Source organism: Lepidothrix coronata, unplaced genomic scaffold (assembly GCF_001604755.1).
Source record: "Lepidothrix coronata isolate B3197 unplaced genomic scaffold, Lepidothrix_coronata-1.0 Scaffold0, whole genome shotgun sequence".
Classification (NCBI taxonomy): domain Eukaryota; kingdom Metazoa; phylum Chordata; class Aves; order Passeriformes; family Pipridae; genus Lepidothrix; species Lepidothrix coronata.
This window is the reverse complement of record NW_016690180.1, coordinates 18,927,913-19,045,108: the sequence shown is the minus strand read 5'-3', so window position 1 is coordinate 19,045,108 and position 117,196 is coordinate 18,927,913. Positions and strand designations below refer to the sequence as shown.

At 39.3% G+C, this 117,196-nt stretch overlaps 4 protein-coding genes across 19 annotated transcripts in view; 1 reads left to right on the top strand and 3 right to left on the bottom strand.

Annotated features, from left to right (window-relative positions):
• Nucleotides 1–13,503, top strand: part of CD38 (CD38 molecule) — a 25,865-nt gene extending 12,362 nt beyond the window's left edge. Inside the window, exons 2-8 of the mRNA XM_017807003.1 lie at nt 2,480–2,609; nt 3,256–3,391; nt 4,185–4,267; nt 6,001–6,077; nt 6,610–6,702; nt 8,306–8,392; nt 11,756–13,503. Coding sequence (XP_017662492.1) covers nt 2,480–2,609; nt 3,256–3,391; nt 4,185–4,267; nt 6,001–6,077; nt 6,610–6,702; nt 8,306–8,392; nt 11,756–11,837 — 688 coding nt within the window. The 3' untranslated portion in view covers nt 11,838–13,503. The remainder of the gene's footprint in view (nt 1–2,479; nt 2,610–3,255; nt 3,392–4,184; nt 4,268–6,000; nt 6,078–6,609; nt 6,703–8,305; nt 8,393–11,755) is intronic.
• A 17,323-nt stretch (nt 13,504–30,826) lies between these two features.
• On the bottom strand, nt 30,827–33,242 carry FGFBP1 (fibroblast growth factor binding protein 1). Its single transcript, XM_017804362.1, has 2 exons — nt 33,188–33,242; nt 30,827–31,916 (listed from the first exon to the last, which is right to left on the bottom strand). Exon 2 carries the CDS (start codon nt 31,890–31,892, stop codon nt 31,176–31,178), a length of 717 nt encoding a protein of 238 aa, XP_017659851.1. The 5' UTR covers nt 31,893–31,916; nt 33,188–33,242; the 3' UTR covers nt 30,827–31,175.
• A 16,890-nt stretch (nt 33,243–50,132) lies between these two features.
• On the bottom strand, nt 50,133–52,968 carry FGFBP2 (fibroblast growth factor binding protein 2). 2 transcript variants are annotated; one of them, XR_001873081.1, is made up of 2 exons: nt 50,714–52,968; nt 50,133–50,470 (listed from the first exon to the last, which is right to left on the bottom strand). XR_001873081.1 is itself a non-coding variant. In XM_017804618.1 (2 exons), the coding sequence occupies exon 1, from the start codon at nt 51,894–51,896 to the stop codon at nt 51,333–51,335; it is 564 nt and encodes a 187-aa protein (XP_017660107.1). In that variant the 5' UTR covers nt 51,897–52,968; the 3' UTR covers nt 50,133–50,470; nt 51,320–51,332. The 2 variants fall into 2 exon arrangements, 1 of the variants encoding a protein (XP_017660107.1); XM_017804618.1 differs by having other exon boundaries at nt 51,320–52,968.
• Nucleotides 52,969–54,402: 1,434 nt separating this feature from the next.
• On the bottom strand, nt 54,403–116,160 carry PROM1 (prominin 1). 15 transcript variants are annotated; one of them, XM_017804487.1, is made up of 30 exons: nt 116,030–116,160; nt 109,872–110,285; nt 94,072–94,130; nt 91,007–91,033; nt 89,256–89,461; nt 82,749–82,869; nt 79,957–80,020; nt 77,598–77,687; nt 76,040–76,257; nt 75,558–75,632; nt 74,343–74,406; nt 73,781–73,789; nt 72,479–72,638; nt 70,351–70,503; nt 69,398–69,521; nt 68,882–68,985; nt 68,357–68,441; nt 67,228–67,374; nt 66,885–66,956; nt 64,333–64,425; nt 63,592–63,609; nt 63,211–63,264; nt 61,689–61,769; nt 61,534–61,602; nt 60,909–61,001; nt 59,356–59,471; nt 58,653–58,676; nt 58,206–58,274; nt 56,100–56,140; nt 54,403–55,862 (listed from the first exon to the last, which is right to left on the bottom strand). In XM_017804487.1, the coding sequence occupies exons 2-29, from the start codon at nt 110,089–110,091 to the stop codon at nt 56,122–56,124; spliced, it is 2,634 nt and encodes an 877-aa protein (XP_017659976.1). In that variant the 5' UTR covers nt 110,092–110,285; nt 116,030–116,160; the 3' UTR covers nt 54,403–55,862; nt 56,100–56,121. The 15 variants fall into 15 exon arrangements, with proteins under 15 accessions (XP_017659976.1, XP_017659986.1, XP_017660011.1 ...); XM_017804497.1 differs by lacking the exon at nt 116,030–116,160 and adding an exon at nt 115,829–115,946; XM_017804522.1 differs by lacking the exon at nt 58,653–58,676.
• Nucleotides 116,161–117,196: the final 1,036 nt, after the last annotated feature.

Genomic DNA, 117,196 nt, shown 5'->3' with positions numbered 1-117,196 from the left:
CACTGACACCACAGTGCAACAGCAAAGCAATGACTCTGCTCCCTACAACACCTGCAGTTTGGCTTCTTATTTCTACAGTGACTGTAACTGAAAATGCATTTAGGCTCTTTGATAAAAGACAATAGTCCTGTAAAAAATCATCATTGTTATTCATCTTTACTTATCTGGAAGTAAATTTGGTTCATATAAACAAGAGGTGTGGCCCCTAATGCAGCAGGGGCTGCCCCTGTAACAGACTGGCATGACATGAAAGGAAATTTGGGATGCACCAGAGCTGCCTCCAGTAGCCATTTGGCTCCAGCCTTCAGGCTGATGTGCCCTGTCCCTGCCCCCAGGCTCTGTCTGTGTTCCACAGTGGCAATACACAAGATCTTTTTAATTCATCAAGTTCAGTGATTAATTAAGCCCAGGTAGAGCTCTGCAGTGTACTGCACTTGACTGCCCCAAGAGTGAGACATGGGAGCATATCCACCACTGACCTTCTGGAGGAGGACTGGAAGAAGCTGGAGCATGGGAGCTTGCTCTGTACCCACCTTGGTGGGATGACCTCCCAATAGCCAATATCATATATAACACTAAATTAGATTTTTTTACTTCCTAAATAAAGGTAGAAGGGAGGAAAAGCCTGGAACATCTTGCTGTGGATTGGCAGGTCCTTCCAGGCATGATACTGCCCCAAGCCCCTTTAGCGGGTCTGACAGAGGCAATCCCCTCTGGTGTGTGGTGCTGTTAGGTGCTCTCACTCTCTTCTGGGCAAGAGTCTGTTTGTGCCTCCTCTTTGTGTGATGCTTGTTTTCCATAAACATAGGAAGGGAAGGAGACAGTTTATGTCCAGCCAGTGAGGAAGTGGCTCTGAGTCCCAAAGTCTGGGTGTGACCCATGTAATACAAGAAGCTCAACTCTCTGCATTCCAGTTTCCCCTCTGATCCTCGAGTAGGCACTCGGTCAAAATCATGATCAAGTTCAGCAGCAGGAATGAGATCACACAACTGATTAACTTGGAAATGTTAGGAAATCTTCAATGAGTTACTGCTGTTTTTCTTAATTCCTACCTGTTACCTGAGTAACAACTGGTAACAAAGCCTGCAGCTGTGTGTCTGTCAAGTCCTAATCGATCAGTGCTATTTTTATAGTGCTCTGAAGGCATCAGTTTCTCCACACAAGACAGAGTCCATTCTTCAAATGGCTTTTAGTGGGAACACACTGGGAGGTGATTGCTAGCAGTGAAGAAAGAGTGACTCGAAGATAGTCAAAAGAGCTCTATAGAGACATGCAGACACTAGAATGATGCAGTCAGCCTTTTAAATTTACATAAAAATGGGGAAGAGAGGGATGCAGAATCACTGCAGCTGTAATGTGAGGGGGAGGCTCTCCATGTGCCATTGAAACTCTGGGAACATGAAGAGGAAGGGAAGTGCACCCATGGGGGACAGCCTTGAGAACACATACTAGACAGACAATAATTATGAATTATGAAAGTGCAAAGTTTTCATTCATTACCTCAAGAACAAGAAAGCAAATGTCCTGAGCCATCCAAAGTGTTATTTATGCTGCAGCCCCCATGGCACTGCTTCAGCACAGAGATATGATTGCTTGCCCATGCTGTGCAAGAGATTTCCTCTTGGTAGTACCAAAGGAGCCCTGCTTCTGTGAGTGGAGAGGTGCTTTATTTCCTAGGCTGACAAAGCAGCATCTGAAGAAACAAGCGCAGGCTGAGGTGACAGAGTCGTGTGGGGCATGAAGGAGATCCCTCATGTAAACTCAGTGGAATTCCTCTGACTCAATGCCAGTGAGAGCAAAAGGGCTAGAACATGTAACACAGTGGAGGATCAGCAGGAGACTGAAAAAAACCACAGAGACCAAGCACCTGATGTGGTTCTTGGATATACCTGTGAAAATCAGCTGTGGCTCCTGCAAAGTCAATAGCTGAAAATTAGCGCATAAGTAAAAATAACCTCAGGTTCAAAACAGATAGACCTGCTTTTGTGTCAGATAAAATTATAGATATTATTTCTGTAAGGTCAAACTCTTTGCAGGGAGACATGTGGCATATTTCTGGCTTGCTGTACCTGAAGGGACAGTATCCTTTGGCCATACTTTTAAAATGTACAAGCTATAGTCAGAGAAGCTATTTGTTTTTCATGATTTGGTATGAATAATCAAGAAATTTAGTCTTTTGGTTATGTGATATAAGCATCGCTCTTTTTAACGAATAAAAACATAGATGACATTCACATATTGCAATAAACAATAATTTGAAATGCAGGAAAAAGAGAAATGTTTTGGAACTGTTCATTCCTCAGTTTATACTTAATTTGCTAAAGATACTCTGCTTTTGTAATGGATAATGTATTTGGTGCCTGAGCATAGTTGGAATTCTTTTAATATCTGATCCATAGTGTTTGACCATAACAGGAGAACCTTTCACAAACACAAATACTCATAAATATTGGTTAACTATGTTTTAATCTTCCGGCAGAGATAAGGATTGCCTAAAAATATGGGAATCATTAAAAGATGCGTTCATTTACAAGAATCCCTGTAATATCACAACAGAAGATTATCAGCCTCTAATGGAGTTAGCAAGTCATCCTATACCCTGTAACAAGGTAACATCACAATGCATGATGGGCTGGAAAAGTAGGGTTGTGGTGGGACAACAAGTCTCTCTTGTGCTCTGAGTGATGGGATCACGTCCATAATGACTGCGAGGGTCTGTAAGTTGACAAGGATGATATTTTGCTTTTGCACTTACTGCAATAGCCCTGCAGTTATCACCTCTGGACCTCAGTAACCCTGTCCATACTCTATCTCTGGGAATCATCCCTGCATAAGGGTCATCCTGGGGAAGTGACAGAGATATCCCTGTTCCCTGAGCATATGGCTCTCTGTAAGGAGCATGTGATCATTCTGTTAGAGGGATGCTGCTTCCAAGAAGCTGCTCTTCCATGTGCAGCTCAAAAACAAATAACAAATTGGGTATATATCCTATGAGAACTAATCAAAACCTTTCTTTCAAAATGCTTCACAAGATGAACATGTCCATTTCCACAAAAAAAACCCCACCCAAAAATATTTTGGATATGAGAGTGTGGGCTGCACAAATAAGAACTGACCCACTAAGGGTGAACTCATCACATTTTAGTAAAAACTAAAACTACTTCATTATCATGAACTTTTTGGTTTTCTACAGGAAAATTTTGGTTTTCTACAGGTTTAACTATCACTTATCAGACATTGTACCTTATTTCACAGTCACTGTTTTGGAGCAAGACAAATGACCTTGTTCATCGTTATACAAAATCCAATCAAAATTTCCTTACCTTGGAGGACACCTTGTTGGGTTATATGGCTGATAGGATTTCATGGTGTGGAGACCCCTCTGCCCCAGGTAATAAGTCCTATTTTTTGCAAAACAAATACAAACACTGGAATTACAGATTTTCTTTTGTGTATCTACACCTAAACACAATCCTTTTCACATTGTTTGCTGGTGATTTAGTTTAAAACCTTAACTGTATTTCTGTCCCATGTTATGGAAGACTGAAAATAATACTGATTTCTCAGGTTAATTTAAAAAACACAACTTTGGATGTTATTTTAACATCAAGTTGCTGCTTGGATTACAGTTCACATCTAGCCCTCTTTACCTAGTTTGCCTGACTCATCCCTTTGGCTTCTATGGTACAAATTGCAAAACAGGAATGTCATTCAAAAGGACCTGGTCATAGGCCAGTCAAAGTGTTGGGGCAGTATTCGGGTTCCCTGGGGGTATTGCTGCCTGCAGGAATCCTCGATTGGTGCTTATGGCTAGCAACCTCTGAACTGAGATAGAATTACTGGAAATGTTGGACAAAGTTTAATTTTTCAATGCAATCAGACAGTGTTTGTCAAAGAGCCAGCCTGTTTCTCACATTTGGGACTACGTGTTTTCCCTTCTCAGTTTTCTGAGAATTATTTGTCATACAGGATCTGCAGGTCCCTCCCTGAAATGAGTGTGAAATGGGAAGACCTTTGAACACATGAAAATTCCTTTTCCTCCAGCACCCCTTTCCTCATGTAGCCTTCTTTCTTTGGTAGTAGGCAAATCTTTTTGCCATTGTTAATCAACTGTCAAAGCCATATAAGTATTGCAACAATATTCATTCTAACCTTAGCTATTCTATAAACATACTTCTTCTCAGGAATCAACTATGAATCTTGTCCAAAACGAAGTGAATGTGAGAGCAACCCCAGCTCTGTGTTCTGGAAAATGGCGTCCAAGATGGTAAGATCTAGAATAAATCTTCATGAATCCAAGAGTCTTGAAAGGCATTAAGTTCCTGACACTGCCAAAAATGTGAGTTTGCAGACTGGACTTAAAAAACGGAATTGTAGAAGTTCACAAGAGCTTTAGCTCTGGGTGCTAAAAATCATGATGTTGGAAATATGTGTTTCCAAGGTTCCATATTTTATGTACGATGTTTAATGTCACTGTAGTTTGGGCATTCTTATTTGTGGATGGAGGCTGAGTGCCAGCGTCTAGAACAACCCTTGATCAACTGCTGAAGCTCTGCAAATAATGCTTGTAATTAAAACTATCACCACCTTAATTAAATCATGGGACAGAAATTGTACAGTGAAATACATTTTAGCATGCTAATGTGGAGAGCAGTGCCCAGATTGCCACAGAAATTTTCAAAGCAGCTGAGAATCCCCTTGCCCCTTCCTGGCATAAACCTGAAGAGCACATCCTCCCACATCTGTATCTGGCAAGGTTCCTGTGATGTCCCCACCCATATGATCATGCCAGCTCCTGTGACACGAACGAGATCCTGCTAGTCCCAGTTAAGCAATTAGCCTGGCTTTGTTGAATCAGCACTTTACAGGAAAAAACGGCCAGAAAAAAACCTGATGTCCTGTATCACTTTAATTTTACATGTCTCTCAAGACTTCACTCTTGGTATGACTATTTAGTAGATGACTGCCCAGGTGGAAAACAAGCATTCCTGTATGCTTCAGCTCTCATGTACATAAAAAAAAAGTCTACTCACTGTAAAATAACTAATTGGTTTGTGGGGAAACTAGTGTGCATAATTTTTCCAATGCCAAAACAATTTCTATGTTCTCATTAATTCTCCCTGGTTCCAAAGTCTGGGAGGGATAAAACCACCATACAGAGTCAGGTATCTCAACTGCAGGCTTCCTAACCCAAATAAATTTAAGATCTACGAAAACTCGTTACATTAGAAAGTTAGACATAATGAAACTTCCCTGTAAATTCAGAGCTCTCAAGATCTGAGGTTGAGCCACATTGTTTAAGAGGACTTGTAAGGTCTGATAAGTATAGTCACCTGCATTAAGCTTTTTAAAAATTGTTTGTTTTAACAATAGATTATATATCTAGAGTAGGTACTTTATAAAATTTAGTAGTCTTTAAATATTTGGCCATGAGTTTTAAAGAATAAAAGAGCAGTGATTATATAACCCAGTAATTTAAAAATCAAATCAAACAAAACTCTGTGATGAGCTTTGCTAAAATATCTAGGGAAAAAATTCCCAAGCCACAAAAGAACACAGAGCATGAGTCACAAGAAAATGAATATGTGATGATTTGTACGTCCTTAAACTAGTAGTATCTCTGTTCTGGGTCATCCTCACTGCCTGAGCTAAAGCAGTCTGAGGATTATTCCGAGTTACTACGGACAGCTGTAGCTGCTGGGGCTCTGGAAAGCCCCATAAAAACTGAAACCAGCAGTGACAGCAAAGTTGCTGTACTCCTTTGACTCCTTGACTGGTCCCATGCAACCTCAGTCAATTCACAGCTGGCTGATGAGGCTTTATCACAGTTTCGATGTAGCCTTTAGAGGCTTTTTTTTCTGCAACAGTATTGGCTGGATCCTCTACTTGTATTAGACAGTTCTGATGACATCAACGAAGTTACAGTAATTTCTACCAGCCCCAAGTCTGATGTGGCACTGGATGTAGTGTCAGAGTATAATGCCCACTGATTCTGTTCAGTTTGCAGAAGCAGCATGTGGTGTGGTTCAAGTGATGCTCAATGGATCAATAGAAGCTGGAGCTTTCAGAAGCACCAGGTATTCACTCACCATGCAACCATCCATATTTCTGTGGGGCCTGCATGCTGGTGAGGGTGCCTTTGCCAGTGAGTCCTAGTGCAGAATGGGTTTTGGAAAACTCACATATGGGTCTAAACTACTGGCACAGACAGTGCATCCTGGAGGTACCTGGCTGGAAGGGCAGTCTTGAATAATATTGAAAGATGAAGAATATGCTGGTTGGGGGAACAGCCATGTTCATGTCCCTGGCACCAAACCAAATCAATAGCCAAGAAACTAAACAGGAGAAGAGGCACTAAAGATGGCGAAACCTCAGCTTGTTTCTGTCTGCAGACAGTTTCGAGAGTTCTCCTGAAAGTGAGATAAGAATGGGGAGAAAATATTTTACCATAAGACAATTAAATAGTCTATGAAAATCCATTGGTGGGATAATGTTCTTTCAATGACAATAATAGCAACACTAATAAGCACTAATATTTGGGGAGCATACTCTGTACATCTTTCTCAGATAACTGAGAATGTTTTGCTGTTTCATGTCCCATCCTTACAGCATCTTTGGAAGTATTGAGGTCTTTAATCTAAATCCAGATAAAGTCTCTGAAGTGCACATTTGGGTAATGCATGACATTGGCGGACCTCAAAGGTAAGTCGTGCCGGTACACAACAATGAGCAGCATATGAAAGGTAAACAGCACAGCTAGGTCTGACAGTGACACTGCCTTAAACTCATGAAACCTACTCTACATCTACCCTCCTAAGCTGCTTACTTTACTGGAAAAAATAACGTTAGTACTGTTGTTTCCTTTCGGGTTTTTTGTAGGTACTGCTGAACAGTTATGGCTAAGGCACAGTTACATTTTCCTTGCTTTCAAGAGGTCCCATGACCTTTAAATTCCTTTCAACCCCACTGAGCTCTACAGATCTTTGGTATGGTTGCAGCACTGAAGTCAGAGAGCAGGCTACGTTTGCAAGGGTGAACAGCTGGAAAATACGTTTGTCCAAAGGAATAGTATAATTAAGCTGAGCATGGCTATTTTTGAGAAAATAATTTTGAATGCTGGAATAGGTTTCTCAGAGATGCTGTAGCATCTTCATCTGTGGACATACTCAAAACATAACTGGGTCCTGAGCAACTGCTCTAGCTGATATTAGTTTAACTAATGCGATGATCTTAAGCAGTCCCTGCCAACCTAAATAATTTTGTGATTTATAATAACAAATTTATAGCTTAAATACTTCCCATAGAATTATTCATAGCAGAACAGTGCTATGAATCACATCTGAGCCTTTCTCAGTGATCTTTTTCATCCCAATCAGATTCATTTGCAGATCTACCACATTTCAAGCACTAAGCATAAAGTTCAGTGCCTTCGACTCCAACTTCAGAGACAGTTCTCTAGCTCTCATGGTTATAATGCACTGACACAGTTTCTCCCATTCTTAAGGATCTCCATGACAGAAACATCAGTTTTGGTGCTGTGGGTCAGGAAGTAGGCTGTGATGATGCAGTGCAACTTGGGAAGGAGTGTGGACCCAGCAGAGACCCTTGCTCAGACAGCCTCACTGTCTGACACAGTACCAGCACCAGTGTTGCAGCCCCTCCCCTAGTCCAAACACCCAGAAGGGTCTCTTTGCCACACAAGCTGACATATCTGCCACAGCTCACAGGTGTGCACTTGTGCTGTGGTCAGCACACCAGGCTTACTCATGTGGTCCATTGGATAGAGCTTTGCTGAAGAAAAGCACATTGAGTAATCTTTACATCAGACAGACAGTGCTCATAGCCTGCTTCCTCCCATGTTTTCTATCTGTTTCCACCTATCTTACTTCCTACTCGGGACTTAGCTGCTGATTTTTGTGATTGGCCATATCACACAGAGGACTTGATCCTTTTGTCCTTCCACGGATTTGAATGAGCCTTATATTGTGCTCCTGTGGATGGAAGCCATCTGCAGCTCTAGAACAGTTGTAAAACACACTGAACTGTGAATGGAACTGAGTTATTTCCCACAGACGTCTTCCTGCCCAGAGTTCTCATGCAAGATTCACAGCTGAACATCACACAGTTCATACTAGCAAAGGCCCAATGGTAGCCAAAGCTCCATGAACCCAATGGACTTTACAGCACATTAGCAAAGAAGCCTTTAAAGAACCTTACCTGTAATAAAGCAGTGACATAGTGTGGAATCTAGCTGAGCTTTTTGTACACACAAGGAACACAAGTAATGAAAGTCTTCTCTTTGCAGTGAATCCTGCTCAGGTCATTCCATTCAGAGGTTGAAAAACATCTTGGAAGAGCGAAACTTTAAGATCATCTGTGAAGATAATTACAGGTAATTACCCACTCTTATCTGTGACAACTTTCTGATATAGAATTAATATTGCATCTACCTCTTGACTTAATATAGGTTTACAAGAAATGAAAGCAGACTTTCCCCTTACTGTCATGACATCCCTCCAACGTAGCTGTGTCCTTCTCAGGGGCTTTCAGCTGGGCTCAGCCCTGGTGTTGGCTGGGTCTGGGTCTTGCTCTCTGTCCTGCACTTCCCAATGAGCATGTTGCTTTCAGGAAAGGACCAATCCAGCCTCCAGATTTTCATCTGACCAGGCTTCTACCTAAAATAATCCAAAACAAACGGGCAGCTTTCCTCCCTGCTGCATACAGCTAGTGCAGGGTGCCAAGGATGATCCTTACTTCCTTCTCTTTGGTTTGAGCTTGTTTCTGTCCATTTGCTTTGTCAGAGAATGAGGCATGAGAAATGATAAGCATTAATAATTACTATAATATTGTCAGGAGAAAAAAACCAGGAGTCTGGGAAACACCAGCCCAAGTCCTGACTTGCCTGAAATCTTCATCTGCCTGCTGAGGAAATACAAAAGTCTGAGATCCTTTATCCCTCTGTGTAGGTTCAGAGACCTTCACAGAGATTGAAATTGTTCTTTAGAAAAGCAGAAAAGGTTCAATATTACTTATGTCTTATCTGTCAGGAACAGCTTTTCAGTGTCAAGGACTCATATTTGGATAAGAACATTTCCAAAGTAAACACACATTTCTATAAATGACTGAGTTTGTGGTAAAAGTTTTAAGGAAGGAAAAATTGGTCTGCAAAGAAGACAAATGGTAGGACTTTAATTTTGAGGGCAGAGCAATATATTCCCGTTTGGGCATTACAGAATGACAGAATATGCTGAGTTGGAAGTGACCTACAAGGATATTGAGTCCAACTCCTGGCCCTGCACAAGACCATCCTGAAAAGTCACACCATGTACCTGAGAGTATTGTCCAAACACTTCTTGAACTCTGACAGGCTTGAGGCTGTGACCACTTCCCTGGGGATCCTGTTCCAATGCCCAGCCACCCTCTGGGTAAAGAACACTTTTCTAATATCCAACCTAAACCTCCCCTGACACAGCTTCAGGTCATTCCCTCAGGTCCTGTCACTGGTCACCACAGAGAATAGATCAGTGCCTGGCCCTCCTCTTCACCTCACAAGGAAGTTGTAACTGCAGTGAGGTCTTTCCTAAGACTCCTCTTCTCCAGGCTGAACAGACCAAGTGACCTCAGCCCCTCCTCATACAGTTTCCCCTCAAGGCCCTTCACCATCTTTGTTGCCCTCCTTTGGACACTCTCGAAGAGCTTAATACCTTTCTTATATTGTGGTACCCAAAACTGCCACAATATTCAAGGTGAGGTCACACCAGTGCTGAGCAGAGCAGGACAGTCCCCTCCCTTGACCTGCTGGCAATGCTTTGCCTGATGACCCCCAGGACATGGTTGGCCCTCCTGGCTGCCAGGGCACTGCTGACTCATATTCAACTTGCCTTGATCAGGATCCCCAGGTCCCTTTCTGCAGCACTGCTTCCCAGCATCTCATTCCTCAGTCTGTACATGCATTCAGGGTTGCCCCATCCCAGGCACAGAATCTGGCACTTGCCCTTGTTGAACTTCCTATGGTTTGTGATTGCCCAGTCCTCTAATTTACTGAGGTCCCTCTGCAGGGCCTCCCTGCCTTCAAGGGAGTCAACAGCTCCTCCCAGTTTTATGTCATGTGCAAACTTGCTTAGTATCCCTTCCAGTCCTGCATCCAAGTTATTTATGAAGATATTGAAGAGCACAGGGCCCAGGACGGAGCCCTGTGGAACCCCACTAGTGACAGGTGGCCAGTGTGATGTTACCCTATTCACTATTACCCTCTGTGCTCAACCTATGAGCCAATTGCTCACCCACCACATGATGTGTTTATCCAGCTGTGTGCTGGACACTTTGTCCAGAATGATCCTGTGAGAGACGGTATCAAAAGCTTTACTGAAATCCAAAAAGATTCCATCAGCTGGCTTCCTTTGATCAACTAGGTGAGTTACCTTGTTATACAAGTCCTAAGGTAACCGACTTGGAAAGATGTCTTCTTTGATCTGCTGCTTGTCAACAGAGTGGATCTCATGAGCGAAGTGGAGATTGGTGGCCATCTTGGCCACAGTGACCACGAAGCAATCGAGTTTAAAATTTCTGCTGACAGGAGGAAAAGTGCCAGCAAAACCTCAACACCGAGTGTTGCTGAACCTGATTAGTGGGTGCTTTGCACACAGTGAAAAAATTATCACTGGTGTGGTGCATAAATCTGCCAAATCATGTGCTCATTTTCTCTTTGGGTAAATGTAGGCTTTAACAAATACTCCCAGGAACTTTAAGTTGGTACAGATTATTTTAGCCTATTATGAAATAAGCTAAGGGGCCAGGGAGGAAGAGGAAATATATAGTAGCTTATATCCTTCATGGCTTAGCACAAGTTGAAGCCTGACACACTCATTTCTGTGCCTCACAACTCACTTTTTAAGGTAAGCTAACAAGTAGGGCTTTCTGTCAGAGCTTAAGTAACATATATATAAACAACTGTGTAAGAGCAACACAGATAATTAATTTTACTATTTTATATTCATGGCAATAATAAAATAAGAAATTGACAGGTACAGAAAAACTTCAGGATAGACCTTGTAAGTTAGCTTCACTCCCCTGGAGTCATGGCAAACAGAACTGTTGGGTCTGTATCTGGCTTTCCATGCCACATAGCAGCTGATGCTGATCATTTTCTCTTGCCTTTGTCCATGTCTACAGTGTCTTCCAGAAGTAACTCCAAAAAATAGATTTACTGGATGTATTAGCAAAAAATCTAATCATATCTGACATTGATAGCAAGAACTTTATGTTGTAGCATTGGGGTTACCAGTGAGTAAGCGAGGTGGTGAACTTCCAGCATGGCAGCAGCTCTGCAGTCTGTGCAAGAGATCTTACTTCTTTTTCATAATTATTTTTGATATTGCAGCATAGCTGACATGCTGTGAGGTCAGATCCTACTTTGTTTTGTACCAACTTGCTCCTGTCCCTATAAACACCAAAGTTACATTTCTGCAGCAAGATCAAAGAGAATTACCCTAAGAAAGATCATCTCATGGCTAGGCTTCGTGAACGAAGATTTGGGAAGGCTCTATCCACATTTGCTACAGGCACGCTGGTGGCTTATGAGGCCAATACGTGACAGACATATCCGATTGCAAAAGGCACAACAGAAAGATATCTGCTTGATAAACACAGGTGTAACCTGCACTTTGACTTTCATATTGCATTTAACTGTGAAATTATTCTGTTGTACTTGCAAAGTGATTACTAAATATTTGTTTGTTTTTGTGTTTTATCTCAGGCCAGTTCAGCTCCTTCAGTGTGTGCATAACCCTGACCACACAGACTGCAGACTTTGCACCAACAGCACGGCAGTTCCATGAAAGGGTGGCCTCCACGATACTGAAGATTTTCATCATTTGTGTGTAAAGCTGGAAAAGATGTGGCTACATAGCTTAGAGTGATAAATAGTAGCGTGGTGTGTACCCAGTCCATAACCAGAAATCCTTGCTGTGATACTAACAGGCAGTTATAGCAGGAGATGATACTTAAGGTGTGACACTGTACACACACACATTCAAATATACTATTTCAGAAGGGCCAGGGCCGTGTTCAGCAACTTAGCTGAACATATCTAGCTTTGCCCTAGTTCGCTCACTCCTGTACAACTCTCCAGAGGCAGAGAACAGGAATTCTCTAGGGCATCCATAGAGAAGACAGAGACTTTCCAGCAGAGGCAGAATTTGCCCAGATCGCACTCAGCTTCCTCCCTGCTGGAAGGCTGGGTGGGAAATGATCAGGGTATGCTATGCATGCCCTGGTGGAACATTCCCCAAAGGGGAACATTGCCCAGTGGCACAGGATATTAATCATGTTTCTCCCCAGGGACTGTGACACCTCTGAGCAGGTAAAGCAAGCAATGGAAGAGGCAGAGTGGTTCTTACCTTTTAGTGGGTATCACAGTAAGCAGCTGGTGGGGAGACAGCTGGGCTGAGCTGAGCCAAGAAAAGACCAGAAACCACTCAAAGGGTTGCCAGCATCTGTAAGAACTGCTGAGTGTGTAACTGGGAGAGAAAATAGTGAGACTGACTCAGAGAGCCCCATTAAATCCTACTGGAAACTCCATTGCAGTTCAGATTACGTTTTGTTCTTAATATAGCAGTAAGTGCAAGCCTTCCAACTTTCATAAAAGGTCCCTCAGGCCACAACTTGGGCATCCACTGGAATAGAAACAAACATCAAACAGTTGCCACAATAAGGAGTCTCTCTTGACCTCAGTTTCTGAGGTGAAAGGTGATGCCTTGTGGTGTATAATTCACAAGCACAGACTCACTGTAGTACACTGAAACGGCAGGTTCCATTGATTTCCTTTGATTTCTGTTTTACTGGTCTCATATACATAGTCAAATGCAGTGTTTATAACAAATATCTGAGGCCAATTTGTGGCCGCGGTTGTAGTGCCTTTGTGCAGTGCCAGTGACGCTCAGAGAACAGAGCAGGCTTTGCTACAGAGATGCTGCTAGTGCTGAGGTGCCAATGTCACCAGCAGTTGCCAATCTGTTAGGCAGACTGAGGTTTCCATGATCCCACAGGCAGAAGGTTATAACACCATATGTTTTAGTGACTACCCAGAGTGCAAAGCATGTTTATGGAGCTACACAAGCTGGTGTAATTTCTAACATCTCTACATAAACCTCTTCTCTGCAAGAGCAATAGAGGGCCTGCACTGAGTATGGCTGGACACACCCAAGACCTCACCCATAATTTTTACATTAAGTGAAATGTATTTTTATTTGCACTGTTATGTAACTACTTAGAGGGATCAACGCAGACACATACCAATACTTCCAATAGGTTACTTCTGACTATCAGTCAAGAGTTTGTCTTCATTCTCACTTTTGTACCTCTTCTCTTGTAATATAAAATATCAACTGTAAAATCAAGATCTATAATAAAATTGTTGATAGTAAATGTTGTTAATTCAGTTTCACATACTACTTAAACTCTGGAAGTCAAGAAAGAAGGAAATAAACCACTTTCTAAAAATAATTCAGAAATTCATTAATTGTATGAAACACTACACACACTTGCCCAGGAAAGCAGAGAAAGGTCACACAGCACATCCTTCCCAGACTATACTCTCCATCTGTCATTGTCTTTGTAGGTGGCTGGAAGGAAAACATCCTGAGTCTTTACCTTGATTACAGACATCCATATATATATATATATATATATGTTGTTCTTGGTCATAATAATTAAGAAAGATGATTATTCTTATCAGTGGTTAAGTAGTAAGATACTAAGAAGCATATTGTATTTTTGGAAGCTGAGGTACACACTTAATGTGGGCAACTGTGCTGGGATAAGTGATGGCTTTGTAACACAGGTGGCTGGCAAGTCTGTGCTGCTCAGATTATATACATGGAAGAACACGAGCAAGCTCTTTTCCAACAAACATTTTTATTATGCATGATCACGCATTGGAAATGCTGTGCAGACATACCCTACCAGACAAGTATACTTTCAAGTCCTATTGCTCTGCTTAAAATTTATAAACCAAAAAATCTCCCAAACCAATACAAACTAAACTGTCCCAAATTCACAGAGAACTAAATAAAAGGAAAAATAATCTATACATTTTTCCCCCTACAGGGAAGAAATGTTTCTGAATATAGTTTGATAAAGGTTGAATTTTGAAAATGTGCTTCCACTCTGAGAAAGCTAACTCTGTCATAATTTGCTCAAGGTAAATGGACTGGCTTGTGCCCCAGGCCCACAGCAAACACCACCAAAGAGCACTGCCCAGAAACACAAGAGGAATCTGAGTTGTTGTGTGATAAGGTGATATCAACATTATGCACTCCCAGAACCACACAGCACTGGGAAAGCTATGACCCTATCATGACAGCATTGCTGCTCTCCCAGTCTTTGATGCACTTAACCTGACAAGAACCTGCAATTATTAAACTTACGAGATTAGGTAACATATAACATACAGAAATATTTGTTCTCCCTGATAGCCATCTCTTGGACTTATGTTTGATTTCATATAATTATAGAATGGTTTGGGTTGAAAGGGGCCTTGAAGGTCACATAGTTCCAAACCCCTTGCCGTGGGCAGGAACACCTTCCACTAGACTAGGATGCTCAAAGCCCCATCTAACCTGTCCTTGAACACTGTAATACAATCTATGAGGAAAAGTCTTTGGAGAAGGAGTTTTGATTTCATTTATATGTGTATTGACATCATATTGGGCAGTGGGTCTCAGTCCCCCTGGACACTGGCAATAGGGTTTTGGGTGGAACCTGATGTAGTAGCAGCACTGCGGTGTTTATCAGTATGAGGCAGAAGCTTCCCCTTGCTTTATTTGGGCTACCTTTCATGCATGTACCTGGGAAGACTCCCTGATACTCAGTATAGTGACCCTCAGACATTGTCTTTCTTCAGTAGAAAAAACAGAAAAATGAGATTAGCAAGCCTTCAGGTAGGAGACCCGCAAACAGGTTGCATCTCAGAAACTCTCTCTTAACAGCAGTATCATTTACAGGCTTAAGACAACAATTAAAGAGGCTGATACTTTCTATTAAACAGCTTGAAAGGAGTAATGCACTGGCCGATCCAAAGAAAATGCTTTGCATATAAAACATGACGGCTGGTGAAAGGATAAAAACAAATAGTATGGCTGAGTGGCAGAAGCAAAACCTCAGTAAATGTAACAGGGGCTGCAGAGGAAGAAGAAACAGATACAGAAAAGATCTAGCTGTGTGGTTGGATCATAATGATTATACTGCCTACATACTTATGACCATAGGGTGTATATCTACCTGCCCTCAAAGCTAAAGGGCTGAATTCAGCACTTGACAGAGCCACAGAGAGTTGTTCAGGCCTAGGTAGTCCTCAGGCAGCCTTTCTAATTTGCTCCTTTGTCTTGCAGCAACATCCCTCTACTTTGCCAACAGAAATGTTTCATGAAATTCCTGATGAAAGGCAAATAGTCTGGGATGATATTTTTTTTCCTTGCTTGAAAAAAAAAATCTTCTATCTAACTGAAAAAGAAAATCCAAAACAACAAACAAACAAACAAACAAACAAACACCCCCCCAAAAAAAACCCCCAAACAACAAAAACCTACAAAAAAACCACAACCCCCCCAACATTTTTAGTTTGAAGTGTATGTTTATTTTCACCACTGCATTGCGTAGAGGGAGAGAGCAGCTCCCTGCTCACTGTTCCACCTTTCTTGTGTGGCACTGCTTGCCCAAATCAGATGACCAAAGAAGCACATCTCACAGTGTCTGCTCCACACCAGCACATTTTACAGCAGTACAGCTACTTAACCCTGATGCCTTTCACTGCCGGGGTTTGGGTGTGCATTGAGGGGCAGTAGAGCAGAGAGGGTTAAAATCCATACTAAATACTTAAGACGGTTATCCTGCTCTGCAGTAGTGAGCATAGGACAGTAGGGGTGCACTCCAACAGAAGCTTCTTCTCTCTCTCTCCACTCACTGTGAAAGTTGCCTACATTATTAGCTCAAATTTATAAAAGTAGCTTCCAGGTAGCTATAAAATTGCATCAAGTGAATCTCAAACATATTTCCCTGTGAGAAATATTCTGAAACAGAAAAGGACATCCAAACATCCTCTCACACACTGCAGATGAAAGGTTTTGCCAAAATATTTAAAAATTATGATTTCACAATCCATTTTCTGAGTACCACAATTATAAAATTTGCTGACCATTTCAGGAACTGACTGTGTGATAATGAAGTCTTTTAAGCATATCAAATGCAGTCAATTAGAAAATCTGCATTCTGATAGAGAAAAAAATTGTTATTAGTCTGCTGATTCTGTTTCATGTATTTTTTTCTGTTGACTACCTGAATTTCCAAGACTGAGACCACATTTGCTTGTTTTAGGGTTTTCTTTTTGTACACATGCAATACTTGCTTAGATTTTTGGCTTTTTTGCCAATTTAGTTAAAGAAGCACAGTCAAAATTTCCTGATGCTACCATGGAAAAAAATCTTACAATTTCTTTCCTATTGCCTAGTAGAGTAAAAATGCAACAGGTATAAATTATATTAACACCTTAAATAGCTTAAAGGGTAGCTTAAAAGTGGGGCTTTTTTCTCTCATTGAAATTGAAAATCCAGAAATGAGCCAGAGAGGAGAGTTATGCTAATGGTTTGCACAGGACTGTGACAAACTCTGGGGAAAAACATTTTTCCGTTTCTACTCTTCTTGAAATACTAATCAAATCAATAGCACTGCATTGTAATTAGACCTGGGACCTCTGCAGCTGAGGTCTGAACCTCTGGGGAATGAATACAAGGCCTCTTGTCTGAGAACATCAGCAAAATTTTGTTCTCTGTGGGTCAGAAGAAGAGGGGATGTGTAACTCACTAAACATTCAGTTGGAGCTGCCTTGGGACAGATGATAAACTTCTTGATGATGAGGCCCTGTGCAGAGCCATAACTGTGCTATAATATGCTACATACAACATTAGGTGACCAGAAGGAGCCAGCTTTGCTTCCCCAAGTCAGATTTTCAACAACATCAGTGTGTGGCTGTATGTTTGGTTTACAGTAGGGAAATATGAAGACTAAGAGTGGTCTAGGCAGAGATAAATTATAGAAATAAACAAAATCATTATATGGATAATAGCTCATTCCTTATCCTAAAAATATTACTAAAAATAGGAAGCAGGAAGACAATTGCAGTTTCCACAAGTTTTTATCAGACATGCATAACTTTTATGAGTAACAGGGCTGTTTCACATGACCAAGTAAAATAATAACATATGGCTTGGTAAGTTTAAGCAGGTCCTGGGATGCTTGAGTCTTTTTTTTATTGAACAACTACAAGTTTTCTTTGAGTTGTACCTGTGTTGAATGCACTGTGTGGACAGAGATTAATTTCTAGGGCTGCTGGGACTTGCTATGTGACACTGGGCGAATGCTGCCTGAATGGGTGGAATAGTAAACTGATATTTTACAATTTTAAGATCATAAGGGTTATCATGATATCTAATCTGATTTTATGAATACTACAGCTTTTTATTTTCATCCTACACCTTGCCTCTACTATGTCCTCAACTTGTGCTTTAGGCTGACACAACCTTTGCCGAGAGGCAGTAGTCTCATGCTCTCTGATAACATGAGGCAATGAAGCACCCACTCTTTCCATCACTGTTGCTCCAGTGATTGCCTCACACCATTAATGGAAATTAATTTATAATTTGCCTATATTGGCCAAGTTGGATGGAGCTCTGAGCAACTTCATCTAGTGAAAGGTGTCCCTGCCTATGGCATGGGAGTTGAAATAAGATGATCTTTAAGGTCTCTTCTATACCAGGCCATTCTATGATTCATTCTATGATTCTGTGGTTCTATGATTCTTCTTGTATCCTGTGTAAAATATAATTTCTCTTGTGGGGAGGGGCAGCTTCTCCCAATGAAAGGAATTCTTAATCCCGACAGTTCTCATTCTCTTTTTTTTTGAGAATTAAAGAGATCAACATTTGTAAACATTTCAGGATGATACATTTGCTAGAATTTGTGACTTTTTACTTCACCCTCTCCCATCCTTTATTGCTCTTGTAGTGCAAAGAGACATCTTCTGTTCCCTGTGGCATATTGACTATTGGATTAGACTGACGCAGGTAGACTGAAATCCAGTCCCTACTTTTATTGTCTTTATAACTAATGAGTTATAATAAAATGATTGCAGAAAATATTAACAAGTTTGCTGGGGCAAAGTTGAGAAGTGGATTCTCTACTACTTAAAACCAACTCAGTTGTTACTCTAACCAGCGTAAGTGGGTGGATATTGTGGTCAAAATACTCAGCTGCAGGGGTGTTTCAAGGAACCTCTCTTTCAAGTTTCACTGTCATTTAATCTATTTCACGCATTACTTTTCATAATGCAACATCATGGCATCAATTAACACATTACAGTGGGCAAGATTTTTTTTCAAATTTACACCAGAATACTTTCTTATTATTTAGCCATGGTTAATTGATTACAAAATAACCTTTTCCTTTAATTATTCCCTAAATATTCTGGCTTAGCAGAACTGTAACAAGCTGATCTTTTTTTTTCTCATCCAGACATTTTGTCACTCCAACCATCTTGAGAAAAAGAATTTCTACACAGTAATATACCTATGAGTACAAATTATGTGTATTAAGCTTTACTTATCAGCTTTCCTGAAAGCCAAAAATCTCTCACTGGCATCAGCATATCTCTATCTCAATTTACCAAGAGAAAAACAACAATCCTGGCAAATTAAAGACCTCTTTACCAATGTATGAGTTATTTCCTAATCCGAATACTAAATTTAGGCACAGAAATCATGGAAACATAACCGTAGATTTGATAATGCTTAAGAGGCCACTTTAACTCCCCAACCCTGCTCAAGTGCCACATGTATTCCATCTGGCCATAATTCCACTATTTTTTTACTATTTATGCCTAGTTTCTAATCATCAGAATCAGAAATGCCCATAAATAAGCTAACTGAAAGGCACAAGCACATGGGCTGTGGGATATAAATGAGCACTGAAGCCACAGAGAAATGTTCAATATTTCAGAGAAAAGGAGCAAAATCAGGAAATATTCCATGTTCTTTTGTCTTGGACTGCTTGTGCTCACAGTCTCACAATATTATCTTGAAGTGGCAGAGATAATTTATTGGGAGATAACTGATTTTGATCTGGGGATGTACAGCATGACAAATTGTGTCAGTGCAAATGTAATTGCTTTTTAATTACAATGTCAAAAATTATGCAGTCCCACAGCAGAAATACACCAGTCTGCCTTTCTAAAAATGCCGCCCTTTTCACTGAAATAACCTTCAATTAGCTCAGGAAAGGTTACTGTGGTCATGACTTGACACAACAAAGCTTGATGTAGTAAATTAAAAATGGATAGGAAATTATTTGTATATCTCCCCCCGTACTACTTTCAGCAGTGGGTGAATTGTACCAAACATTAATGGCAGCAAAAGTAGAAAGTGCCTGGGTTGTCCTGTGAGCTAATAGGCACGTCCTGGTCAGTGAACTCACGGAAGAATCTGTTGAAAAACATTCCTAGCCAGAGATAAGCATGTTGTTATTACTTGAATTCAGTTAAAACTCTGGTTAGTATTGACAGGGATATTCTAATTAATCATTACTGAGACAGAACCCAGCTTTTTGTTCTGCTTTGTCCCCAGTTCTGAGTCTAACCAGGAAACAGCCAAGCCTCCACACTCGTGGATGGAGCAGCACCCTGAACGTGCTGACTGTGCTGCAGCAGCCTGGTCCATGGAATACCAGAATTCCTGATGGACACCATTGCAAAAAGCAGTGCTGGCAGTGGAAGGCTACCCAGAGAAGAAGAGTGTCAGCCACTGGGGCTGCTCAAGCATTTCAAACCTGAGGAAGGGGAAATGGGAACCACACCAGGAAAAAAAATCCCCCAGTGGCTGGATAGGAGCCCTGTCAGCAGAAACTCAGCATTTCCCAGAAATGAAAGCTGTAGGAGGAGGGAAGAAATATGATGCATCATAGGCAGTAGTGATTTTTTTTTTCCTGGTGTAATTGCCAGGATTTTTGCTTGCCTTAGAAAAGGTCAGTGCTTGGTAAAAAATATGTAATTTCTAAAATCTCTGAAAGGTTTCCCCACACATGCTGCAGATGAAACTGCAGTTAGAGAGTGTGATTAGCCAGCTTTTCTGACTGCTTTCCCATTTAGCAGCCAGCAAAGCCCTCCAAACACCCAAAATTTTTCCATGCTCAGCAGGTGAAGTGAATTCAAATAAAAATTCAGTGCTTGAATAAAATAATACATATTTATTTGTAATATACATGTAATAATAATTATGATGATGAACTAACATAATAAAGAACTTTTAATTTTATAATTCTAAATTTCCCTGTCATGGATATAGTATTTTAACACAAGTCTCAACAAAACTACAGCTCTTGTTACCAACTGAAACAGAACAAACTATTCCCTATAGAAGCATTGTTTCATGGGATGTTCCTGCTTGTAAAATTGACAAGTTAGCCTCAGGTAAAATCTCTTTTCCTGGCAATAGTACTAAGCAAGTAGAGGCTGATTAATGTTGGATTTTGACCTGTCAGCTTCAGTTTTAATTTTTTAATTTCCTGCAATCAGCAGGTTCTGTGGACAATATGTTGCCTGAAAGCCATGGGGTTATTTTCGGTAAGTATTTCAGTGAAATAGCACAGCAGTAACAGAAACTCAATCTGTGACCTATAGGACCTTGGAAAATAGCACACATCAAAGGCACGTGTCTACGCTGCAAGTAGCACAGATAAGGTTAGCACTGGTATCACACACCCCTAAAGCTGCTGCAAGCTTGTCACTGCTCTCTCTGTTTCCTCTAAGAAAAATACCATCCTTTGCTGTGGTTGAGATGGTAGGTGAAATGTCACCAGCACATCCAAAATCTATTAACATGCTATGCATGTGCTGTTTTCCCTCAGCTATGTTTAAACTACTAGGTGTCCAAAATCCTAGGTGAATGACTGTAGTCCTCAGAGAGATCTAGGACTACACTTCTTTATGGAAAAAGAGATGAAGTTCAGGCAAGGCCGTGCACATTGGTCTTACAGTTTATTTCCCCAAAGCAAAATCAAGCTGCAACACACTTCTCTTTCCCGTTATCTCCATAGTTTTTATTGTAACAGGTTTGTGTTCTGATACTAGCAAACAAGGTATTCATCATCCTCATATAGCTCTTGTGGTTGAGAATGCCTGTGCAGAGTTGCTGGTGAGCTAAGCCCATGCAACATGCCCCATTGCTTTCTGCAACACTGCTCAGCATGATCACTGCTGTTGCTCTGATGCTGCTCATTATTTCCCATCTCATTCCTGTCCAAAGTCTTGCCACTGCTGATCCAAAACACCAACAGCTTTCCCCATCAGGGTATTCTGTACTGCTGCTGGTAACCAAGCACTACAAATGTTTGGTTACATGCAGTTAAATGTCCCTTGTATATCCTAAGGCTCTTCATCTTTCTTCATTGCCAGGTGATATATAATGAATGAGTAGTGAATAATTGTAGGCTTTTGATTAAGCTAAAATCTTATGCATGACAGTTTGAATATTTCATTCCACATTTTATTCACCTCTTCATATGGATGGCCATTAAACATATGTCTAGCAGCAGGTACGATTATTTGATTCTATTGTTATATTATTCTGCTCTTAGATTTTTCCAAAAATTTGTCCAAAGTCTGATTTTTTTTTATATATGTACAGCTTGGTGATAACTGTGGGGTATTCCAACAGCATTTGACCTGAATTCATGTCTTCCCTGCAGTGGAAGCACAACTAAAGTTCAGCTGTAAGGCATATGAAAGGGACTCACCTGCATCTGTGGGATCTTTGTTGGAGCGTTGTGTTTTGCCTCCAAGGCAGGATGAATATTGCAGACCTGAGCAGCTCTCAGCATAGTCTAGAAATCTAAAGAAATAGTGAGGCCAAGGAGGTTATTTCTTGCAACATACAGAGTTCAGTGATTTAAATGTGGATGTGGAAGATATGAAACTTTTTGAATTGTGCAGAAAATTGAAGTCGTTGCTTGAACATTTTAAAAGGCTGTGCACAGCAGTGGCTGGGATTGCTGGCTTGTTTCATTTTCTGCATCCATTGCTCATGGATTTTGAGATGCTGACCGCGAAAGAGTCACATGAATTTCCCTGTGGGTGACAAAGGATGTTTTCAAACTCTTTTTTCAAGCTGAATCTTACCTGGCAGCTCATCAGTAATGATATCTTCATCACACAGACTTCACTTCCTGTTAGCATCTCATTGAGAAGTCTCCTCAAATCTCAGTGAAGCAAGCTGGATTCTGGAAAGAGCAAAGAAAACATTGCTCGTATGCCCTGCTTGTTGCCAGACAGATGCATAACCAATGTGCAATAAATCAACTTGACACAAAAGGAGCACTGGTAACTGTTTTTCTATAATGATTTTCATAGGAGATTTCTTTTATACCTCCAGTCTGGAGTCCCTGAGGCTTCTGAATGGTCTGCAATGCAATGCACTGCTCAGATTGTGCCCGTTATTTGTCATTTTCTGTGCACCAGCAGCATGTCAGTTTTGTGAATTAGTACCATACGACTAAACAGAACACAGTAGGAAAGGAACTACACATCCTCCATCAGAGCTCAGAAGAATAATTCAGTTTCCTCTAACTCATCAGCTGACAGCTCAAATCCAAAGACTGCCAGATTCCATGAAAATATGTTTTCTTATGACATTTGGAGTTCACAGGTCAAGTTTAAGAGCATGTTGATTGACTTCTGAGGACCAGAGGCGTTTGGAAACATCGTCCCAAATATAGGAGAGAAAATAGGACCATATAGTCTCAAAGACGTTTCTAACAAACATCAGATATGTCATAGTCTCTTGCACACCTGCAACTGGTAGATGAAATCTGAGGTGAGTGTGATGAGCAGAAACTCATCATAGTTGGCTGCAGTAATGAGAACATTTAAACTAGTGAGAACATGCCTAAAGAAAACAAACATTTCAGCTGTTGCTACAAACAGTGAAGTCTGTTTCTTTCTGCACTTAAATTAGGAAGGATATTGTGGCATAATAGCAGCCACTGGATGAGCCTATTACTCACTACCAACAATCAGTGTGAACTCTGGGCTCAAAGGGAATGGCACCCTTAAGAACATCCCATCTTCAACAAAAGCCGGGAGCAACCAGCCCAAGAGTGCAAATAACACTCCATGATAACTGGATGTCCCAGTCACAGTACCAAGCAGAAAGAACATGCTTAAATCTTCTCAGGCACACAATTTCATATCCATCAGGTCGGATATATTACCTCTAGGTATCAGTGGAGTCATATTTACTGCAGTGATTGCTGAACTCGTGCAGCAGTTGTGTCTTGTATTCATGAAGAAGCCTAAAAGACGTAGCCTGAATGACATGACATAAAAGAGTGTGGAAAGAGAGAGCTGTTGAGGGATAGACATTGTTTTTGTCTTTGCTACTTTCTCCTTTTATCCTGTTTTCAGTTGTTCAATTAATGCTATTTGCAAGCATTTAATCATTTTACCACCTCTGACTTACTAGTCAATAGTAAATTACAGTAGCCATTTCAAAGGATAAAATTAATCCTAGTGATAGGGTATTAGCCAAATTTACTTCTTAGTAGTACTTATGCAAGTCCAGAGGAGCTTCATTAGTATTGAATAGGCATATGCCTTTGAAAACAGTGTTCTTATAAAAATGGGTTGAGTTCATGAGGGGAACACAAGGCCGCTCAAGGAATACAAATGCAAAAGACAAGCCAAATTCAACATTCAAGAGACAGGAAGGGTGATATGAAGACTGGTGCTCTGCAGGAAAATAAGTTAGTTTTAATCTCTCAATATCTTTCCCTGCTTCCAAAGACTGAAGCCAATATACTAATTGAAATGATATCTGTACTCTTGCCAGACCTGTCTACAGGAAAAGTATGGAGCAAATTCAGATGAGCCATGCAGGCATGATCTGGTATCATCAGCTCCTGATAAAAACATAAATTCCAGCCTTAAGGTGAGCTTAGTGCTGCAACACTGGGTACAAAACAAGAAAAAAGAAGAAAAAGAAATACCCGCAGTTTTAAGCAGAAGGGTACAAAAAGCCAGGAGTTTGTAATGGCTTACCAAACCTACTCTGTAACAATTGGGGGGGGAGGGGAGCAGGAGGGGTTTGTTGTGTTTTTTTGGGGGTTTTTTGTTTGTCTGTTTTTTCATATATCCCCAACTCATACTTCATCTGTATGGAGAGGAAGGAGAAATAAATTTGTGTTATGTGCTTCTGGAGGGACCCTGATTTATGTACTTCTTCTCTTCTTTCATTTCCACAAAGGCCCGTGAAGCATGTTGGTACCTGAATATCTGCCTGAAGATAAGGGATAGGCTCACAATGTCAAGAAAGAAGTACGTGAGATAGCAGAGGCATCCAGCTAAACATTGCCAGCTTTTGAAAAGGGAAGCTCCACTGGAACTTTGCTGTACATTAAAACAGGTCTTTCCTCTTTTTTCTTCTGCATAATATAGTAACATACACTATTCTTCTGAGCCTTTTAATTATGAGGAGTCTCCTCTATACTCTGAATAAAATACACTGAAATCAAAGTAGACATACATTACCAGTCTCTGAATTATATTTTTATCCATCACTAAGCATTGCTCCTACAGAATCTCATGTGATCAATTTTTAACATTTCTTTTGCAGGTACATTTTTGCTCCTTTTTGTTTGAAAAAGTCAACTTTACAAATGTAATTTCTATTAATACTGCTTGCATTTGATTGCCTGGAATCTCTCCCATCTCAGTTTAAAGCACTCAAAAGTCGTGGACCACACTTATGAGATTAAGTTAGAATGCAATTTTTAAAGTAGTAATAAGTAGGGGGCTCTTTGTATTTGGCATTTGGCTTTTGAACAGCTGGTGTGGACTTGTCTATGTTTTTAAGCCTTACTCATACTGGAAGGGCAAATAGACATTTTCTTAGGATTGTGTGGATTGTGGATTGTAGTATAAAAAAAACATCAAGCACAAGGACATTCAAGATAAAACCACTGGATACAAAGACTATGTTTCTAATTGTTAATATTAACTCTGCCTCTGTGAAAACAATGATTTTCTGGGTTCCGTTTTTACACCATCTAAATAACAGTCAGAAATTACCTTAACAACTGGCCCTCCTTCAGACTGGGGGACTCCAGTAAATACTCTCCCAGGCCCTTGCCTACACAAAATCAGCCACACCAGGGTATTAGCAGTCAGAGCACAAAGCAGTTCAAGATGGTGAAAAAAGCTGCATCTGATTGAAATTCTGAGAAGAGCTTGGGCTGTAGAGTGTAATTACCTCGCTGGACATTGGCCAGGACATCATCAGCTAACATCCTCACTCCTGCAATGACAGTGACCTGGGAGTTCTAATGATCCTGCACAACCAGCAACCTGATCACTAACCCAAATGGAGTGTTGTGCACCCGAGTACCCATCTGCAGCATCACCTGCAATCCCTAATACTTTGTGCTAGGGTTTTTTTGGAGATAATATTTCCTCTGGAGTCACACAAAAACCAGCACCCCTAGTGTTCTGACTTTTCTCCGTCTTCAAACTTACCTCTTTAGCTCATTCCTGTGCCTTGCACATATAAGTGAGGAATACAGAGTCTCTGAGTTGAAAATCCCTGTAAGTCACTAAGAACTGTAGGCTGCCACACATACAGAGAAAAGACCATGTTCATAGCTGCAGGCACAAGGGACAATACAGAAAATTGCCTAGAACCTTACACTGAAGGGAAGAACGGCAGCCATCCTTTGGAGACCCCTTTGGAACAAGGAATAGGAACTGAGCTGCCATGGCAAGTACATCTGTAGAGACTCATCTGCTATGGAGTAGCCCAAAAGCAGTGCAAGATTTTTCAAGGGAACACACCATTTCTAGAGTGACTCTAGAAACCACATAACCTTCAGGCAATAGATGTGAAGGTAATTCATATTATTTAAATAATATTCTATTATCTAAGTACATTCATTACATATGATTAGTGCACATATTATGGATGCATAGAATACATTCCTGTTACAGATAATATTGCAATTCCTGCATTTTAAGATTCATTTTAACCTCAAATGTTCTGGCTGACTGGAACAGCTCTCCTCTTCCTTGGCATACACAAAGCACCACAGAGTACTTATACATGCACACTTTTGGACAGTTTTGAACATGCTGCAGGCTCTCATTATATAACAAAGTCCCTTTGATGTATCTGTTTATTGCCTGGAAAACAGTGTGAGACTTACAAGGTCCACAGGGAACTTTGGGTTAATTAAGTCTATCACGTTCCCATGGATCCTGGTATGATCAGTGACTGAGGCAGCCAGGTAACATTGACTTGATGGGAACTCTTCACTGTTCTTCCAGCTGCTCATTATTACTTCTTTTAAAAGTAGTTGTTTCTAGCAGGATCAATAAGCAAGTTTGGAAGAATTTCTAGCAGCTAAATAAAACACATACCTTACATGGGTGGCAGCATATTTCCAGACATATCTGTTATGTATCAATCCTTGTTAAAGAGATAAGCTGGGCCTCAATGAATCCTTTCCTGCTACAAAACTCTACAAACAGGTAAAAAGCTTTGTGACGTGGCCAGTCCTGTCTCTGTGGCTCTCGATTGTCTCACTGCAATAATGGCAAAGGAGCAAGCGAGACACACGGATATCCTTTAGAGCCCTCCAGGTGTTCAGTGCCTGATAACACTAACTTTACTAGGGTTCTTGCACCCTGCCTTCTTGTCTCTGTTTCTTTGAAGAGAGGTGATGACTGCACCCAGGGTTCCACGTTCCCCTGTTCATTCAAGGAGAGAACAGAAAGAGGTTCAAGGATCTTACAACACAGAAATGCCCTAGGGTTTGCACCAGTGATGGTGATAACAGGTAGAAGCCATGAATGCCCCTATTAGGAGCACCATCCAAGTGACAAGATATCAAGGAAACTCTGCAGGCTGGAACTTGCTGAATTTCCCATCCTTTAAGCTGGATTTTCCCATTTGATCGATTCGCAGTGTGGTATCACTTGGAATGGCCTGGAGGAACAAAAAATATAATTTACTGGACTGGAATGCAAACCCAGCAAAGGCATGGGTGAGGTGCAGCAACAACCAACAAGTATTGAGCTGCATTGCTCAGGGCAGCATCAGAAAAAAATAAGGTAGAAGTGGAAAAGGGAGTGGAATTTATTGTCTGTGTTCAGCTATGTCTACACAGAGTGAGCATGGCAGTGTAAAATGTGTCTTGTCTGAACACAGCCTCCGCTATGGTTGGTCAAATTCAGGTGAGGTGATATCAGGTGGTAGGTACCCATTGGCCCCCTCCGGGGAAGAGGAGGGTGGGGAACTCCTGGAAGCAGGAAGGCTGAGTCACTCAGCTCTATTCTCCTTCAAGCAGTCAAGCAACATATGAGATTAGATATGTAATCTGTACTTTTGCCAAAGTGGTAAATGAATAAAGGAGGTTGCAAAAGGAACGGAAGCCCATTCAAATGAAATTGTGTGAAAGTGAGCACAAAATACAGAAAATAGTAAAGAATAAAAACTTTAAAGCTAAAGGAGCTGAAATTTTACAGATTCTTAAGTGTTGCATTGCCAGAGCTATCATGTGGGAATTAACAACGTTTTACCTTTTCTTAGTGAATACAAAGAAATATCTAACATTTTTTAGATAACATCATCATATGTTAAGAGATAACTTTTGCAACACTCTTAAATTCCAAATTTATCTCTTCCCTTTTTGAAACAAACTTTTGACTCTCCTAAGTTTGATGAGGGTTTAAGAATTTGTAGGAGTATGTGAGGGGTGGGTCCACCTTAAGAAAGATCATCCACCATCTAAAACATTTTTCAAATGTACAAGTATTCCATATTGCAAGAGAAGGAAAACTCCCTAAAGCTTCACCTCTGAAGATAGAATGAGTTTCCTGTCTTCGAAAGCCCTATCCTTCTTTCCAAGTAAGTATTCATTTTATAATACCCAGAGTTGTCTGGAGAAATAAACTATATTGCTGAGAAAGTAAGCAAATTTTTCCCAAAGATACTCCTAGTAATTTTAAAATACCTAGAAATTAGCAGGGTGTTTTCAAGAACAAATGCATGCAGTTCTTATTCAGAATGGTCTAATCATGAAGCACAGGAGAAGGGAACCACTGGAACTCTGAACACCTCTTTTTGGTTGCTACTTCAGCCACTGATTTTCTTCCCATGACTGTCAAGGTCATCCAGCCTTTCCATACCTTGTTTCCCCAGGTGCAAAATGGAGACAATTTTTCCATAACTCAGATTAAAACTAAGAAAGCTGAGATTTTTATGTTTTCAATATGGTAGGACAGAGGACTTGGGCTACACAGACAGAATTTAAACCCATTCGTTTTCCTTCACTGCCCTGCTATAGAAGTTGTTAGAAAAGTCACTACCACCAAGTTCTTCAAACATGAAGCTCTGATGCAATGACAATTGGTACATCTGGAACAAAGAGTCAAAGAATAGAGCTCAGCTGTGAACTTCTTCATAATGAGCACAAGTCCTAAGATGAACAATGCCAGGAAATATTTTTTTGATGCTAAGCAGCTTGACTCCAGAAGCATCAACATTATACTGGCTTTAGTGACACTGTAAATGCCCCAAATAAAGTGACTTATATGTGATTGGTATCAAGGGGTTGCTTTATGGTTGTTGGCTGAAACACAAGGCTTGGTAAGTGCAATGAGACCTTAGATGCACTTAGCCACAGACTTGTGGTCAATACAATTATGGAAGAGGCTGTTAACGAAGTTAGACTCCAGACATTTTTGCCTCAGACTCTGCTATTCTGAAATGCACTCTTCTGAAGAACAGTCAAAACTACATACCCCTGGAAGTTAAAAATCCCATGCTTTGGCTGAGACAGTTTTGAGATCTTCACTCTCACGTTAGCCCACCTTCCAAGAAAAAAGACTGCACAGAGATCTCCTTTTTCTCCTGGTGCTCCACACTGTCCTTGCACAGCTGCTTGCATCACAGGTGAAATGCACACGTGAACTGCTGAGAATGAGCATGTTTGCCTCCTGTAAAGAGCCACACGTGAAGATAAAAGTCTGCCCTGAAAGGAAACAAGAAGATGAGGCAGAAGAAATACAATGCATCCTTGGAGAGGAAGGTGCAGCTCCAACATGCGGGTCCAGGTGCTGACAGTCCTGCACGCAGAGATGTAACTCTCAGCTCTGGAATACTGGGCTGGAATTTGCTCTGGGATGTGTGCCTGGCTGGCCGCCAATCACAAGGGAGAGCAGTGCCTCTTGGCAACTCAGAGCAAGACATATCCAGAGTCCTCAATAGTACTCCTGAGGGTAACAGCAGCTGGGGGTAGATAGGATTGGACATTTTCCAAAGCATCTGGAACAAGTGAGCCTCTTAAGCCAGGGCTGTCCAGTGCTCTCATTGTGATCTGGAACTATTAGAGAGGTGTCTGTATACTGGAATAGATATTAATTACTGCAGTGTATGATTGCTTGGGCCAAACAAGGCTCCTAATCCTTTCTTTGCATTTTTTACTTTCTTATCTCAACCATCTCCTAATGTGAAGTAGTGTAGGCCAACACACAAGGTGTCCAGCAGCTGGAACTCACCCGCCCTTGCAGTATTCATGTATCTACCTTAATAATAAGGAACCAGTAGCTGGTTTTCCACCCTGCTGGAATGACTGTCTTCCAGCCTCCACAGAAGTTAGTGTTGATCCCCTTTTTACTGGAATTTTGCTTTGCTATGAGCACTAGCCCGACTGAATTTATCCTGCACAGCCTGGTAATAACCAGTGTTTCCACAGGGCATGCAGAGGCTGGAACTTCAGTAAGAGGAACCTGCTTCTTTTTTGCCATTTGTACTTGGTAAAATACATCTGAATCACTCTCAAACAGTTTGCCTGACTAATAGCAGCATCTCACATCCCATCTTAAAAATATTCTAGCAATGAGATAATTACAGAAGGAAATAGGCTGTATTTTCTCAAGAAATCGAAATGCTAGTTTAATTTGCTAGAAGTGCTCAGGGAAATTGTTTTTCATGAAAGTTCAAGTTTCTCCACATGGACCACTGCAGCAGAAGACCATCCTTCTGTGCTCAGATCCACAGGAAAACTGTAAGTTGCATTTTACATTTCTTCCAGATGGAGTTTCAAAAATTAGCAAAGATCAGTTGTAATCATTTAGCTTTACATTTTCTAAAATCTCTATTCTTATGGAGTTTTGGGTGGCTTTTTTTGCTGTGTTTCTGTTTGCTTGTTTTAATACAGATGAAGTTTAATGAATGTGTTGTCCATACATAAAGATAACAGAATATAGAACTTCAAGACAACACAGACAATATTGAGCACAAGAGTTTTAGCTGTTTGACTAAAAGGTTCAGTCCTGGGCCTAGGTACAAACTTATGTAAGTCATTATATCCCTGTGTCTCTCTTTACCTGACAAAAATTTAGTACTTTGTGCTTCAGACTATAGGACAAAACAGAGAACTGATGTTTTCAAAGTTTTCTGACATCCTTTGATGAGATTGGAAAACCGAAGCTTTGCATACTTATGGAAAAATCTGAAAACCTTGTTGCCCTTCACTATTTTAATGATGAAAGTGTAACGATAATGTAGCTACCAATCAAAAGCTGAAGTCTGCAAAGATGCAAAACTGCTTTATAAGCAACACTTCACTAGATAGGTACTGTGAAAGATCATTCTTTAAGAAAAGCTTAGCACTTTCAACACTTTCAGCACTTAAACACAGAGAGATATCATATTTTTAATGTATTTTGAAGTTTATTTTTCTTAATAATTTTTAGGTCAAAAGCATTGTATGTAACCAAGTGCATAGCACTGAATACATCACTTTGACTAGCACAGCTCAAAGAGGACCAAGGAGACAACTCACACACTTCTGCATAAAGTACGTAACATCCATTGGTGATACCTGTGTAGCAATCTATGGGCAAATGAAATTTATAACATCTTCATTTATTTTAAGTGTAGTCTGTTGTGTATACACAAAATCAGAAAAATATATTCCTTTTTTCTTATATACACTATATAACATGAGAATAAAATCTGGAATAGTTTGCAGTAACTTAGATGAGACTAGACTTTCAGATACAGAGCTTTAGAAACACCTCTTCAGCATCGTTTGTCTTGGACCATTGTGATAAAAAAGTTGCAGAAAGAAAGCAAACTTTCTGGACAGTATTCCTCAGCCACCTTTCTCTGGTCAATGTAATCTACATCTTCAACACAGTCTTGAGGACTCTGTTCTGGTGTTTTTTCAGACACAGAGGCAGCTGCTGGAGTCAGAACAACTTCTTGCACGTGATGCTTTGTGTTCCCTTTGTCAGCACCCACTGCTGTTAGTAGGCTTGAGTGGGTCAGCCTGAGGTGAGCACTTTGTGGGCCTTTCCTGCATACTTTAGATTTTAGTACACTTCTGGGGTCTTGACAGATATGCTTCTGCTTCTTTAGAGATCGGGAGACTTGTTTCCAGTAGGTTTTCTGGTTTGCTGCATACTGTGCACAGCTGGAAGGGTCTCCAGAGAATTCACACCAGAACTTGTTGTCACCCTGCTTGCACTCCACATGCACAGTAGCAGCATTCATGTCTGCCACTGCCCAGGTGCACTCAGCATTCTCTTTGGTTGTAAACTTGCCTCTAGGAGATGATTTTCCTCCTTTTGACTTTTGCACTTTTTCGTTTCCTTGGGTAGATTCAGTTGGGGTTTTCCCATCATCTTTTTTGCCTTGTCTTCCCTTTTTTCTTTCCCTCTGTCTTTCACAATTGGCTAGCAGCATCTGGGAGACCAGCATCAACACACAAAGGAGTCCAAAGCTCTTGATCCTCATGGTCTCTATTTTGCTGTTATCTGCCTTCAGAACAAACAAACAAAAACATAAAAACATTTTCAGTTAATGCTGGACTCCATTCGACAGTTGAAGTTTTTCAGACATGGCATTGCACTACTCTTTGATACCTATTAAAGTGATGCTATTGGCAAAATGATCTCTCCTTTGCCTAAATAATATCTGGTTTCTAGAAGCACTATGAATTGTCCTTGTAAATGGCTGCAGAGTAAATTCCAGTAATTTAACTATTTATACAATGGGGAACAGAAGATTCACTGTCAGGACATGATACTGTCCAGTAACTGAGGTACCTTAATTAAAATCTCTATTGTAGTCAGCAAAGGAATATGAACCTGGGATTTGTCAATCTCAGATATCTTAAGTTGCAACAATAAATTTGTTTCCACAATCTCCCACTTTGTAAAATGTCCCATAAGTGATTTTGACCTCTGGCTATTCTTCAAAAATATGCCAGAGAGAAAGGAAACCATCTGGTTCAAATTGAGGAAAACTACTTTGTAGGCATCCTGAAAATCATTGTAATTCACTGGTTATGACGGTATTTCAGTTTTCTGTTGAAATACATTATGGTAGTCTTTCCAGACATCAAAAAAAAAAAACTATTGACGCATTCTTTGCCCCTTTGACTGCTAAACAAACAGAACTACTTTTTTGCTTTTGAAGATACCTGCAGGGTACTAGACTGTGTCTAAAGCTACCAGATTCAAGGGATAAATACGCAGCTTCAGTTTTGAAATGTAGCTAGTGAGCAACTTATTATCAAGCTGATTTCTGCATCTGCACAGGGCACATTTATTTCCATAGGTGTTTCTTTTTATGAAGCAGCTTTCAGGATCAGAGCAGGGTTTAAATCAGATATTTAGATGATTAAATCCCTAAATGTATTTTTCAGATGTTTCCATCATAGTAATTTCTTTAGCCAAGTTTTCATGTTGGAAAGCAGAAATTCGTGTGCAGCCACATTAATAAGGAATCTGTTTCAACATTCAGTTATCTGCAAATATCTTTGGTAGCATAAATTTAGAATGTAGGACACACAGGTTTCAGCATATGTGAGCAGGTCCTACTTTCACATATTTTTGACTTGACTTGCTTCAAGCCTTATACTATACACAAATTTTCACTCCATAAAACCCTCTTTAGAGAACCTCATGTAGTCTTAACAGCTCTGTTGCAAATACAGCAACTAATAACATTAAAATGAATAAAGATTTGACAGTAATATTCTACTGCAAGTGGAACAGTGCAAAGAGTAAGATAACTGAAAGACATACCTTGCACAGGGCTTGAGGATTCCCAAACGCAATCCTGGCACAACTCACCTCTTTCAAAAGAGCTGGAGCTCATTGTAAAAGCAGCGCGGTTTTTATAAAGGCAGAGACACACCTTCAAGTCTCCAGTCAGACTATTACAACACAATAGGATACTTCAGTGCCATGTTCACTTACCTCTGACACACCTCCTTGGAAAAGGGCCAGTTCTCATTCTTAGCACAAGAAAAAAAAAAGGGCCTGGCTATGGTGGGTGACAATGTGTGCTTGCGTAATTCAGGTGTTACTTTAGCCAAGTCCTTCCCTCCTCATGAACAACAATAAGAACTCTATCAGGTCATGAGCTTCTCTGAAAGAGCTGTTACCAGCTATTGAGGGATGTTTCCTACACACCCTCAACAAGTTGCACTACCATTTCGTTTAGCAGAATTTGATAATGATAGTGAGAACCACTCCACAAAGCATTTCAAAGTTACCTTTCAAAATGTAATTAAGTACTTAAAAAAACCAAAGTAACTATTTGAATAGTAATTAATAGGAGTCCAGAGCAGGCCACTAAGTCAAGGGCTGGAGTACCTCTCCAGGCTGGTTCAGGCCATTCAGGCTCCAGTGAGATTTTACAGCAACATTTCAGTACCTAAATGGGGATTACAAGAGAGCCAGAGAGGGACTTTTTACGAGGGCTTGTAATGGTACAACATGGGGTGATAGCTTTAAACTGAAAGAGTGTAAGGCTGGATGAGATGTAAGGAAGAAATTTCTTTTTATGATGAGGTTGGTGAGACACTAGGAGAGGCTGCCCTGAGAGGTTGTGGACTTCCCATCCACAGAAGTGTTCAAGAGCAGGCTAGACAGGGCTCTGAGCAACCTGGTCTTAGTGGAAGGCTCTCTGTCCATGGCAAGGGCATTGGCGCTAGATGATATTTAAGGTCCCTTCCAACCCGAACCGTTTTAGGATTCTATCATTCTGCATTTAGGATGGTGAGATGGTGAGATGGTCATTTATGATGAAATGGTCAAAAGCATGCAACTCAGAAACAAATTCAAACTCCTGCAGAATTAGTGACTGAGAGGCCTAAGGGCTCAGTTCAGCTGCACAGCACTGATCTACACTCCTCCCTCTGCCAGCTTTTGTGTGCGTAAAGAAGTGTGTTACATCATGAGATTTCATTATGGGACCACATCTAATGCATATTAACCTGAAAAAGAAGATGAAAGTGAAACAAGCATTAGACAAATATAGAAACACATTCAGAGCTGGGAATAGGCATCCCTCAAAGAATGGATAGAGCAGCTGGTAGCTTTGTAGCTTGGTTGCTTCAAGTGGTTTTGCTGAAGAAATGTGAGGCATTTGTTATATAAGATTTGGAAATACAAGAATTAAAAAGGGATGCAAGAACAGAGAAAAGTAGAAATTAGTGTAAGATATAGGCAGGTATTCCTCTTTGGCTCTTTCCTATCTGATATAAATGGAATTAAACAAAGGGACAAAGCTATAGACACAGCATTGTCTGGACTGGTTTGGAGACAAGGAGACTGTTAACTTTCTGTAAAAAAACCCAAACAACAGAAGCAAGAAAAGGAAGAACAGTGCAATTCTTCAGTGACTATAGGACAGAAATGTGCATTTATTTGAAATATGAATGGTCTGATCTGTGTATCAGGACTATCTCCTATTCTATGTATGTGCAGCTATCTTTGGTGCTTTTTGATGGAGTTCAGGCACCACATCTGCCTCGTGCATCTTTGGTTGGCAGGAGTTACTATGAAACTGTTTGCAAAAGTCTGCTAAATGTGACAGACTTGTGGTTAACACTGGCAAAGGCTGATGATGGGGGCAAGGACGACCTGATCAGGAAATGTTTAACAATATGTCAGGTTGGAAGGGAATCAGAGAATGAAAGCAATGTAAGAGAGTAGTAAGCAAGGTACTATCTTGCTCAGGAATACTAAACTGACGTTACATAGTATACACAGTACTATCTAGAGTATTTAGGATTTAGCAGGGATCCTCAAAACTGTGCAGCTGTATTAGTGTGGCTCTGTGCTGTACTTAATGAGCCTCTCAGCAGGGCTAATTACTCTGGGGACACCATAAAGTCAAAGGGCTATGCTAACCTCACATTCTGGTACTAATTTAGGTATGGTTTTATTGTGCCTGATTGCTTGTATAAACATACTATAAATTGATTTTTGTGTGACAGATTAGGGTATTGGTTCAGCTATAGGAGCCTGAGCAATCTGGTTTCAGGACCAAAGCCAAAAACCTAACCAAACCACAACACACACCTTCCTATTACAGCTGAACAATGTCTCCAAATAGGTAAGAGAGGAAGAATTAAAATATGTAAGGAACCATGGGAAATGGGACCAAGCACAAAATTTACAGGAAGGAAATACGTGTTCCTGTCCCAGCTCTGTCATAGACTTTGTCAGAGATATTTACTTGGAGATGACACTGGTTCTTCACCTGGAAAGGGAATTCTCTTGTAGGTGGTGCTGCAATGATTTTTTGTTGGTGTTTACAAAATGCCATTTAGTGGTGAAATCAATCACAACGTATTGAAAATATTTAAGCCCTCCACCATTCATTGCTTCCAAAACTGCCTATTTTGACAGCTTTGATAAGCAAAATAAGTTTTAATATTAATCTCAGTTCAGCTGCCCCGTTATTGACAGTACGTATCCTAGTCTTCTTACTTCATAAAAATGGGGGAGGATAGGGAGAGAAAAGGCTGTACAAGTGATCTGCTTTCTGCTGCTTTGGTGCTTCCTCCCCGAGGCTGTGGCAAACTGGACACTTGTTGGCTCTTCCTGTCTTTAGCACGCAGAAACTCCTGTAGAGAATTCTGCAGTCAAGAGTTTGTTGACATGGGCACTTACATCTTTGAGATGATCTTGAGCCAGCTGGAACTCTTGCCTAACCTGCTTAGATGATTTCAAAACCTCAGCAGACTAAGATGTATGTATTTAGGTGCATAAAATACAGTCTCAGTCTATGGAGGTTAGTCTGGACATCAGGAAGTTTTACTGCTATGCCCCTAGAATATATTTTTATTTTTTTTTTGTTTTCATTACACATGAACTGATGTTTTGTGGATGCCTTTCACCTACCTGGGCATATAGTTCATTTTGTACCCCAAAAATCCTGCTGGGAGTTGTCCTATCAGTTGATCAGAACAGTCACCTTCTTCAAATGTCATCCTGGAAAGAAAGTACACAAAATTAAAGTAGGAGCTTCATTTCTTAGATACCTAATTAGCACCTAATTGCCAAAAAAAAATTCTGCAAAAGCCTGTTTGTAATATGATTTCCAAGAATCTATTTTTTTTATTTCTGCCATGCACATTTTAAAATTCACCTTAGTTGTGGACTTTGCTGGGCTAGAATGCTGTTTCCCTGTAAACTGCAGACATGGTTTTGCCACAAAACAAACAGGGCAGATAATTCATCAAAAGACAATTTGATCCACACAATGAATGGCAAATGTGGATGGCTAATTTGGTGAAGTCAAATCTATGGAGAGCTGTTTAGTTATTAAAGTAGAAAGGCACTACATTTCCATTCTTAAGTAAACAAGCTTCAGTCAAAGAACTCGTAACTTGATTTCCTTTTTGATTCTATAAGTCTAGGATTTACAGGACAGTAAGCCAACAGCCCTAAGTGCTGAAACCCTTTTGTATAGCAAGGAAATAGTTACCACACAGGCAGTGGCTCCACTGCCAGCTCTTCTGTATCTCACTGCCTATGCCCAACACTTCAGAAGAATGTTCCATAGCCTACTGTCACTTCTCTGAAAGAGTACAGTTAATTTAAAATGTGATGATGGTTTCAATGCACTGAGATCTGTTTATTAACTATTCTACATGGAGGCACAATTATTTGAAAGAAGCTGAAGAAAACTCATCAGTTAACAACTTTCAGTTACTTCGGGCCTGGGGTTAAATTCATATTAGTTAAATAAATATGAAAGAAAAAAAAAAGGCACTAGATTCTCTCTTCATTGAGTCTTTAACAGTGTCCAATTATTTCACAAACTGACCAAAACTGACACCCAAATTTGGCAGAACAGTGTCCAAGTGAAAGCTGATATCACAAAACCTCAATAAAAAAATAAACAAATACAAGGTAATTCAAACAAATGTTAAGTGTAAGTCAATCACAGAACAACAGATACCATATGACTGCTGTATATTAATTTTAAACTAATAAAAAAGAGAATTTTACAAGACTAAATAGTAAGGACATTATATTATAGCAATTAAATTCTAGTCCATGCAGAGGTTCGCATTTACATTTAAGAACTAAATTCCTGAAACACTAATGAATTGAACACTGCTGCTTCATACAGTGGTTATCTATGAGTGAAACCGTCAGCTTAATAATTTTATCCATCACTTGCAGGTGTAGTATTACTGATTCCCTTCCTCATCTATGAAGTTCATAGTTTTTGCTTGCAGTATTTCTTCATTTACTTGCTGCATTATGTTGGCAACATTTTGATTAAAATATCTTGAAATTCATTACTGCCAGGGTGTAGTTTCTGTTCAGCAGAGGTCTAACCCTCCTGACTCCCAGCTCATGCGTGGCAGTCAGCAGTTGTTAATCTATTCCCTTGCTGCCTACTGAACACACTGTCACGTGGAGTTGGAAAAGGGAGAGTTTGTTTTCAAACCTGCAGAGCTTTATCTCTGTAGGCAAGGACAGAGGCGTTTTCAGAAAAATCTAAGTGGTTTTAATTAACCCAAGGAGATCCAAGCCAGTGATGGAATATGACCACTAGAAAAAGGAAATCCCTCTTGTTTAATGAGGTAATACAGAGCAAAAAAANAAAATTTTGATGCCAAATGGAGTTTACTGAGTGTTTCACCTTGGCAGGAGGAGGCCTTCTGAATTCAATAAGGGTAGGAAATTTGCAATGTCTTCTCTCCCTTAATTTTATTTTGAAAGTATATTAGGTCAACCTTAAAGAAAATTTGCCTCGACTCTGAAGCAATTCAAAGAAGTATAAATAATTACCATTACTACTTAAACATGATTACCCTCTTCTATACAGGATGTTAAATGCTGATGTCATAATAAAAATTATTGTTACGATACAAGAGTTGGTGGCAAACATATCCAAATCTAAACAGATCCTAAGATTTTGAACACTTTATATTTGCATTTGATAATGCTACAGGATTACTAAATACGATGAGATTTCATAGATTAAAAAAATACCTGTTTTTTCTTCTTCTGTAGGATTTATCTTTCATAGAATAGAAAGGCTATATTTTATATATATAAAGAAAAAATTCTTACAAGAAAAATAACATGAAATGGAGGGATACTAGACTGAAATGTGTTTCATACTGATTTTTCCAATATCGGGAAGAACTTATCCTCAAAATCTGATTTTATATATTTTCATTTACTTTTAGCTCTAATGGAAGCTAATCACTTCTCTATCTCAAGCACAGCTAAAGATTTCCCAAGAACAGTCATTTCATTGTCCTGTGGTTTTATTTGAGCAGGCTGGCTGCTGGATTTATTACCATAGATTCAGTATATTCAGGGCATGCTCAAGTTGATTTGGTAGCCAAGGGAAACAACCACTGACTAATTGCCATCTTAGTCTGCTAAGATTTTCATAGCTTAGAGCAATGCAAAAGCCTGTCAGTCTGACCAGAAAATCAGAAATACGATCAGACAAAGGATTGCCCTCTTATAGAGAAATAAAGTGAGTAAAATAACAAAAAGATGCCATTGTAAATTACTGGCTGCCATTAGTCTACTCAGGGTAATGGCAAGTCATGCATAACTATGAGAAGGCAGAATTGGACACATTACACAAAATCATCAGACGGTATTGCTGGAACACAAGGGACTGTCTTACAGCTCAGTGCAGTCTACCATAAGCACTGCACACCCAATGCTCCAATCAAAAACTTCTTTCAGCTGCTGTGAATCCCTGATCTCTCATTGAAGTATTGCAGTGAAAAACTCCCATATGCTTTTTCAGATGAACAGCAGAAAAATGTCTTTGTATTAAGGCATTACTTGTAGAGTCACTTCAGGAGGATGAAGGTAAGAAATGAGGTTCAGCCCTCTTCTAGTTCTAATCCACCTTCTCATAAAAGTAAGATGCTTCTTTTTTTTCTTAGTGGGAATTTAAAATTACTTAGGCACTTGTTTCAGGGTTTTTTTCTCATGTATACACTGTGGACTCTACTTAATTACTTCTTGTGAAGGCAGCAGAAATACTAATTGATCCTGCATAAGTGAAGGGAACTAAGACCAGAGAATGGTTATGGTGCGGAACATTTCAAATATTCACTGGATCAGTGATGAAATTCTTCCACACCCTGATGTGGTTGCAGAGTGATACAGAATCATAATGAATGAAGACAGAACATGTACAGGCCAAGATGTGGTAGATTAGGAAGACATTCTTTCCGAGCTGCCAACCACTTCTTTCGAGGTTGTGTCTGTGCTTCTGTGAACCACACGTGATCTGAACCTTTTACTTCCAGAAATCAAAGCAACTTAGATTTCCTTTCTAGATTTTCTCTAATGCAGTCTGGTCAGGATATATGGGCTTTCAAAAGTCTGGTTTATACATCAGTGATAGCTCTGGTCTTTGTCTATTCTCAGGATCCTTTCCATAAAGCTTAGGGCTGTTCCGTGAATAAGTTAAGCTGTAGCAATAAATATACATGTACGTACATATACAGATTATAATATAATATAATAGAAGCATTGAATAGTTTTCTGCTTTCTATTATAGTCATTAATATTAGTGGGTATATTTATTATATATTTGTTGAAATAAGTGGTGCATATATGCGTGTGGAGAGAGAACAGGTGGATCCACCCTAACTAAGAAAATATATTGTACAAACTCTCATGAGTTCATCAGTGCCTGGTAATTTTGTGGGGTTTAGCACTGGTTTCATGCACAGCAAGATGTTTCTAGCACTTGCTATGGAATAAATATTCATTTCATTTACACTTTTTAAGTACAGTGGGAAAATAGAAACAGGAACCAAGAAATTGTTCCAGGAAAAGGAAACCAGGAATGAGGAATGGAAAACCAGGGGCTTTATGATGTAGGAGACTGTGTTGAGTCTGGCTGGGATGGATTTAAGTTTTTATAGCAGCCAGTATGGTGCTGTGTTTTAAATTTGTAACTAGAACAGTGCTAATAACATACCCATGTTTTAGCAGTCACTAAACAGCATGAAGGCTGCCTCTGTTTCTCACTGTGCCCCCTCTCCAAAAAGTAAGCTGGGGGTGGGCCAGAGGTTGGGAGGGAACACAGCCAGGACAGCTGACCCCAGCTGACCACAGGGACCACAGAGATATTCCATACTGTATGATGTTGCACACAGCAATAAAACTGGGGGTTGTCTTTCTAGAATAATCACAGCTTGGAGACTGACTGGGCATCAGCCTGCTTGGTAGAGGTGTAGAGTGAATGCCTTTGCATCACTTGGTGTTGTTTTCCCCCTTTTCCTTTCACTTATTAAGATGTATTTATCTCTACCCACATTCTTTCCTCTCCATTTCTCTTCCAGTTCTCCCTTCCATCCCATTGGAGAGAGGGAGTGAGTGACTGGAGGGGGGCTTCACTGATGTCTGGGGTCACCCACCAAAGAGACTTCAATCCTGCAAAAAACGAACAGGATTTTTTATTTCAGTGGATTTCAGATGAAAAGAAACCAACAGATTTCAGTCCCTGTTCAGAACTATCCTGTCGCTAAAAATACTTATGGCCAAGCTACACTGACATCACCCTGGCCCTATCCTCTAAACCATGGCAGGTGTCTCAGCAAAGACAACAAGAAGGTGCAGTCACAGTTGGGACAACTATTTTGCCGAGTTAGATTACTACTTTTGAAGAAACTGTTTCAGCTACTGGAAAAAGTGTTCCTGGACTAACAGAGGCTATGCCTCCACAAGTCACATCAGCCACCATAGCCTGACCTATCCACTGACCAGATTAGCCACAAAGTTTGTCCTCCATGACCTTTGGGTTATCCTTGAAACATGGTATAGGCTGTAGGGCTCCAGAGCTCACATCTGGAAGGGGCCCTGAAAACTCCTGTTGAAAGCTCAGCAGTTCAGAAGAATGACTGTAAAGGTCTGCATTTCACAGCTGCTGTGTGGGCTGGCAGCTCCCAGCTTTTCTACATCTGACACAAGTCTCTGAAAGCACAGAGAAAGGACAAAAGGAATGGACAAATCTTATTTGCCATTTTCATTTTACTGAACTCAGCAGGTTCAGTTATATAGTGAATAGAAACCATTAACAAAGTAAAAAGGTTTCCTGATCTATCTTTCCAGTGCAACTTTTTATGGTTAGCAAAAGCTGAAAGGATGCACATACTTCAGCATTTATGATAAATTTAGGGGTTGCTTAGTTAACAAAGAGAAGATACTATGTCTCTGAAGTGTTTTTACTTGGATCATTTCTAACTCTACAGCTCCTCCATGTGGAGATAATTAACAAACAAATTAATAATCCTAAACACTAGGTACTAATATTTTTTTTAATGGGCTTGCAGAGAACTAGCAATTTTAAGTATTTCAGACTATTTCAGAAGTATTCAACCCTGTTGAGCCAGAACTCCATTTTCTGAAAACAGGTGAAAAGCAGCGCATCAGAATGTCACCGTTGATGGTGCAGCTTTCCAATTCCAATTCTAGTTTAAATTACTGCTTTTCCCTTTGATATCACATGAATCACACAAAGTAACCTTTTATCCATTTTTAATTCTATTTGTTACTCTGCGCCTGTAGAGGAATCTCACATCTTTGTCCTACTTCTTGCCATCAGGGAATGTAGGGATTTTTCTCCCATACGTGGGTAAAGAGGACCTAAATCCTGGTTAACTGACCTGCTGTTTTGGAACAGGGATGAAGGCTGTATCTAGTAAAGAACAGCCTTCCCATAACCACTTCCTGCATTGCTTGTCCACAGCCTACAGAAACTGAGTTCCGATTATCTAATGCAGTATTTAAAACAATTATTTACTAAATAGTGAATATTATTTGTGTCATTGATGACACAGTCCAAGTTACTTCAGGCTCTACAGAGGGATCTGTACAGGGTGGATTGATGATCCAAGGCCAATGGTATGAGGTTTAACAAGGCCAGGTGCTGGCTCCTGCACTCGGGCCACAGCATCTCCAGGCAGTGCCACAGGCTGGAGCCAGAGCAGCTGGAAAGTGGCCCAGTGGAAAAGGACCTCAGGCTGCTGGTCAACAGTGCCTGAACATGAGCCAGCAGTGTGCCCAAGTGGCCAAGAAGGCCAATGGCATCCTGGCCCATTTCAGAAATAGTGTGGCCAGCAGGATCGTGGCAGTGATTGTTCCTCTATACTGGGCACTGGTGAGGGTGCACCTTGAATCCTGTGTCCAGTTCTGGGCCCATCGTTGTAAGAAAGACATTGAGGTGCTGGAGTGAGTCCAGAGAAGGGCAATGGAGTTGGTGAAGGGGCTGGAGCACACATTTGATGAGGACTGGCTGAGGGACCTGGAGGTGTGTAGCTTGGAGAAAAGAAGGCTCAGGGGGCACCTTCTCACGCTCTACAACTCTCTGAAAAGAAGTTGTAGCCAGATGAGGTCTTATCCCAGGTAACAAGTGACAGGACAAAAGAAAATGGCCTCAAGTTGTGCCAGAGGAGATATAGATTGGATATTAGGTTGGAACAGACTGTCCGGGGATGTGGTAGAATCACCATTCCTGGAAGTGTTCTAAAGGTATGTGATGTGGCACTTGGGGATACGGTTTAGTGGTGAACACAGTGGTGCTAGGTCAGGATTTGACTTCAGATCTTAAAATAAATGGAGCTAGCCAATTCCTTTTGACACCAGTATTTTATAGTACAGTTGAGCTCAGCAAAGAAACCTTCGACCTTCCTCATTTCAGCACCACTAAAAGCCCAAAACTATTCTAAACTAGGACAAGCTGCTGACCGAAGCGTTCTGAGTAATTACGCTCTACACCAGGAAAGGGCTTGATGGCTAACCCACTGCTGTGGTAGAGGGTGAGATAGGGTGCACCAGTCAGGCCTCTTTCACTCCAGCATTAGGTTGAAATCAAGAATAAAAATGATAACACTTGGACAGCTTCTGAAAGAACAAAAAGAGATTTTTGAAGGTGAACAAAACTTATGAAATGATCTCACAAAATTATTTCAAACCATAATTTATCTAAAGACAGCATAAAATAGAGTAATTATGGAAGGCAAAAGCCACCTTTTTCATTGCTGTCTTTTGCCATATTGTAAATTCTTGGCACGTGTAAATTTTAGTTTTGGAATAATCAATGAAATCTTGGCATTCTCAAGGGCCCTTTCCTGTTAACCCATCAATATGTTCTCTGTTACTCCAGCTACCCCAGACCAGCTGCTTACTACTTGCACAAAGCTTTTTTTAAACATAAAAACACAGACTAGGTTTTAAATATTATTTTTGTTCCTTTCCTTATCAGCTCTTTCTCCCTTCTCTGAATCATTTTATTTAAGGTAATGAACAGAAAGAAGCCAAGAGTAATGGTTTTAATTAAGTAAAAACATAACTAGACCTGAGAAACACCGCTGCATTCAGTTGGGAGACACATTAAACTACATGCTGGCACACACAGGCAGGTATGTATTCACTGGGCACACCATATATATTAATGGCACACTATAAATGTTAATCTCCATTTTGCAGCACAACAGATTTATGGTTGGAAGAACTAATGAGATGTGGGCAGATACAATTGTAAGCAGCGAGACCAGAGGAAGTGCTGGAGTTTCCAGGGCATTATTGTATCTGTGTGCATCACCCACAGTAAAACCATGTGATGGGTTGGCTCTGTTTGGGAGTCCTCACTGCACGTTCAAGGGCCAAAGTTGAGGCAAGTGGGGCATGAGACTTTATTCCCATATGTGTACTTATCTAGTAGAATTACAAAACTGTGTGTTAAATTTTTATTTCTGCTTAAATAAAAATGTAGTACTGTTTAACATCCTAGCTTCTGTTGACACATCTGCTGTCAGAGGCTGCCTTACATGTTTCTCTTTCCTGACCTTTTAAAGGTAGATAATGATACGTCTATGTCGGACAGATGCAAGAAAGTTACCTTTACTATTCTTTTTTTTTAAACATCCTGAAATGCACTAGTAGAGGGCAATGTGGAAATAAAATGTGTCACAATTTTAAATGATTTCTTCAACTGAGAAACTGACTTCTGGCTGAGACCAATATTCTGTTGCAGTCAGTTTTCTTTTCCAGGTCTGTGGACTGACAAGTGATGCACTTACACAAAGCTCTTGTAAAAGCACATTAGCAATTAAATTGTTACATGTCTCTTTACATAGCAAGAATTATTTTTGTTTTGAATAACTTTCATATAATTCAGGAGAAGCATAAACATGAAGATGACATAAAAAATTAATTACCTGAGGATGTCTTTTTCAGGTGGATTTCTTCCTGTCTGTCAGATATTTACAATGTGCCTTTCCTCTCACAGATGCTGAAGGCAGTCAGTTTTCTACAGTGCTTTCTAGTCCAAGACAATTGACTTTTCACTGCCCATGTAAATTATGCTGTAGCTGCAGGGTAGTCTTATACTAATCTTTGCTATTTGAGTTAAACTAATATGTAGATGTTTAAAAAGGGCCATGATATACCCAGAAGAATAATTTGGCTGCTGATAAAGATTTAAAGTAATCTTTAATTTCAGATCCTGTGTTCTTTCCAAGTCAGAAACCCTCATGACACAATCCTCCACACACTAAAAAAAAAAAAAAAAAAATTATTAACGAGGAAATTGTTTGTTCCTTTAAATCATTATGATAGTTTCTATTGTGCTTTAAAGAGCTTAAAATGAATTATGTTTCTGCCAAAGAACACTGCTGCTACTGAGGTGAAATACGTAGAGTTCTATAAAAAGTTTTATAGTTCTCTAAGGTGAAGGAAAATGGTATTTCTGATTTCTTTCAGTTGTTGACCCACCTGAGCCAAGATTTCCAGTATGATCAAATGCTACTGAATTGATTCTAACTATGTAAAAGATTTCAGGCCCAAGAAGGCAGGGCAGAGAGATGACTACAGGTGATGTTCTATATTGCTGCCATTTAATGGTTCTTATGTCTTCTTGTCTGGTACATTGGGAAAAATATCTCCTGTCATGCTGGAGTAGCCCACCTTCCTGGCAGACACAGTGTGGATTTCTACAGAAGGGTTTTAAAAACAGGTCTTGGAAAATCTCAGATGAGAGAAAGGGGCATGGAATGGGTCATGAGGGACAACAGTATTTGAGGCAGGTCTTGGGGACAGAAAGACATCTTGTCCTAAAAAACCACATCTCCACAGCCTAGTCTGGCATCCAGCTTTGGGGCAAACCCACTTGCCCATGGCCCAAGTTCACCAACATGACTCAAAAGATAAGAGTGTCTCTTCTGCTGTGGCCCCACCCCCTGGCAGGGTCCTGCCAGCCATCCCTCCCCTGAGCACTGATGCTCCCAGCTGGTCCCTGCAGAAGAGCCAAGATGGCAACACCTGCCAGCAAACCCCGCTCGTCAGCACCACTCAGTGCCCTGGAGCCACAGCCAAACCCCACCACTGCAACATGGCCCCGCAACACAAGAGCAGCCCCCCGGGGCTGGCACAGCTGCTCACACCTGTGTCACAGGCAGCTCCCTCAGGAGGTGACCCTCTCAGAGGCCATGTGACTTTCCCCCTCCCCAAAAACAGGTGTTGCTCAAACACTGGAGCTTCAGCTTAATTTGCTCCATCTGAGACCCCAGAGAGCTATGAGAGGCTCAGGCAATGTTTTGTACATGGATGTGGAAACCCTACTCCATGCTTGCCTCCTGTCACCTTCCCACACCGACCAGGTCTCCCACGTTATTCCAAGGGCATCAGATAACCTTCTCCAGCTGCAAACACACATTTGTGGATTACCATGGTAAATTTCTAGAGCATAGAATACAGGGGATCATCTCAGTACCCCGGTGACAGCACCCATGTGGTCTGCACCCGCCTTGAAGGGGGGGATGAGGGAAGGATGGGGGGCAACACTCCTGTCCACCCGCTGGGCTGTTTGGCAGAGGAAATGGGGAGGCCCCTCTGCCAGAATTCAGAGCCTGAATTTGGCTACCCATTTCTTTTGCTGGGAAGCTTCTAGACCTCTTCAGTTCCTAAGCAAATTCTTCATTTTATTACAGCTGCATTTGTGGGGAGGACCCCCATGTTACACCAGTAAGATAAATAAAGGGACAACCAATGTCACCATTGGCACATTAATTTTCACAGGCCACAGCCATAGTGACAGAGTAATGCAGGGGTTTTTTTACATCTGCAGCCAGCAGATCTAAAAGAACACCACTGTTTCCCCTCCTAACTACAATCACTGTGAGCCTGGAGGCAGCAGGAGTTACCACGGGAGGGATGCCTACGGCGAGCAGCAGGTTATGCAAACAGTTTTATAACCTGCTGAGGAGAGGGCAGCAGGGAGGGGAACACGAACTTCCGCTCCAAATCAGACGTCGGCTTCATTTTTTTTTTTCGCTCTGTACATACAGTTCTGTGCTTCCAGGACACACAGCTACTCTGGAAATTCAACACCTGACCTCCTGCCTGACATCAAGCAGTTAACTTCGTATGCAAGATGAGAGAGTGAACAATGTGTCCATGAGATAACACCAATGTCACGTCATCGTACCCACTGCATCTCCCCTGCTTTGTCTTCTTACTCCTGTTCTTGTGCATGTATCACATACTTTTAGTCACTGTAAAATAATCTCTGAAGTCTGATTAGAACAATTCTCCTGTTTGTAAGGGGAAAAGCAGAGAGAGCCAAAAAAAAATCTCCTGAGCTGTGTTTGACTCCTCTTCAGAGAAGAAGAGAAACAGAAAAAAAGAAATTGACAACCACAAAGTTTTTACAGAAGAAGGAACGGCAACAGGCAGCCTTGGGAAATTTTATTTTTTACTCTGTCCTTGTATTTTTGTGGAAGATCTCTGTCCCTAAAATCCATGCCATATTAACTATGAAATCTACCGAAAAATCAAGAATGCAAAATGTGAAGCTGCAAGAACAACCAAGCACACCTAAACAATTCTCTCGGAAAACACCAGAGTGCACTACTGCATAGTTGAGATGATTTACAAGCAGGCTAAGCAATATTATGGGGGTGTGAATTTGGCCTACTCCAGGAAAAAAAAAACCTCCACACTGCAAACAGCGATTTTCTTAGGTTGGGGTATTTGATTTTAAGGCGTTTCGTGCTCCCTAACACCTGACTTCTTTAATGATTTTCTCTGCTGTCAAACCCAGGCTAAATTAAAATATGTATCAAAGGTCAGAGGCACTGAACACAAAGTTACCCAAGATGATGCATTTGACTTAATAATGAGATCTGCCATCAGAAAGTAATTAACAAAATAATGTCTCTGGTTCATTTGGCAGAACGGCTGATCTAAGAGTATTTTTTCACTTTCAGGAGATAGAGATGCTAAGAGAGGTGTTCATTATTGAATACTCAGCTTTATTCTGTGTTTCCATTGTAAATCATAGAATCATTCAGACCAGAAGACACCTTAGGAGGTTTGTAGTACAACCTTCTCCTCAAAGCAGTTCACAGCGAATTCTGACTATGTTGCTTAAACTTTGTCCAGTTGGTCTCGGAAAGCTCCACAGATGGAAATTCCAGAGCTGCTCTGGGGAACCCACTGCTGCGTCTATCCTTCTTAAAGAGAATGTTTTCCCTTACACCTAGTCAGAACCTCGCTTGTATCAATTTGTGACCACGACCTCTTTTTCTCCTATCACACAAGTCAGTGAAGAGCACGGCTCTATATTCTTCATAGCCTCCTCACATGTATTGAGGGGCAGCTACTAGGTCCCCCCCACCTCCCCAAGTCTTCTCCAGGCTGAACACAACCCATTCCCTTGATCTTTCCTCACAGGAGCATGCTCCAGTTCTGACCATCTCAACGGCTTCCCATTACACTCACTCCAGTCTTTCTTAGATCGTAACTATGCGTGTTAAATACACATCCTTTCATACACAGGCTCTCCAAATGCTTCATATTGCTTTTCTTGAAGGCTTCCCTTGTCAAAGTAACAAATACTTGCATTGCTTCAGTGGGAACCTAAACGTGAGGATCCCGAGGCAGATGGACACCTCACACTGCACTGAATTAACAGCAGAAGTAGCAGGTCTGGGTATCAGTGGTCTCCCCGCCTGCAGGAATCCAGACATTTTTGCCTGCTGTTCCTCTGTCAGGAAAATAAAGACAAATTCAAAGACCTCCCTCCACTTGAACGGATTTCCTGAGGTACTTACATATACAGGGACTAACTGGTTTACCTAAAATGAATGAAACAGCAGTTTTCATTCACAAGGTACCCAAAGACTGCATTAAACTCACCACAAAAACTTTTCAATCCATCCTTTAATAAATAGCACTTTCATACCCAGAGGGTAACTGAAATGTCATAACTGGTTTCTGGTGCTAAACACAATTAAATGGTAATGTGGCTGATACAATCACAGTGCTGTTACACTGAGGTGGGGTACTTCAGTTAATATCCAATTTTTAAACATTTTGAAAGCAAGATCACTATAGTTGCTGACTCACTGATGGTATAAAGGGGAAAATTTTCTTTTGGTGAACTGATGAAACTTCCTCTTTTCTCCTGCTACCAGTATGGGGGCAACAGATTCTCTCAAACTTCTCTCAATGCAAGTCATTGTCTCATTTTTGAGGTCATTAGTGTTGTAGTGGAAAACATTCATTGTACTGCAAAACATTCCCTCTGCACAGTGGATTTTGTATCAGATAAAAAAAGAGTTTTAAAATATTTAAAAGCATACCTCAAGAAAACATGCAACCTTTCCTTAACATTACAAAAAGTTCCCTAATATCACTTTGATGAATTTTGCATGTCTGCAAATCTAACAATTATATTCATGTCTATGACAAAAATAAGGCAATAGGTGTACTACTACATTTTTTTACTCACAATGCAGGAGCCTGACAATGGTAACTGAAATTACCAATGAAGATTAACCACACTGGATTCATGGCAGACAAAATTACAGCTTACATTTTATCAGCATTCAGGTTGCATTTCTGCCTTGTACATACAATCTTCTGCACTGATCCTGTGTTCATGGCTTGCTGTTCTTTCCACATATTTCAAGAGGTTTGGAGACAGAAAACTATATCAAGTTTTTTGGTACAAGGCTCCAAGTTTAATGATTGGACAATCACAATCTGGAACTGTGTAGTGAGAATTACAAATGTGAGAGTAAAGCTAGAGAAGTACTTCAGCAAACACTACCTTGCACAAAATCTGTAATGGCAAACATAGAGAAGTACTAATTTCTACAGTATAAAGTTTTTCCAGTTGTAGCCCTGATGCAAAGCTTACTTGGGAACAAAAGGGATCACTGTTAAATAATAATCTGAATACAAACATGTCATAGTCTGACAACAGGCCATTAGGTCTTGTTTTGTGTTTTGATGAAATTTATGCAACTGCCCAAGTTGCCAAGTGAGTTACTTTTCAGAAAATCTACTGAACCCAAACGTTAATATTACCACTAAGAGGTCCTGATAACACTGAACTCTGCAGATGCATCACTGATGAACATTTGTTTAGAAATGTAAATGTATTCTTACGCTACTTTCTTATTTCTACAATCTTTTTTTTCCCCGCTGGCTGAAACTCATCATTGTAATATAAACCTCACAATATTGAAAATATTAATATTAATGAAAATGTGTTCACAGTGCAGAAGTAATGACTCAGACCTGTAACTTCTCTAACACATTCTACCAACAATCTCTTAGGAAACAAGTGTCAAATACTGTGACTTTATACAAGTAGCACTAGTTAAAATTTTATGAAAGCACACAAGTATGTTTTCAAAAATTTTATTTTTATTGTTTGCACTAACTGTATCATCATTAACAGCTTTCATCTCTAACAAACTAAAGCAAATCAGCACATACAAAAACCTATGCAAGGTCAGCACTCCTAAAGCAGAACCTCTGTTATTTAAATGCACACCTGGGTGTGTAACAGGTCTAGTGACAGTTCGTTCATCCTAACACTTTAAACACAGTCACTCCAGTTTCATGCATTTTTCAGGGCTGTTAAAAAGTTTCATTTTAGGGGCATAGAAAGAAAACACCTACAAGATTAACAGAAATAATTCGTTTTTAAACCAAAATTCTTATGTCTAAATTATTAAACTACAGCAAGGACCCTTCTTCAGCTGTAATAATTTTGCTCTGCAAAACAAAAAAGAAAAAAAAATTAGTCACTTTGCTGTTTTAGGCATAAATTATCATTAGCAACCTAAACACTTGCCAGCTCATGCTGCATATACTCCCATTTCTGTCAAGTGTTTGCCAGGTTCACTCACCAGCTCCTGGCTTTCTCTCTGAGCCGAAATGGAAGTGCGTATAAAACTAATCAGTTCTGCAATGAAGAGCTTTGCCTTTTTAAATCCTGGCTGAAAACCTGAGACTTACCAGGCAAGCACCTGCATGTGATCTCTTGTCAACCCTACAGTAACAGACCCACAAACCAGGACAGTCCATTTGGTTTTACTCATTTCTGCAAGTTGTTTCTTAACTAATTGTTGAAATTAAAATAGTTGATTATTAACTAGCAGTTTTGATGAATAAACTTTATCCTCTCAGTTTCTGAATGTAGTTTTAATTTGTTCTAGCTGGTGCAGCATTTGTTATTGGATCTGATGCATTTGTTATTTATCTTACTTCCCTGGGATAAATCCAGAAGGGAAGGAATGACAGAAGGAGAAAAATTAGCCCAATTCAAACAGTTAGAATGGAAATACTGTAAGATTAACAACAACAGATAGGGCAAACATCTGAGTATGTACTAAAGACCTCAATGTGAGGCTGTAAGGGAATCCTGAACTAATAGGCATCACTGAAAGTTTAGTCCAGCCCCTCAGAAGCCACAAAACAGGATTTGCAATGTCAGATTTTAGCAAGTGAGACTAGAATCTCCCTGTCCACATCCCTGAGAGATCCCCAAAGTAAATTTAAAACAAAAGTACAATAGAATTACTGTTGTGTATATTCTACTGTGCTTCCAGATGCTAATTTTACCTGAAGTGAGTCCTTAACCCCTAAAGATGCCAATAATGTAGGAGCAGAAACCATGCAGGGATTCCCAGCAATGTTCCCGTGCCAGTTTCATTGCTTCTGTTTCATTTTCAGACCCTTGCCCTGCTCCTCTCATAGAACTGGACATTTTCTGCACTGATTCTTCCTGGTTTGCTAGCTCTTCTGGCTCCACACCAGTAGCTATTTGCTTCATGAGAGCCTCTGGAGGAGCCTTTTGGCACATGGAGGTCTTCAACACTTCTGTGGATTCACAAGCATGAGGGATCTTCCTAAGTTCTGCAGCGATCTGATTCCAGTAAATCTTTGGATTATTTCTGAAAGCACGACAGACTGATGGCTTGCCAGTGAATTCACACCAGTAGGACATGTCTTGGCTTTTGCATTCAATTCTAAGTTTCATCTCCTCATCGTCCCCACTAATGCTCATTGTGCAAACGTCTTTGGTTTTAGTCCGAAATTTGATTTCTTCACCATTGCTTCTTCTCTTTGGCTTCAGCTTCTGTCCCAATCCTCCCATGCCACAGATAACAACTAGGAAAAGAAGAGTAAAACCCTTCATGGTGTGAGGAGTTGACCGAGATCCCTGAGCAACACGATCCAAAAAAGCGAAATCAGTAAGTAAATGGTTGCTCACAATTTAAAGGCTTGGTGCACAAAGAAGCCTCTTTCCAGCAAAACATGGGATGTAAGGGTTGGGCCTTTTTATAAAAATAATAAATCACACTTCAGTAGGCACGTGCCCATAATTTATAGCCTAAGGGAGTGTCGAATAACCTTGGGAGTGTGAACTCCCAAGAAGGTAACAAGACAAGTCTTGTAAATGCAGTTAAATACAGCACGATAGTTGTATAACTGAGAAGCACATTCCTATTCAGGATGAACATGTCATATTTGATTTTTAACAGATATTTGCCATTCTCCAGCTGCTTTATAGCTATCTTCATGCCAGAGCTTGTAAGACCATATCAAAGAAAAAAAGATAAAAGTGTCAAAACAATCTCTGCAGCTACATCTGGATGATTATAAACGTGTCCTAGTAAAAAAGGCTGATTTGTACAACCGGTTTTCTTTGGATTTGCACAGTAAGGATGCACCTTTAGCACTTCATTTTGTCAGCACATGACATGCAGTGAGGATGCATGAAAGATAAACCGTATATTCTTTGAGCCATGAAAGATTTTTACACTTGCAATACTTAAGCAAGATAAGGAATAAAGCTTGAGCAAAATAAGGTATTACAGGCCTAAACATACACCAAACGTTTGGAAGTTTTATCGTCATTGTCACACCATGAGTTACTTTCAGCCGACAGAGCAAGACATCAGAACTAATTTATCATGGGTCACAGCAGCAGGAAACAGACCACAAAGCATATCAGACAGACATTTGTGCTTCATCACTTTTTACTTTTTTTTTTCTTTTAAAAAAAGGTATTTTCCTGTTCATAAAAAGTGAGCTGTAAAAATGACATAAAATAAAGGCAAGAGAATAGAAATATTTTAGTGCGGTTTCTGCTGCAGTAACTAAAAGCAGAGCTAAAGAAAAATCACTGTAACTCCCTTGGCATTCAGAAGGTCACGAGGAAAAGCTCCTCCCTTGCTGTGGTAAGACACAGTACTTTTCTGGCTAATAAGACCCCCACCAGGCACTTCTTCCTAAGACATATATGCCACACTCAGCTTTACCTGACCAGCTGCTGGAAAGGGGTATTAGGTATGAAACTGAGGTGCTAGAAACCCTGGGGTTAAGACTGGCCATACATAACAGAACAGAACACCATTTTCTGTATCTAGTTGCTCATCAGGCAGCATTAAAGAAAATAGTATGGCAAAAACATTCATTTAACACATTGGGCAAAGCAGAACAACAACAACAACAAAAGTTTCTTGGGGCAGTTGACAAGAGTCCCAGCTGCTGTGGGGAGTCCCCAGCTAATCTGGAAGTTGCCCACTTGAAAGTGGAGCCATCTGGAACATCCATTCTGGGTATCATGAACCTTGTTCTTCCAATGTGTCATCAAGTTCCACAGGACTAAATATCATTTAACAGAGAGAACAACCTTGTTTTCTTTTCATCCCCTCTCTAAGGCTATTTTAGTAACATTTTTAGTAGAGGCCTCATCTCTATTCGCCCCATTAGTTTCCCTGTCTGTCTCTATCAAGGTAGGGTGTGGCTCTCCAGCCAAATCTAGGGACAACAATGGTACAAACCTACTGAAGACTTATAATTCACTCTTAGTTGTTTTCTAGGGAGTCTTCTTACCCTTCAGCCAGCCAGAGAGAAGAATCCCCTTGGCCACCTCACACTTAATTTCAAGGATTTCAAATCCCTATTGCAAGCACTCAAATGCCTCATAATATTTGACAAACAACTGTATTGTTTGCACTTTGTTATGCACAACAGCATTGACAGTTCTTAGATAAGAAACTAAAGACATCTGTCTCATTCTAATAACTGCTAAAGAGTTTAAAACAACTTAAAAGTTACTTTATACCACTTTCAGATCACTTGTTCTCAAAGTTTTCAAGTTTAATCATGAAAACAAATAAATTACAAGGATAAGGATAAATACCAAAACTTTGATTACAGTATATTTACATATTACAGCTACTAGGTTACTGCCAAGTGTTTGTCTCACTCCCATCTGACTTTGTGTCCTCTGTCTGCCTGTGCTTCAGATGAAAGAGCTCATGGTCTCTTGTATCAGTAGAAAACAACTGCCCTTTTACAAGGTAAGCTAGAATGCCAGCAGTGAACTATGGGAGCTGAAGAACTAGCAAATGTTTAATTCTCCTGTCAGGGCTACAGAAACAGGTTATATGGATATACTCCACAACTCATTAGCTTGAATCCTACCATCTTTGCAGAATTCAGATCCTTTGTGGAAGTTGGAAGCTCCCTCACCCAGAGTCAATGTTCTTTCAGTCCATCCTGCTCCAAAAATAAAAGTCAAATACAGCAGAAATTTTTATTCAGGGTAAAAAAATAAATTTTCCTAAGATTTTAACTCAGTGCAACTCTTCTGAGACAGGTCTACACAACAAAACAAGTGAGAATCAAACATCAGGTAGTTAAGCAAGTTCTTTTTTATTTAAATGAACTGGGAACATTTTCTCAAATTAAAAATAGAAACTTTTAAAAATCTGCAGTTCTGAACATTACATATACACATATGCTACATACTGTCAATTAGAAATGTTTCCATTTATGATGTAAAAATTAAAAATTTAAGGTTATTCTGGATTAAAGACTTGTATCACTTTTCAAGCATTTCTTTGAAATTACAAGAATGACTTACAGAATTAACCCTACTTCAACATAATGAACCTTGCTGGAAACGAAGTTGACAATACTGATATATGAAGAGATTATTTTAGATCAATATATCCAACTACTTCACCTGCCAAAACATTTTAGACCGGTAACATACATACTTTTGGCCTTTTGATGAGTTCTGTTGTTAACTAACTCAGCAATGCAACTGTTTGCCTAAATTCAAGGCTGTAACTCTTAGTAGCACAAATGTTAACTCCATTGCTAAACATATTTGAATTTTAACATTGGAAATCACAGTTTAAAATTATTTAGCAAGAATAGTATCATTGCCCCCAAAAGAGTCACAGTGATACCATTAAGGACGTTACAGAAGTGGGTGTCAAAGAGGAAAAGGAAGACAGAGAATGTAAAGCATTCTAAAAATTGCCAACATAGGACATCCCTCATGCTCTTTTTGAGTACTACTGAACTCTAGAAAGCTTAGCTTTTTCACTATATTATGCAACCCCCACACCCCCAACCCCCCCCATCTCAAAGTTTAAAAACAAACTTCTCCAAAAAGTTTTTTTTAGGTCTATACTGCAAAACCCGCTAAATATTAAATAATTTAAAAAAAAAAAAAAAAAGAGGAAGAAAACAAAACTACAACTGAACTTTTCAGATGCACAAAGAGACACTGTGGAACCCATTAAAATTCAAATTTAGTCCAATGTGGTCATTCAAGAGCACCAAATAGCAACACTGATCATGCTGGTAAATTCATTTGTGTAGAGTATTATACAATATTAAAATCTTAACTAAACACTTAGAAGTTTTAAGAAAAATGTATATACAAAAGTCTCTGTATACAAAATGTATTTTTATGTAAACGTGTATGTACTGTATTTAACACAAATCAACAATTTAAGATAAGAACTTGAACAACTGTCAGAGAATTCCTAGGCAAAGGCTGTTATCTAATTAATTTATATACTGTGATGTAAGGTACAAAGCCCAGTGTAAAAAAAGTAAAAAACAGAAAACATTTTTATTCAAGCCTTGAACAGTGGTATTTGAGAGGCAGTGCCCTGATCTCAAAATATTCTGTACAGTAGATTATGGCATAACATTCAATAGTATATTTGGGATTTACAGTACAGCTGACATAAAACAAATGGCTCAGGATTCGTCAGATGAATGGAAATGTCAATACACTTGGAAGAATAATGATATGCTCCCGTAGAAGAATCTTGAGCCTCATTTACATAGCCTGGAAATAATAACAAAAACAATTCAGGAAAATCTGATAAAAAATTGATAAAGATAAAATTTTAATGTCATTTAAACAGAATGAAGGCACAGATTTTCATATGAACCTGAATATGGTTGAAAAAGTTTTTTATTTTTAAACCTTAGAGCACCTTAGAGAGTTACAGAAATCAGAGCAGCTTTCTTAAAAATAAAGTAGTAATAGACCAAGAATTGACTTAAAAAGCTTATTACTTACCCCTTAACGTTTCCAGTATGTGTTACCACTGTTCCACAGAGCTGTACAAGGAAAAAAAACAGAAACCAAACCCATCATTTTCTTTTGGTCACAAATGGAACAGAAATACTCTGTCTAACTAAGGTGAGACCAGCTCAGTTGGCACAGACTCTTCTCAGTCTTTTACCCATTCAGTCAAGCATTCTTCAAACAAGAGGAAATAGATTCATGGTTCTCTCCATCAACCTTTCTGGTTACCTTTGTTTCATGAGAGAAAGAAATGCCTGGATCGCCTATCCAACACCATTCCTTTGCAAACTTAATCCTCCTTAAACTTAAACCTCCTGTTTTGCTCTCACAAAAATGGTGGCTGCATTTAAGGTTATTTGTATCTTTGATATGTATATGAAAACCCCTTGTGTGAGACACACAGACCTCAAAGACCTCTCACTTGTACTTACATATCTTAGTGTTATAAAAATATTTGCCTCTCTTTCCTGATTTTGAAGGCCAAAAAAAAAATCCCAACCCTATGGGATTCTTTAAACCTGCAAAAGTACCGGTGTACAGAGATCTATTCAAAGTTGTATCCCTCAAAGCATCTCCAAAAATAATTTGTAGGAAATCAAAAAAAATCAAGGATAAAAGTGAAGAGTATGCTGAAATGAAAATTAAAACCAAGACTTTATTCATATGGGAATTCCATATTGAGAAATTCAAAGCATGTATGCCATAATTAGCAGTTTTTCAAATTATCTCAGCAGATCAGAAGCCAGCACTGCTTCAAACTGAATGTTTAAATTTTATTACGGAAGCCCATTTTAAGTAACTCAGAATTTAGGAAAAGGAAGTCAGGACTGAACTAGTGGATCTTCGTGTAAAACATTTTATGCTAGTCATTTTTAGGTTAATCAGGAACACAATTACCTATTCATCAACGACTGAAATACCACAATAAAACATGATATGAACCTCAAGAGTATTAATATCCACACTAAAGATTCAAAGATCAGAAAGGGACTTCTAATGCCTGAGCAATTATTAGTTTCCTCTTATGTACAGTACTGAAAGTTCTTAAAAATAGATATGACAGTGGACAGTACTTTAGAATTAAACACCTTGTCAGTTAATTTAGAGAGTAAGTACCCTTTAGTTGCAGAACAGACCACAAAAATTGTGATCATAAATATCACTAAAAACTCCTTCAGAATGAGATGTGGAATCAAGATCTGGTCAGTAAATAATTATTCTAAAATACAGTTTTGAATACTACTACTAATAATAATCATTATCATCATTGGATGCAGCCATAAAATCTGGCAAGACCCAAACTCTGAGCTCTCTTGGTATTTACCCATTATTTAAGAGTGGTTATATCTTCTCTGCAAATACTCAACCTAGACTTTCAGTTATGAAGTTGCAAGTTAAAGCACAGTGAGCTACAGATTTCCATCATAAATTTGATCCTTCCTTATGCAACTTGCAAAGTCTGCAAAGCCAAATACTGAAGTTGTGGGACATCCTATGTTATCCCTATGGAAACTGAAATTCTCACAGCTAGCTTAAGTTTTATGGCATGGTTGTTGCAGAGGCAGAAAAGAACCCAAATCTCCTCTTTTTACACATAACTTGAACTTCTTGTTTTGTGATGTTACATTCTAGTCCTACCCATACAGAAACACCCATTTTCTATGTTCATGCTTTCTGCATACCTGAATCACCTGCCTTCTGCACAGGAAAAGCCCTTCTCACCATTTAAAAAATAAAATTACTCAAGAGTACAAATGCATCCCAGCCTATCACATTCAACTGCTATCAGAGTATTTTAATAGGTTTGTCAATTTAGGACTACCCACTGTGCTAGCTAAATACCTAATTACATGGATTTTAAGATCAAATATAGGCAATTCCTTTGTTAAGCTGCAGGAAATTACTACAGTGTCTGCTGTTATGTAAAGAATATTTGAGAAATATAAATCATACAGCATTTGTTATAGTGAATAATCATGCAAAAAACCAAAGAAAACTAAATGATTCACTTTAAAGCATGCAGAAAATTGAACAGATGATTAAAAGAGTAGCTTAAGTAAGGACACATGAAGGCATGCAGTTTCAGACTTGGTTTACCTTGTAAAAACAGGATTGTGTATACCATATAAATGCTCTTTATGATAACCATTATTACCATTTTCTGTACTGTAATAAAATAAATACACCAAGAAAAACCATGTTAACTATAAGATGCACTATGTACAGTATGGCTTCTAAGACATACATGGGTGATGGTATGATATGCAAAGATAAACTGTGTCTGTACAATAGAATATAATTTTTCCTTTGTAACTTTCTGGAGTTATGGCATAATTATAATTTTACATTTTAAAATATTTTTATATTCTCAAAAAATCAATTAATTATTTTTCTATTCTTGTTGAGTTGGATACTCTAATATAATCTATAAAGTCTGGTGAAACAGAACACGTTACCTCTTTAGAAGTAACAAGTTACATTAAAAATATAAACCCTCCCACATTAATAAAATAATTTTAGCAAATATCAGCAAAAATGTCTTACGTTTTCATGGGTATAGTTTCGACACTAAAAAACACAGAAAAGGAGGAGTAATTAACCAGACAGTAATAAGTGAGTAATTTTAGCTGTACACAACTGTTTCTGCTCTACTGACTTGTGAATGTGCCATGAAAAATGACCAGTATGAAATGTGAGAAATGCAGTGCACAGGCTACATAAACGATGAACAAAACAAAGAGCAGAAAAGAAAACAGTAAAAACAAAACTGATGGGAAAATACGTAAGAATAGTTATCATAAAGTAAAATGCCAAGTCCCTGAGACAGAGGAACTGCAATTGAAAAAGGAAAGACTGGTTAGGAATAACTAAGACAGCAAGAAAGCAAATCATTAATTCAAGGAGATTACAAATCAGGCATAATACACCTTAACAGGTTACTTAGCAGAGCTAATAACTTGCACATTTGGAACTTATTTATATAAACATTGCTCATGAAGCCCTGAAGACCTCATCCTGAAATAAATTTCTCAAGGTCAGAGCCAGCACTATCTGCAGAGTCATGGGCCCCAAAGGCCAACTGCATGAAGCACTTTGCAGGCACCGACCCAAACCAGCAGCATTTCCCAGGAACATGAGCGTCTGCTCTGTCAGCGCAGGTTTAAGGATTATAGAGCCTTCACATGAAACACTAGAAAAAACATTTTAATCCATTTGCCATTTAGTTTATTTAGGAGTATATACTTACTCATCATACACATCCTCTGTATCCATTCTACGATAGTATTTAGAGAGTTTTACAGCAAAAATTATGGCAGGAATTAAAAACATTGAAGAGCCTCCCAAACCAAACCAGAAGGTATTCTGAAACAAAACAAAATCAAGGAAAAAAAAGATCATGGAGAAAATTAACCAGAAAAGTAATGAACCCCTGCTTGATGTCTGAACCACTGTTCCCAGAACACAGAAGAAATTAGTGGCACCAGTCTGATGGTCTGTCTGAGCTCCTTTACACCAGTGTGGAACATGGCACATAAAGCATCCTCCACTGTCAGTGTGAGCCAACCTAAGAACACGACCAATCTTACAAATGTAACCAAACAGAAATATGGCCAAAGTTGCTCAAAGCTACAGGGCCATAGTGGCCTAAGAAGTTATTTTAATATACTCAGCTGTGGGCTAGAAAGCAACTTCCCATCTCACTCTTAATTTACTAGCCACGTTGGGTTTTTTCCTTGATATTTAAACCATCTTTCTTGCAATTCTTGTCAAAATGAGTTCACAGCACTTTCTCAAGGTACTTTATAACTTGTTAATTGAAGCCCTGTTTGTGTAACTAATTTCATTATCATACAGTTGAACTGAGTTATAACCTGATGTTAAAATGATGATTTTTCAAATTTGATTTGTATTGGCTGGAGGGATTTTGACTTCCAAGTGACTCAGCTAAGTTCTATTGTGAGGGAAAATCATGGGTCATCTCTTACCACAAAGGAGAACAGAAGCTCTATAACGTATGAACTAATCAATGAGTACAACATGATTCCAGCAGGTTAAGAGGTTTTCATAGTTAAGCATTACCAAGATTAAGCATTACTTAGTTAAGCATTATCAAGGTTAGAGTGCTTTGCCTTTGACAGCTTGCACATATTTACTGCTGGTACGATTAGGACCCAGCTCAATGTGCCATAAAGCTAAGTAATAGCTAGGAGACATTTTAGGTACTTTCCAGGCACATGGTTGCTTGCTTTACTTTTAATACATGCTGCCCTCTTTCCAAGCTCTCTTGGCAAGATGAAAAAGCCAATATTGCCCTTATATACTGCTACAAGTCATGCTCCAAGTCCCCAACATACAGAAACTAATCAAGATCTGTCTGCTACAAGTCAAGTGATAAAACCTCATTTAGGTTTTCTAGATTCCAGGAAAGATACTTGAGAAAGTTTTCCCTTGGTATTTTCCACTCACTTTCTGCTCCCACTCCAATCCCGTAAGTTAGAAATGGTTACAGCTGAAACTTCAGACCTTTCTGCTTTTCCACTTCAAGGTGGTACAGAATCAGTTGATTTTACAGAATTCTTGCTAATACAAGCTGAAGTTTAATGAAAACCTAAAACAAGTCCAGCACTGGTTTGTCTTTGGACTTGATCCAGATCAGAACATTTTCCTTACATAACTTGGTATGTGATACCTTATTATTTTACTTCAGAATAGTCTAGCTGGAATAATTACACACAGATGTACATTAAAAGAATTTCCCACTTGATACCCCAATTTTGAGTAACATAAAATGTTTCTTACCACAGAATCGGTTATATAGCTGCATAAAAAAATATCTACTGCTGTATCTATCACGTTGGCAATAGGTTTGCATGCTGCTACTTCCATGGCAATCTGAAAGAAAGATTTTAAAAAAACACAATATCTAACAGAATAAAATAAGAATCTCGAAACTTGCTTACAGTTAAATTTTACTAAATTGTTATGCCTCACCCTACCCAAATTCAAAATAAATACCAGTGGGATATGCTACCATCTGAACATCTTTTAAACATCAGCTTACTTTCTCAAAGCCTGCAGCTGAAGAGAGAAGTTTAAAACAAGATGCTAATGACATCAATTTGAACTATGCAGGTGAAACTCAGTGCAGTATTGCTACAAATGGTAGATTTCAGGCTAGCCCTGAAAACAACACTGTTAAATGTGCACTGCATTCCAACCAACACAGCTCTTCATTTCTATTCTGCAAACCCAACAAAACTCTACGAGACCATCTTTCTCACTGATACTAAATACAAATGTATTAAAACCTGAAATTATAGAACATACCAAAAGTAACATTTTGGTGGTATTATTATTATTATATTTAGCTTTATTATGTTTTTTTTTAAACATAGCTTTTCTCAATTAAGTAAATGCACCTTACCGACTCCTTGACCCACTCAGTGTATTGCTCGAAGTAGCCAACTATGGTATCCATGTACTTTTTTGTCTCCTAGGACCAGATAAAAGAGAACAAAAGCAAGTTAACCTCTACCTCCATGACATCAAATTAATGTACTTTGATCAAATAAAGCTTACCTGGACAATAACTTGAGAAGCGTTGTTATTTATGAGAAACTGGGCAGCATTAACAGCACTAATGACATTTTTCACCTTAACCTGGAGAGGAAGAGATGGTGTTTAATATAAATAAATCCTTTTCAGGCTGTTGCAATGGCTCTGGAGCCATTGTCAGGACCTGCTCTCTTAATGAACCAGTGTCACTGTCTTGTCAAAATCTGACAAAACATGCAATTCTAGACAGAACATGAGCCTGCCTAAGGATTCATGATCATCTGACAAAATTCTCTCAGTACTAAAAAAGGCCTGTATCAGTGGTTAAGACTAGTATCTTTTCCTGGAAACTACATAACTAATTTATATACTAGGATCTGTTTTATCTTCCACTCTCTTTCTTTTCTTTAAGTGTAGAAATAGTTTCATCAATGCCTGTATATGCACTACAGACACACATGGTGCACAGGAAGAAAACACTAAGCCATATACTATCACAACAACTCTTGATGACTACAGTAGGAATCTATACAGCCAGAATATGCCCCTATTCAATAACCTAAAGGACTGAGATGCTTTTTCAATATATGTACAACCCCATAAAGTCTTTCAAAGTACACACACAAAGAACAGTGCACACAGAGCCTGAAAATGTAGAGATGTCAAATATGATCCCTTTCTTATCAACACTTTATTTTATGGTTTCTTATCTCCCCACCCAGACTCAAATCACAGACTCTAAAAGATATCTAACTGGTCTGCTGCTGTGGATGGGTGAAAACTGCAATGGGAAGCACTGAGGTAGGTATGACCCACAAAGCTGTTGTAACTATGACCATGTTAATGTGCCTAGATTCTTGCTACCAGAGCCAAGGCAGGCTAGTGGGAACAGAAAGCTTTGCTGCCAGAAAAGTAACTGTCCTGTTGGCCTCACTCTCTGGCAGAGCATGGAGCCAGCTGGTCTCACTGTGATGCAGGCAGCAGTTGCTACCTAGAGAGGAAACCTGGGCTGCCCTGGGGAAGCCTCTATACAGACCCAGGTTCCCACAGTGAGGATGCTGCTGCAGGAGCAGGGAGTTAACAAGTACCATCTAATGAAAGAGAGCCCAGTGGGAGCTGAACATGGAACAAGAGGTGGTTAAGGATGTGAATCATAAAGCTCTCTCTTGTCAGTTGTACTCTTGCATTTTGTTTCTTGGTCGTTCCCCCCAAGTTTTGCAGTCAAGGATTCTAGAAAAACAATAAACCTACATTTTGAGGAAAATGAATAAGCACACTATACAGAACTGTACTGAAGCCTATTTTATCATGTGACAACTCAGTTTACAAGTCATTCTCCAAAAAACACCTCAACCATTCATTTTTTTCCCCTTTTTGTGCAGAAGAGATATCTAACTCCTTGTTACTACCTCAATACATTACAATCTCTCACAGTAACAGAACAGCTGTAAATAGAAGAAAACTGCACTGAAAATATATGCCCTGCATATGTGGCGAAAGGATTTAAAACACAAAAATGTTCCTGCTGCCAGAAAGAGAAGCTTACCATAAGTTCAGATGATGTTTTCTTCAGTAACCTAATGCTCTGGTTTAAAGTGCTCTATTGGAAAAGAGGGGAGAAAAGAAGCTTCAAGTCATTACTACAGGTATGAGCACACCTGGTTTAATATTATATTAATGCTTTGATCTTCTATGGATTATTTTGTTATTAATACTAAGTATCACACTATGTATAACAGTAACAACTGCATTAAAATGAATACATTGTGGGTTTAATCAGTATTTCGCCAACAGCACTGACTTAACTAGAGTTAGATCCAACAAACTCAGTAAGATTTAGCTGGAGGGAGGACAGAACAGTTAAAATCAGAACCAAGTGTTCAGAGAATTCTATACTGTGCAGTTTCTGAAGGGAAAAAGCACTTACCCTAGCTTTAACATATTTCTTGACAGTCAGTTTTTGTAAAAGAAAAAAGAGATGAAAATAATTAGGAGTTAATTAGGAAAGAACAGCATAGAATCAGAGTGGACCAGAAGACCTAATGTTTTTCTACAAGTCGGCTTTGATAGGGGCAGAAATACTGTATCAGATGCCAGGATAAATTAAAGGTCTTCATGTTATGTAGAGGAAGAAGCAACATCAAGCAGGTAGGAGATTCACAGCTTGATACTATACAAATCCATGTTTGGCAAAATCAGGCAGAAGCAGCCCTTAGACATCTTTCAGAGCATCAATAAAAAAAAACACTTTGGCTCTAAATGCTACTCTCGAGAGTTTGCAGTTCTGTTAGGTGAGTGCTAACTCCAAGAAATAAAGTGTGAAAGTGGTAACTGCCTTTATTACTGAAGACAAATGGCAAGCAAAAAAGAAAACGAGTGATTTCGGGTTAGAGCTTTGTAAAGTTCTCCCCTGCTTCCTCTTTTATTCATATATAACCACAAGTAGCTACAGAAAGAAATAGTGAAGAAAAAGGTCATGATTTTAAACAGTATTATAAAACAGTAGTATTACAAGTAGGAAAACTATTTATTAAACACATACTTTAGTCAGATTACTCTTCACTGACACAATCTGTGCTAATGCAAGTCCAGCTTTCTAACCTTTATTTAAGAGATTTAGAGATTCATATTTTCTACAAATGTTTCAATATTACTTTCATGTTTTTACCATAGCTTGCTCTAGTGGAACAACTTGCTGGTTATGAATCATCCGAATGCTGTTTGCGTGTCCTTTTAAGGCATTTTCCAGTGCTCCTTTTGGCTGCAAAAAATGCAATTATGCGGTATTGTTCAGTAATCTCAAAGCTTCCCAACAAAGCAAAAACCAAAGAAAGTTGCACATTATACCCATCCACTCCAGAACAGCTCATGCTAAAAATGGGATATGGCAAACTGAATTCCTCAACACAAGGAGGGGAAAATAATCACCGTATTAATAATTCAAGCCTCAACAACCAAACCAGATATATCACCTCGCTTTTCTGGCTACAACATTATCAGCACAGATTTAACTGAAGGGAATTTTCACATGGTGCACTAAGTAATTTTAAATACAGAAGAGTGAGCACACCTCCCTAGCAGTTGCCACAAGCCAGACCTCACTGCAAGAACCCCGCAGCACTGCGCCCCAGCTGGGACGAGCATCTCTCAGTCATGGGTACTTGCTTTTGTTTTGGCAATGTGGACATCACCCTGAGGCATCCTCTGCTTTCTGAGAGGCACAGAAATATAGATATTTTCAGCCAGCAACTTGGAAAGATGCCTGTGACGGGTATTTTCCATTTCTGTGGCTCCTGCCTTTCAGTCAGAAGATTTGAGTTTGTGCCCTGATTTTCAAGCCCAAATGCCTGTCTGGAGCTCATGCTCGTTGCAAAACACTAAAAATTACGTTTTACTCCCAGAAATAAATCTATTTTCCATTTTCTTTTGGTGGCAAAACCACTTGGCTCCTTGCATATACACCGAATACACACTGTTAACTTTGGAAGTGTAATAATGGCAGACCTCAATGCTCAGAGATGTGTTTGCTTACTGGGAAATGTTCATGTAAGCATGAATTCAAAAAGGTTTTAGTTTATTTTTTAATTGATTACTCTAAGATCTATCACTAATAACAAAGTGGGATTATAAAATATCTGTGGAAACCAGTATCATTTTCTAATAATCTAATGTCTGTAATACATTGTATCGCTGTGGTTTTGGCTTGGTTTTGGGCTTTTTTTAGACATTTAATAGATTACATTAAATAGCATCACAAGGAAGAAATAAAAACATACACTGTTATAGTGAACACATTTACTACTGCATTTGTCTTTTATATGAAGAATTACTCTATCTGATCTATTCTCAATTCTATTGCTTCCTTAAGATTCTACTACTATAAAAAATAATGAAAACAGCCTACCAGGACAATATATTTTCCTTTATGAAACTATGCAGAACATATCTCAGGGGCAACTCTATGTTAACATGTTTGAAGAACTCCAGTTTTCACTTGTAAAATAGCCCCAAATCAACAACAAAACCACCTCACCTGTATAACCTTCCAAATGGCACAGCAAAAACTGGAAATTGAAGTAAAGTGTGGCCAAAGATATTGGTATGTGCCCAAGTTAGCACGCAATCTACATGGGTAAGCAGGCAATGTGCAGCTCAGCGATGGTGCTTGGAGAACTTGCTAACTACAATACAGGAAATCTCCAGGAGCACCTGACCTTGACACAAGTGCACATGAAGCAGAAAAAAGCCCCAACCACCAACAAAAAAAACCCAACAAAAAACAGAAAACCAAAACCAGCAACAGGTGTGCACAAATTATGCAAAAAGCTGAAGTAAACAAAGCAGGGGCTTCCACTGGTGCCCTCCTTTCCCTGGAGGAAGGACAGATGGATATCTGATAAATTCCAAACAACGCGGTCTCCCTCTGCTGTGTCCCTTAGTGATCCAACCAATTGTAGTATGTGTGCAGTGTAACTCTTCCTCCTGCATTGCAAGCAGGAATCTGTCTGGGGCCACTGTCCAAACCATGACTTTAATTTTGAAAAATGAGTACAAAACGACCTTGACATGCATACAAACGTATCAACTGAATAGTCACTATCCATTAACATGGATCTGTGCCACTTGCAGATTGATTCATTTGTGGGAAATGTTGTAGCAGTACCCTCTGACCATTCTCCATGTGTCTGCTTTCAAAAACCCCTTCAGAGAAGACAGGGTTTCTTTTGTGCATTCTCCCTCCACAATGCAGCCCCAGTTCTCACTAGAGCTCTTATGAGCTGCCACAGTATAAATATCATCACTGATTGCAAAGTCTTCCGCTCACTAACTGAAAGAAAATTAATTCAAACCATCTTTTCCATCATGATCTAACCCATTTTTCTTCTCTCTCGGACCTGAAAATGTAGAGAGCATAACAGGAAATACTGAAATGGAGTATTCCCCTCAGTTCTTAAGCAAACAGTGCAATTTAAGAAAACAGACTTCCAAAGCAGAAACTGTACAACAGCATACAAAAATCAATAATTAGCAACATCTAAAATACAACTCATAGGAAACACTGTTCTAGAAAGTTTTTCCTTACATGACAGTGCACAATGTATGTAAGTGCCTAAAGTACAATAATTCTCCCACAGAAAGTCTACTTTGCCATGTATTTATACTTATATGATATAAAAATGATACATCTTATGTATTACTTTATTATTGAATTAAACTTACCAGCTGGTCTGCTCTTGCTTCTAAGTCATTAGCAAAGGAGAGAAGATCAACCTTGGTAACACTTTTATTGATCTGAAACAAGATGTGAACAGTGAGAAAAGGAGTGTGTTGTTATTGCATTTACACAGTTTGTACTTAACTATACTACCTACTCTGTTTACTCTTTATTTCTTTCAACATTTACTGACCTTAACTTCTGAAGTGCTTTTTTTCCCCAACTTCTATTATCCTTCAAAATATGGCCTTTCACACAAAAGCAGATTTTTCTGTTTTGCCCATAGTTAAAGAAATATTTCATTTTATACTTTGTCCCAGTCATGTCTCTGGTTGACTACAGTCTCACCTCTGTCAAATATGCTGAAAAGTCTATCCCATCTATTCCTGAAGAGCTGAAATTCAGAAGATTCTCCTTCCCAATTTCATCCAGCAGAATGATTTTGCTGAGGTTTATCTGAATATGTTCAATTTTAAGTGCCACATCTTCTGTATACTGAGAGGGAAACAAAAGAAAGCATAAAAGTAGTTTGCAACCAGTACATATTCTGCTATAGCCCCTGCCCAAAGCATCTTGCTTTTGGTGATGACTCATTTCCACGGAAAAGCATGCACTGACTTTTGCTTACATCAGTTTAATTTAATTAACTTTAATAGAATCCACCAGGTAATGTTGGTGGTAATGTTCTTCCCTTCCCTGCAGTATCCACAGCACCCAGTCATGACAAGTTCTAACCTATCTATGCCTCTTTCATACCAATGAATTACTTGCCTTCCGTTCTGTTTTAAGCAGGCTTCCCTGAATAAATGCTAGTCCCTCCTAAGAGAGAGACTAACATCCCTCCAGGAAACGTTATCCTTAAGAACATTATTTGGGACAGGGACTCTGTCTGTTAAGTGTGGGTTCAGTGCCTGGCAGTACAGAACATGTATCCCTGAGGGGTTGCTGTAATGAAGACAGGTACTACAGGCAATCCCAAAATTACTACAGTCATGTAATGACAGTGCAGTCATGGATTATTAGAGCTTAACTGAAAAGATTATTTAATCCCAACCCCTTCCAACCATTCTTAAGACCACAGTATATCATATCCTAGATCAACACAAATCTGACTGTAATCAGAAGAGAACGCACCAAGACAGGCATTTACATAAAAAGAAGACTGTCATTAAAACACCATAAGCAGCCTTTGGAAGACACTAGACTTCAACCTTCCTTCTATGCAAGCTTCAAAGTTAAAACCAACATTAATCAGCACCCATAAAAAAAAGCACATGGACCGCTAAGACTGGTAAAAATCATCTTATTTGTAACTAGACCTCTTTTTTCAGATTAGCTTGGACAGTTCTTGACTCCTTGAAGGATGCTTTGTATATAAAAACAAAAATCTCATAAAACCAGGACACACTGTACAATGTTTTGAGAGAAAACGTCCTTCAGAAACAATCATGCACTCACTCATAGTTTCTTTACTTACCATACTAATATTTAGAAACTCATTGATATTGAACAGGTATTCCAGGTGAAGGGAAGTATAAATTCCTTTGTTTTCCTTGCAATCACTAAAAAAACCACAAATACACAGATCAGTCTAAAAACCACCTGGAGGACCAAGTATTAAAAGAATGATTAATGATTTTTTCTTATTCTAAGAAAATCAATCCTTTAGAAAAAAAATACTGGCTGTATTTTTTGAAGCTAAGACTACAAGAAAAGTAATTAACAGTTGTCTCAAAGATGCAAAATATTTTATCAAAGAGTTTGACCAGAATCACCATACAATATTATGCTAAGACTACCTCTAATAACTCATACATGGGAGAAAATTGCTTTTGCTAGTGATTCACTAGAAAATCGGAATGTCTTCTGGAACATGTGTGATTTTTGGATGTGCCTGGAAAACGAAGCATGGAAGATACCACCAAATCAGTATGTGTAAAATGAATGAACTAAAAGTGAATTAAATATGAAATGAATTAAATCTTAATCATAATTTTAATACCTGTACACTTTTTCAAAAGTCAAGTTAACATTTGGGTTTTTAAAGAGGATGCCAGCAAGATAGTTTTTCCATTGCTGATTTAGTAAGTAAGGTGTATCCAAAACCTAGAAGACAAAATTCAGTAACGTTACTATAATTCCAAGTTTCTTCATGTACTTGTTCATATGTGGTCTTTTGACACATACCCACACTAAGCTTATCACCCACTAATGAAAATATAATAACAGCAAATTCAAACTCTGGTGCAGAAAGTGAATATTCAAACTTCCCATCACTGAGGAAAGCTGAATCAGAAAAATCTGTCTCCAAAGGAACACAGGCATGCAGTACTTACACTGCAAAGCAAATTAAACCAAGAAAGGATGAATGTCTCTATTTGGTATGTAAGGAGAAAGTAAAACCAGATCCAAACTCACTTAAAGTGTCCTATAAAAAATAATATGCCATACAGAGCTGACAAGACCATTGGGACTCACTGGGATCCTAATAATTTTTTAATAACATGAATAACTTCACCTTGAATAAATTTTTATCTTCAAAGGGCTCACAGACCAGTTTTTCTACATTTCCACCTGTGACAAAAGTGAGCACCACTACAGTCATCAGCACCCAGGAGAAAAGAAAACTGAATCCAACTCCTCTGAAAAAGAAATAAGTTGAATAAGTTTTTGTTTTTTAAGAACATTTTATACACACACAGACACACACTTGGGGCAACAGTGAGGCCAACAGTTAGGAATTATAACAGAGATAGGAAAACTGATAGACAGTTGAAATACTTCTGTTTTCCAAATATGTTCTTGTCCTCTGAAACAAATGTTTCAGCACTGTAAAGTCTTCAGCTAAAGTGCATCTAAAATGCTCGCATTTGCATTGGGCGTGCAAACTGTTTTAAGAATTACATTTAAGAGCCACAAAACCATACAATTTTCTTTTTTAAATTCAACTCTTTAGCCTTGTGCTCCCAAAAATGTTTTAGGAAGGTTTCAGGTGCAATCTTCTCCTGCACTCAGCAGAAACAACATTAATCCACTACTAGGCACTTTTCAACCCCAAACCTTCTGAAATGCTCTGAGAAAATCAAGTGTCTCTGGTCTCCTCGCATGGCTTTTTAATTTTGAGCAAATGCTCAAGTGCACTAAAAAGCTATGACCTTCTCCTTTTATTTTCAATTATCTGTTCCCAGTTTTTCCAGTTCCCAAAGGGGCTTACACAGAAATTCATTAGCTAAAACACTCGCCTTAGAACAGTAGATTCAGAAGTTTTATCCTTCAGCTATGATCCTCAATGAAAGAGCAACCCAAAATCCCCAAGTCCCTCGAGTATGTGAGATCAATATTTATTCCTACTTTTTCTCAGCAGATATAGATAGGTAACAAACCAGATTGTTTTTTATGTCCTCCAAAATCAACCAAACCAACTTTCTACAGGTACACTTAGTTCGTTTTTCCCATGTAAGTGAAACTTACGCCATAAGAAAGTTTCCTCCAGTGTTGGAGATACAGCCTCTGGTTGTTGGAGAAGCATGTTTATCATAACCACAGGTGCCACATAGCAATCCAAGATAGTAAAAGACCAGAATGAGGACCACCATGCAGCACAGAATGAGACACCCCAGCCACCTGAGGAATAAAAGATGAAGTTTTTTGTTATTTTCATGCAAAGAACACGCTGGACACCTGCAGAGAACATCATGCAATACTATATTCCCAACTGGCCCACTTGTGGATCTGTCTGAGCAACAAATGCTAGCAACAAAAACAAGCATTCACTACACTAGTGTGTATTTTGGGCCAGAACATGGTTATTGCTGGATTACAGGCAGCTGCTGCTGAAGGACTGGGGAACAGGCACCACAGGAACAAGGTGTCCCCAACACCAGTTACTGCAGGTGGACTGTGCTGAAGCATCAAAGTGCTCCAAGTGGAGCAAATAATGACTCAGAAGAAGCAGATGTTCAAACAGTAATTTATTCAAGAAGCAATGGAGAAATTTATGAATGTGGACTGGCCATCAGTCATTAAGTACACAGTTGCTCTTACTGCAAGGCTTACTAACTTTTTGCACACTGTGTTAGGTTTGTAATTGTAAATAACTATATTTTAGGCTGCAAAACCCTAGGCATTGTGTGGAATGCTTTCAGTGATTGGAACAGTTAACAGAACTTGATGAGGAGAAAGATCTTGGATAGGAAATGAACTTTAATTTTTATTAAATACATCACACAACAGGTCTATCTGTCCACATAGCTCGAGGACATCTATTTATTCATACATTATATATCACATTCTAGCCTTTAATCCTCTCCCAATTTCCTCTGCACTTCTTTTTCTCTTCTGTTGTCACTTATATTTTTAAGTTCCCTTTTTTCCTCCCTGTACCTCTGTAGAGAAAATTCTGTAAAAGAAATACTGTAATGAACATGCACAGCTAATAAAAAGAAAGCCATTAATGCTGACAGGCATATTTGTAAGAGGATATTTATTAAGAACTGCAAATAAGGCACCTGTAATTAAGAAAGGAATGGATAGAAAATAATTTAAACAACTACAGGCTTGTTGGCCTCATTTGTACTTGAAGTATCATTAGGTTAGACAAAAACATGCATTTAAGTGTCAATTTAGATGAGATATATTCTCCAGTAGCAGAATAAAACAATATATTTATTTGGTTAAATGCTATGTGAGCTTCAAAGAAAATACTGACAAAATTTGTCAAATTAAGGCTCACCACAAAAACTGTCAGATAAGGAATGGGCTAAAGGTAAGGTTCTAAAAAGGGTTCTAGAAGTTCAGTCTTCTGCTCACTTTTATTTAACACTGCATTAAAGCCATCAACACACAGTCTGTAGCAGTGAAACTGATTAGGACACAAAGATAAAAGCAATTATCAATTATAAAATCAACCGAAGAGTCAAACAAAATGTAGGGAGAATCTGATGAGCTTGACGACAGAAATGACTAAATCTGGACAAAGGTAGGAAATAAAAAGCTCTATGCTTCAAAATACAAGATTACTCAACTGTAAGAGTCACCAAGTCTCAAACAGAAAGAGTATGTTCCTCTCAATGTACAGTTAACCCAGGCATTTGCAAGGACAAGTGCTACACCAGCAGGGACACACACGGGTGAGCACAGATTTGCAGGTGTGAGGCAGAATCCCTGCTACTCCCCTGTGGTAAAAAGGGTGCAATAACAAGGATTGGCTGCAAGGTCTCTGTGGTCCTATGCCCTCACAACTTACCCGCAACTCAGTGAAAACAAGCCCTAACTAAAAAGTCACCCTGGCATTATAGAACAATTGATTTCCTTTAGGTGTTACATCTTTGACATCTACCTACCTCTATCCTTCCTGAAAAAGACATGAAGGCCTAGAGTAGAAACTACCTCCTGCTCTGTGGTGGAACAGCACACAGATGTTGATTAGCTGCATTTTTGCCCTTTACCAAAATGCCAGTAACAAACATAGCATGCCTTATAGCATCTCTGTTTCACTGTGTTCATCATTAATAGTTTACTTGCCTTTATAGACCACTAAACTATTAAAAAGTATTAACAACAGGTAACACTTCACTCCTGCCTTATTTCATGTACATACCTGTAGAAATCATACTGCTCCACTAGTGGAAAATAATCTTGAACATATGCCTCACTCTGTGTAAGATATACCATCAAATCATCTAAAATCTTCTGAACAGGGAGCGCTTTTGTGAAGGTAGTAATATTTGAACCAATGGATTCCAGCACGCTTTTGATATCTAAAAGAATATACATATTGCACTGTTACAGATCCATAGAGGAAATTTACATTCCATGTATGCATTATAAAATGCTATTAAGCCATTTGCCACATGTAACAAGCAAGCCATGAAGACACGTGTGAGGAAGAGACAAGCAGGCAACAAAAACATCAAGCTTTGAAGTAACACAATGGCATTTTAAAACGCACACTTTGTTTTTAGCATTCAGTTTAATGATGAAAGATGTAGAAGTCGAGCCAGAGTTCTTCCTCTTGCCTTTCATTATAATGAACGTGTCACCTTTTTATCTAGCCAGCTTAAATCTTCCTTTTCATGCAATATTGCAAATGGTAACACTGATCAAGACAATTAGCCACTAAGTTTATGAAGGAGAAGATCAAAATCTATTTAAACTCCATGCCTTGGGAATACAACACTGTGAAAGAAATTATACTGCTTATATTGAGAATCTATACTAGTTCTTTTCAACCGTATTAAAGGAGATTACTTAAATAAATTCTTTCCAATTAATGAGCAACACTCTTGAGGTAACGATCAATTAATCCATTTTTCCCTCAGATAATGAACAAACATGCTACCCTATACTTACAGTTTAGATATACAATATTTAGATTTACAGACACATGATTAATTCACTTGTTATACACCCTATGTGTAAAATGCAGTTTCTCTACACTCTCCCCCTTCTTTCAACTTGAAACATACTTGGAACAGCAGGATGTATAACTACAGGTTGCAATTTGGTAGCAGACAACACCTTCTATTCTCAAACAAGATCATCTGTTTTGATGTTTACTCTTCAAATCAACCACGTAACAAATCATTCTTTTTTAAAAGTTTATAAATAAATGCATTTTTTTCTAGTAAATCCATTTATATGCTTTGTAACTCAAACTCAGTTTAGTGCAAACAAACTCAAAAAATTTATAAATAGGTAAATTAAGATGGCTTGTCTGTGTTTACACATAGCAGCAGATACTGAAAATGAGTAAATCTGCTCTAGGTTTCCTAATGACAAGTATAACATTGGTTTTCTAAAACTGGCTCATTTTAGGCAAGTTCACACAGTACACTATGCTCGTATCTATACTGTCCTTCATTTTGCCCAGGAGGGGAAGAAAAAGAACAGAAAAACTTACAAGGAACAGCTGCTTATATAATGTAGAACAGGTCCACAATGCAAGAACAAAAATTAAAACAGATTAGTATACATACACTATACTACCATACAGGTATGGTCAAAGACTAAAAAGTGTAAAGCCCAAGTAATAGAACAATTAAGACAGCCATTTAAATTATCCTTAAAAGCATATTTTTACCTTCCCTTTGCCATCCACTACATTTTAAAACAACTGCAGGCAGGTTCAGGTTTTTTAACATCACACTCCTAAATATGTCATAAACACATCAGTCAAGGAAAATTAGCCTTTCAACCAAATAAAGTGCCAGTGTGAAGTTGGGATCCCAAGATTTCTCGTGACTAAAAAGCCTAACAGATAAAACACCTCCATAATATACCATATGGCCTATTTTTAGATTTAATTTTGGGTCCTCATTAAGACACAGTTGCCTTCTATGTTTTTTTTCTAGCACCAGATTTAAAAAAAAAGAAGTTAATCTTTTAATGATCTTTAGCCAAGAAAATATATTATCAATAAAAGAAAACAAAAACATTAATCAAAGTGAAAAGACAGTCCTCACCTGATAAAATGTTCCTGGTTTGATTCACCACTAAGTCTGGAGTATCATTAAAAGCTGCATAGCCCTAAGAATAAAAGTTGGAAAGATCAGAGCACGTTTCTCGTTGTCAAATTGCTTGCAATTTTTTTCCTTTTATTCAAGGATCAAAAGTATACATGTACGAAAATGTATGTGATAAAACTATGAAAAATACATTTTTATCACTACACGTTAGAAAAGATGAAAGTAAAATAGGAACTCTAAGTATATTTCAGATTCAGTTTGCTCTTCAGAATATTCCTTGAAAAAAAAAAAGCTAAATTTAAATATACATGAATCAGTTACAATGACCTCAAACTTTGTTGCCTGTCAGACCAAGAATGCACATATGAAAATTCAGTAAGTGAAAGGAGTTACTGTGTACCAGCCAAACGCCTCCCCTTTCCAAGTCCATGCCTTCCAAACATGAAATGCATGTTACAGACAATGAAATCCAACTGCCTCTAAAGATGGGGTGATGCTTTCTTCAGTGACAAGGCAAAAGAAAGTGTCTAAGCCATGGGAACAAAGCTGAGCAGCTTATCTGGACAGAAAGGAGATGCTTGAATCCTTACTCCCTGCAAGCCTGATCACTTCAAAAGCATGCAGGGGTCTAAGGGCCTGGAGACATTTTGGTTCCAGAAAGTGCCCTCTATTCCTAGAAAATGTTTTCAGATTCCTAGATTTTTCAACTGCCCAAACTAAGTAATTTTTTTTTTCTAGGTGAAAATCATTGTGTTTTGTGGAAAGTCCTGCAAAAATACTAATAGTAATTACACTTTGTCCATTGCACCAGATTTAATGTCAAGTATGTACATTAGGAATTTAGAACAAGTATTTCAATACAATAAAACTAATCAGGAGAGCATAGGGGGTTTTTATTTCTTTAGCTTGAACAAAAAAACAGAACATGCTATTGGATCCATGTTTCTGCCTTTTTGGTTTTTTAGGATTGTTCTTTCAACCTGACAATTCACAGACATTTTTGACCTGTAGTATCCTGGAGATACAAAGCATTACATTCATGTTTTCAAGTATTATATCTTGGCCAAACAATGGAATAATGAGAGACATCCACCACAAAGCAGGACAAGGTGGGAACACAAGAATTCTGCTTGAGAAACCAAGGGAAAACAAGTGATTCACAAGTATCCCAGATTATTAAATAAGAGTTTACAAGTCTGTCAAGAAACATACCTTTTGAACGAGACTAGAAAGGTCTATTTTAAGGACATCATTGACCTTTGCAAGCTGTGAGCTCACTCCTGGCAACTAGGAAGCAAAAAACATGCCTGAGTCACATGAAGTAGCTAATTTAGTAAATATTTCACAGTTAGGAGAGAGGGTAAAGAAACTAAAATGATTTGTAGCAGAATCTTTCTAACACACTCCTGAAACCTCTGCTGTACAAAAGCAAAGCTTAACCTCAGCATTTTTGGGAGGGCAGGTTATTTCACTGCCCAGAGCAGCACTTTAACATAGCTGCTTGACACACATTTTATCCTCTTCTACAGAGAAGATGAAAACAGTGACTGGAATTACCCAGAAACACAGAATAAGGGAAGGTCACTTATCTGACAAGTGACAGCACACACCAAGCCACGAAGCTGCAGAAACACTACCGGGCTTGCTCAAGGCAATCACGCTCTAAGAGTCTGAAAAACATTATAAAATCTTACCCCACTAAAATTGGCATTGATGTTCAGTTGACTTAATGAATTCCTGATGATATTGCACGTTGAGGCGGCCTGAGCCGCATTGCACGCGGAGTCATTGAGGGTGTTGCTGAGATGTGTTTTAACATCCGTCAAGTTTGCATGAAGCCTCTCTGTTCCCTCCTGCAGAACCTCTACAGAGACACTCACATTTTCCAGTGCTTCCTTCGTTTCTCTGATGGCTGCAAGGATGGGAAATTTTTTAAAAAACACTTTAGTTAGAAAGCAGACCATAGACACAGATATGAAAAGAAAGTGCACATGCATAAATGCTACGATATTCTTAACAATACTGATCTAAATAATCCTGCCTCCCTCCCAAAAAAACCCTCTAGCACAGAATATGTACTTTTTGCACATAAAAATACATCACTCATGCTTTCTTACAAAGAAATGAATCCGCTCAGGCTATTTTCATTGAGATTCCATCCACTTCCCAGATTACTCTTTTATACCTTTTCCCTACCTCTCCTTACTCAGTGATTTCAGTAAAGAACTTTAACACGTGGTCATTAGAAATTGGAAGAAAGCCCATATCCACAAAACAGTATTTTCAGTATTTTGATTATAATCTAAATCACAAATTATGCAGCTGCAAGATGAAAGGTAAGGAGATCATGTTGCATCAGCCAAGCATTAATAAGAGTTCAGCACTGGCTTTAGATTTTATCCCAATCACACCAAATAAACAGAACAAAATGAAAAAAAACCCAAACACTGAACAGGTGTTTAGTACACAAAGAACCACACAGACACAACTAAAAAACAAGTTACAAAAGTAAAGTGCACTTCACACAACACAAGGTTTTACCGTATTTTTTACCTTTGATAGCCCTTTCCACTTTGACTTCAAGACAAATAAGAGAAATAAAGCAAAAAAGGAGAACGATGACAAGTGAATGAGAAAGAATTAATGGTTAAAAAAAAAAATAAAACAAAACCAAAGTGACTCAAGTTCTTGGGTGTCTTTCCCTTTTTTCTATAAGCTCTACCTGATTCCTGAAAAAAACAAGCCTTAAATGGAAAAAATAATAAAGGAATATTTCCTCCAGAGGGAGAAAGAACTAAGTGTGAGCAAGGCTAAACTCAAAGATACAATGAAGAAATGCTGGATAGCACTCTCATAATAAGCTTGGCGGTGTACAGGACAAGGACATTGTAGTTCATTCCCTGACCTGTTGAAGACTAACCTGCAAATACCTATGGACAGCTCTAAGAGGACAGTTCTCCTAGTCTCCCTTATATCCAACAGAAAGGGACAACAACCTGGAGCAGGGAAATCGGATTTCATCTCTCTTCAATGACTGGTGAAATTAAATATCAACAACAGCACATAAATCTTGATTTAGCCTTTAAATATATTTATAAACCCTAAAATATCTGAAATCCTCAGTTTAAAAGAAACATCAAGGCATGTAGAAGGATGAGCTGACTCATGGTACTGCATAAAGTTATCCCATGCCGTGCGCTAGAAAGATAATGCCTGTTTTACCATGGCAACAAAAAAAAAGGACATCTTTACCTCCTGCCATTGTCAGAGCTGCATCAAGTGCAGGACGTACTTCTTTTCCCAGCTGTTCTTGAACTCTGGTTCCAAGCACAGGTCCAACATCTGTGGCATGGAGAAATTAAAAACCAAACATTACCGACTAGTTCAACTTGAACTACCTCTTAGCATAGGTGCTGTCACACTCTTACATAACAAAGTGTACTTATATTACTGAAATTTTTCTAAGGCCTGACAGTCAGAACATAGTGACAGAAGGTAACACAGGAACACAGCTCTGTTTTAGCTAGCTACAGGCCTACAAATGAAAGCAGTAAATCAAAATACAGCGGAAAATATTCACCAGCACTTGACCATATAGGTGAAGACACATAACATTTCAACAGACTCCACAGTATGTATTTCATTGCATCTTCTACTCTTTTCGAAACAGGATTTTTTCCACAATCTATGTTAGAGAGGCCCAACATCTGGACAGGAGTTTTGTGGCATATTCTTTCACTCAAGCTATGTTTTAATAGTGCAAGAGGAACTAAAAAAATGTATTCTTTTCCTTTCCCCTGTTCCTCATGTATGGAGCAATGTCAAGGTCACCCAAAACCCAGACCTGCCAGCCAGCTCTGCTGAAATCCCTTAAGCGTGTTAAGCACATGTCTCCAGTCCCTGCCCCCTCACAGAGAGCATCCAGCATGGATGCTCCCAGCACTGGCATCATCCTTACCCATAGCCACCCCCACCTCCAAACACTCCAGTCTCACTGTCTACAAAGAGAAAGGAAGCTTAGTTCAGCAAAATGACACAGAAATGCCAAGCAGAGTTTGGTGAAGCATGTTAATGTAACATATTCTTTAGGTAGTCACTGCGTCCTCTGCATTTTCAGATCACAGCAAACACATTTTTGAGTTTTTTTGCTTTTGATGAAATGGGAATAGTGCATGGTACAGAAGTATTCATTACTGTTAGTACCGTCATGTCTGGCCTGAGATGAGAATTTCTGTCAAGCAGAAACACTTTTCAGCTTTTCCTTAGGGTGGGCAAATGAACTCATGTACAATTCTCTAAAAGTTTATCCTACTTGTACCCCGGTGTCACACACTTAATTCTGGTATTTCTAGAAAATAAAAGCTATCTTAGTTTACTGTTGATCACTCTCACCACAGATCCAGCTAGGTTTCCGTTAACTAACATCACAAACTGGCATTGAGAACTAATAAACATTTAATTTGAAATTTCAGTTTGGAGTGGCTGAGAAGCTTCAAGGTAGTACTTGAAATGCAGATGTCAATCTTTTTTTATTATTATTATTATTATTATTACAGATTTAAAGATTACATACATCTTTTTAGACCAGTGTTCCTGCAGGAATTAAGCAGGAAGACTACTTTACTGCTACTTTCACAAGCACATTTGATGTGCAGTACACCCTCATCAAGTACAGCCAAGATATATTAACTTCAGTGCATGCCAAGTTGGCTGCATTGAAAACTACCTTTAAAATACATTTTAAACTAGACAGAAGCATAGATTATAGGCATGAGAAGTCAATTTATGGTAACTGGCATGATGCCACAGTTGCACAGTTTGATCCCAGCAACAATCCTTCAGCCTGAAATGCAGACCTTTATGCATTTACTAACATCTGCTAAAAATGCAACTCGAATTATCATCTGCACTGAAAATGGTTGGCCCTTTCTATTGTGAGTTTTATAAAGCAAAGCTTAAATTATAAAAATAAAAAATAAAAATCATCTCTCTGGTTGTTTCTGTTGACTGAGAGCTTTAAAAGGTGACACCTCATATTGTAACTGTGCTGAAGGGGAAAGTGCAGCAGTTCTACTTCAAGTTTTATCTCCTGCTCTTCAACTGCTCATTCTGAAATGGCAAATACATTAAGCAGCTTCAGAAAGAAGATAAGCTGATGCCTCAACTTCTAGCTGAGTAGAGAACAAGAAAAATAAACAGAGATCTCTCACTCATTGGAACCATCACAACTGCTTGCATATTTGTTCACTGATATTTGGTTTCAATTTAAAAACTGAGGAAAAATATTCCAAAAAAAGCTTTAAGTATGGTTACTGAACTATAAAACATATACTATAAAACTATAGCTTTATAGTATATTTATATAACTATAAAACTATAAACAATTTAATAAAAGACCTTTATTTTGGAAATACTACACATTACCAGCTCTGAGACTTTTTACGTGAAAACAATTTTAGATTTTGGTCTCATATACTACTGAGAACAGCACTTCTGTTTGAAAACCATGTTGTCATAAATAAAGTTTCACTTTGCATTATGAGCTAATTACATTATCTTACTGAAGCTTTTAAATACACGCTGCTAACCCCCCTTAAATCAAAGTACTTACTATTTAGGTCAGAGAGTGCTTTATCCTTAGCTGTGTTGTACTGGCTCACCAAATAGTCAATTTGCTGTAAAGAAGATGATTAAAAAAAACATTAAAAGAATTGGAAAAAAGTGATGCTTTTGAATATGTCAAACTGTTAGCTAGAAACAATCAAAATATTTGTGCCAACTCCCTGGCTCTCTACTGTTTTCAGTTAACTAAGTATTTTATTTCCTTAGCAGAACTGCACATAATAAAAGACCAGTTTAATTGAGACATCTACTTAACTGGAACCTCTCTGTGGTAAATGATTCAGCTCAAAAGCAGAAGGAACTGTGACCTCATGAAGCCTTTTGAGTCAGTCAGGTAAATAAATTTTTTTGCATGTCTCCAATTTCGTTACTTGATTTTCTTGTGGCATTAGTTTTTCACGGAGAAACGTGAGGCACTGATGCAGTGGTAATTTTGAAGCAATTCACCAACCACACTGGCTTGTGTCTGGGCAGCCTCTCAGAGCTTCTCTTGCAGAAAGGAGACAGCTGCTCTGTCTTAATGCAAATAGTTTTCCTTACCTTCAAGAGGATTTGGTCTCAACTTGAGCTCTACCAAAGACATCGTAACAATATAAACCAGCAACTTAGTTATCTCCAGATACTGGGTTTGGACAAAAGGCTATCAAAGAACCATCCCAAGTGGAAAGCTTATACTAATTTTGAAAAGACATTAAATAAACTTCATTCATTTCTGCATGTTTAAAATAATGCATTATGAATTCTACCCCAAGCGAGTTAGAGTGGTGTAAAGGTTAACATACTTGATAAATGGGTTTTCAATTTTAAGCATGACTCAAATATGTACCAAAGCGTACATGGCTTGTAGTCTCTGTGAAATAAAGAAAAAAAAGACCAAAAAACCACCCTCAAAACAACCTATTGATGATTCAGCAGTAGACGTCATTAAATGACAAAGTATGAAGCAGACTCTCTTTTTGTAAAACAGGAAAAAATATTTGTTTCTTACTAAGAAGGTTGTAGGTATATTTTTGTTTATTTGTTTGCTTTGTTGACCTAGGCTAACCTAAGGGCTAAAATTTTGCAGGACTACAGGTTTTGCATTGTCTCCAGCAATGTCACAGACAAAAGGGGATTCTCTATCACTAATAGTGTTATCACTCAATACTCGCAGTCTGCAAATCTTCTGTGACTTGAACTCTTAACACAGGACTTTTTCAAATCCTCTTACATGCTGTACATACCTCATACCGATGAGTCAAAGGCATCAATTTGCATTTCAGAGCTTTATAGCCAATTGGTAGGATTCTAGAACTGAAGCACTTCTTATTTCCCCAAGAAATTCTTACAAATATGTGTGTCTACATGATACTCATGCACCTTGTCTGACGAAATGACTTAGAAGATAAGATACAGCTGATGACTGCATCAGCTCCAAGTCTAAAAAAATAGAAAGTAATAATCCTGTTTTGAAACTGAAAAAAGTGCTAAGTGAGACTTTGAGTAACCTCTGGCACAAGTGTTCCAAGTCCTGACACTTTTAAATTTAATAATTCAGCATTTTTATTAACTTTTTAGACAGTGTTTATTTTTTTCTCTATTAAGATAAGTTACTTCTTCAGAACAGATTTTCTCCTCTGACGTTTCCTACTGCCAGCACTCAGTGTGCTGTCAAAGGGACTCTGGTTGTTTCTGATATGATTGGATGAATCCTTCTGTGCCCAGTGTCAGCTCCAGACTGACAAAAGGCACCCTGTTTCAAGAGGGGTTATTGGGGTTATTGGCATGACCTTCAATTCCTGCCATGTACCTCCACCACTGGTCTGTGAGAGCACCACATGCAAACAAATAGTTGTATAGGGAACATCTTCAGATAGGAAAACATTTTATGGCACCCCTCAGATGTCTCCTGTTCTCATACAGCTCTGGCCAGCAAAAAAAACCAAAAAAAACAAAACAGCCCAGAGTTACTGTGACTGGAATGCTACCACACTTGTGGATTCCACATAATTGTGTGAATTCCACCTATTTCTAATTTCATGGAAGTAAAACAGATTAATAAAATTAAATTCAAATAATTAAAATTAATGAAAGCCAAGGCAATAGGGCTGTCAGACTTTTTTGTTTCCTACAAATTCACAAAGAATTGAAACTGTACATTCTTTACAAGCCTTCCTCACTAGCATTTCTTTTTTTCTTTCAATACAAAACAAGATATGCAGAGGACTGCTTATGGGATTCTAAGGCAAGCCTGAAAGGAAGGAATCTCTCCTGTTCAGTATGGCACAGTATGACTCTGGTTTAAAGAAAAAAACAGTCAAAAATATTCCTGGGAAAAAAGCTATTGTGACTCAGTCCCAGAGCATATACAACTAAGTCCAAAACACAAGGAAACAGGAAAGAGCAACAGGGAATCCAAGTTTAAATGTAATATATATTTTTGTATGTATTCCTTTTAAAACCTTATTTTTCCAAATTATTTAACTTCTGCTAGTGATCTACACTAGTTCAGTAGGAGGAAAAGGGCCTACAAGCATCATAGCAGCATACTCCCAGAGTACAGCTCAGAAGTTGTTCAAAGAATGCTGATTCATCAGGATAACTCCCAAACACTTACTACCGTGTGAAAATATCTTCCCTTGCATGATTTATTCTATTTAGTGAGACTGACACACAAAGAATAAACCAAATACTGCAGGTGTGATTTAAACCAAATAGAAAGAAAAAATTACTTTCTGCAAAATTTCTTATTTACACATATTCCCTCCCACCCTCATTCCCCATAAAGAAAAAATTCTTTACCGCTGGAGTGTCGTTAAGGAATATTTTCAGATCTTTAAAATTACTGTTAACCAGTTTCTTTGCTCCTCGGACTTGGTTAGTTAAATGCTGGTTGGCAGCATATGCACAGAGCACTCCAACACTACAAAAAATATAGATAACAGATATTTCTTTGTTACTGTAAATGCATATTCTAACATTAAACAGAACGAAGAAATTATAGCAAAAAAAGTTGACATTATCATAAGAAAGGTCTCCATAAATTTACACATTCTTTTTCTTACTAGAGGTTCTCACATGCACCATCAGACAGAGTTGAGGAATGAGCTATAAGGGCCAATATTGTACTACTAATTAAAAAAAATAAACGAAAAGTGATGTTAACCCAAAGACTTCAGAAGTTATTTATGTACAAACTAATCCATTAGCATGGGTACTGTCAGAAAATGTGTATAGCTTAGGTAAATTGTATGAGACTTAGAAATGCTAGGCTCTTTTACAAGTATCATTAACCTTGACACAGCTATAAACGAAAGTTCATAAGTTAACTGTGAAAAAGAGTATTTTTCATTTAATAACTTCAGCAGCAAGATTTATGCAAAATGGCACAATTTATTTACATAATTACACGGATTTTCCAAAAGCATATGGATAGTCCCTAATAATGCTAAAATAATATATAAGCATTTCCTGATACTGAAACGAAAGGTGGAAAGTGAGCTAGACTTCCAGTCAGCACTGCCGCTATTTTCTATTTGATCACTCCCTACTGTAAAATTCTAATTACAGCATGGCAGATCTGCACAAACAGTAAGTAAAAAGGCAATTAAAGGTCCCGTGAGAGTCTTCCAAGCTCTATTAGCATACATGATCCTTAGCTTTTTGTTTAGCTTAGGTGTAAAATAGACTTAAACAGAAGGATGACTTTTGTTTTTTAACATCTCACATTCAGAACACTTAACCTTTCAGACAAGTACCAGAAAGGTCAAGAGTAACCACCAGAGTGGTAACAGCCTCAGAATCAAGATGACTACAAACCCACTTGATGGGTTAACCATTAACCAGTAGACAGCAGAGATCCACTCACCACAGGCAGGATACATCCCCAAAGGGCAGACACTGCCTTGAAGCTGCAGTCAGGTGCATTACAGGCAATTCCTGTTTGGCATATTTGTTAAATTTCTCACTTTGTGGTGTAATAAAACAGCTCAATACTAGAGATGCAGTACCCTGAAAAGCCATTATGGACATCCAAACACAGGAGAAGGGAATCACTGACACAAATGGTACCACACTCTTTCCAGACTGTCAAACTTATTAAGTTGGAGTGTCAAGGGGACCCAGACACTAGTATTTGTAAATAAGACTTCAAGAAAACCCTATACCAGGCTCCCTGTGGGGAAGAAGATAGATGGAAAGTACAACTTTTGCTCCAAAGAATGTACATTTAAAAAAAGCCATAATACAGTCACATAAATGAAATGGTGGAGAGCAAACAGGTACCTAAAATGACTTGTGTATCCTGGCAAGATAGGAGCAAACACCCTGATTCATGATGCTCATCTCCTTCTTCAGTGAATCAAAACCAAGCCTTCATCTTTATTATGCTTTTCCTATTTTAGCTTTCCCAAACAAATGTAAAGGCTTGTTCTCCTGGTAAAACTGATCTCAACTATAAGAATTTCTGCTGCTCTGACAATACTCTCAAAAGAAAAATTCTAATTTCAGAGCATGCTACAGGTGCAGGTCTGTTAGGATCCCTTCACTAATATTTTTCTCAATATCCAAAAACATCCAGAACAGGATGACAGAGTTTTACATAAAGAGGTTGCTTCTCTACCCAAAATATATAGTCATGTCTTCAAAACTGGCTATTAATGAACCTCCCAGAAATCACTAAGGAACAAAGGGACATACACACTTATCTTCGTATTTACTTAACCTACAGCAAATGGCATATTTTTTTCCACTATGACCAACACTCAAGCAGCCATGATATCAGCTACCACCCAAGGAATGAGAATCCAAAATGCATAAATACAAAGGAACTCAGTAACTTAAAACTTACACCATCCTGTGATTCTATGACAAGCAGAAGCAAGCGGTTTAATTTTGGACATATACACTATTTTATTTAACTCTACTGTGATGGCAATTGCTATCAAAAGCTTTTTTTTTCTTTGTTAATAAGAAAAAGTATCTCAAGCTATCAGGAAAAGCAAACATTTGTGTACCGCTCTGAGGCTCAGGGTTTATAACCACATCCTCATTCTTTAGACAACCAGCATTTATGTGTCCTTTCAGTGCTATGTTCACAGAACAGAAAGGTCAATTGGGAGCTCACAAAACAGCGCTTTGTAAGACTCCAGCATGATCATCTTTCTCTTTAGCTTCCTAAATGGGAGGAAACAAGATAGAGGAGATACTTCAAGGCGCTCAGAACAATTGCGAATGTAAACAAACACACAACAGGAGAGAGGAAAAATCTATTTACTGTGTAACTGAGCCGTGAGTCAACATTCAATAAGCAGCTGCAAAGAGAAGGTCATAAAGCAGGAATAAAAAGGACATGCTTCTGTCATAAAGCAAGAATAAAAATGACATGCTTCTTCTGTAACACATTAGAGAATTGTTTAAACAATTCTTCAGGAGTCCAATATTCCACATTCAAGTTTCCTGTCAGGTTTCACAGACCAATTTAAATGTTATTAATCCAGTTGCAGAGGGAAACCCAAGCTTTTCCTTTAGCTGATCTTGCAAAAAATGTCAAGTCACAGAATAGAAAACCTGAGCATATATATATATTGGATGAATGTCCCCTTTCTCACTACTAGCTAATGAATTTAAGAAAATAATGGGATAGAGATTTCTGTACCAACCTTTCCACCACTTCTTTCAGATAATATTAATTTCCACGTTCTAAACAACACGTCCTACCAATCTCACAAAGCCAAGGATACTTGTGAAGCCTGCACGAGATACTTGCCAAGATGCCAAATACCATTCTGTGCCTCCAGACTTGGCCTTCCCTAGCCTCATACATAACATCCATAACTTCAGGAAAGAGGTTATAACACAAGATCTCTTGGAAGGACAGAAAACTGACTATATGTTTTTCTATTCAATAGCCAAGACATTCTGTATTACCAGCAAGTCTGGTATTGCAAAACATGCGTTCTTAAAAATCCAATGTTCCTCCCTTTATAATAGAGAGGAATTAAGGAAATTGCATTTCTTTCCCAGAAAAAACACATTTGCCTAAGCTTGCAGATGCCTAGGAAATAAGAGGTCTCTGTTCCTAAACTCTCAGTTCACCTTTGAAGAAAAGCACATAATTGTACTCATTATAAATTTGGAATATCAAATCTACTTAGTTGTGTATTTGATAGATTATTTCTACATCCTCTGCTCTTTAGCAATAGAATCCTACTTTGTAGGGCAATATCCTGTATAAAAGCTGTGAATTACCAAAAACACTGCATGTATTTTTGACTCAATCTATAAAAAGAAGTATTTAAAACACAAAGTGCACGTACCAGAAAAAGACACACTAAAGGCCTATTTAGTTTAAGATAAACCACAGCGTATGTAACTTCTTTCTTATATCCCTCCTTGAGGAAAGCATACTTCTCACATTATGCTCCACCTGAAGAAAGCAGATCTACATAGAGCTGTTTTTAAAATTAAATCTGTCATACTTTTATTGCCTTTACACATCATTCCAATAAGCTTATTATTAAAACCTCATCCTAATTACCAGAGCACTACATCAGTGGAAAAGTGAGAAGAAATGTTCGGCATGATTAAAATTTACTAGCTGAACTATTCTAAAATCTGCATTAACAGCATACATATGTCAGTGTGAACTTGCACCTTGACACACAGAAAAAACATCCCCATGTTGCCAGAATTTTCTAGAGTTGTTACCTACACAGAGAATCTATTGCAGGTTCTGAATTCAGAGTCTTTCCCCTAATACTCTTTACCGTGCATTTAATCTGTCTCTTCCATCCAAGGAAAGACAGCTTGGAACCATTTTTTCATACCAAGAACTGAAAAAAAATCGAAAAATTAATTAAAAAAATAAAAAATAAGGAAAAAGAAAGGGGGAAGAAAGAAAAACATTAAAAAACAGCTCAATGCTCCCTGCTCTCTTCAATGATCTTCTGAACTTTTGAGGGAATCTCAGAATGGCTGGCACTGCAAGAAAGATGAAGAAAGATGCAGAATATACACTCAGATGGTAATCCTGAAGAAGTCCCTCCAGCAGCTGTCTGTATGTGTGTTCCATGAGAGTGCCTTTAAGGCAAAGCTCCCCTGGCAGAGGTGTGGGTTCAGGGTATCTGATGAATGCCAGCCCTGCTAAATGCATCTTCTGAAGCAGCACAGCTCTTAGTGAAGGAGTCCATGGCATTCCAGCCACCTGGTAGGGGTTTAGGAGACCCCCCCCCAGTGCTGCATGAACTAAAAACTACACCCAAACAATGACAGGACCCACCCTAGTGATTTCAGAGCATACTTGATATAAACCCTGTATTGGAGATCATTCAAGTTTTCATTCTTTTGGTTCTGTCTCAAGTAGCTACAAGCATTTTACTCGCATGGGACTACACTCGTTTGGTTAATGTCACAGCTTACACATTTAGCTGGGCCCAGTACTCGAGAAGTGTGATTTTGGGAAGCACTACAGGTAAATCTTCCACCTAAGCCAAAACTGCATAGAAACTTTGGGGAAAAGTAGATAATAAATCCAGAAGAACACTTAGTTTGAGTACAGTACAAGACATGTAGAAACAGTTTTAAGTAAATCTCAGGCCTCCTCCATTTTTTTCTGTTGGTGTAATGGCTACCAGTAAGACTGTCCTTTTGTGTTCCAGCATTGTCATAAGCAGCCTGACATGGGTTCAAATAGATTCAGGCATGGCATCTTCTCCTCTGTTGTGAAAGAAGATCCAGGAAGGGCAGGAGAATCTCTCTTTGTACAGAAGTGTACCAGAGACCTGAGACCTCAGTCAGGCTGGGATCAGTAATATCAGCCTTGTAAAGTTCTATCTTGCCTTGCACAGCATTCACAGCATTAGAGACTTAGCCAGGCAGTCATATGAGATCATCTCTACTTGTGGAAACCTGCAGACAGATCTCAGGCCAACTCCTCCCTAGGGTAAGCATCTGATACTCCTGATGTCTCATGCAAAAGGATAAAAAACCCGAGGAACTAAAGAGGCAATTTCACTAGTTCTGTAAAGCATATTACTAGGGATCGCTGATCTGCCAGTCATGACCAGGGAGGAAGCATTTACCAATGCTGGGTATGATTAATCCCACAAGGACAGTTGGCAGCAAATGCACAAATTTAAGAGACCACCAAGGGGGATGATCTCTTAATTTCTCTGCTGACAGGCAACATCCCTCAGCCATTATAACCAGAAAGTAGCATCCTGCAAGGCGTTGTAAAGACAGCTGGTGAGCTCTGTGAGCTACCTTCAGTTTTGGCATGCTGAGGTAATTTAATAATTTACTGTCTTCGAGGCACCTTGTACTTTTGTCCTGTCATCGTGGCAGGGATGCACCTATCACTCATAACTTGATTTAGGTTTCTCATTTTAAGAATACTAAGGGTCATGTTTGTTAGTCATGTTTAGGAGAAAAGAGCATGTTCCCATATCTGATATCAGCATGACCTCTGAGCATAGGCAAGGTCTCAATTTGTCCCGACACACAGTAACAGAAAAAATAAACTCTAGATTTCAATGAAGTGACAAAGTACATCCCACCTGACTGAACAGTCACATGGTATAGATCAAAAGACTTTTTAATTTTTTTAATATAATCAAAAAATAAGCATAGTAGGCAGGTGAAAATATGAAGAAGTTAGAGGAAAACAGAAAGCCTGAAAGCAAACAATTTATTTCGAAGGCAGGGAAAAGAAGAATCTTGACTGTAGTTCCTCATCACCCATTACACACCTAGCACAGTAGTGTGCAAAATTGTGCAAAAATGTCTGCAACTCCAGGATTTACATTGAGTTCATGCATGGTTTAAACAACTCAGGACCCAAAAGAAAAAACATTATTTTGAACTAATAAGAATATCTGGAGGACAGCAAATACTGGAGGAAGTCACACAATTCCTTTTCACACCAGTACAACACCATCAAGAACAAAGCAGTACATTGTACCTCAGGTTCTCTATGGGATGGTAACTGAACACAGGACACAGTCTCACATAAGTTGAGTGCAACATTCTGCAATTGCCATTTTGAGATTGGCCAAAATTTCACCTGCCAAATTAAAACAATTTTTTTTTTTGTTTCACACCTACATTCTGCTCAAGTAAGTATATAATGACACGTGGATAGTAACGGTAGCAGCATTTCATAATGCAGTTACACTTTCTTTAATAAGCAATAATATTGTAGTCTAATAAAATAATTTCTGCACCTGTAGGCTAATACAGTATTATTTGTCGTACGACACTGCAAAATAAGTGCTATACCAAGCTTCGTATTGTTCTATTTATCACACTTGCCTTATTATTAAAGAAGCAACAAAAAGAAATGTTGCAAAACAGCTCCTCTGACAGTCAGCATTTTTCTTCTGTCTTTGATGCATTTCCCCACCACAGTTGTCACAGCAACGACACATACAGAAGCAAAGTCCCACAAGAGGCAGTAACAAAATAAATAGCAATCCCAAGGCTGCGGAGACTATAAAACCGATTTCATAGTAGATGGCCTGTAAGTCAGACAAAAATAGTGGTAATAGCATATATCACACAGCAACTGCAATCAATATAGAGCAAATAATTACAAATCAAACTACGGACTAAACCATCTACTAAATTACCAAGGTTACAGACTTGGTATATTTTGTCAATAATTGACAACTTTTCTAACAAAAAGACAATAACATTGTAGATACTGATAGCTAATAATTATTTAGCTAGACTACTAGCTAGGCAAACTACAAGAGTGAGTACTAAGAGAGAGTAGGCTCACAAGAAATAAGTGTGAATCAATGCAATTGAAACAGGTTAAAAATGAACACATTTGATTTCCTGGACCACAAATCTACTGTTTCTCACATCTGTTTCCAAAAAGGTTCCACAAATGTCAGGAAGGTTAACTAAAGCAACACTTCATGGAGGGGGAAGGGAGGCTTAGCTTTCTCCTTTTTATTCACTTATGAGTAGAAAGATTCCTATGAACTGCAAAGGGAAGTACTTCACTGGATGATTGACTACAATGGCAGAGGTTCCTCCAAACTGTTGAATTTAAAACTGCTTAGGGACAGGAAAACATGAAGGAGTAGATAGATTTTAAGATCTCTCAGGTAAAGACATTTATTCTGCTGCCAAACAGCAAAGCAGCAGCAACTAAAAGGATGCTTTCAAAAGCTGGAAGGAGTGAAAAGAAACAATGCAATTCCATGCCCTAACCAGCTTTTACACTGCAAGAGACCCCAGACCAAGAAGCTGGGCCAGGCAGCCCTGGCACAGCCCTACGCAGCGCTTACAGGGGACAAGCTGTGAACTTGCCATGCTGTTTCCCTCTGCTGAAAACACAAGCCAGCCCATCCCAGAGAGGATCAGGCAGGTGTCTGCACAAAGAGATCAACAGCACAGTGTGGGCATGTCTCAGTGCTTTTTCTTCCCTGATAAATCTCTCCTTTCCTTTCCCAATTTTAGGAGAACTAATTCTCACTCGAGTACTTTGAGTACTCTCCTGTTTTACACCAATACAAGGGCAGCTTAGCAGAAAAGGAATGATATTGAGGCTGTGTAACTGTCCTGCAAAGTAAGTTAAAATTTCTCACAATCTATCAATCATGTTCCAGTTCCAGCTTCGCTGATGTCTGTCTTCACAATCCCTAATTATGAACTGAGTCAAATACAGCAACCATCACCATTACCAGAGTTGCAAATTTCTGACCTAATTACCAATTCTAGGATGAAAACTATTTTTTAAATTATTATAATTATTATGATTATTATGATTATTATTATTATTAACTCTTGGCTAAAACTTTTGCTTCCTTCTGAAGAATATGAACAAGATGTTTGGAAGAAGAATTTGGCTTAATTTTGCAAAAGAATTACTGTTTTCTATCTAGCTGAATACTTCAAAAATTATTTGACAACAGAAGTTATTTTAAGATAGGTCAGATGGGAAAACAGTATTTAAAATAACATTAAAAATTATTATGGATGTTCTAAGAGAAGTAATGTATACAGACATGATTAGTTTCTTTTCAAAGTGTACATCTACCATAAGACATTACCTGAAGAGTCAGGACAACATTTTCTGGCTGTGGAAGTCAAAACAAATGGAGAATGTGTAAAAAACAAATCCGGTGAATAATGAATAATTACCCATGACCACAACAATTAACAACACAGAAACAATAATGAAAGCCACTAAAGTAAAATAATGCACAGAAGCACCATTAAATAATTATGGAAAAGTATTTACAATAAAATACATAGCAGGTATTTTCTGGTTTCCCTGGTAAGGGAAAGGAATCTAGGATTTGTCCAACAGATACTTCCATCTTAAAACAATGACAGACCAGTTATTTCCACATTGAGCATCCAGTTCATATAATTCCCAACACATCTCACAGAAGGCCAGAAACTGCATTACTTTGTTGTTTAGTGATTGCTTCATGAACTCCACCTGTTGTAACTGATATGATATTCCTGTCCTTTTCTTTTCAATTTTATTTTGGTAGCTCCACTAGCAGTTTTGGGATCTTAATCTTTGGGACTACATAAAAATTCATCCTCACTTTTAAGTAATCATGTAGAGGTTTAATTTAAATTATTCTAAAGCAAAAAAAAAAAAAAAAAAGGAAGGCTTTCAAGAAAATCTGAAGAAATCTCTTTTAAGAGTTCTTAAATGTCTTCTTATCTGTAATACCAGAAAAACACTGAAGACTAAATATTCAATGACAGGAATTCCAGAAGAACCCAACTTCCCCTTTGTTTCCATAGTGGAAATAGAAATTCTTGTATTTTCCCCTTCATGTCTGCATGACAAGTTCACAGCTCATAATGCTTTCCCTCTTTTTCATAACTGGAAGAGAAGTGGAAAAGCTAAAGATGGCAAGACCCCTCAGCCCAAAGTCTGATGTGTGAAAATCATAAATGTTCAGGTTTCAGGATGTTTCTTCAGCATGATACATATCTTTATGAAATCTCTACCGTACAATATTACTTAAAACGTTCAAAATCATATTTTGATCATATCAACATATTTTCTCCCATACTAATGGGAGGAAAACAAATGCTTACCCTCCCTTACAGATCTGGTACCAAATATGATTTTGAACATTTCAGGCGAGGACTCTCCCAGCAGAAGTAAAGCAATGGCAGCAGCAGTGAGCTGGCTCCCCAGAGCAGGCACAGATCAGCTGCTGGGCTGTCCTGGCAGACTGCTGCCCCTGGCAGGGGATGGGGAGATGCTGATGGTAAGAGTCCAACTGGGAACACTGGGACACACGGCACAGAAATGGGAAGGGCCTCCTGGGTCACTAACACTTTCTATAAATAGGTTAAAAAAAATTATACAGAGGAATGGCAGCAGAAATTTAACAGGATAAATATGAGCAGCAGATTTCCTGTTCTTGCTACTGAAGGGCTGTTCCCAATGCTTGGCGAACATGGTTTCTTCTCACATGGAATTGCACATGATACATATTTCAGCCGCTTTGTTTCTGTGCTAGCACTATCTTCTGCCCAAGGAGCAGTGCTTTCTTCCAGGTGCTTCCTCTCCATATATATTTTAAAAGGTAATCACGCCCCTTATCAACTCTTCTCCTAAGCAAAGCAAACTCTTCCAGTTTCCTCTGAAGACCCATAGGTTTTCCAGATCCCCCTAATGGACATTTTCTGAACTCATCCTAAGTTCATTGTCCCTGAATTTGAGTGATCAGAACCACAGGCAAACATTTCTAACTACTTATCCACACCCTTCAGCAATATTCACACTTCCCCATCTCCACTGGAAATTCCTCCAGAGGCACACCTGCCGCCGTGTTAGCCACTTCACAGTTGACTCTCACTAATGCTTCTGTCTTCTGAATGCCATCCTACTTGTCCTGATATATTTTCTTTTTCCAAATTTATTTCAAAGTTTTGCACTTTATTCAGGTCAGAATTTGGACTGATAAATGGCCTGTATTTCAACAAGCACATCCCCTATGCAGGACTAGAGACATCAGCAAAACTTATGCACTAGTTACTAAATACTAAACTTGTGCTCATGTACACCACTTATGGTCTAATGGTTTTGTCCCAACTCTCCCAGCCAAGCCCAAGCCCAGGCCTGCTTTCCTCCCTGGGTATACAACCACAATCTATGAAACACCACTCTTTAGAGCCCACCAAACAAGTATATGGGATCAGCAAGAGCCACCTGATGCATCATAACAACAATACCCACATACCAGGATGTCAGGCAGAGGTTATCAAGCTACTGGAGAAATAGGCCTGTTGTCAGGAAGACATGGAAGCACAAGGCTTTCCCCTTTCAAAGACCAAGGTCATTCAGGCCATCCTGGTTCAAGGCAGTAGCTCAGTGCCTGTATGCCAAGTGCCATACTCATCCTTCTGACAGGTACACCACACTGCAGGGACTGTAAGCAAGCACCTCAGTGAAGTAACTTGTTATTGCCTGGCCATAGTTTAGATTCCTACTGCAGACAGCCCCTGATACTGTTTCAAAAACAGAACACCATCCTTGAGAACAGCCTCAAAATCAGATGCATATTATATTCCATCTTCTTGCTACCAGATACCCTAAGAATTTCAACTGTTACAGGATATTCACAAACCTAAAGAGATAATGAAAAATATCCTCCACATGATTAACACACTACATAAACCAAAATATACTTTGTAAGTAGGCTATGGGAACTTCATTTTACAAAGGCATCAGAACCAGCACATAAATTCAGCTTTTTGAGAAAAACAGCTGAAGCTTACATGAGAGCTGAGCAGTAATGGTTCTCTCTAAGTTTTTTTAAAATAAAAGCAGTATTTTTCAATACAAAGAGCCTTCAATCTTTGTGCAACAGACACTGCAATCACATTACAGCTGCAATTTATAAGTCAGCCTTAACTATGATTAGTTTCTTTAAACTGGCTTATGGACTTTTCCTTGTAATTGCTTTTGAGAGATTTTGGTCCCACATTTTTCATGAAACTATCACACCTGTTATTCAAAAAATTAGTATTTCTATCCTGTTCATATAGTTTTAAAACACTAATTCCTGTTTTAGAAACAAAACTGAATTTCAAAGTCATAGTTTTCATTATTTTATGCAAATACACATAGACAATTTACCTTTTGATAATCGCCCTGTGTCTTTCCCAACTGCTGCTGTGCTACTTTTCTGATGAGATCTGAAAATAAGCAAGAATATTCCAGAATTTTAAACAACACAATTTATTAAAATCAAGGGAAAAGAATGGTTTGAATTCTACTGTTAGGTAGGCAAGATGAAATTAAGAACAGAAATCAACAGCATAGGCAAGTACATAAGTGTCCCCATAAATCCGTCTAGTAACAACATTTTTAATTAACAGTGTGTTTTATGAGCTCACAGGAAGAAACAGTTTATCTATCAGTTAATCAGTTACCACTGAAATACAGTAAAGGTTTTTCTGAGGTCATCCTCTGTACCATAAAATCATTACTAAAAGTTCATCACACATATACCAACTACTAGGACAATGTTCCAGGTGTCAGCTTTGCTTCATGTTTATGCCCAGTACATACGTGCATACATATACATATATACATACATACACACACACAGCATTATATACATAATGTGCAAAATAAACATGCTAATGAGGACTTCTTGATTGAAGGGTACAAGGAAGAAGACTCTTATCTTTCCAACATTATCCCAATCTTTTTTCCCTGCCCTCTCCCCCGCCCCAATCTCTGGACCAACAGTTAGTATGGAAAAGCACCAAAACAAATCAGAAAGCCTAACATGTTACTATTTACTGTGTGTGCAGCTCCATCTAAAACTCATTCTAACTTACAATATAAAAAGAATACAGCAACACCAAAAAACCAAAGCAGGAATGTAACACAAATAGTGCCACTTTCAGTAAACTCTGGCAGCTGTAACAAGGATACCCTTTTTGGGACATCACCAGCCTATCCTTATCAAGGTTTTGACAACTCCATGGGAACAATGCTGGGAACTGTGGCACCCAGTCATTTCTGTGACACCCTGCACTTGAAGAGGGGCTCCAGCAGCCCCCCATGTTCATACAGAGCTGGACTTCATGCTACTATTGCTCTATTTTTAGTCTCCCCACATACTTGATAAAAACTTCCGTTAAGTTACCTGAGGCTCAATTAAAGGACCTGAAGTTTCAAACCCAACTGCAGACCTCCCAAAAATCCAAGCCCTCTCAGAATTGATTGTAGCACTTGTGAAATATGTTCAGGGAGTTCACAAAGGCTTTGATCTCACTCCTCTCTCACCCTCCATCTGGCTCAGAAAAACGAATTCCTAAACAAACAGCGCCCATAGTCCTCCCTCCCCAACACTCTGCAGAGGGAACAAGGACTAAACTGATCTGCACATTGAAGATATCCTGAAGAGTTCCTCACAGAAAACTGTCTAAGGAAAGAAAGCACATGACAGTAAGACATAAACTGCTGTTTTAGGGCAGGTAGTCCCTTCAAGGGAGCTGCAGACAGCAAGACTGGCAATTAAAAAGTAAGAATCTCTTAAAACATCACTGAAGTGTCAAACTGGGACAGGAAGTACATTCTCTAACACAGAGTGCTTCCAGTAGGTAAGCGAGGACCCTCTACGGTGAGGCAACCTCGTTTTGGAAAGATCATCCATAGAGTACAAGACAAGGCTGAATCCCACAGTTAGAGAAATAAAACCAAAACATATGTAGAATAAGCACCTGGGAAGCACAAAAGAATTACGATCCCTGCGATTCCTTCCAAGCTCTGCATCTTGCGAGTCACAAGACTGCTGAAGGGAAGGGCACACACCACTGTAAGGGCAACACACAACTGATCCACCACTGCAGCTCTGACTCATCTCGTGCAGTGGGATCAGCAAAGTCCTCCCTGCATCGAGACCATCCCAGGCAACATCTGTGCTTCTCCAAAAGTTTCAGCAACAAGGAGATACACAGCTGAGTGAGGAAAAACTGCACAAACTCCAAAGGTGTAAATCCCACTGGTTGTTATGCAATTTTTTCTTCTTCAGCAGAGGTAACATTTTTTTATTCCTGTTGATATCTATATCCTGTAAATAAAATACTGGTGCATAAAATATAAATGCAATGAATTTTCTTTATAGCTAGATGGCTTTTAGCATACAGGAAAAGAGCTAAAACAGCTCTCTCTTTATGTATTGATTCAACTATTTAGCATTGCATGACAACACCCTATAGAAAAGCCACTGAGAAACTTCTACCAGCTTAAATGAGAATGTGATAGGAAGGAATAAAAAGGAAAAGCTTTTGTGATCCTCAGTGGCATGAAGCAGGCACAGGATCCAACAGCCCAGGATGCTGTGGCATCACCCTCTTTGCTGCTACTCTAACACCGACCAGAAGAGCTCCCAGCAACCTGCTCTCAGTTCCAGGCTGCTCCTAACTCAAACATTCATCTTGCTTTGGAAAAGGATTGGACTTGCTGACATCTGAACATCCCTTTAAATCTGAATTATTCCAAAGTTATCCTGCAATCAAAATGACTTTCTATTATAAATTATTTAGGGGAGCAGTGAAAACACTGCCAGGAAGCATGTAAGAAAGCAAAATTTTATTATTGACAAAAACGTCCTTTGATACATTTCCTAATGTTGGGAATTGGTACAAGAAAGTTTTAAAAGCATTAGCTTTTCACATTAAATAGAAGTTGAAAGATTTTACCCATTCTCCTGGTTGAGTGTCTGTCCTCATAATAAATTAAAAGCAAAAAAACCAACCATGTTGCATAAAGTTTTACATACATCTATACACACATATACATTTATGCACCTCTGTATGCATGTGTGTATGTGTATGGAAGTAAGAGCTCAAGAGAAACAGAAGGGTTGAGGCTGGAAGAGACCCCCTGGGATCATCCAGTCCAGGTTACCCAGCCAGTCAGGCTTTGAGTATCTCCAAGCAGAACAATCAATATTTAAATAAACCAAACCAAAACAACCCAAAATGTGCCCTGGTTTCTTGTGATATGCCTAAATTGCTCTGAATGTTCCTGATTCACGGTTTTATTTATACCGTTTCCATATTTTATAGCCTGCCAGTCAAAAAAATTACAGAAATCAATCTGAATACTCTGTGACAAATTTATGCAGAAAATTGCACTCTGTTTGTGTTTCTGAAATTTAGAGTCTCTAAAGCTTGTTCATCAGAAAGTAAAACATCTTTAAGTTTAATAATAAACAAGAAAGCCTGAAAATAGGTATAAAATGTTCCCACATGGATTGAATAAGTTTAATAGTAAGAACAATGCCGGCTTGACACACAACACAATGGCTGCTACTGCATAGCCCACTTTTTCCCCTCAGTTTTACAGAATGTGAGATTTCCCTGCTGAATAAAGATTCACTACTTACATTACTTTGCAATGATTTTTCAGAAGTAACATGATACTTCAGGGTGTTTTTCTCACCAAACAGCACACACTGATTGTCCGGTCTTTACTATGAATTTATTATTTTAACAGCCTTCAGTATAAATGGGATTAGGCACATCCCTGGTTAATTAATTCCAAATGAAGTGTGGAAGTAGTATATATTCCCATAAAAATATTTTTGGCTATAACTGAATGTGAGATTATCTGCAGTTACTCGTCCACACATCTGTACACACAAACACACCTCAGTGGTTTTGTGGTACCAAAAATCTCCCTGCTCATTGCAGGGGGGTTGGACTAGATGATCTTTAAAAGTCCCTTCCAGCCCAAACCATTCTGTGATTCCACTAGGTTTTAAACACATTGATAGTAATCCTGGGGAAACATCCTGTGCCAGATACTGTGTAGACACAAGCTACTTATGGCTACACTGCTCACTGCAGGAAAATGAAGAGACACCTCAGACCACATTTTGTTCAGCCTGTGATTCTGGTGTGCTTTTATGAAGCACCTTTCCTCCCTAGCTATAACACTTCCTCTCTAGCATTCAAATAAGCTTTTATTTTTCAACTGAACTAAGGTAACTCCACAGGACACTCTCTTGAGTTATTGGCAGAGTACCACCTGAAGGCTGATTTCTGTCTCAAATATCCAAGTGTGATAAAAAGTGGTGTCCTTTATTTTCAAATTAACTCGATTACTTCTGAAATCTTGCCTTGACCAGCTGCACACATTGTTTCACAGGACCAGTAATCCAAGGCTTTAGCACAGAACACATTTTATCATTGGGGTTAAAGAGATTTACCTTGTGAGGCTCATTTACACAGCTAATTACATTACTGCTTTGCTGTCTCCCTCCTGCTCTCATCACACATGCAAAATGCCATCTGCCCTGGTAAATCTAACTAGCCAGATGAACCGTTAATTTACCAATGCAATTTGTGAAGAAATATTAAGCACCTCTGAGGATCTCCAATTAACAAAACATAATCACCAACTCTTGCATTGCATGAGTATTGTGTATATACACTCAATGTCTCATTACCCTGTCTGGTTATCACTAGGTATGCTTCTTAAAACTGCTCTAGAGAAAGGGATAGCAAAAATAATAGAGACTTAAAAATAAGCTGTCTGGCTATTAAGCATCAACATAAATTAGTTACAAATTCTTCTGCCAAGAAAGCTTTTCAAATCTAGGTGACAGGAAAACAGTTGGAATAAAACCTTTGGGAATGCTATGCTTCCTCTTCACTCAAGCAATTCCATTGAGCCAGTTCAGGAACAGTGCAACTCCAACATTAATCAAATTATGCCAGAAATTAATTTGTCTTTTTATGCATAATATAATATACTAGGCTTCTATTCTGAAAGGTCTTCAAACAAACCAATAAGAACCATGACTGAAGCATTCATATCACACTGAATAGAGATTTTTTTCAGAACAGGGGAGAATTACAGAGATAATATACATGATCAATTAATAACTACTTTATTGCTACCTCGTTCTAATGTACAAAACTGTATTTCAGCCCATTCCTGTTCATCTATAATAGAGAGAGTCAATGGACTACATACACACTGAACAGTTCAGCATCTCTGAGTATGGGTCAATTAGCCTGAAATTAATGAATTAAAATGACTTCAAACTTGTTTTTCCTCTCTAATTATTACTCAGACTAATGAATATCTCTTGAAAGGCCAAGAAAACCAGGAAAGCTGTATTAACTTTTCAGACATATCAGAGACAAAAACGTTCCATGTATGTTATAGCAAGTTTTACAGCAAGTTCAGTTTATTGACATCTTAAAATACTTGCTCTGACTTGGGTGGATCTTTGGTTGCTTCCCCAAAGCCTCAAGCCAATAGCCTTTACTGCAGTCAGATTCAGCTCCCACTGACAAGTCTCCTTCAGAAGGTAAGCCAAGGTCACCTTTGGTCCCCTTTACTGCCACCAGCTACACCATGGTTCTGCTCACTCCTACCATCCCTAATCCCACAGCACCACTTGTCTCTGGCTCCACTGCAGAGCAAGATGAGAGCTTGCTGAGGAATCCACCATGCACACTGGTGCAGAGATCACAGAGAGAGAGGGTCCTGCCACGCTGCTCCCCCCTGTGCAGGAAGGAAACTCACTCTGTAGGCCATGTGGGAAGGCTCCCAGACAAGGAGGTCTTCCCATACAATAAGAGATCACTTTAGTCCACAGATAAGAAGCCTAATCCATGCAGTCACTCATATAGTCTAAACCATTCCTTTCCAACTCTAGCCCGAAAAGCTTCACTCTCCTCTTCACAATGTCCTCCTCAGACAGACCTGGAACATAACCCTTTTCTCTAAACTAAGAAGAAAACCCCAGCCTTCTCAGATAATTTCTCCCCCAACTTTTAGGCCAAGTCTCTCTCCATACAATTCACTAGGGTTTTTTTTCCCTTGAGTTACTGGGAACATCACATTGATTCAGCTTCCACCCTCCTGTTCCACGCCAGAGGTCATTCTGGCCCTCTTCCCTTCAAGCACAACTCCCAAGTGACACATTGACCTTCCCTCACTGTTGTAGCCCACACACAAGATCATCTACTTATATTACAGACATGGTGAAAGGAAATTCTCTGTTCAATCACCTGTCTATTCACCTGCATTAAAGAAATAATGTTCAAAAACTAACTTTAAATTATCAGCCATGCCTCTGGACAAGGAAAAAAGGCAAGTAAGAAAGGAGCCTCGCTGCTGTACCTCATCCCTGATGTGCAAAACAAAGCCCTAAAACTTGTTATTCCACGATGTCTGGAAGAACTTGTCTGAATGGAAGTAAAAAAACCCTGACAAATACATATTAAATTGCTTAGGTATTTCAACTTCTCATCTACTATGGCAATCTGTCTTTTCACCCTTTTTTGCCTTCAGTCTGCTGTTTCCTCTCATCCACACCATCATCGTCCATTCCCATTCCTTGACTCCACATTCTTTTAATTAAATGTTGTTATGTTACAGTACTCTGGTTGTCATAAAATTCAACAACACACAATATGACACAAACAAAAACACAGTTAATACATCTTTAAGGTCTTGTCACAGTTATAAAGCATATGCTGCTTTATTCATAATTGAAAGGACAAGCTACCAGACTATCTAGAAATGTGCATTAGCTTATACTGCACACAGTGCAGGGCAACGTGAGAGCAAGTGGGGAGTAGAGCTGCAACATGAACTAGGTAATGAAGAGATGAACAGCTATGAGCAGGACTGAAAATGTAGGAGTGGTCTAAGCAGGGAGAGCTTTAGCCAGAGCACAGGTAGGACTAAGCATGGTGGAACTGCTGAAGACAAGTAATTGCCTGGCAGCAACAACTGCTGAAGGAACCAGAATGTGAAATTAAGGAGACCCCCTCAGCACCCTTCCTGACAGAAAATAACATTGCTCCAGTGAAGAAATTATACAGCAGTGGATCAGATAACAGTAACAGTCAATGAACTTCGTTCATGGACAAAAAAAGTTCCCCAATTTCCAAAAGACTGAAGTTGGTCAGGAAGACCAAATAGGTAATTTAAGTCTTCCACAGGAAATCCCCACACCTTAGAACTGCCCCAAACTTGAGGTTATTCCTTTAGTGCAGTCACATTTTCTCTTCAGGCATATTCTGCTTTCCATTGACATGCACAGACAACCTTAAAGAGCCTGGCCAAAGAAAAGGCTTGAAGAAAAAGGAAATAGCAACAATATTGACGGTTACAGGACACACAGAATGAAAGATTTCTCCTTTGAAAATAACCTTTGCAGGGGCTTTCTAGTTGTTCTTTGCTACAGAGAAAGTTCTGTTCTTGCTGAAGCTTTGGAAAAAGAACAAAAAGAGAGAAGCCTTTAGAAAAATCCTTCCTTGGGACGCTGCAATAAATTTGCATGCATCACACAGACACGAAGGGAAGTAGAAAGCTTTGAAGAAGTATTTCACACAGAAACAGCATTCTCTCATTTTCTGAAGGCAACAAAACTCCTGTAGCACATTGTTTGTGCCACGACAGCTATTTTTTGCCACTTGCTTTGTTTGCAGTAGCTGCCTAAAGTTCTCCCTAGGCCACCATCTGGTAAGGATTTACAACAGATTATGGGCAAAGATTTAACTTGGTGCACTGTACATGCTTGTCTGTTTTAGCACACTGCACAGGCTGAGCAACTTCTTGATAGAGTGGGTTGTGTAGACACACTGGACTTGTGACTTTGATCAAAGTAGTAAACATTTAGTTTGTATGAACAGCATTTTTCCTCTTCCCTTCTCTCCTCAAGAGCTGCTGTAAACTAAGGAAAGCACAGAAAATCCTCACCTGCATAACTTGGATTATTGGAAATATGAACACAGATAATTAATTGGGAATGACACACCAGAGCCCTGTTGACCAGATTACCTCAGTGACTGGCATTCTGGCAGCTTCCCTGAGATTCCTTGGAATTCCCTTTCCCCTGTTTTCCCATTTTTTTGCAAGGGTCACAATTTTCCACGTTTGATAACTGGGTCATGCATATTGGGTTCAAAGTATTACAGAGATCATTACTTCACTCAGAAAATCAAAGCAAAAAATAAAGTTGCTACTCTGAAGAAAGTTAATTAGGCCTGAAGTTTTGATTTGTTCTTTACAGGTACAGCCAGGCATGTTTCAGCTGAGTTAAAGAGCCAAAGCAATACTTAATATTCAAGAATATTCACATTCACAACTTTAATCACTGTTTAAAGTTCACAAAAATAAAATAATTTGGTGTATTTTCAGATATAAGAAAGATCTTGACTATGTTGTGATGCAATACAGGTCATAATTTAATCACAGAAGTGTTTTTAGATAAGAAATCTATCTGCATGTTGAAAAAAGTGTCAAAGCAGGTTTGGGTTTTTTTTTTTTTTAATTGGCAGGCTTACACTAAGATGTATATTCTGATACAGATTAGTCAGTGTAAACTACACTGGCTGGCCTTTGTGGCAGCTGGTTTTCCTTCTAACATGAAGATAACTCACTAGTGGAAAAAGAAATAAGTATACTCAAAAGTTTTCATACCTACATGGAAAAATTTAATACTGTTAAAAGGATGACAAAGCCCACTAAAATTATTACTTACACATTTATTTTGCTCCAGCAACTTTTTAATAGTGCATATTCACTTAGAAAAAAGCATCACTTTGGTTAAGATCTAAAAGTTGCACAGTGTATCTTCAGAAGCAAAAATAACAATGAGAAAAAGGGAGAGGAAAAAATTGTAATTGCCATCATTTTCATTGTAATTAAACATTGAATATGACTGTGGAAAGATTTGTTGCCAAGATCTACCAAATCCTTCTTACTTCAGTTGAAATCATTCAAGAAAAAGCCACCAATGAACAAGATTTAGGAGTTTGTTACTTTGTGAACAACCACCAATGCAAGTTACCAGACAAAATTAAGAGGGCTAGGCTAATGCCATCTTATTATGATGGTGTATTTTAAAGAAAAGAGAGAGTCAAATGACTGCTTTTCCAAAAACAGGCAGGACAGTGTCTCTCATGATTAACTCAAAATGCTTCATGATAGCCAAGATGATGAAGGAACTGAGAGGTGCTCGTGAAACCATCATTCCACTAAATTCAGTGACATCCCCCCTCCACTCTCTTCCCATCGGTTTCACGAACTACAAGTTAAAAATTATAATGAGATTCAGCACTATGTGAATAGATAATCCTGTAAAAATTAAATGAAGAGGGAGAAGGGACAGCAAAGTACCAGCCACTGTTAAGCTGGGAAAATTAGGAAACCTCAGCCCAGTGGCCTGAAAACCCTAAGATTTCTGCAGTTACAGAAACCTCTTTTCAAAGAAGTTCATGCATGGTACACATTACCAAAAATGTGGCTCACCCAAAACCTGTTCCGTCCCACTTCTCATCATACAAGATGCTGCAGATATGCTCTGGAAGTCTCAAACAAACTACCATGCTTTTAGTGGTTTAGATTTCCTGTTCACAGAGGGAGGGACACAAAGAACCGCCTTCTTCACATAGTGTACTCTGACTGCCATTGTGCCCTGGCATCGGAAAGGCAGAACTTGGGCTTTGACCAAGTTGATGCCCAAGGTGCTTATCTCTTTGAGATACTAAATGGGATTGGCAAACCTTTAGATTAAGAACAATGAATGCACACAGAGCTTAATTCAGTTTTACTGTAATTGCTAGTTCAAAGACACCATGCTACATTCAACACAGCTAACATTACCAACCTCAGTCCCAATTTACACACCATACAATAGTACTAATTAGCTAAATATAGGCATTTCTAGGACATGGTACCTTTGCTTATTTCTTTAAAAATATTCAAACCGTACCAATGAAGCCCCTTTACCTCAAATGATGAACAAACAACAAGGCCACATTCAGTCACAATACCATCCTGTACCTCAGACCCTTCCCTTCCTTGTAGTTAGCACCCCTGGATTTAACTGTGTCTAGAACTTATCTCTTGTGCACTGAAGCAGGGAATGCTGCTGATCAGCTCTCTGGTTACACCTGTGTCCCCCATTAACATCACAGGAGAAGGCACTTTAGATTTGGGAAATACAAGTTGATTCTGTATTGACTACACAACTATAAGCCCACTTAATTGATAATTATTATCTAAACTCCAAGAGGCATTGCTGTTTGAGGTACCCTCCAGCTATCACCACAGCCATCTGTGGAAATGTCACCTCTGAGTACACTCCCCATAAAAGTAACCCAAATTCCCTCAAACTCTACCTGAGGTTCATTTTCATTAGTTTCTCCCTTCTATTCTAATAGTGTTGTAATTGTAAAGTTGAATTGTCATTTTCCAATTGCTGACAAGGCATGTTTTTCTCCTAGGCACAGCTGGCAGGCAGTATTAAACCAGACCAGGGCAAGCACTGAGGATACCGAGAAAAAGGATTCCAGATGTGCATATAGAGCACCCTGATTAAAAAATTATTTCCATATTTTCCACATATAATACCTGTCTGCAAAAGAGATTCCTTGTTCACATAATCCAAAAGAAGCGGGCAAGAAGACATCAGAGAAGTATTAACGTCTGCAACTGTAGTTTTCTGTGGTAGCCTCTAGTAGATAATCCATATAAGTCTCCCCTCCCTAAAACCTGTGTCTCCTCCCTGTACCCAAAAAATCCTCTTGACAAGCAATCTGTTAGAGAGTTTGCAGTTTGGAATAGTTGAGGGAAAAAGTAATTGCTCTTCTGATGCCTCAGTAAATTAAAAAGCCAGCCTTAAATCCGATTCAGAAATGTTCTCAGACTGTTCCTTGTTTACATGGGTATGTCATCAAATAGAGCATCTCTTAACTTCCCAGCATGAAATGAGCAATGATTTTTTTAAACACTACTTCCTTAAATGCATCTGAGTGGGCAGAGAAAAGAAGAGGTTAATTTGTCTTGTATATTCCTGCTGCTCCTTCTTCCCAAATATTTCCAACATTACACACAAGAAATTTCTTCCAATGCATACACCATATTACCAAAATAAGGAGCACTCTTAAGTTCTTACCCCAATTCCACAGAAATGACATTACCACTGCTGTATGTAACACCTGTCTCCGGGGACTTGCATTTTTTACATACACAATTCAGTTACGATTCTAAATTCACATCACAGCTCTTGTCACAGCAATGGAACAAAAATAGTTACAGGGATTGTGGTGAAGGCACCAACTCTACAGCTTACTGAAACTGTCATTTCACAGTAGAACTTTGCCAGTCTAACAGCTAACTCACTACAGGGCAGATCTTGCTCTTCCCCTCTTCTCAGCTCCTGCACCAGCAGTTCCATCTGTGCTCCCAGCTCCAGGATGCAAGCTTTTAAGAAAACCAGCCCACATGAACAGGGGGGTAGCTATCAAACACTAGCTCAAAAAAGCAGTCAATCATATCAGTACAGTTTCACACCCAAACTAAAACTGAGACTTCACACAACTGGAAAAAAGGATATTCTAACTTAAGTTTTTTATATAGCATCATAATGGCTGTGGGTACCTGAGCAAAATCTTATGGTGCTGGACTGCAGCATCTGCAGAGCCAGAGCACAGTCCTTTCACCACATGCTCGTGTGGACATGCCCAAAGCTCCTGGGTAAGTCTCAAGTTTAAAAACAAAAGGGCACTACCAGCTAGGCATAACTGAGCTTAGCTCCAATGTCCAGATACATGAATTTGTTTTCTGTAGGGAAGTTGTGGAAGATCTATTACTAACAGGAAGCAAAACTAAAGTAAAAACAGGCAACCAAGAATTAAATAGTTACAAAAGGCAAAGAAGCTAGTTTTACCCACACACAAAAACATAATTCTGACTTACTGAAGTTTAAGTGAGGGGGTGATAAAGTGTTTTGATTACTTGCTTTAGGACCTCACAGCCAACAGATTTAAAAAGTCACTATCCTAGGAACTCATCAAACCCATCCACAACAACAGTGTTTTGAATATGCATTTTCTATTACAGCTATACTAGCTGCAGATAGAGTTTATTTTCACATCAAGTCACATGTTTCTTCTTGAAAATACATTAAAATGCTTTAATTGCTGAATACAGTCATGTGAGATATTCATAGAATCATAGAATCAACCAAGTTGGAAAAGACTTCCAAGACCATCAAGTCCAACCCTTGATCCAACCCCATCATGGTTACTAGACCATGGCACTAAGACATCCAGTCTCATCTTAAAAACCTCCAGGGACGGTGAATCTACCACCTCCCTGGGTAGCCCGTTCCAATGCCTGATTACTTTCTCTGTAAAAGATTTCTTCATAATATCCAATCAAAACCTCCCCTGGCACAGCTTAAGACCATAAATCATTACAGAGACAACAAAGATTAACTTGCTGAACTTCACAATCTGCAGTGGCTTTAAGGCTGATCAGATGAGGAGAAAGAAAGACCAAATGGGATTGGAGACAGGACTTTCCATTAAAATAGTCAATTTATGATCCTCACTCCTATTCTCAAACTGTTCAACAACAAAGATTCCACAATCAGAAGGAATTAAAAGGTGTAATCCAGGTCTAAAAAACAGCTTGTTCATTTTCTAAACAGGAAAATCGTATATTTAACTCTTCATACTATCTTTTGCCCAGGAAGTACCTGCATTCAACAGCTGATTTTTATGTTTAAGTTTTACTCCTGCTTCAGCATAAACAGGGTTATTTCAAATAAAATACAGATGCTGGAACAAAGCAACTGTAACTTAACTGGCAGAGTTGGCCTGCAAGACATTCAGGTACAGCAGAGTAAGGTAAACAAGCCTATCAGTTTTAGTCTTATTTCACCTAAAAATAGGAGCAAGAGCTTTATTCCCAGCTTGTTTCCTTTGTGAACTCTTCAAATTTTCTTATAAAACACAAGCTGTGAAGCCAAAAATCTGTTGTGCACATCCTGCTGGGAAGTGGAATCTCACATTAACATTGTCTTACTGCAACTAACAACTGTTTCCATGGGAACAAAGACAAAACTAAGGTACTTCACAGCAGCCACAGTATCAAACTGACCATGCCCTCTCTGCACCAAGTTCACATCTGAAGGTTTCCAACACAATAGGTGACATGCACCATCTCACAACCATGAACTAACAACTTCATTAATAAATTAATGCTGCAGTTTATGACAATTTCTCGGTAAAAGAAAAACTGACAATTTGTTTTGTTAGATGTCCTCTTTCTTAGCTGAGTGATAGAAGCAACTTGCAATTCTCCTATTGAGATGAGCTCAGTTGGTTAGAGCATGGTGCTAATAACATGAAGGTCATGGGTTTGATCCCCATATGAGTCACTCACTCAAGAGCTGGACATGATGATCCTTGCAGGTCCCTTCCACATACTGTGAGAGTGGTGCTATCAACAAGAAAGAATAATAATGCTCTATCCTACACAGTCCTCAACAAAAGGAGTAGTAGCACCACCGTTTCCATTTCATAAATGGAGAAACAAAGGCACACCAAGATTAAAGTGATTTACTGAGCCTCAGGTAGCAAACCAGTGACCAAACAGTCTTTTCCAAAAGTGTATCATTAACTCGAAGTGGAAACTGCTTCCACACATATCAGTTTATTTACACTTGAGTAGATGCACTCCCATTTACAGCAGTACATCATCTAGTAACTAGCCTTCTTCCTAAAAGGCATACTTGGGAATGAAGGAGTATGAATGTAATACTGTAACAGATTCAGATCCATCAGAGCACTGTTCCAAGCATCAAGATGACTTGCAAAGGCAGGAATATCTACATGCAGTTAAGACAATGCTATCACTTCTTTTCCGCTCAGCTAAGAGTACTAATAGTAGATTGGAAAACTGAACATCAAGTACTTCCAAGTATTAGGAAGAAAGATAAGACTACTAAGATCAAAGGTCTAAAGTGATTGATGCCAAGTCCTGCACACAAATCACACTTCTGTATCTCATGGTTATACACAATACACTGGGGCATGAACCTGGAGCAAGCTATTCTGAACCACCAGTCCAAGGAGGATAATGAAGTTTTGAGTTAGAAACACCAAAAGACTTGCTTCCAGTGCCCATTTGTCATTATGTTTATTTTCATCACTGAATCAGAATTAACTCTATTTCAAGTCGGATTTAAAAAAAAAAAAAAGGCATTTCAAATATGTAACTACACCACTAATACACTGAATGTGAAAATAGAACAGCATATGGCAAAAGAGATTATGTGGATTAGCCAATTAAATGGTATGACTCAAACTGACATGATCCGTCAAATCTGTGTTTTGCAGCGAAGCATGTGGGGGCATTGGAACAGGCCTTCACCTAATTCAAGTAATGAAAGCCAAACTTCTGAAAATAACTAATTTGGCAAAAAGTATCTTCAAGGAAGGAAAGAGAGGTATGACATGTTCAAACCTTAGAAGATAAGAACAAATTATCTACTTCCAGATGTCTCCTTTCTCTTTAACACTGGAGTTCACCACACCAATGTGATGCAGAACTCACTACAAGCAGTCCCACAAGACAATAATCTTGATCATAAATTCTATATTCACTAATTATTCACATGCTTAGGACACATGATATTAATTTTGACATACGAGATTACAGACCAAATTGCTGATAATATAAAACCACAGTAAACATCTCACTGAAATCAAATTTCCTCTTGATTCAATTCAAGCGGGCTTTAGGCAGAATGAAAGCCTGTTTCTAAGAGTTGAATGCAGGTGGCAATCCTCACCTCCCAGATCTCACAGAGAGGTAAATAGTTCACTTGCATAATTAACAGAAGGAATGAAGGAAAAGAAGCAGAGGTGTCTAGAAACGGTTCCTCCAAAAGGTGACATTACTGTCACCCTCATACAACTGCCCTCATTACATCTTGTGCAAGAGCTGTTCAAAAGACAGATCCTGCAGGTAACAGGCCAGGATGCTACTCTGCTGTTAACCCCTAGGACTCTGAGCACTTGTCTAAATAGAACTCATTCATTCCATTTCACTTGAGCTCATTCTGCTACAGCTCTGTCAGAGCTGCATGAAGAAACATCAAAAATACAAGCATACAGTAATTCAAAGATATCATAAATGTATGTGAACAATTTGACCAAAGAACTTATTTTAGGCTTTAAATTACTAAAAGTTTTAATGTATAAATTGAAAGCTGTACTACGAAATAATATAAACACCTCTTATACAGTCACAGCTAAATAACCAACAGGAGTTACAAACCAAAGCCATTCTTAGATTTTATCAAAGGTTCACCTCAATATAATTTCAAATGCCAATATTATACAAACACATTAGCACTTTAAGAGCTAAATGAAACAAAAAGTTGGTTCATATAATTACCACATCCACAAACACACAAGGTTTCCAAAAGCACCTTTTAATCAATGCAACCTCAATAAACACATACTTCTCTGATATCTTAACTTTTCCTTTAGAAGGGACAATTTAGTAGGAAAGGAATGGAAAAACATCTCAATAAAACAAATGCAGTTTCAAGTCTTAACTTGATAGCTTTCAAAGGCACAAGAAGCTACACAAGGCTGCATAACAGAACCGTCCTTATATAAAATTTGACCATGGATGCACAGACTTGAAAACAAATAAAATTTATTTCAAATTTTCCATTTCCTAGGCTAAATCTTTTAATATTATAACCACCTGTTTATCATAATATGCAAATCTCAGAGAGTTGTCTCTTATGGATTTAACACTAAATACAAAGCAGTTTATCCTCTACTCCTGTCTCATGCTGTTTCAGTTACCCAAAAAAGCCTCAAATGCATCAGTGACAGCTTTGAGATAGGTAAGATTTGAAACTTCCCCGATATTTCATTTTCATTAACAACCTCCTCCCCACCACGCTTAGCAGAAAAATGTTCTTTTATAGAGAACTGTACACATTTCCAGGCCATAACACATGCTACTTACAAAGCCCTTCGTGTCATTTACTTCCTGACTATGGCCTTGGTATCTACAATAGGGTGATAGCATCAATAACAAGTCTGTATTTAAAAAAAAGTAGTTTATCTGCTTACCTTGAGGAAAAGAATTTGGCTGCACTAAGTACAGGAATGCGTGTACTATTTTAAACAAAATTCCTATTGACCCAGGTTCATGGTATGCACCTGTATCATACGTCTTGGATGGTACAAATCCAAAATCCAAAGTCCCAGGAGGTGGTTTGTATATAGGCTGTACCTCTGAAATAGTACTTCCACAAAACAGCAGCAGCAGCAAACAGAGTTCCACAGCCATAGCTAACAGTATTCATAAAATTGGAGGTAGAGATATTTGTCCGACCAAGTCTAGAAATCTTCAGTACATTCAGTTGGGGGGCAGTTTTTTAGCCAGGAGAACAGTGGTACACTCTCACACCTTCAATTCTTTAATGTATTCCAACTTCAGAGTGGTACAGCAGCCTCTTGTGGAAATGACTCAACGCACCATCTCTGGCAAAAAAAAAAAAAGAAAGAAAGAGCTCATTAAGATATGTGCAAGCAAATAGGAAAGTGCAAGATAACCTGCAACCTTCTGTGGAAACTGAACGTATCAATAGTTGGAAAAGTGTGCCAGATAGGATAGGAAAGAAAAAAAAAAATTGAAGTTTGTGAATAATATGGTATACTACATACACTGTACTTGAAAGAGGTGGAAAAAACAATTATGCACAGTTCCAGGTCAGTGAATTTTCAAAAACAAAGCAGAGCATTGGTACAGCTCCGAGGGAAACAAAACTAAAAGAACAGTGTATGAATTGTGCTTTTGACTAAGTACAATATGTCGTGTCACAACAGTTACACAATGCATTTAATCAGCCACCCGATAGTTCTGTAGTTGATGACAATTATTACAAGTCATATCCTGTAGTTTCTTTAATCTAAACCTTTGAGTAAAATCTTCACTGCTAGATACTTCTAATTGTCCTTCAAGACTAAGGAAAAAAAAAATATTAATCACTGAGAAGTTACCAAAACCAACAAAACTTCACCCTCCTGACAGATGACAATGGGTGTCAACAACTACTTTCTATTAGTTACAGCTACCTCAAGGCTCTCCTTAGGAACTGGGGAAGTCAACTCAACAATTTTTATTCACAAATTGCTAAAGCTCAGTGTCATTAACTTTGGGTGCTTATACAGGTTCAAGAACATTTTGAATGTACAAAATCACAGCAGCTTAATCAACCACTACCTAAGAAGCGTAAAGAGAAACACCCCTAGGTTTCCGACAAAACCAGTGACTGCATCTAGTAGAGCCAGGTAAAATTCCTTCACTTCTGCATGGGCCACAGTGTTCAGACCATTCCCCTGCAACAAAGAGAACAAAATAACCTCACAGCTTCAGTCAGCCCAATTCTACACCAACACCTTTACTTCCAAGGTATTTCCAGGTCAAAGAGATGCTGAAGACGGAAGACTATAAACATGTAGTAAGGTGAGACCTAAGTCTCTCCCATGCTTTCCAGTCTCCAGTAAAACACAGGCTACCTTTCTGAAAACCAGTATTGACTTGCAAGAAATCACACTGTTTAGTAGTCTGTGCTGCACTCAAAGGAGAGATCAAGATCAAGAAAAATATGGAACAAAGGAATACAAGATCAGATCAAAGAACTAGAGACAGTTTTGCTTCCCCACAGTCCAACTGAGTTAAGAGGGAAAATTCCAGCCTATCTTTCCCCCTCATGCCTTGAGAAAATCAAGAAGAATGAACAGTTATAATGCTACAAATAGCACAATTATCCAAGCCTTATTCAAAAAGATGATGTTAGCAACCACTCCGCAATATGATGTTCAACACAGGAACACAGTAATTTAGAACACATTACACCATGAGTATTTTCTTATCTGGAAAAGAATATTTTGCTAAAGATTAATGAAAGAAAAAAAAGTCTAGATCCAAAATATTAATTTTCCTCCTTTAATTTTTTCTTAAGACCAGTTTTTTTCAGTCTAAAAGATATTTTAGTGGAATTTTATTTTATGCATCTCTTGCTCTAGGGCTGAACACAGAAAGGTCAGAAAGTTAGAACTGCTTAGGCTGCAGTTCATTATAAAATCTACAGAAACTCTACAGGACAAAATATCACAAAACCAGACCTAAGTGGGGAAAAAAATTATTTTGCCTTAATGAGAGAACAGTGAAGATCGTAGAAGTCTGATATACTACTATTCAACTTGGTTTTCTTAAAAAGAGGTTTGAACAATTTTTCTAAGTCAGGTTTATGTTTTCTAAGTCAGGGAATTGGTAGGTGTGATTGTGAAAGCTGAGAAATGGAGAAGATGACTTCTCTAACTCGTGTCTTAAGGCAAAGCATGTTCTCTGTGGTGCATTCTGCTATTCTAGAAAGAGAGTAGAAGAGAAAGTACACACGAGCTTTGGGGTTTTTTGATAGATTTTAGACTAAAGACAATTTAGAGTCTATCTAATTGCACAAACGGGCAAATAAAGCACCGTCAAAATGTCCCCCCAACATGGGAAAACAATCGCTACACCTGCTAGAAATGCAAAGTCATGTATTAACCAAGACAAAGTGGGCACTTTCAAGACAAGGACACTCCTTGTACCACAAATACTAACAATATCCTGCTAAGTGGAGACACATAAATTTTCAATTCCAAAGACACTACTAAAGTCTCCAACTCCTCATAATTTTCAGTCAAGTTTTTATAAAGTTCAGGTGAGTTTCATGCAAATCAAAGAGTCTGCAGAATTCTGACCATACTCCATTCTTCTCCCTTTGTTGGCAAATGTATCACAGTAAACACGGTATATATAATCCTCCAGTCTGACACCAGTTCTCCTCTATACTACATAAAACACTACTATATTTTCAAGGTTATATTAATAATGATCAGAAACTTGCGGAAACACCATTAAACCTATAACTCAGGATACCTCTGAGTATCCAATATGTATTCAACCTACTTAAAAATAACTCAGATGTAAAAAGTTCCCAGCAGTTATCCTTTTCTTGATATCTAAAAGAAACTTAGCTGGGAACATATTAGTAGTTAAATATGCTGGATAAACAGCATTAAAGAGGAAAAATTTATCCATGAAACTTGTAATTGTAAGAACTGCAAGAATGGCATACACAGTGGTGACACATATAAAGAGAACTCAAGTTCTCTTAGCAGTTTATGCTAATCTTCATTGCAGCATGGGGCCATCTCATTTCCTCACAGTGTGGCATCACTGCAGTCAGTGAGCTACAGGCACTGCCATTACAACTCTCCCCAAGTTCAAGTAAACAGTGAATGTAAAGAAGCTGTGTGAAACTTCGAAATGCTTATATTAATTATCAAATAAGCTACTCATTTCATTACTATGTTTCAATAAAAAGAGAAACCAGAACCACACACCCCATGAAGATACATAACAAGATATATAATAATGAAAATCTTTAAATTATTTTCTGTTTGCAAGTGGCCATCTTTAAAAGATTCGAGCTTTTGTATTTTATTCTCTAGTTAACACTAATATTCTACACATGCCAAGTCAGTAAACATAATTCCTGGGGTTTTAAATGCTATCTGTTGAGAACACCATCGCTCACACATGCAGCAGCATTATCATATCTCAGATATATCCTATCTGTTATTAAAAATACTGTAATCTTTTCCAAAACCAGTAAAACTTCAGCACCTCCACTGTAATTTTAACAAAGGGAGAGGAGACAGAGCAAGATGCATTAGTTCAGCAACTGCTTCCATGATACATCAACTCTAGATAACAGAGCTCAGAGGCAGCAGGATACCCAGCTCGTTGTTTCAATGGGACTGGCCTCCTTCTGTTCAACACTGCAATTCACGCACATACAACACTGCAGTGCACTGATGCAACGATGATTAACCCCGTGAACTGAAATTCAATCAACCAGGGGCTACATTGCTAAAGCTCAATGGTGGATCCCGCTGGCAATGAACCAGGATGGGGCAGGATGATGGAAGATGCAGTTGTCCATAGGAAGCCCACACAAAGGTGCTGGGTACATTTGCTACATTTTTTAATTATACACTTGAAGATCCAAGTCCATAATCCGAGTGAGATTGCATCCGAAACAGCAACCACCCGAAGAGTGAAACGAATGAGAAGAGCCACAAAACAGATAGTTACAGGTAGATTAAAAATCCTAAATATGCATGAAAAAAGACCAAACCCACACCACCACCTTTCCATTCAAGAGACCCAAAAGAGCAAGCCTAGTTAGATGCTGGTAAGTTAAAAAGGTATAGTTTTCTGTAACTAAATCTGCCCTAAGCCTACCAACACTTACAACCTGTTGCCATAGGAGGAGCAGGAAGCAAATAAACCTAACAAGCACTAGGGACTGACTGCAAAATAGGAGCCTGGCAGCTCTGAGAAATACTACACAAACAGCATCTTCCACACAAGGCAGCCTCAGTACGCACCTGACTTGCTTGCTGTATGTTCAAAATGAGTAAGTGCTCAAGTGATGAAAAACTGGGTATTCAAAATCCAGTTTGGTTTGAGCAGCTTCTCAATAATTTCAAAATACATAAATTAAAAAAGCAGCATCAAAAAATCCTGCTGTTTTACAAGTCACAGCCATTTTCAAACAGAAACAGACCTGTAAAAATTCCAGGGGAGATACCTTCCTTTGAACATCAGCAGGTCTGATTTTCAGCTGACTGAATAAATATTTAAAGCACATTTTCACTAAATGAACAAATATATATAACTTGATTTTAAATGATGCATTTACCCCAGTATTCATAGAGCATTTCTTGTGAGATTACTTTTCAGCATCACACAGAAAATTTTAAAACACAGTAAGTCCAGCCCATAAACAGGCAGTTTTTGGCAGAGGTGAACTGATGAGTGCTGCCTACATGTCCCAACACCAAGGTACCAAGATACGACAGACCCCACATACTCCCACTAGCAGCTGAGACCAAGCCTTTCCTTCATCCCCTTTCCAATTACTAAAACTGTGGAGACCTCTTCCTCTAACATGCTGCTTAGTCCTTGATCTGCAAACTGCAGAGTAGCGCGGGTACCGCAGCTCTGCCTCTGCTGGAATACCGGCCGATGTGATAGTTTCTTCAGCTGCTCGCTCTGCCTGTGTGTGCACAAGATACAACCCCACGTTTACCACCACATCTGCCCCTTTCCCCCAGCTCTCGGATGAGCATCCCGGCTCACTGCAGAGCTCACCCTGACGAAAAAAACGCGCGGCCGCCCGGGGCGTGCCAGCGCGATGTGCCCAGGTGCTCAGCGAGCAGCCACCGCCAGCACCGCCCCAGGGAGCTCCTGCGGGGCGGGCGGCAGCCGCCGCAGCGCTGCCATACCGAGCGGGACCGGCGGCAGCGGACGGGCCCTGTCCCCGCTCACAGCCCCGCCGGGGGGTCGCCTCCTTGCCCCCCCTGCCCCTGACGAGCACATTTCGAGGACAGCACCCCGTCCCCGTCCGCCTCCCTGGGACCGCTCAGGCCCCACCGCCCGCCCCCCTCCCCGGGCAGGTGCCCTCAGCGGCCGCCCTCGTTCTCCTCCTCCCCGCGGAGCGGCTCCCCCTCGCCCCAAAGATCTGTGGGGCTCTCCCCGCCCAGCTCCCGCCGCTCCTCTCTGTTCAGCTCTGAGCAGCCCCCCGACCCCTCCGCAGCCGCCGCAGCCACACGCGGCCCCCCGGGGAGGGACCGCGCTGCCCTCGCCGCGTCGCGCCCACCACCCCACTCCGCTGGCTCGGCGGGCGGGCCCGCCCCGGCTGCCCGCCCGCGGACCGGCCGCATCCCCCCGCCGTGCCGCAGCCCCCTCCCCGCGACCGAACCCGTCCCTCCCGCCATCCCGCTCCCCGGCCCCGCTCAGCACCGACCTGCCCCCGCCTCACCGCGCGCTCTTGGGGCGCCTCCATCCTGCTGCTGCCCGCTCCCACAGGTCGCTCTCCCAGCCCCGGCTAAGCCCTCCGGGATCCCAACCGACCCCCTTCCCGAAGGCAGCCCCACTCCCTCGACAGCCACCCCCTCCCCATCACCTGGCTTCTCACGGCAGCTCCCCGCCCGCCGACCCTTTCCTCCCGCAGGGGAAGGGGCCGTGCTCTCACGGCCAGGATCTTCTGCCGCCCGCAGCGGGAGAAGGCGGAGGAGCCTCACCGCCGCCTGCTGCCCGCCCCCCCGGCCTGGCGGAGCCGCCCCGGGACCCCTCTTCACGTCCCCCCCCCGCCCGCAGCACTCACCGGCCGAGCGGGCACAGCGATCCGGAGGCGGCGGGCACGGCCAGCTCGGCACAGCCCGCCCCGCTCCGCTCCGCCTCAGAGCGCCGCGCCAGCCGTGCTGCCGGTGCCGCCCGCGCATAGATTATGGAGGGCGGGCTCTGCTCCGGACCGGGGCTGCAGGACCACCCCGGCAGCCCGGGATGGAGGGGGGAGGAAGAGGAGGAGCGTGAGGGCTTTAACCACGGAGGGTCGGGACGGGCGACTGGGCGCTGGGCAGGGGGAGAGGTTTCCTGGAGCGGCTTTTCCGAGGCGGCCGAGCGGGTCGGGCTGAACCTGCACCCGTGCGGGTGGGAGCGCGCAAGGCTTGGCGACCTGTTGCATCCGGGCCGGCTCCTGCCCTCTCCCCGACCGGGAAGGGGCTCCCTCCGCGACCCAGGGCCGGGCTCCGCCGAGGCACATCCCGCTTCGCCGTCCCAGGGGTGGCCGTGCCACCGTCCCTGGGCGATTTCTTCTGGGAGTTGGTTCGAGGTCGAGCGGGTTTGCTTTTCCCGTCAAGATGACTTACTCCATTAGCTTTCGAAAAAAACATCTTGTTTTACCTTTCTTGAGGGGTGTTCTTACTGCCTGATGGGTTTAGCGTTTCCTTTAGGGCTGTTATCCATGTGCCTAAGTGTTTTTTGTTCCTGAAGACCAGTGATTTATTGGTAAAATGAGAAGTGTTTTTCCTACAGTAGCATACACTATCAAAGGCTCCTGTGCTTTCCTCCTTCACCCTTTTGTCATTTTTATTTGCAGCTTTTGTATTTTAATACAGTTCATCTCTTGCAATATTAAAATATAACAATGATTCTTGCCTCTCTTACTAGACCCTTCATTAATCAGCATGACAAATGCTTTGCAGGGCAAAGCAAGAATTTTCACTGGACATCCAAGGTTGTGCTGGGTCCTTGGAAATCCGTAAAACACTGATGGAGAAGGCAGTTAGTCTCCCTTTTGGCAGGCAGAAAGAAATCAAGGCTCCAGCTGTGGCAGCAGTCTGCCCTGCTAATGCAAGTTTGGGATTAGCCAAGGGTTTCTCCAGAGGTGGCATTTAGTGTTGCTGAAGTCTACCTGTATTTCAGCTCAGGGCATTTGCCAGCAGTGCACATCAAAGAACAAGTTGCCACATTGGCTGCGCCTAGAAAGAAC

What these genes read in the sequence shown, in the direction of transcription:
- FGFBP1 (XM_017804362.1), bottom strand. Translation starts at nt 31,892, where the DNA reads ATGAGGATCAAGAGCTTTGGACTCCTTTGTGTGTTGATGCTGGTCTCC.
- FGFBP2 (XM_017804618.1), bottom strand. Translation starts at nt 51,896, where the DNA reads ATGAAGGGTTTTACTCTTCTTTTCCTAGTTGTTATCTGTGGCATGGGA.
- PROM1 (XM_017804487.1), bottom strand. Translation starts at nt 110,091, where the DNA reads ATGGCTGTGGAACTCTGTTTGCTGCTGCTGCTGTTTTGTGGAAGTACT. An exon ending in ATGTTGTCCTGACTCTTCAG is followed by an intron (nt 89,462 to 91,006) that starts GTAATGTCTTAT and finishes TCTGACTTACAG; the next exon opens with GCCATCTACTATGAAATCGG. An exon ending in GTTGCTTCTTTAATAATAAG is followed by an intron (nt 82,870 to 89,255) that starts GCAAGTGTGATA and finishes TATTTTTTGTAG; the next exon opens with TGTTGGAGTGCTCTGTGCAT.